The 144,179-nt window shown below is 35.8% G+C and overlaps 7 protein-coding genes and 2 long non-coding RNA genes across 9 annotated transcripts in view; 2 read left to right on the top strand and 7 right to left on the bottom strand.

The window, feature by feature from the left end:
- The window catches only part of Prp3 (pre-mRNA processing factor 3), a 23,554-nt gene extending 21,656 nt beyond the window's left edge, over window positions 1-1,898 (top strand). The window contains exon 13 of the mRNA XM_088270423.1: window positions 1-1,898. This exon is cut by the window's left edge and continues 2,921 nt beyond it. The gene's annotated coding sequence lies outside the window, so the exon portion shown is untranslated.
- Window positions 1,899-2,027: 129 nt separating this feature from the next.
- Window positions 2,028-2,878, bottom strand: LOC148303138 (uncharacterized). The gene is made up of 2 exons (XM_088270473.1): window positions 2,692-2,878; window positions 2,028-2,655 (listed from the first exon to the last, which is right to left on the bottom strand). The coding sequence occupies exons 1-2, from the start codon at window positions 2,872-2,874 to the stop codon at window positions 2,395-2,397; spliced, it is 444 nt and encodes a 147-aa protein (XP_088126599.1). The 5' UTR covers window positions 2,875-2,878; the 3' UTR covers window positions 2,028-2,394.
- Window positions 2,879-3,651: 773 nt separating this feature from the next.
- On the bottom strand, window positions 3,652-7,782 carry LOC148303137 (uncharacterized). Its single transcript, XM_088270466.1, has one exon. It carries the CDS (start codon window positions 4,135-4,137, stop codon window positions 3,661-3,663), a length of 477 nt encoding a protein of 158 aa, XP_088126592.1. The 5' UTR covers window positions 4,138-7,782; the 3' UTR covers window positions 3,652-3,660.
- Window positions 7,783-19,561: 11,779 nt separating this feature from the next.
- On the bottom strand, window positions 19,562-21,404 carry LOC148303136 (uncharacterized). The gene is made up of 2 exons (XR_015838516.1): window positions 19,641-21,404; window positions 19,562-19,606 (listed from the first exon to the last, which is right to left on the bottom strand). It is a non-coding gene; the product is annotated as an uncharacterized LOC148303136 (long non-coding RNA).
- A 2,664-nt stretch (window positions 21,405-24,068) lies between these two features.
- LOC148303135 (uncharacterized) lies at window positions 24,069-27,051 on the bottom strand. Its single transcript, XR_015838517.1, has 2 exons — window positions 26,867-27,051; window positions 24,069-25,629 (listed from the first exon to the last, which is right to left on the bottom strand). It is a non-coding gene; the product is annotated as an uncharacterized LOC148303135 (long non-coding RNA).
- An 8,690-nt stretch (window positions 27,052-35,741) lies between these two features.
- LOC148303134 (protein Wnt-11b-2-like) lies at window positions 35,742-48,399 on the top strand. Its single transcript, XM_088270472.1, has 5 exons — window positions 35,742-35,872; window positions 41,737-41,942; window positions 44,909-45,528; window positions 46,146-46,408; window positions 47,309-48,399. The coding sequence occupies exons 1-5, from the start codon at window positions 35,742-35,744 to the stop codon at window positions 47,484-47,486; spliced, it is 1,398 nt and encodes a 465-aa protein (XP_088126598.1). The 3' UTR covers window positions 47,487-48,399.
- A 2,439-nt stretch (window positions 48,400-50,838) lies between these two features.
- Window positions 50,839-63,828, bottom strand: LOC148303133 (transmembrane protein 256 homolog). Its single transcript, XM_088270456.1, has 3 exons — window positions 63,619-63,828; window positions 56,479-56,754; window positions 50,839-52,152 (listed from the first exon to the last, which is right to left on the bottom strand). The coding sequence occupies exons 1-3, from the start codon at window positions 63,700-63,702 to the stop codon at window positions 52,009-52,011; spliced, it is 504 nt and encodes a 167-aa protein (XP_088126582.1). The 5' UTR covers window positions 63,703-63,828; the 3' UTR covers window positions 50,839-52,008.
- Window positions 63,829-65,959: 2,131 nt separating this feature from the next.
- On the bottom strand, window positions 65,960-73,994 carry LOC148303132 (uncharacterized). The gene is made up of 5 exons (XM_088270454.1): window positions 73,834-73,994; window positions 70,734-70,895; window positions 68,883-69,256; window positions 68,155-68,340; window positions 65,960-66,432 (listed from the first exon to the last, which is right to left on the bottom strand). The coding sequence occupies exons 2-5, from the start codon at window positions 70,892-70,894 to the stop codon at window positions 66,116-66,118; spliced, it is 1,038 nt and encodes a 345-aa protein (XP_088126580.1). The 5' UTR covers window position 70,895; window positions 73,834-73,994; the 3' UTR covers window positions 65,960-66,115.
- Window positions 73,995-81,575: 7,581 nt separating this feature from the next.
- Cad96Cb (protocadherin Fat 4-like Cad96Ca) lies at window positions 81,576-139,602 on the bottom strand. The gene is made up of 15 exons (XM_088270471.1): window positions 139,453-139,602; window positions 95,647-95,736; window positions 92,194-92,393; window positions 90,822-91,022; window positions 89,780-90,007; window positions 89,275-89,466; window positions 88,648-88,824; window positions 87,901-88,044; window positions 87,273-87,517; window positions 86,296-86,416; window positions 84,998-85,158; window positions 84,372-84,565; window positions 83,670-83,792; window positions 82,575-82,723; window positions 81,576-81,650 (listed from the first exon to the last, which is right to left on the bottom strand). Exons 1-15 carry the CDS (start codon window positions 139,541-139,543, stop codon window positions 81,576-81,578), a joined length of 2,391 nt encoding a protein of 796 aa, XP_088126597.1. The 5' UTR covers window positions 139,544-139,602.
- Between the last annotated feature and the right edge of the window lie 4,577 nt (window positions 139,603-144,179).

The following is a 144,179-nucleotide window of genomic DNA, read 5'->3' as shown; positions in this document are numbered from 1 at the left end:
AATGTGTTGCTTTGTAATTAAAGTTTATAATTAAAGTTTATTCTTAATTTATCTTTAAAATATTTTTCTATCTATCTATCTGATTCTGACAGTTCAGAATATATATTTTTTCTATCGGAAGTCTTTTGTTTTATTCTGTGCGACGCATGCGACATCTGGTGGTAGAACTGTTTTATGTAGGTACTATTTGTAAGTACTTAATAAAATGTATAGGTAGGTACCTAGGTATTTTATTACATATATAAAAATATTTTTTTTATCTAATCCGATTTTAAATGACGATTAGTCACCCCGCGATTTAATCGTCACATTAAATGAGGCGGTACTCACCAGTGACACTAAATAAGTAGACATGTCGTCGGCCTTCGTGTCCTTGTGAAACGGATATCATCTTCTCTCCGCTTCCCCAAGGTACCCCGAACCACGACACGCCTCTTCTCCACTGTCTTCCACGTTCCGCCTGGAGGAAGGACTCGGGTTGCTGGAAGGATCGCCTCCGACCGTTGGACGCTGGCATCTGGCATTGTGACTTGTTCAGCATTCTTCGCTGCTTTTAACATGCCGCGGGTCGTCATTTTTGACACCGCAGGCATAGCGTCCCCAGAGATTCCCGAACAGCTGGGCTGGGCAGAGAGGGGCTTGCAGCGAGCTTAGCCGAGCTGCGAGCCGAACTGGCGGAGATTTCCGAGTAGCTCTGTACCCGTACGGACGTAGACGGCACTGGCTCTAAAGGGGCAGGGCGGAGAAGGGCTCGCCCCGACTACCCAACTGAACTTTTAACAGTAACTCATTTTAGGGGGGGGTTGTGACGTATCGGGAAAGGGAAAGCGGCGAGGTTCACGCTTCTCTAGTCTGGGGGAGCGGCGAGGAGGGTTTGTTCGGCGAGAACGGTTTGATTTACGGGGACACTCTCGCGCAAAGTGTCCAGGGGCTCCACAAGAGTAGCATTTACGAATGAGTTTGTCCGTGGGTGACACTGATGAAACAAAAGTGGGGTGAGGTTGACCAGAGGGTCTCTGTTTCGTGGTGGTTTCTGTTTTGGGTCGGTGCAGGCCCTCGAACGCGCGACACATTTTGTCGAGGTGTATTACCGAGGTTGCAGGGGCCGCCACTAGGATAGGCGCAAAGGACACGTGGAGGCCTTTAGCCAGTACCTTGATCAGCTCGGTTTCTGGTAGGCTGTTACCTACCAGCATTGAGGTTGGCTGTCCTCACGATGTACTCGCTCGAGGACTCCGAGATACCCTGTTTAGAGTTCCAAACTGCAATTTTCTTTGTAATTATGGGGTTGTCGTCCTCATACCTATAGAAAAATTGGTCCTTTAAGTCAGACCACACCGTGCAATTCTGGCAATGAGCCCTGAAAAATGTTAATGCCGTTCCCTTTAAAAATTCCGGTAACACGGTAGGTAGATTGACTATATGGAAACGGCGAGCCTTCGATATTTCTTCTAATCTTACAAAAAATTCGCGGACGTCACCCGAACCATCAAAGTGCTGACTGGTGCGTGGCTGGTGTGTGGTGACGGAGAAATCTGAGTGTTGAAGTGAAGATTGGCTCCAGGATCGCCTGATCCCGGCGGTGGGACGTGGCTGGAGTGTGGTGACGGAGAAGCCTCAGTGGAGACCTGAAGTGAAGATTGGCTCCAGGATTGCCCGATCCCGGCGGTGGGACGTGGGGAAGTGTGTGACACGTTCACACACAGATCTTCACTTGACGCGACATGAGGATACACTTTTGTAGGTTAAGTCACTTTACTGTGTGATCCTCACTGTTTACCGCTATCACATAAACATCATTGTTACATTTACGCAGAAAACAGAGACATCATAGTCTAAACATAACTTGATGATCCATGTCTTAGTTTTTAGCGTGCTTTTTCCACACGCCGTCGTCACGCGCCAAAAACGAAGGAAGAGTGTTAGGCGGGGGGGGGGGGGGACAACGGCCACTTGCAGTTTTTTGAAAAAGGGATAAGTAGGAATCTGTTTTTCTTGAGCCATGCGCAAAGCGCAGAATTTACGAGTTTGAGTTTACGTAACAGTTTTTAGACTGTTACAATGGCAACCTTTTGAGTTAATGATGGAATTATTTCACCGATTATACTGATGGAAGGTTCACAAAATGAAAAGTTTTTATAAATACCTTGATTACAAATATTTGAAGTTTTCTGAACGGTCGCAAGTTTGTTTTGAAATGTTTCTGTATGTAAATATGGGATTATGTTCCATGTATTTTTAAGGAAGTTAATTGTTTTTACGTGTTCATATTAAATTCCAGAAGAGGTAGTTACTCGAGTCCAGTTGAACCCATTTTCTAATGCGGTAATCGTTTCTAGTAGGTAGATTATGACTGAAACAAATGCCTTTTTTAATCTATACTCTCTGATCTTTTTATTTTTGCTTATTAGAAGGATAGTTTGCGCGATTATAACTATTCTGATTCTGATTTCGATTATTGAATTGTCTCTTACGAGATTCTGAAATTATGTGTCCTGTCTTTTTGCAGTAATCACACATTTTGACTTGATTTAGAGAAGATTGAGAGTTTCCGTTTTTATTCGACGAATTACAATGGTTGACTCGTGAGTTTCTATTATTAGCCGTCGATTGGTTGAAATTATTTTGTGGGTTGTGAAAACAGTTGAATGAATTGTGACCCGATTTTTTTCAGTAATTGCAGGTCAATTTAGAGTTGTTATTATTACGGTTTAAATTCAAATTTCGTGAGGTTCTATATTGTAAGAGTTTTTCTTCGTTTAATGCGAGATAAGACGCTTCTTGGAAAGATTTTGGGCTTTGACTTCTAATAACTGGACTGTAAATTGGGTTTATACCCTTTACACACGTGTAACATTCACCAATTCTACCCATTATTGACAACCACACTACTCAAATTCTCGGAAGTTCTGTATATATGAACCAATTTAGAAACCTTGTTTTTGAATCACTAGAACTTCACTAGAGACATCGCTGAAATTTTGCAATTGAGAAGTATGACTAGGGCCTCCAGGTACATAAAAGCACGCTATATGGAGTTGACTACGTCGGTCGAAATTACTCGAAGGTATGGTAATCCGAGTGCAGCCAGCTTCGCATAACCAGTTAACGTTGTGCTTAGCGCGCATTGTTCGTTGCACCGCGATAAAGGCGCCGCCTCCTCGAGATCGACCAGAAGTAGACATATTGCGGTCGCATCGGAACAGATCATACCGCTGGTCCACTACTTCAGCATCACCAATGTCATCGGTGAGCCAGCTTTCCGTGACGGCGATAATATCGAAATTGTTACTAAGTAGGTTATGTGTAAATTTAAGAAGCTCGGTTCTTAAGCCGCGCACATTTTGGTAGTAAATGTTTAGAGCGCCCGTGATGAAATACTCAGTTAGTTGTGTAATAAAATAGTGTGCACATGAGGTAGGTATTACTAAAGTGACGTGCAAAGTTAAATTTTAGCAAATGAATGATGTTACACGATTTACTTGGAAAAAAATATGACATGTGTTTTGGAAGGGTTATTAAGGGAGAGAGGGTATAAGGAAAACGATTGGTTTTTGGGGATGTAAGTGGTTAAGATGAATATGTATAAGATTAAATGATGTGTGGTGTAGTACAAGTGCAGTAAATAGATACCTAGGGAAAGTGAGGTTAGTAAGCATTTCAAGAAAATTTGTTTAAATCCGCCTCGTTGTTAATGATATGGATATCAGACGTGTCATTTAACCTGGCGTGGATTTTACCAAATTTCACCCGTATGTATTTGAAACCCTTCCCGTCCTTTAGCTTTGATTTGGTCGTCGTAAGTAGCTTCTCGGTCCACGGGGTCAGATGGTCATTAACGTAGATCCGGTTTGTAGCAGGTAAGCCTAAGTCATTCGCAGAAAGGTTCTTTGCGCGCCGAGCTGCTGATGCGAACTCTTCCTCGATGTAGCGGTTTACGAAGCTTACGATGATCAATTTCTCTTTGGGTTTGTACGTGGGAATTCGGGAAATGGAGTTAATTTGCGATTTGGGTATGGCGTAATCAACCCGCTTGCTGAGATTGTCCAGAATTGTAAAAAGATTTTCATCCTTTTTCCACGGAACACCCGTTATTTCTATATTATTTAATCTCGAAAATTGCTCTTTTGATGCCATTTCGGACTTGATTTTATAGACATCATCCTGAACATTCAAGATTTGAGCTTTGATGGTGTCAATTTCGTTGATTTTATTTTCGAGTATTTTAATTTTATTCGAGCAGTCGACAAGTTTGTTATTCTACAACATTTTGAGTGTGTCCAAATACTTGTTCACAAAATCTGGATTATCTCCAATTACAGGAGTTATTTTCATATTATTTTTTGATATCTCATCAAAGATGAAGAAGAATATGGAAGTCTGGGCATTTACGGGGCTTACGACCGTCATGGAAGTTCTATATATATGAACCAATTTAGAAACCTTGTTCTATATATATGGAAGTTCTATATATATGAACCAATTTAGAAACCTTGTTCATGAATTTGAGTAGTGTGGTTGTCAATAATGGGTAGAATTGGTGAATGTTACACGTGTGTAAAGTGATCACTTAAACCAGCCTATGACGGTCGTAAGCCCCGTAAATGCCCAGACTTCCATATTCTTCTTCATCTTTGATGAGATATCAAAAAATAATAAGTTTGTTATTGTTGAACTCGCAAGACGCTCTTAAATCGGTAAGTTCATTTTTTATGAACTTCACGTCCTCAATAAGTGATGCGATACCAGCTAGTTGACGCTTGGCATCCCGGATTTCATACAGGATGTCGTCAAGGGACAAGGGATTCTGTGGGGAGTCAGAAGTTGGATTGGGACTAGACGACCTAGTTCTGGGATCCTGTAGTTTACGAGTGGAACGTTTCCGGTTGGATCGTGCTATTTGCGACATGTTTTTATATTTAGACGCAGATGTACCGCTGCAATTGAAGTGAGCGCATTCGTAACAGCAGGAGCATTTAAGCGATTTAGATGGGCTTAAGTCATTTGTACAATGAACGCACTTCATTGTGGGTCGTGTGTCTTACTCGGTACACAGTACTATAGTGTAGGGTTAGAGCTAGCTAGCTGAAGCGGGAGTAATTGTAGTCACTCACGCTGTCGGGCTACTATACGCCGAACAAGAACTTAGCCGAACACCGATGCTTTTACAAATTGCTCACTCCTTTCAAGAACGTCATAAATCAAAAATCGTCAATTTTCAGTTGTGCATGTTTTCGGAATGCCCAGAAAATGTCCTATATCCTAGCAAAAGCGGCATATTTTTAACTTAATATTTACCCGCTACAGGGAAGAAAGTATTGTTTTTGCATTTTGAAGAAAAGGTATTGTATAAATTTTTTTTTAAATATATTAAATATTTTTCAAATGGAGAAAAAACCTTCAGGTTTTAACTAAAAAGCTCTGTTGCACAGTAAAAAGTTCAGTAAGCGGCTTGATATTTATTTTTAATACATTGTATTATATTTTTAAACTTTAAAAACGTTCTCCTGAAAAGTCAAGTATTTTGATTTATGACGTTCTTGAAAGGAGTGAGCGAAATGTCAGCGATTACAACTGTCACTTTGAAATTTGTATTATTTAAATTCTAGTTTAATCGATAAACTGGTCACAATTTATTCACACACTTATTGAATCCGGTTAATTACAAATTTGTTCACGTTGTGTGGTATCACTTATTTAGATTTATTTATTGATTTGGCGTTTAATTTGTAGAACTCCATTTTAATTTATGTATTAATTTTAAATCAAACACAGATTTTTTGAGTCTACTAAGTTGTATTTTATTAACAAAAACACATAAAAAATTATACTGTGACAATTGTTTCGCCTTGTTAGGGCATTATCAAACGAATGTGAAGATCACAATATAATTTTTTATGTGTTTTTTGTTAATAAAATACAACTTAGTAGACTCAAAAAATCTGTGTTTGATTTAAAATTAATACATAACTTAAGATTTGTTCACTATATGTAATTAATAGTTGATAATAATAAATAATAAACCCTTATCCGCACCCCAATGGTGCATAGGGCACTGCGTCATATAAACGCAGTGTTATCTTGATCGTTTACACATGAAGGAAAGGTGATCAGCCCTCTGCTTCAGGTAACAGTCCAGGGTAATATTGAATAAATATGACAGTGAAAAAAATCACTTATATTTATTTTACCCCCCTTGGGAATCGAACCCGGGACCTCCAGAACGGTAGCCGAGCGTGCTGACCATTACACTACGGAGGCGGACAAAAATTAATAGTTAGATTAGCTTATTCCGCATGAACACAGGGCAGAGGTAGGCCAAATTTTTTTAGGGTCAGACTTTTTTACCTGATTTAGCAATTTGTTGCAGAGATTTCTATACAATTTGTAGTCGCGCTTCAGTTTTTCATTATTTGGGTTGTTATTTAGAGTTCTGTGCATTTTGTTCCTCTTGTGGATGCAGTTGACTAGGCCAGGTGTAATCCAAGGTTTGATGTGCATATTTTTATGTGATAACTTTTTTCTTACTTTAGTGTATGAGTGTCGCTCAATGTATTTTTGGATTATTTTTATGAATAGCTCCATCGCTACATTTGCATCTTTCTCCATTAGAATTTTTGTCCATGATTCTTTGTGTAGGCTTTTGTGGAGTTCCTCATAGTCTACTATTGTGATTCGGTGAGATGTGGAGTTTTTTTGGTAGTTATCTCTGGTTTTAATACCGACTGCGGTAGTGTAATGATCGGTAATAGAGGTTCGAAGTACAGCAGATACGGTGGGGAGTTTAGTTTTAGCAAATATGTGGTCGATACAGGTTCCTGCCTCCTGCGTAACTCTTGTTGGTGTATTAATTAATGATGTGAATTCATAGTGCATAAGAAGATTAGTGTATTCAATTACATCAGATTTTACACTAAGAATATTTATAATAAATTAAGAAAACACTTTGTTTTTTACCACTTGAGTTTTTATTAAAGACTACATGTTTCAGAAGTTAAACTTCCATCATTCAGGTCTGTATAATAACTAAAACTGCGAGAAATTTGAAGATTAGAATTAAAGAACATCATAGCGGTCTTGTTAGTAATTATTTTTCGGAATTTGCAAATCATATAATAGATACTAATCACTCATTTCACTCTCATAAATTAAAATTATTACACCTTGTTCCATATAAAGGCCAAATTATGAATTATCTTGAAAATTTAGAAATACAAAAAAACCTGAATTCTAATAATAATTTATTAAATAATATATTGTTTCAAAATTCTTCGCCATTGCTTTCAATTTTTCCTTTGTTTTCAAACTCCGTTCCTTGACTAACCCCTTCCCCTTACTTTCCCCTCTCCTTATTTATAGAAAAATTTTATATTTTATATTTTAGTTATTATACAGACCTGAATGATGGAAGTTTAACTTCTGAAACATGTAGTCTTTAATAAAAACTCAAGTGGTAAAAAACAAAGTGTTTTCTTAATTTATTGTAACATGTCTTACCACAAAGTTAATGCCGAAACAATAAATAAAAGAATATTTATGTTGATATCTCCAACTAAAACAATGTGTTTGGTGTGTTTGTTTTCTTCTAAGATCCTCTCGAGAGATTGTAAAAAGGGTGCTTTGTTTGCATGGCATGGTGGTCTGTAAATTGCTATAACAGTTGTTTCAGAATTAAAAGCAATTTGCTTCAACGATGTTTATTTCAGTAACAGAGACATTTAGAGATTCTTTAACATATATAATAATTCCATCATTTTGATTTATATATGCTGAAGTCCGAAAAGAATCATATCCGTGGATTTGTTTTGGTTTCGTATGATTGGTCAAGCCAGTATTCAGTTAAAATTATAATATCAAAGTTTGTATCGAGGTTGTGGAGAAGTATAGAGAATTCATCAAAGTTCTTGTTTACGCTTCTGATATTTTGCGATAGTATACTGATACAGTATTTATTAATAATTTCAGGAAATTCTCCGATATTATCAATTATCAATTCATTACAATTTATAATTTCATTAAACTCGATCTCTTGCGACTCCATAAGGTTCACCTTAGCAGTGGATGCGATTTATTTCACCGTAGTCGGTCATCTGTCTGATTCTTTCGTCCATGCGTTCTTTCATCTTACATTCGCCACTGAAAGCGTTGTGGTTTGTTTGCAAGAACTTATGCTTGATGCAGTTTACGCATTCGGCTTTCTTATCTTTATTTTGGCATTCCTTGTAGACGTGTTCATCAGCGCAGTGTGCACATGACAGTTTATTTTCCAAACTGGAGGCACTTGTAACATTGAATGAGCGGACTTTCGTCCTCTACCTGGACTCGCTGGTAGCCGATGTTTATTTTTGCCGCAGCTGTAAGTGCTGACCACGTTTTTGGGTTTACTTGGCATACAACGTTTGTCAGAAGTCCGTTACGGTTTCTCTTACGGTATTTGATTTTAAGTACCTCTTGGATGTTAAGACCGTGATTTTGTCGTTTAATATAAGTATTTAGATCTTCTTCGGTTACGCCTTTGATTATTATTATTTCGTGAACATTACTCGGCGACATCAGCAGTGATGAAATAGCTTCGCGAGCTTCCCCTTTTAAAGATCTTTGCAGACGGTATAAGTTTTCTTGGTTAGATATTTTATATATTGATGTATTATTAAATATCCCCTTAAACGCTATCCATTCCATTGGATTTCCGGTAAATATCGGTAGATCGGACGATAACCTTGGCCCGTGCGAATAATGTGACAATGTCTTACCTATACATTCAGCAAGACGATCTTCATTGATGCGAATATCTCGATTATTGAGTCATGACTGCATCTTGTTATGTCAGCAGCACTGCTCCGGAAGTCTGCCCAGCTGGTGGCTGCAGAAGTTGCGGCCCCAACTGCGTCGGCATCACGGATTGCGGCCCCCAGGTCGGCATTACAGGTTGTTGTCCCAACGTCGGCAGCCCAGATTGCGACCCCATGGTCGGCATTACATTTTGCTGTTCCAACGTCGGCACCGCAGCTTGCGGCTCCAAGGGCGGCAAAGGGTGCTCAGCTGGTGGCGTAGAATCTATTAATTCTTTATATGCACTACACTGATCCGCCCATTCCGATACTCGATCCAGGGCAGATTTTTCTGATGTTCTTGAAGATACTTCCGCCATCCTTTGTAAATGGACTTCTTCAGCATCCAGTGCCTTTTCTTCTGCCGCCAGTCGTGCCTTTTCTGACGGTAGTTGTGACTTGTCAGCATCCGCCCTTTCTTTTGCGAGTCTTGCTCTCTACTTGGCTATCCTCACTTGAGATGTAGATTGCTCCAGCAGCGCCATCCTGGATCTCGTACTCCCACTTGTGCTGGTGGCCATTGAAGGAGTTGGAGTTCGATTGGCTTCCATAGTGTTCCAGATCCGGTTCGAAGGACCAATTTGTTACTTGACTTGACTTGACTTGAATCTAATGGCTCATAGAGTACCGGGTCGACATGACCCCCTGCTCCTTCATCGGGTTATAAAATTTTGATTTTACTGAGTGAATTTAATGGGTTATAGGTTAAAACCTATGAAGGGGTTAAGAAAAATACGCAGAGTGCTGCGGGATGGTTACTGGGAGGGGAGGAGGACCTCTTTCGGTCTTTTGTAGCGACGGTACGAGTGAAGCTCGTACTTCGCGAGTAAGTTTATTGTGGGGTTGGCGTGTGCGGCTAGTCCGCCATAGAAGCGCTCCGATAGCGCGGTTATGTACTTATTTACGCGGGGTACGTGGGACTCTCTGTGGAGTTGAGAGATTCTTGTCCAGAAGGGGGCTTTCAACGCAGTGCGGAGCACTTTGTTCTGGCAGACTTGTTATTTGCTTAGGTGTGTTCTGGCCGCGTATCCCCAGACGGGAGCGGCGTATGTTAAGATGGGTCGGATGACCGTTTTGTAGATAAGCAACTTGTTGTCGATCGAGAGTTTGCTGTTTCTCCCGAGCATCGGGTAGAGGGCCGACAGGACCCCGGAGGCAGAGTTGACTTTACTTTCGATGTGACGTTTCCACGTCAGCTCGGAGTCGAGCGTGACTCCGAGATATTTAACGGATCCGGACCACGGGATGGACTGCCCGAACATTGTTATGTTTGGAGGAGTGCGGTCTCCTGCAGGATTGTGTGAAGATCGTGAAGATCTTTTTGGAGGCATCGGTGTGCCTCAGGTTCACAAGCATGAGTGGAATCGGCTTGCAGTTGCCGCCCGTTCTCATCCGGTGTACGGATATGACCTCGTACTTTGAGGCCAATTCGTTTGCTACGTCCTGCGCTTCTACCGTTTCGGGTATTCCGCGCAGGACGATCTTCAGCGGTTTTTCGCCGGGAAGACGGAAAGAGTGATGGTCCACTTTCTGGTCCATCAGCATCTTTGTGACCTTATGATGGTCTCGCGGTGTCTTCACGAAGACCCAGAGGGTTTCGTCCCTGTTTTTCGCCGTGAAATCAATTCCACGGGTCTCCATGGTTTTTGAAAGGGCGCTCCAGTTGTCCTTTTTGTGGAGGACAATGGGGGGAATTCGCGAGAGCACGGGGGTGGGATCGGGGATTGCCGAATCGATTTGCGAAGCCGTCGCGGGAGAGTTTGATCGTGTTGTCGGTACGGGCGCGGGCGCGGGGTAGATCGGTGCGGGGGGTGGTCGGTCTGGGGGTGGTCGGTGCGGGGGTGGTCGGTTGCGGGGACGCGGGGCTAGCGCAGTCCCGTTTTGGGGGTGGTGATTTTGCCTTCTTGGGTGAGGCGGGCGGAGAGGGACGGTTCCTCTTCCTGGACTGGATGGTAGTCCATTCCATATTCGAGGTAGAGGCGGAGGCGATGGGGGACGGTACGCGACGTACGCGGCGAGTTCGTCGGGGTGCGGACCTCTGAGTATTCAGAAGAGGAGGCGGAATCGGTTTTCCGCCTCTTCTCCTCTCTATGCCTCTGTAGGCATAGGTAAATCACGTGATTTTTCTCCTTAGGGGAGAGATCGCGGTGCTCTCGGGCACCTAAAAAGTCATCGAGGTCCGACTCGTTTTCCGTCAGACTGTCATGGCGGTCGAGTTGGGGGGGGGCATTGTGGATGGCATGAGGCGCCCTACATGGGGAGGAGGATTCCTAAGCTCTTGTTTATTTGAAAAATACCTGAGCCAATCGAAAACAAGTCAAATTAAATTAACTCAACGAGCGGCTGGAGGTCTTGGTGATGCACTGTAGTGTCTATCACAATTTACGAATCACTGTTATCGCGGCCTGCGCGACTCTCCGAGTGTCCGGAGTCGAGATCCTTACTCGTCTTTCAGGAGGCGCTCTAGTCCGTTGCTCCGAGAGACGATACTAGGTCGCGGATAACAATGATTGAGTGTCAATGTCACTGAAATTACACACGCGAAGGTTACACGGGAATTTCACACGCGAAGGTAACACGGAAATAAGCGCGCGGCCGGTTTCTAAACTTTCCGGGCAGCGGCGTGATTGCGGCAAGGCGGTCGGGCAGCTGCGTCGTCCAATTTGTTACTGCTTATGGTACTGGAACACTTGTGATGAGGAAGAGGGAGTTGAAGTTATAAGGACAAAGGGACACAAATATATCGAAAATTACAAAACTTATTAAGGCGAGAAGAACAAAGCGACACCAATAGAAAAGGAGCGAGTGCGACGTAAATACCTTTGAATATTATTTAATCTGAGTAGGAAAATATTGGTCCTCTACCCCTTATATAGGAATTTAAAGGCGTTGCATGTGGCGGGGACAGTATTTGTAACATTTAAAGCTTAATGAACTGCGTCTCTTTGTTCTTCTCCAATACCTTTATGACTTACATAATCTTAATTTCTAAACATCAATATTATATTATCAAATATACCATTTAAAAATACACTATTTTTTATGACACATGCAAAATTACATAATTTTCAATATTCTTAATGATAAGACAATGCCCATTCGTTGCCCAGGCCAAGTTGTGTCATCAATATTGAAATTGGGTGGAATATAAAATAATAAATCTTTGGATAAACCCGTCTGGAAGAAACACCCCATTTGTGACGGACATGTTTTTAATATTGTTTCTATATACGCTTTTTGGTATGCCCGAGCTGTCTGCGGAGAATCGGAATTGTCTTTGAGACCTTTTTCCGGAACTGTGAAGCGATATTTGAGCAGCGTGTATTGAGACTTCTTTTTCTATAGTACCGTTGTATTTCGAATGTTCGTCGTGGCCACGTTTCATTCTTTTGAAGGAGAATTTGTACTTTTTTATGCACCTCTGTCCGCCGTTTCTTAAATTGTGACTTCAAATATGAAAATTTACAATTCACTTCTATCTATTGGTCTATATTTTGCAGTTGTCACATATACCTATTGGTCTATGTTTTGCAGGTTGTACATTTCTGGCAGGCACAAATGCGTCATTTGGTCGAAGAGTCGGCCTCAAAGTCTTATCATCCATTCTCAGGCGCTGAACATATCCCGAAAGGCATCACTCGGAATTGGTAGCAGGCTTCATCGGGTGTAGCAAAACTGATAAGCGGCTTCGATCCCGGATCCCAGGGAACGTGCCAATATCCTTTGGTTAAATCCAGTATAGTAAACACTTTCGCGTTTTCAAGGTCCGAGTCTCGTGGATTATTATTAAAGGAAAAATGTCTCCCATAGTTACGGCATTTAACTTCCTATAATCCGCACAGAACCGGTATCCGTCCTTCCCTTCCTTGTGAACCATCACCACAAGGAAACAGTATATGTGCGAGTTTAGGGCTCTTGATTTAATTATGTTTACGATTTTAATGCATTCATTCATCGTGTTCAAAAGTTCCTCTGGCAAATTTTTGACCATCACACTCACATTGGCACCAGGCGCTGGAGGAACATTGAAAAATTATATTATAATCATTATTATTATTCTATACTAAAATGTCAAAATACCCTGTCACTAGAACCGAAAACGAAACACTTCCAAAAACACAGTACACTGTAATGACGGGTAAAACCCGTACTAATCGTAACGCGGGTGAAACCCGGAGCGTATCGGCACGCGACTGTTCCCTTCGGCGGTCAGTAAGCGACTTCAATCAATTTATTTATTGTACAATAATGTATATGTATATAATAAATGTCATTTATTATACAATAAGCGTCTAATCTTCAAAAGCATCAATCTTCCTCTAATCGGCCTGCCAGCTTCCTGACCTGGTAGAAGTGATGCTCTCGTTTGAAAATGCACATCAGCCTCGAGTTAGCCCAAGCGTACAGCGCCTCCTGGAAGAATATCACAACTTGGTGGCGCTCGGAGGGCCGCCTTCCCAGCACTTTTTTTCCCTAATCTTCAAAAGCATCAATCTTCCTCTCTAGTCTTCTGGCTTGATAGTAAGCCTGCAGCAGTCGGCCTGCCGGCTTCCTGACCTGGTAGAAGTGATGCTCTCGTGTGAAAATGCACATGAGTCTCGAGTTAGCCCAAGCGTACAGCGCCTCCTGGAAGAATATCACTACTTGGTGGCGCTCGGAGGGCCGCCTTCCCTGCACTTCCTCTAGATATCTTTCAATGCAGACTACGTGATCCGAGAAAAATTGCACAGGAAAGATGATTATCTTTCATGACTGCGGTCAAAGTCAATAAACCAATAAACGCACAAATATATATTTATCAGTGACATCTGCATCTGACATTTGCAGTTATCACATATACAAATTGGTCTATATTTTGCAGTTGTCACATATACCTACTGGTCTATGTTTTGCAGTTGTCACATATACTTATTGGTCTATGTTTTGCAGTTGTCACATATACCTACTGGTCTATGTTTTGCAGTTGTCACATATACTTATTGGTCTATGTTTTGCAGTTGTCACATATACCTACTGGTCTATGTTTTGCAGTTGTCACATATACTTATTGGTCCATGTTTTGCAGTTGTCACATATACCTACTGGTTTATGATTTGCAGTTGTCACATATACTTATTGATCTATGTTTTGCAGTTGTCACATATACCTACTGGTTTATGTTTTGCAGTTGTCACATATACTTATTGATCTATGTTTTGCAGTTGTCACATATACCTACTGGTCTATGTTTTGCAGTTGTCACATATACTTATTGGTCTATGTTTTGCAGTTGTCACATATACCTACTAGTCTATGTTTTGCAGTTGTCACATATACTTATTGGTCTATGTTTTGCAGTTGTCACATATACCTACTGGTCTATGTTTTGCAGTTGTCACATATACTTATTGGTCTATGTTTTGCAGTTGTCACATATACCTACTGGTTTATGTTTTGCAGTTGTCACATATACTTATTGGTCTATGTTTTGCAGTTGTCACATATACCTATTGGTCTATGTTTTGCAGTTGTCACATATACCTATTGGTCTATGTTTTGCAGTTGTCACATATACCTACTGGTCTATGTTTTGCAGTTGTCACATATACCTATTGGTCTATGTTTTGCAGTTATAAATAGTGGTTTGGCAATTTCATAACAGCACATGTTGATGAAATACGAGGGAATGTTATCACTACCTCCCTTGGCATTATTTGGTAAGCATTTAATATGATTAATTATCATATTTAGTGAAATGGAAATGGTAGATGTAATGACACCATCATCTGTTTGCAAATTTGTAAAAGGTGACTGAAGGATAGGTTGTCACATATACCTATTGGTCTACGTTTTACAGTTGGTACATACCTATTGACCTTAAAATTACAGTTACTACATACCTATTGGCCCAAGTTTTGCAGTTGACGCATATTAACCTAAGTTTTGCAGTTGACATATCGCTCTCTCCTTTCAAGAACGTCATAAATCAAAAAACTTGATTTTTCATACATTCTACCATCCTGGGTGATAGAAACGCGGCGACGCCCCGACAAGCTCTATCTGACTCCGGGAGTCCAGACCAGAGAATCAATGTGCCGTCGCGTTCCATGGATCCACTACCTTTTTTCCAGCTTTCAGTCACACATAACAAATCCAAACACTTACTTTCCATTACATCACGCAGTTCATTTATTTTTTCATCCATACGTCCTCTTACATTCCACGTCGCAATCCTGCATTCATGCGCTATCCTCTTCTTTGCGCCTCCGCGGGAAAAGCGGCCAACTGGGTGGCAAACCTCAACGTGGCCATTTATGGGCATTTTCCCGCATTCCACAACTTACTAACTATTACATATTACATACTAATTGAGTCACGGCACACACACAAACACCACTCGGTAATACCCTGTCACTAGAACCGAAAACGAAACACTTCCAGGAAACACAGTACACTGTAATGACAGGTAAAACCCGTACTAATCGTAACGCGGGTGAAACCCGGAGCGTATCGGCACGCGACTGTTCCCTTCGGCGGTCAGTAAGCGACTTCAATCAATTTATTTATTGTACAATAATGTATATGTATATAATAAATGTCATTTATTATACGATAAGCGTCTAATCTTCAAAAGCATCAATCTTCCTCTAATCGGCCTGCCAGCTTCCTGACCCGGTAGAAGTGATGCTCTCGTTTGAAAATGCACATGAGCCTCGAGTTAGCCCAAGCGTACAGCGCCTCCTGGAAGAATATCACTACTTGGTGGCGCTCGGAGGGCCGCCTTTCCAGCACTTTTTTTCCCTAATCTTCAAAAGCATCAATCTTCCTCTCTAGTCTCCTGGCTTGATAGTAAGCCTGCAGCAGTCGGCCTGCCGGCTTCCTGATCCGGTAGAAGTGATGCTCTCCTGTGAAAATACACATGAGCCTCGAGTTAGCCCAAGCGTACAGCGCCTCCTGGAAGAATATCACTACTTGGTGCCGCTCGGAGGGCCGCCTTCCCAGCACTTTTTTTCCCTAATCTTCAAAAGCATCAATCTTCCTCTCTAGTCTCCTGGCTTGATAGTAAGCCTGCAGCAGTCGGCCTGCCGGCTTCCTGATCCGGTAGAAGTGATGCTCTCGTGTGAAAATACACATACGCCTCGAGTTAGCCCAAGCGTACAGCGCCTCCTGGAAGAATATCACTACTTGGTGGCGCTCGGAGGGCCGCCTTCCCAGCACTTTTTTTATAATAATTATTATTATTCTATACTAAAATGTCAAAATACATTGAATTTGACCGCAGCACACATGTATCCAGCTCACGGCACACCGGTTGCGGAGCACTGCTCTATACAACCAAAATGTAAACACCTTCCTGGCTACGTCCCAACTTATTGTCTTTGTAGACTGCTGGGGTCAGCTCTCCTCGTCCTCATGTTGAAGGTCCTTCTGTCACGGACAACGTCACCTAGGTCTTCGAACCACGTTTTGCAGCATTCATGTAGTCTTCCTCTAGATATCTTTCGATGCAGACTACGTGATCCGAGAAAAATTGCACAGTAAAGATGATTATCTTTCATGACTGCGGTCAAAGTCAATAAACCAATAAATGCACAAATATATATATCAGTGACATCTGCATCTGACATTTGCAGTTATCACATGTACAAATTGGTCTATATTTTGCAGTTGTCACATATACCTACTGGTCTATGTTTTGCAGTTGTCACAAATACTTATTGGTCTATGTTTTGCAGTTGCCACATATACCTACTGGTCTATGTTTTGCAGTTGTCACATATACTTATTGGTCTATGTTTTGCAGTTGTCACATATACCTACTGGTCTATGTTTTGCAGTTGTCACATATACTTATTGGTCTATGTTTTGCAGTTGTCACATATACCTACTGGTTTATGTTTTGCAGTTGTCACATATACTTATTGGTCTATGTTTTGCAGTTGTCACATATACCTATTGGTCTATGTTTTGCAGTTGTCACATATACCTATTGGTCTATGTTTTGCAGTTGTCACATATACCTACTGGTCTATGTTTTGCAGTTGTCACATATACCTATTGGTCTATGTTTTGCAGTTATAAATAGTGGTTTGGCAATTTCATAACAGCACATGTTGATGAAATACGAGGGAATGTTATCACTACCTCCCTTGGCATTATTTGGTAAGCATTTAATATGATTAATTATCATATTTAGTGAAATGGAAATGGTAGATGTAATGACACCATCATCTGTTTGCAAATTTGTAAAAGGTGACTGAAGGATAGGTTGTCACATATACCTATTGGTCTACGTTTTACAGTTGGTACATACCTATTGACCTTAAAATTACAGTTACTACATACCTATTGGCCCAAGTTTTGCAGTTGACGCATATTAACCTAAGTTTTGCAGTTGACATATCGCTCTCTCCTTTCAAGAACGTCATAAATCAAAAAACTTGATTTTTCATACATTCTACCATCCTGGGTGATAGAAACGCGGCGACGCCCCGACAAGCTCTATCTGACTCCGGGAGTCCAGACCAGAGAATCAATGTGCCGTCGCGTTCCATCGATCCACTACCTTTTTTCCAGCTTTCAGTCACACATAACAAATCCAAACACTTACTTTCCATTACATCACGCAGTTCATTTATTTTTTCATCCATACGTCCTCTTACATTCCACGTCGCAATCCTGCATTCATGCGCTATCCTCTTCTTTGCGCCTCCGCGGGAAAAGCGGCCAACTGGGTGGCAAACCTCAACGTGGCCATTTATGGGCATTTTCCCGCATTCCACAACTTACTAACTATTACATATTACATACTAATTGAGTCACGGCACACACACAAACACCACTCGGTAATACCCTGTCACTAGAACCGAAAACGAAACACTTCCAGGAAACACAGTACACTGTAATGACAGGTAAAACCCGTACTAATCGTAACGCGGGTGAAACCCGGAGCGTATCGGCACGCGACTGTTCCCTTCGGCGGTCAGTAAGCGACTTCAATCAATTTATTTATTGTACAATAATGTATATGTATATAATAAATGTCATTTATTATACGATAAGCGTCTAATCTTCAAAAGCATCAATCTTCCTCTAATCGGCCTGCCAGCTTCCTGACCCGGTAGAAGTGATGCTCTCGTTTGAAAATGCACATGAGCCTCGAGTTAGCCCAAGCGTACAGCGCCTCCTGGAAGAATATCACTACTTGGTGGCGCTCGGAGGGCCTCCTTTCCAGCACTTTTTTCCCTAATCTTCAAAAGCATCAATCTTCCTCTCTAGTCTCCTGGCTTGATAGTAAGCCTGCAGCAGTCGGCCTGCCGGCTTCCTGATCCGGTAGAAGTGATGCTCTCCTGTGAAAATACACATGAGCCTCGAGTTAGCCCAAGCGTACAGCGCCTCCTGGAAGAATATCACTACTTGGTGGCGCTCGGAGGGCCGCCTTCCCAGCACTTTTTTTCCCTAATCTTCAAAAGCATCAATCTTCCTCTCTAGTCTCCTGGCTTGCTAGTAAGCCTGCACCAGGCGGTCTGCCGGCTTCCTTACCTGGTAGAAGTGATGCTCTCGTGTGAAAATACACATACGCCTCGAGTTAGCCCAAGCGTACAGCGCCTCCTGGAAGAATATCACTACTTAGTGGCGCTCGGAGGGCCGCCTTCCCAGCACTTTTTTTATAATAATTATTATTATTCTATACTAAAATGTCAAAATACATTGAATTTGACCGCAGCACACCTGTATCCAGCTCACGGCACACCGGTTGCGGAGCACTGCTCTATACAACCAAAATGTAAACACCTTCCTGGCTACGTCCCAACTTATTGTCTTTGTAGACTGCTGGGGTCAGCTCTCCTCGTCCTCATGTTGAAGGTCCTTCTGTCACGGACAACGTCACCTAGGTCTTCGAACCACGTTTTGCAGCATTCATGTAGTCTTCCTCTAGATATCTTTCGATGCAGACTACGTGATCCGAGAAAAATTGCACAGTAAAGATGATTATCTTTCATGACTGCGGTCAAAGTCAATAAACCAATAAATGCACAAATATATATATATCAGTGCATCTGACATTTGCAGTTATCACATGTACAAATTGGTCTATATTTTGCAGTTGTCACATATACCTACTGGTCTATGTTTTGCAGTTGTCACATATACTTATTGGTCTATGTTTTGCAGTTGTCACATATACCTACTGGTCTATGTTTTGCAGTTGTCACATATACTTATTGGTCTATGTTTTGCAGTTGTCACATATACTTATTGGTCTATGTTTTGCAGTTGTCACATATACCTACTGGTCTATGTTTGCAGTTGTCACATATACTTATTGGTCTATGTTTTGCAGTTGTCACATATACCTACTGGTCTATGTTTTGCAGTTGTCACATATACTTATTGGTCTATGTTTTGCAGTTGTCACATATACCTACTGGTCTATGTTTTGCAGTTGTCACATACTTATTGGTCTATGTTTTGCAGTTGTCACATATACCTATTGGTCTATGTTTTGCAGTTGTCACATATACCTACTGGTCTATGTTTTGCAGTTGTCACATATACCTATTGGTCTATGTTTTGCAGTTGTCACATATACCAATTAATCTATGTTTTGCAGTTGTCACATATACCTATTGATCTATGTTTTGCAGTTGTCACATATACCTATTGGTCTATGTTTTGCAGTTGTCACATATACTTATTGGTCTATGTTTTGCAGTTGTCACATATACCTACTGGTCTATGTTTTGCAGTTGTCACATACTTATTGGTCTATGTTTTGCAGTTGTCACATATACCTATTGGTCTATGTTTTGCAGTTGTCACATATACCTATTAGTCAATGTTTTTCAAAGAGTTTGCTAATAATGGATAGCTTAGAAATTGGGCGATAGTTTGTTTACATTATTTTTGGACCCTGATTTAAATATGGGTGTTATAAGGGCGCATTTCTATCGATCAGGAAAAACACCTTCACATAATGATAATTGAAAAATTATAAATAGTGGTTTGGCAATTTCATAACAGCACATGTTGATGAAATACGAGGGAATGTTATCACTACCTCCCTTGGCATTATTTGGTAAGCATTTAATATGATTAATTATCATATTTAGTGAAATGGAAATGGTAGATGTATTGACACCATCATCTGTTTGCAAATTTGTAAAAGGTGACTGAGGGATAGGTTGTCACATATACCTATTGGTCTACGTTTTACAGTTGGTACATACCTATTGACCTTAAAATTACAGTTACTACATACCTACTGGCCCAAGTTTTGCAGTTGACGCATATTAACCTAAGTTTTGCAGTTGACATATCGCTCTCTCCTTTCAAGAACGTCATAAATCAAAAAACTTGATTTTTCATACATTCTACCATCCTGGGTGATAGAAACGCGGCGACGCCCCGACAAGCTCTATCTGACTCCGGGAGTCCAGACCAGAGAATCAAAGTGCCGTCGCGTTCCATCGATCCACTACCTTTTTTCCAGCTTTCAGTCACACATAACAAAACCAAACACTTACTTTCCATTATATCACGCAGTTCATTTATTTTTTCATCCATACGTCCTCTTACATTCCACGTCGCAATCCTGCATTCATGCGCTGTCCTGGGGTGGCAAACCTGGTGGCAAACTGGGTGGCAAACCTCAACGTGGCCATTTATGGGCATTTTCCCGCATTCCACAACTTACTAACTATTACATATTACATACTAATTGAGTCACAGCACACACACAAACACCACTGGGTAATACCCTGTCACTAGAACGAAAACGAAACACTTCCAGGTAACACAGTACACTGTAATGACGGGTAAAACCCGTACTAATCTTAACGCGGGTGAAACCCGGAGCGTATCGGCACGCGACTGTTCCCTTCGGCGGTCAGTGAGCGACTTCAATCAATTTATTTATTGTACAATAATGTATATGTATATAATAAATGTCATTTATTATACGATAAGCGTCTAATCTTCAAAAGCATCAATCTTCCTCTCTAGTCTCCTGGCTTGATAGTAAGCCTGCAGCAGTCGGCCTGCCGGCTTCCTTACCCGGTAGAAGTGATGCTCTCGTGTGAAAATGCACATGAGCCTCGAGTTAGCCCAAGCGTACAGCGCCTCCTGGAAGAATATCACTACTTGGTGCTGCTCGGAGGACCGCCTTCCCAGCACTTCGTTGCACAGTTTTTTTCTCCATTTGAAAAATATTAAGTTTATTTAAAAAAAATGATTAAACAAAACCTTTTCTTCAAAATTCAAAAACAACACTTTCTGCCCTGTAGCGGGTAAATATTAAGTTAAAAATATGCCGGTTTTGCTGGGATAAAGTGAATTTTCTGGCCATTCCGAAAACATGCACAACTGAAAATCGATTTTTGAAATACGACGTTCTTGAAAGGAGTGAGCGATATATCTATTGACCTAAGTTTTGCAGTTGGTACAAACCTATTGACCTTAATTTTGCAGTCATCACATACCTATTGCCCTAAGTTTTGCATTTGCCGCATATTGACCAATTATAATTTGAATGTATAATTTTCCTACCCTAATAAATTTGTAAATTATGTAAATAATAAACTGTGTTCATAAATATAATGATTTTGTTTTATTTCACAAAATTTCCATTCACAAATTCTGGAATTGCTCCACTCTGGAGTTATTTATATCAATTTTTTTATTTATTGATATCTCAACATAGATGAAGAAGAATATAGAGGTCTGGCCGATCATTTGAACCAGCCAATGGACAGGTTGTGAGCCTTGAAAATGCCCAGACTTCCATATTTTTCCTCATTTTTGTTGAGAATTCATATTTTTTGTTTTGTTTTTTTACATTACAATGCATATGACCGATTGGAGAATTAAAGGAGAATAAAAGGCAGGGTGAGAGACATTGCTGCTATGTGGGAAAAGAAATGGAGGAGGAATTCCAGATAGGGAAAGGAGAATAGCAGTAGTGGCAAAGGTACTCTTGGTTGCATACCTGTATTCGTGCCGGCTTGTAATTTGGATAAAACAAAAAAAAATTAAAGCTATCTACACAACGAAGTGAAAGGATTCAATTTTCACCATTTTAAATGGCGGGGCAAACGCCAAATTACAGTCAGTGCTAGAAATTAAGAATGTTGAAAAAAACAAATGAAAATATTACTTTTAATTTTTTTTTAACCGCCATAACTTTGTTCCTAAGAGACGCCTGTGCACAGCGGTATTTCGCCGTTTTTTAAATGATTACTTCTATCATGTATTTAGTTAAGAAACGATTTATTTTCCTAAACAAAAACTTCAATGGGATTCATTGTGCCTTTTTGGTACTCTATAATACACTTGTGTCACATTATTCTTGAAATATATCGTAATATAAACAAATAAGATCGTAACATAAATAAATCAAAGCACGCATCGTGTGTCACTCTTACCCACTGGCGATGCGTAGCGTCGAGAGTGAGACAGATATACGGCGTGATTATGGCGCGGACTAATTACCGACCGCAAGAAAAATCAGGGATCTGTTCTTTTATTTATCCTTGTGATGTTACAAATTATTAGTCAGATATTTCAACAGATGTCATAAGGCCAAGGATTGACGTATTATTTTATCCAAAGTTCTACACCATGAAAAAATCCCTCTAAGTTGAACTGAGGTTCGAAACTTGGAGCAATGTAAAAACACAAATGCTTATGTCAGCCGCGTATGGGGCATGTTTTGTTAAAACACAAACGGTTATGCGAGCCGCGTGGATCCGGTTAAAAAGAAATGTCCCGCAAAGCCTCTATTTTTTTAAAAGGCTTGTTTGCAGATAGTATAAAGTAAGGATAGGGAAGGTAAATGTGAAAAATACATCACAAACACCCAGATCAATTGAAAATAAATCTTTCTTGAATTCATTTTGCAATTGGCGGGAATTGAACCCGTGACGCCAGTTTCACAGTCGAGCGTCTACCCAACTACGCCACGGTGCCTATCATATTATTATATAATTATAATAATGACATTTAGAAAAGGTTAAGTCACAATAGATTTTGAAGAATATTAATTAAAATGGTAATTACCAAGTAAAATGAAAATTTTAATTTGGTAGATATTACTACTACAAAGTTATAATCACAACATGAAAGATATGTATCTGGAATATTATTTTAATCCGAACACCTCTGTAATCCGAAGGCCCACTCATCCCTCCCGCGCTCCTTCAAAACGGAAATGACAATGAAATAATAAGGCAAGTAACACAATAATGTTTGTTGGGTAATATATCCAAAATTAAACACGGTTATTGGATTGAATTCTACTTTCATTTACATATCGTCGTCGTACTGGAGAAAGTGACCAACTAACAAAACGTAAAATGTTCAGGAGGGCCATTTAAGACACTTTTGCTTGGCAAGAAAATAAACATCAATGCAGTTAGTCATTTTTAACAAGTCAATATATTATACTTCCAAGTTTAAAATCCTTTGGGATATTTTTCAGGGCAATATTAAGCTAGTAAGATATCAAATAGTCAATGATCACGTTTTTGTAAAAAATGCACTTGGTCACTTTCTCCTGTATAATTACGATGTATATGATAATACGATATAAATAATATGTGACGCGTTTTGTCTTATTACGACATTATCAAACACATGTGTTTGATAATTTCTTGATAAGAAAAAGCATCACATATCATCATATATATGTAAATAAAAGTAGAATTCATTCGAAAAACCGTGATTAATTTTGGATATATTACCCAACAATTCAATATGGAATTCTACCAACCGTCTGCTGTCACAATAAATGTAGAATTCAATCCAAAAAACTGTGTTTTATTTTGGATATATTACCCAACATTTCAATATGGAATTCTACCAACCGTCTGCTGTCACAATAAATGTAGAATTCAATCCAAAAAACTTTGTTTTATTTTCGATATATTACCCAACAATCCAATTTGGAATTCTACCAACTGTCTGCAGTCACCATAAATAAGGGTTAAATAAATTCGACCTACTAAAATATTTGTTTTCTTTAAAAAAGTTGAATTAATACATTTGAAATATCACAATACATATTAGTTTTATTTGAAAAAAATACCCCACAGATTCTCTGTACTGTAATCCGAACACTCCACTAGTCCGAACAAGGGCTAAATATTTGACATTCGGATTATAGAGGTCCTGCTGCATTTCGATTCCATTAATGTTTATATTAGAACACTGAAAGTGCAATTTGAATATAATAGATGAAGAAAAATAAACACCAAGTAATTTGTTTTATTTATTTATTTTTGTATCCACATTTAACATTACATAGAAAATTTAACTTAACAATATAATTTCTGCACATTGTACGTGCCAATGCGGAAAGATGAGTTATTGGATAGGAGCCCATTTCTTATAGCAGTCTGATTAACACAGCTGGGTCGGGAGGTGCCAGAGAAGCCGGTGTCTGAGGCATTTTATGGACTTGTCGTAATCAAGGTTTAAGGAGGCAGTGATTGGCCCTGCGGCAACTCATGCCTAGATGCCCAGCAACCCTTGGAGTTGAGTAACCAGTTCATCAAAAGGGTTGACAGTTTCAAGTAATTGGGGGTGTACCTGAAAATGGCAGCCTTCAAAAGGAACTGGGAGTGTGATTAGAACTCTCAGGTTCCGCATTTAACTGTACGAAGGCTGTCTAGAGATCGAGCTATACATGGTGAAGACCAAATGCTGCTTATACAATGCCTGCATTGCTCCTGTTCTCTTATACGGCTAAGAAACATGGGAAACACCTTACAAGGACCCAGAGCGGCTGTATACTGAGCTTTGAGAATAGGTGTCTGCGGAGAATTTTAGGTGTGCGGTGGTTTGACTTTGTGAGGAAAGAAGAGATAAGGCTTAGGACGCAGCAAATCTTGGTCACAACTGTCATCAAGATGAGGCGATTCAGTTGGCTAGGCAATGTACTCTGCTTGCTTCCTGAGAGGCTTAATCAGGCTTGCCTCCTTTACAAGGCGTTATCAGTATAGTGAGGGTCTGGCGGCAGTCTGTCTGAGTATAATTAGGATCGGGGTTGATGAAAAAATTGTTGTGTTAGTATTACTTTATTATGTTTAAAAGCTCGGAGACAGAATGATAATTTGGTCCCAGACCTAGGAAAGGTTGCCTTTGCCTAATTTAAATCGATAGGGGATGGTAACAGCTGGCAGGAAGGAGTCGAGCAGCAATCACGTCAAGGCGTTGGGCGTAATCCGCGTAGTGCAGCGGGAATATCGGATGACGCACTTAAGTCACCCCGTGACTTATTATTACGGAACTGAATTTTCGACCTCGCTAAAATGCCTCGCATCAAACTTTCACACAAATCATCTACATTATTAATTGCACTAATATTTCTTGGATGTCGACTTTCTACATCCAACTTATTACCTAAACATATTTTTAAATCACTCACTATTTTGATAACACCACAAGGCGTATCATTTAAGTCAAATAAACACAAAACTAGATGTAATGCTGTCTCTGTTAAACCCCATTCTGGTTTGATTGATGTCTTCTTTACGGAAGCAAATAATTTTGTTAAATCATATATATTATAGTTTCTTAGGTTATCAAGGCTGTTTTGAAGTGGGATCTCCATCAGATACGTCTCCACATCGGCAGGTCTTCTAGGTGATTGGGGAGCGGTTGATAGATACTTGAGAATATTCGCAAATATTGTAGGAATCGCTCCCTCGCAAAGCTTGGGAATTTCACAAGGCATATCTATAACTCCCCCGCGTACTGTGCATCTGTCGCTTCGTATGACCGTGTTGCAACATCTTCCCATTTTGTTCTTGTAAATCACCTGTAATAAAACAAAGAAACGAAGATAAGATGTGGCTACATCGTAGAATGCTACTCATTTCATGGACCGATATGGTCAACGACGCAAATGTGCTCTCCAAAGAGCAAGAGCAGGGAGACAGTTGCTGACTGATATATAAACAAACTAAATAAATAACTAGACAAAAATATCGAAATCCTTTAGTACACAACCATGATACACGATTTGCACACAACGAAGGTTTGATAGTCCCAAGAATTAACAATAAATATGGGAGTCTAACACCGCAATATATCGTTCCGAACATTTTTAATTTGTTGCCGACGGATGTTAGAGGTCAAAATAAAATATGGAACAAAGGCAATATAAAGGAATGGGTAAATTTTATGAAAATTGTAAAATGTTTATATTCTTAATTTTTTCTCTTTTTTGTCTTTATATTAGGTTAAAATCGTTAAAAACAATAAAAAATGTGTTAAAAAAGAACACCACCGATAAGACACACAAGGTGGCTTGGTGGGTCTCTGCAAAAAAAAAAGTTCTAAATATGTATAAATTGTGATGTATGCAAATAATAAAAAAATATCAATGTCCGGAAGGTGTCCTATCTGGGGCATATGCGGAGAGGAGAGAAGTATTAGCTATTGCACTTAATCATAAAGGCAAAATAGAGGGTCGACGAGGTGTGGGCAGAAGGCAGATCTCCTGGCTCCGGAATATACGAGATTGGACGGGGATCAGGACCGTCGAGACGCTGTTTAGTGCTCCCCGAGACAAGGACAATTACTTTCAAGTGACAGTCGACGTTAGGATGACCTGACATGACACGCACAGAAGAAGGTGCAGGAATTTAAGAATGCTAAATTTGGTCAGCCTCCAACGTGTATTTGGCCTCCACATCTCATATCTTGAGCTCGATTACTGATAGACTCAACATGAATAGTGTATTTTTATTACAATTATTAAATGTGATAACGAAAACGAACAGAAATTTGAGTCGAAATCATCTTTCGTAAGTAAGCCCATGAGCGAAAAATAACTTAAAATGTGAAACAATGATTTTGTTGAAAATATTAAGTATTGTTATAAATAAAACACGTGTCTATCATACAGGTAACATAAGCACAGCTCAAATAGAATAGAGATAAGTATGAGTTGTTATATAAGCTAAAAAGTGTCAACGATTTATTGAAAAGCCAAATGAGATTTAAACTTATATTAACATCAAAGTTGTGGTATAAATACGAAATTTACTTACCAATTCAATTTTCAAATAAACTTCACTTTCTAAATCAATCACTGTTAATTGAATATGTTTTTAATTCAATATCAGACACAAATGCAGCAATAATGAACGCCAAGACGATCGATCGCGGCCATTTGCCACAGACTAACTATTTTATATAGCCATTTGCAATCGTCGGGAGCGGTCGGGAGAACTGTGCTTGCCATCAGTGTTGCCATATGTCAAACCAAAAAATCTGTATAGAATCAATAACCCAAAATCGGTAAAAAAAATAAATTTTAGAACCAAAAAATTGTGGTAGTTTATTGGAAAACTTGAGTAAATTGCGTAATGTTCCATGACAAGACAAAATAGTACCCTACCTATAAATAAAACGCACTCCAATATAAAACAAATACTCACCTACTTATTACGTCATGCTCGAATCATTACATAATTTTCATTCTTCTGTTTTATCATATATTATGTCCAATTCCAAAAATCTGTATAAAACTATAAGTACTAAGAGTAAAATCTGTCATCTGTAACGGCAGCCTAAAATCTGTATCAATACAGATAACTCTGTATATATGGCAGCACTGGCACTGTGGAAAACTGATTGCTATAGACACCACAAACTGCGTATTTTACCGCACCCCTGTGATCACGTGACATTTCAAAAAAGGATAGAACGCCACACTAGCCTGTCGCCTCATCCACGTTCATGCATCTCTCCATACATAACCGCCGATTATTTCGACTGCTGACCTGACCGCTTTCGAGTATTTGACGTACTTAATCATGCCAAGTTTTCCCTCTCTTCCTCTGGTCCTATTTCCAACTATATTCATCTCTTAAAATTGTTTTACCGTTCTTTCTTCACTCGTTCGTTCCACATATCCAAATCATCTCAACACACATTTCTCTGAAAGATAATAATTGCACAATGAAGTCAATGTTTAAAATTACCTCATCCATTATTTTAGTTCTAAACCGCTAGATTTTTTATACAAGAAATATTGAACATATACAAAATCATGGCTGTCAATAATGATGGCGAATATATTTTGTGATTTTAACAACTTTTATTTAAAATAAATTATAATCGTAAATAAATTTTTCCTCAAAAAAAATTCAATTCTTATCCATCAAAAAAAGTTCATCTTCGGGATAGCAAAATGACTTTACAGTACCAAAATACAATACCAAACAATTCCAACAGAACTTCAAATATTTGGGAACAAAATATCCTTCGTACAGATATAAGACAGTGAATATATTAAAATTTAAAAAAAACATTAAATGCTTTTATACAGGTTAATCGAAAAAAAAAGAAAGAAAAAAAAACTATTATCTTGAGTTGAGTGATCATTAGCATAAACAATGAGTCTCAGGCCCTCTCCAAGCACAAGGGCTCAGTCTCTTTATTGGAGAGAACAGCGTAACTACTTTTAAGATTGATAAAAGTAGAAATGTCTAGCAAAGGAATTAAATTATATATTTATTTCCTTTGCATGTATATTAAATAAATAAATAAATTACTTTCTTCTTCTCCTACTTCTAACCCTTATCCGCACCCGATGGTGCATAGGGCACTGTATCGTATTGACGCAGTGTTATCTCGATCGTCACTTACATGAAAGCAAGGCGATCACTCCTGCGCTTCAGGCACCAGTCCAGGGTAATATTAAATAAATATAAGAGTGTAAAATCAGTAATATATATTTTCACTCTCCCCTGGGAATCGAACCCGGGAACTCCAGCACGGAGGCTAAACACGCTAACCATTACACCACGGAAACATATTTTTAAATAAAAAAAATGCTTGAATGGTTCAATTCCTGGTCCACCTATATAATCTTCAAACCCTTATCCGCACCCAATGGTGCATAGGGCACTGCATCATATAAACGCAGTGTTATCTTGATCGTTAACGCATGAAGGAAAGGTGATCAGCCCTCCTCTTCAGTACCAGTCCATGGTAATATTGAATATAAATATTGCAGTGAAAAAATCATTTACTGGGAATCAAACCCGGGACCTCCAGAACGGCAGCGAGCGTGCTGACCATTACTCTACGAAGGCGGACCTATATAAAGAAAAATAAATCGTCATTTAATTTGTTTTTATTTTTTTATTTTTCACTCTTTCCCCCCACGTCTTATACACAGAGAAAGCTGTAAATAATTGATTTCTCGCTCATGATGGGTAGGTACTAGACACTAGGTACTATATATTGTTGCCAAGGGATAAGTGCATCATAACGAACGCCCGGCCCCGAACTCCGAACTCATATCGCAGGGGATGCGAGTCGAAAGTTTGTCCAGATAATCCGGATTAAGGGAGCAGTATCAAATATCTCGATATTGGGTGTTATTTCGCGCTGTCCGCACTGTGTGCCCGGAATGCAGACGGCCGGGGATTATCTAGCGAAACGGAAAATCCTACAGACTGGGACAGTGGTCGGCAAACTTATTATTTAACCGCCCTACACATACGAGCGTACGTCATACACGAGGACATACAGTAAAATACACGTGGAGGCGAAAAACACAACTAAGTTTGGAGTACCTACGGTCCTTGCAATTTATTGCCTAAACCCAATTTAACCAGCTGCCTGACACATCGCTCACTCCTTTCAAGAACGTCATAAATCAAAAAACTTGATTTTTCAGGAGAATGTTTTTAAAGTTCAAAAATATAATACAATGTTTTGAAAATAAATATCAAGCCACTTATTGAACTTTTTTACTATGCAACAGATCTTTTTAGGTAAAACCTGAATGTTTTTTCTTCATTTGAAAAATATTAAGTATATTTAAAAAAAAATAATTAAACAATACCTTTTCTTCAAAATGCAAAAACAACACTTTCTGCCCTAAAGGGGGTTAATATTAAGTTAAAAATATGGCATTTTTGCTGGGATATAGTACATTTTCTGGGCATTTTGAAAACATGCACAACTGAAAATTGACGATTTTTGATTTATGGAGTTTCTTGAAAGGAGTGAGCGACATATAAAACAGAATCCAGTCAGGGTTCCAAAATGAATAAACTGAAAAAATACTTTATACTTTCGACTACTTTTTCAATTAATATTTTTTTCAATAAAAATATTAATTATTAGAAAGATATTTGTGTTAGTGATTAGTTGTATTTTCTCATTTGTTTCCTTTAAACACGCTCTTACCTTGTTTTTGTTTTATTATTTACCTTTTTACCATACTCGTTTATTGTTTTATATTTTGCCATGTTTTGTTTAATTATTTATCTTTTTATCTTTCTTATTTGTGTCTTGTTGACGTTAAGCCCAGTGTCCCTGAGAAATGTGAAATAGAAATTTCTCATCGGGAATATTATATATGTAATATGTTTTTAATATGCGAGACCGAGTAAGAAATACCGACATCCGGAGCATGTGTAAGACGGAGGATATCGTGAGGTGGGGACGACAACGATCATAAAACGTGAATGATCATGTAAACAGAATGTCAGATGACAGACTTCCACGTATCGCCCTTCAAGGAGTCCCCGAAGGACACAGACCCCCAGGCAGACCTCCAAAAATGTGGAAAGACAGCTGGGAGTCAACATCCCAAGAGCTACAAGCGGAGGCATAAACAGATCCTTAGGATATAGAAAAAGAAGAATAAGAAGAATAATATTTAAAAATAAATAGCCAGAATAAATAGCTCCCGAGCCACACTTTGCCAACCTATGAACTAGGAGACTTAAACTATTTTATATAGAGTGATGCCTCGCATAGAGCACTTAATTCGTTCCAGGAGCAAGTTCGTTATGTGAAACGTTCTTTCCCATAACAAAACATGTTTTAAAAAATCTGTCGCATAAAATATGGCAAAAAAATTGGTGTTTAAACTTGATATGAAACATCTACCGTTCTTTTTTATATGAAAGAAGATGTAAGTCTAGCATTCCGAGGCGTACGACGTACGTTAATTATGTTTTTATTTTTTTTTAAATAAATGTATATAGTATACTTTTGTCCGCCTCCGTAGTGTAATAATGGTCAGCACGCTCGGCTACCGTACTGGAGGTCCCGGGTTCGATTCCCAGGGGGGGGGGTCAATTATAAATATAAGTGATTTTTCACTCTAATATTTATTCAATATTACCCTGGACTGGCACCTGAAGCGGAGGGCTGATCTTTCCTTTCCTTCTTACCTTTCCTTTAATGTGTTAACGATCAAGATTTATATGGTGCAGTGCCCTATGCACCATCGGGTGCGGATGAGGGTTTTAATATAGCGTATCTATTTATATAATAAAAATAAATAAATGTTTTAAAAAATTGACCAATTTTAAACTAGCCCCATTTTTAATACGGAATTCTGGGCACACTTTTGTGCTGTATTCGCACAACCACTTACCGACAGTCGCAAACAGATTGTGAATCTAATAACAGAACCTCAAACTCCCATTCGTAATCCACCCTCTGAGCGGTGATGACCTGTGCTTGAGACTGCACAAAAACGAATTGTATTAATAAAACAAAAAATATATTTTAAAAAATCACGAAAAGTACTCATGCTACATAATTAAAACTGACTCTATCGTAAAAATATTAAAAAAAAAAAAAAAAACATTACACATCCTGTTTTTAAAAAATAATTAAACTACAAATAGTAAAATACAAAACTCATTCAAACTTTAATATATTAAAAAAGTCTTAAATATTTTAATATTATTTTCTAAATAAATAATCTAGTTAAAATAAAATTAATATTTAATATACATTTTTTTAGATTTCCGTGATTTAGTGATGTGATGTGAATTTCCCGAAAATGTTTTTTTCGATAAATGGATACAATTTTCCCAAGTTATTTTTTTGGGTTGTTTGTTCGTTGCTGATACTGCAACCGGCTCTGGGAATCAAATGGCTGTAAGTAATTTTATTTTTTTAATTATATATTTGTCCACCTCTGTCGACCAAAGCATAGGGTATTTTCACATTTTTAAATATTTATTATCAAATGGGGTTATTATCAAATGGCCTATATTATCAAATGGTTGTTTATAATCAAATGGGCTTTACTATAAATAGTCTTTTACTATGGCCTTTATTATCAAATGGTATTTTATTATCGAATGGTCTTTATAATAAAATAGGCTTTATTATCAAACGGAATCAAATAATAAATTATAAATGGGGTTTTGTTATAAATGGCCTTTATTATCATCATTATCAAATGGTTTTATTTATTTAAAAAAATGGCCCTAACTTGAATTTTATTATCAAACGATTTTTATATTCCAAAAGCCTTTATTATCAAATGGCTTTTATAAAAAAATAGCCCTTACCATCAGATGGACTTTATTATCAAATGACCTTTGTTACTTTATTATTTACAGTAATTTAGGCACCATATGTTGAACGTAATAGTAATCACGCAATATTGCTCATGGCGGACGGCGTTATTATTGACAGCTGCCGTCATTTAGCATAATTTTGTTACTTCATAGATTTTTTATTTATTTATTTTTTTTCTTTTTCAAAAAAATAAATAATTGTGTTTTTATTATTTACACAAATATTTCAATTTAATACTATTTCTGTGAGCCTAAGCGGCTCATTATTAGAAATAGGTATCAAATTTTGGTAGAGTGGGTTCGAACCGAGAAACACTGACTTAAGAGTCCGCGACACTAACCACGGGACTACAACCCGACACACTTCCCGACATGCTTCACTGTGAAATGAAATATGTCAGAAACGTATGCCATATTTTTTTTTTATATTTTCCGTTTAACCAGACTTAGACACAGCACCGCGTCGCGTGGTACAGCTGGTAAATAATGAATCTGAATTTTGTAAACTTAAAATGATTTTTCTTCATTACATAGAGCCAGGATAATTTTGAAATGTGATACTTTAGGATAACGAAGATTTTTTAGGAGCAGCAATTAGTAAAACGCAAAATGGTGCTTAATTGAACCAATTACCTACCGTGAATTATTATCGGAAAGCCTATGAAAGCGAAAAGCACACAATATATATTGCATGTTATACGAACCACTCATTAACGGAACCCAATTTAAAACATTTTTCGTTGAAATACGATATAGCGGCTTTTTTATACAAATAATCTAATGAGTGAAGAAAGAATAGTAAAACAAATTGATAAAGAGAATGTGATTGGTATTCATTCTGTCCGCCTCCGTAGTGTAATGGTCAGCACGCTCGGCTACCGTACTGGAGGTCCCGGGTTCGATTCCCAGGGGTAGATCAAATAAATATAAGTGATTGTTTCACTTTAATATTTTTCAATTTTATCCTGGAGTGGAGGGCTGATCACCTTATCTTCAAGTGTTGGCGATCAAGAAAACACTGCGTTTAACAATGCAGTGCCCTATGCACCATCGTGTGCGGATGAGGGTTGGAAGTGGTTGGTAATCGGAGCAGAGAGCTGCTTCAACTGAATTAATTAAATAAGTTATTTTAAAAAGTGATTATTTTTTTAAAAAATTATCACACATGCCTACTAAGGTAAAAAAGCAGTGCCTACTATACTATACTCGCGTTTCTTGTAGGTAGGTACAACGACCATATTTTATCTACTGTTTTTTTTAAATTACCAAACGTCCAAATGACGTCCACTGCCTTAATTAGGCTTCAACTTTAAAAGTTTTATACCCTATTCCTACTTGTGAGTAGATTTACTGTTTATATTTAAAGTTTATTATAATTTAATAAGTAGTTCATGAGTGAAAATTCTAGGAAAAAACTTTGCCATCTCGTTAAAGTCATAATTTTAATGAATTCAATGATAACAAGTTATCAATGAAGTTACTTTAGGTGTATGATCTTAGTTCTGTGAGTTTACATAAGATATAAGTTATGTACTAAGTATATAAAATTTATCCACTCACTTTTACTACTTACCCCTTTAGAAAATTATATGAACGCCACTGCTTATACATGGTTAGTACCCAAAAAGATATATATTTTTGTTCTTGATATTTTAACATGAATGTAAATTCGTGTTATAATATCAAATTTATTTAACGTTTTTAAATTAGGTACCTACATGAATTATTTTCTAAAAATATAATATAGAAGGCACTGTTTTTGTTTATGGTACTTCGTAAAAACCAAAGAGTATCCGAGTGCAACTTTAGATATACATATTTGCTACAGTTATCAGATTGTAATTAAGCCAATTTCTCTCGAATGCTCTGGAAGTTGGAAAGTACTGCACGAGGATATAGCGCCTAATGACCAAATGATTATCGAATAATTAGGGGGACACGGAGCATTAGCGAAAATGGCGACAGATGTCAGAATTTGGGACCCTCTAAGTTTATGTCGCAAACGTGTTGCAAACTCGAAATTTCACGCAATATAAAAATAAAGGGGTACTTTAATTAAAATTATTTTAAGAGTTGCGGCAACAGGGGGATGTTTTAATAATCGCCATTGTAACGGTACTTACAGGGGGTTACAAAAACAAACCAATTGTATATATCGTAGTCATACAGGAGAAAGTGACCAAGTGCATTTTTTGTTACAAAAACGTGATCATTGACTATTTGATATCTTACTAGCTTAATATTGCCCTGAAAAAAATCCCAAAGGATTTTAATCTTGGAAGTATAATATATTGACTTGTTAAAAATGACTAACTGCATTGATGTTTATTTTCTTGCCAAACAAAAGTGACTTAAATGGCCCTCCTGAACACTTTACGTTTTGTTAGTTTGTCACTTTCTCCTGTACGACTACGATATGTAAATATTTTCTCTTTTGGTCAAAAAAACTTTTTACGCAATAAAGTTGTACAACCTGCTTCCATCATCTATAAAGTCATTAAAACGAGAAACTAAATGTAAAAGGAATATTCATAAATGGATAATGGAAGTAGTTAGATCTGAAATAGATCGCACCATGCTGCCAAATATGGCAAAAAATTTATGCAATCCAATAGGATTGCATAATTTTTTTTAATCTATCATATTTTTTTAAATATAAATTTTGAAAAATGTGATTGGATTTGTTGCACATTCATAAGCAAATCACTTCCCCTGCACACATTATCTTCTTCTTGGTGTAGGCCTTATGGTCTATTTTTAAGCGACATTAGCCTCTTGTGATGTCAATTCCCAGCTGTCATTTCATCTCTGTGGCGGTCTGCCTGGGAGTCGTCTATAATGCAATGTGGGGGAGTCTAGATTGTTCCATTCTCCTCACATGCGCATGGCATTGTCTTCTTCGTTGCCTTCCCCACCTAGCGACATCTTTAATCTCGCATATTTCCCTTATCCTGGTGTTCCTTATTCTATCTCGTAAACTCTTGTCAGATATGCTTCTTAGAGTCTTCGCTTCTAACACTCTGAGCGCATTTTTTGTTACTACCGAAGTACATATTCGATCTCGCATATTTCTCTTAACCTGGTGTTCCTTATTCCATCTCGTAGACTCTTGTCAGATATGCTCCTTAGAGTCTTAATTTCAGGCACTCTTAGCGTGTTTTTTGGTACCACCTACAACATCTTCGATTTAGCATATTTCCTTTATCCTGGATGTTCCTTATTCCATCTTGTAGACTCTTGCCAGATATACTCCTTGGAGTCTTCATTTCTGACACTCTTAGCGCGGTTTTTGTTACTGCGGTGTCCGCTTTACATTCGAAGCCATATGACGTGATGGGTCGCACACAAGTTTTATGTATTTTAATTTTACTGCATACATTAAGGTGGAGACTGACCGGAGCATTTCGTCGTAACGTAACACGTTACGATGCGAGCATTCAGGCAGTCAGTACACCGAGCCGAGCGCTCCATCCATAGTTTCGGATGCTCGCTGATGCTCGCCGCGAGCGATGTTACGTTACGACGTTCATACACCATTATTCTAATAATTAATGTCTCGCCGACCTCACGCGGAGGCATGCCTGTGACGTACAATTGTCGAGTGCGCGTTTATCTGGATATAGTCTGGAGTGTGGAGGGATCAGTATCGGGCAGTACAGGAGAGAGTAGGTACGGGAGAGAGGGGGCTCTAGACAGCCGAGGGAGATGGTACATTGATGATGATTGAGCGATATTTGATGCGGGGCTAGAAGAGTATCCAGGGCTGCTAAACTGACGTCATCTCGATGTTCATTCATTCTCAAACCCTTGCCGCACTTCAGTGGTGCATAGGGCACTGCATTATATAAACACATCCTCCACTCCAGGGTAATATTGAATAAATATTAGAGTGAAAAAATAAGTTATATTTATTTGACCCCCCCTAGGAATTATTCAATCTCAACATAGATGAAGAAAAATATGGAAGTCTGCTGGGCATCTTACAGGACTAACGAACGTCATAGTAACATTCACCAAATTTACCCATGATTGACAACCACACTACTCAAATTATTGAAACTCCCACATATGTCATTAATTTCATGACATTGCAGATTTCACTTCTCTAGTTTGACTAGAGTCATCTATGATTGGATTGGGAAAGCTTTTAATTTCCAGATGCCCTTTTATTTCGATATATGCCAGATCCGATAAAGGATTATTTTACATTCTGGGAAACGCCGACCACCGTAGAGGTAACACGTCTTTCCATGGTCGATTTTTTAAAGAATATATTTTTTGATATTTTTTTTGGAATATATATATAAATATATATATATATATATATATATATATATATATATATATATATATATATATATATATATATATATATATATATATATATATATATATATATATATATATATATATATATATATGTATATATATATATATATTATATATATATATATATATATATATATATATATATATATATATATATATATATATATATATATATATATATATATATATATATATATATATATATATATATATATATATATATATATATATATATGTATATAATACATATGTTTTATATATATATAAAATACATATGTTTTTAACTCTTCTTTTCAAAACCATATAATCATTTCGAAGAAAAACCTGTTTTTTCAATGCAAAAACGGTGTTTTAAGAAGAACAAAAAAAGTTTGCGTAAAATTTTACCTGGATACACAATATTAAGTTTCGACTAAAGTTAGTTAACTAATACTGGTCCTGTAATATTTTAGAGTATAATAGGTTTTTGCTTGAGTGCCCCTGGCCGTGTCGGGGTGGTTCAGGAGAGGAGGCGGAGTCGGTAGTGGTGCAGTTCTCTAATGGGAGGAAAAAATGGTAAATGAATCGAAATAAGAATAAGAAAAACACAAACAATGCAGACGAAACAAAGGACCGGAGGAAAACCTAAACAACTTCACTTTCCCCGCACAATGGAATATTCCTACCAAATAATGAACGCGATTCCGTTCAATTCTAAACTTACTCACGTTTTAATGATCACGCCATTCCCGTAACGATATACAGAGAGGATGGAACGCCGCGTGCGTCTCGGAGTATAATTTTAGTTGAATAATTCTTTAGTTAAATAATACTACACCGAGCAGAAGAAGAAGAAGAAGATTAAAGCAATACGTTCATTACTTTAAGAATTAATTATGAACGACATTTTGAGTGTGTCCAAACACTTGTTCAGAAATCTGGATTATCTGCAATTAATAATAATTTTTTAAACTTTATAAAATAAAAACAACTTTTTTTTAACTACTTTTTTATTTGGTACACATTTTTCTCCACCGGTTTCGACAAGAACCGGTTGGATAAAAAGTGTACCAATAAAAAAGTAGTTAAAAACAAAGTTGTTTTATTTTATAAAGTTTTTAAAATGTGCCAGCTGTGGCACATCTGCGAAAAACATTCCAGAAAAAAACGTTATTTTTTTGACATTTCTACATAGATGAAGGAGAATATGGAAGTCTAGGCATTAACAGGAATTACGACCGTCATAGCTAACCAATTAAGTGATCACTTTACACTCATGTAACATTCACCAAATAAAAATCATGTTTTCCGGCGGTTCTCAGTATGTGAATATAATCGGGGGTTTGGATCTTGCATACAAATAAAAGGGTCTCTGTTAAACAAAAGCTTTCCTTAATCTATCATAGATGGATTTTGAACTCATATGTACTGGGTCAGGAGATTGATCAATATATTGTATATGTAGGAGTTCCAAAAATTTGAGTAGCGTGGTTGTCAATCATGGATAGAATAGTGAATGTTGATTTAAAGCTGTTTCAAGTGTTGTGTACGCAGCAATACGGCAGCGAGCTATGGTGTAAGGTTACACAACGAAGCTTAAAGAGCATGAAAATATGCTACAATAACGGCTACAGAGCTTTAATAAAGTTACCCCGACACTGCAGCGCGAGTGGTATGTTTGCCACAGCACGCCTACCACATTGGGATGGCCTGTTAAGGCACCGAGTGGCAGGCTTCCGGGAGAGGCTGATGAAGAGCTCCAACCTCATCATAAAGCGGCTTGTGGAGCACAGATGGGGGCTGGACATGTGGCGGCACTGGAGCGCAGTGCTGCGTTTGCCAGCGAGCTAATTTTCGTCTACATCTCTCCAATTTTTTTTATTATTTTTTTTTTATTTTTTTTTTATTTATTTATTTTTTCTTTCAATTTCTTATTTGTTTCTTATTTTTAATTTCATTGTTTAAATAAAATGTTGTAAAACATATATGGCTGACTAAGTATTGCACCCACCACTTAGTTAAGCTGGAATAAAGAGTTAAAAAAAAAAAGCGATTGAAAGTTATTACTTTACCAGTCTATGATAAGTCATAAGCCCTGTAAATACCCAGACTTACATATTCCTCTTCATCTATGTTGAAATATCAAAAATGTAAAAAAAAATATTTATAAAGATAAATAGGAATGTTTAATCAATGAATAAATCAATGTTTTTGTAAATAATTGACTCAATGATTTAACATTGAATGGAAGCAGGTGACAAGTTACAATGTGAAATGACGGAGTGCAATTCAAATTGCAACAGTCCGCCTGCGTCGATACCTGTATAATATGGAGTGAACCCCCCATTTACACGGTGGATTCGTTCTACGCGATATCGTGTAAAAAAGTATATCAAAATAAAAATAAAAGTAATGGAAGAATATGGAAGTCTGGGCATTTACCGGGTTTGTGACCTGTTGTAGGCTGGTTAAGTGATAACTTTACACGTGCAAGACCTATGATTCTTATGTACCTAAGACAAGTACGAATGATTCTACCCATGATTGACAGCTACTCAAATTTTCGGAACTCCTAGATATATTGATCAATCTCGTGACACAGAATATATGAGTTCACAACAGCTATCTATGTGAGATTGAGAAAAGCTTTTAGCAGAGACCCTTTTATTTGTATGCAAGATCCGCACCCTGAATTATTCTTACATTCCAGTGAAAACGCCTGAAAACATTTTAATTTTATATGCATTACTAAGAGAAAAAGTATTTGAATAAGTATTTGGACACACTCAAAATGTCAAAAAATTATAGCCAGGCACTATTACGACAGGTCGTAAGCTTTGAATCCCATATTCTTCATTATCTATATATTTTTAAAATAAAACAAATATTTTTGTTTTTATTATTTACCAAAATTCTTCAATTTCATACTATTTCTGTGAGCCTAAGCGGCTCATTTTTAAAAATGGGTATCAAATTGTGGTAGAGTGGGTTCGAACCCAGAAACTCCCAGAATCGAGAGTCCGCGACACTAACCACGGGACCTCAACCCGACATAATGTAGAGAATGTTTTATTTATTTATTTTAACTTCATGTACAGAAAAGAAGTAAGTACATTGGCGGGCTTACTGCTAAAAAGCAATATCTTCCAACCTACCAAAAACAGACCAGTGATATTGGTTAAAACGTTTGATACCATATATAGCTGTTTGCAATCAGAGGGTAGGTAATTGAAAATTAAAAAAAAAAAACATAAATTATAAATCGATGATAATAAGGAAGGCAAAGGAAAAAGAGAGTTTAGGGAAGGAGGTAGAGGGAAAACTAAGGGATGAGGTTTGATGGACAATTAAGATTGTAATAATAGAAAGTAATGTCTGCTTCCGTAGTGTAATATGATCAGCACGCTCGGCTACCGTTCTGGAGGTCCCGGGTTCGATTCCCAGGTGGGGTCAAATAAATATAAGGGATTTTTTCACTCTAATATATATTCAATATTACCCTGGACTGGTACCTGAAGCGGAGGGCTGATCACCTTTCCTTCGTGTGTTAATGATCAAGATAACACTGCGTTTATATAATGCAGTGCCCTATGCATCATTGGGGTGCGGATAAGGGTTAGAAGAGATCGAATTTCGACTGTATTCAGTCTATTTTCATATGTATTTTTTTAATTTAAATTTTACTTACTAAATACCACTATTTCTGAAAATCGACTGTGACACGTGTTTCGATGCATTCCGCATCATTTTCAATTTTGCACCGTGTTATTTCGAAATCATATAAAAAGAAAGTTCAGTTTACTCGTAAATCTTCATCCAGTGACTGGAACAATGCGGAAACGTTGATTTTCGTCTTGTCATGTGGCCCATACATTAGTAGAGCGTGCCACCTTCCGAGGCGCGTTGAGGCGTGTAGGTAGGTGGGCTCTCAGTTAATGTTAATGCGTTTCGTCTGGTTTCGCCATAAATCTCATCTATGATACCTTTGCAATACGCGCGTTCCTTATTAGGACCGGTTTAGGGATGGCATTGCAATGAAAAGTTAACAAGTTTACTACCCACTTTACACATAGATTTTTATTTCTTTATATATATAGACAGTCCGCCTCTGTAGTGTAATGGTCAGCACGCTCGGCTACCGTACTAGGCCCCGGGTTCGATGCCCAGGGAGAGCCCAATACACACAAGTGATTTTTCACTGTAATATTTATTCAATATAACCCTGGATTAGTACCAGAAGCGGAGGGCTGATCTCCTTTCTTTCGTGTATTACGATCAAGATAACGGTGCTTCTATACGATGCAGTGCCTTGTGCACCATTTGGTGCGGGTAAGGGTTATAAGGAGATACTCGTATATATATATATATATATATATATATATATATATATATATATATATATATATATATATATATATATATATATATATATATATATATTTATATTTATATATTCATTCATTCAAACCCTTATCCGCACCCCAATGGTGCATAGGGCACTGCATCGTATAGAAGCACCGTTATCTTGATCGTTAACACATGAAGGAAAGGTGATCAGCCCTCTGCTCCCGGTACCAGTCCAAGGTAATATTGAATAAATATAAGAGTGAAAAAATCACTTATATTTATTCGACCCCCCCCCCTGGGAATCGAACCCAGTACGGTAGCCGAGCGTGCTGACCATTACACTACAAAGGCGGATGAGCCTTACTCAACTCTGAGTTACCGTAATAAATACAAAGTCGAGCCTTACTCAACTCTGAGTTGCCATAATAAATACAAAGTCGAGCCTTACTCAACTCTGAGTTGCCATAATAAATACAAAGTCGAGCCTTACTCAACTCTGAGTTGCCGTAATAAATACAAAGTCGAGCCTTACTCAACTCTGAGTTGCCATAATAGATACAAAGTCGAGCCTTACTCAACTCTGAGTTGCCATAATAAATACAAAGTCGAGCCTTACTCAACTCTGAGTTGCCATAATAAATACAAAGTCGAGCCTTACTCAACTCTGAGTTGCCATAATAAATACAAAGTCGAGCCTTACTCAACTCTGAGTTGCCATAATAAATACAAAGTCGAGCCTTACTCAACTCTGAGTTGCCATAATAAATACAAAGTCGAGCCTTACTCAACTCTGAGTTGCCATAATAAATACAAAGTCGAGCCTTACTCAACTCTGAGTTGCCGTAATAAATACTAAGTCGAGTCTGACTCGAAATAAGAGAGGTTAGAGAGAGGTTACATGACTGACTTGTGTGCAGGGCGCTGCGGTCGGGGGTGCCGCCGGCGGGGCGCGGGCGCTGCGCCCTCGCGCGCGCGCTGCGCGTGGCGCCCTGCGCGGCGCTGCAGCCGCTGGGGCTCGCGGCGCGCCACACGCGCGACACCTGCCGCCAGCTGAGCGCCGCGCGCCGCTGGAACTGCTCCTCGCTCGACCTGGCGCCCAACTACTCGCCGGACCTCTTGCTGGGTAGCGACCTAATCACAAACATACTATGTTTATTGTAACTGCAGACAGTTGGTAGAATTCCATATTGAATTGTTGGGTAATATATCCAAAATAAAACACGGTTTTTTGGATTGAATTCTACATTTATTTGTCGTAGTCGTACAGGAGAAAGTGACGAGATATAAATAGTTCAGGAGGGCCATTTAGGTCACTTTTGTTTGGCAAGAAAATAAACATCAATGCAGTAAGTCATTTTTACCAAGTCAATATATTATGCTTCCAAGTTTAAAATCCTTTGAGATTTGTTCAGGGTGTATTAAGCTAGTAAGATATCAAATAGTGAATGACTAAGTTTTTGTTAAACAATGCACTTGGTCACTTTCTCCTTAATGACTATGATATAAATGTGTGATTAAATTTCTAAACACGTGGTTTACGAAGAAATATTGTTACCTTGTAAATTGTAAAAATGTGTGTATGTGTTTTATATCAATGCTGTTTGGACTCTTCCTAATGTTTCTCCCAGATTGATGTGTGTGTGTTTTTTTTTAATATTTTAACTCTTATCACTCCAGAGGCGCCGCTACAGCGCCACATGAAATATTAATTCCACCCGTTAGGCGCCCCAGCGGCGCCATGAACAATAGTCATGCATTTTATCGTTTACAAAATCCAAGGGTGCACGGACACATTTCTTCATTTTAACTTGTTTCTTCATATATTTGTAAACATAAAAAAGCATACTTATTTGCTACCTATCCAAAAAAATCTAATTTTCTAAGAATATCTTAGTTTTTCTCATATTTTTGCTAAAAAATTCCTCGAGTTGCTGGAGGCCAATATGATTTTTTAATGAGGTCAATTAAAGGGTTAATGAGGAGAGTAAGTCGGCCATGTTCTACATACAGTAGTTAATTTATTTTACCCCCCTGGGAATCAAACTCGGAGCCTCCAGTACGGTAGCTAAACGCGCTAAACATTATACTGCGGAGTCGGACCATATCTTACAGTCGAACTATTCTCCCATCTGGAAGGGTTGTGTTTCAATGACGGAGGCTATTCAGAGTGGTTTCAATATAAAAGTTTATAAGTGATCGAGTTTCCCCTCCCCGATATCGGCATCTCACATATAATCCAATCTTTCTTCTAATCTTCCAGGAGAGATGAATGTCCGAATCAAACGTTAATCACATTATTCATTAGTCCATCCAGCCGGGAGGGCGGAGGGCTGTCTTCCGTCTGGCGCTGACAATAACCCGGAGATAACCCTATATCCAGTGCTTTCTAGATAATAAATGCGTACATAAATAGGGTATAATGTATGGAAGAAAGATAATATGAAAATATCAGTATATTTTCATATTATCTTTCGTCACACAGTCGAAATACGATCTCTTCTAGCCCTTATCCGCACCCAATGGTGCATAGGGCACTGCATCATATAAACGCAGTGTTATCTTGATCGTTAACACATGAAGGAAAGGTGATCAGTCCACCGCTTCAAGCACCAGTCCAATATTGAATAAATATTAGAGTGAAAAAATCAATTATGTACCCCTCCGAAATCAAACCCGGGACCTCCAGTATGGTAGCCGAGCGTGCTGACCATTACAATACGGAGGCGGACAAAATATAATAATAAATTATATGTAAAGATAAAATAAAATGCTAAAATGAAATGTTTAAATCGGCAAAAACAGGGGGGAAAATACGACACTGATTTTCAATCCAACATCGTATCTGATGTTGCCTTCCAAACGAAACGATAAACGATCAATTTGATACAGTGCCCTAAGCACAAAAAAAGATCAGTAGTAGAAGTAGTAGTTACATGAAAATTTTCGAACTCAGTTTATTGTTATCATCAGAAACTGTGTTGCCAAAATCAGATCACGACTTGGATTTTTGATACAGTAGGCACTGGGTAATATAAACGCCAAACCATTTACTAAAAAAGGGTGAAAACTTTTGTACCATGACTTATCTAGTACGTGTGGATTGGATAAACTTTTTGAGTACTTTTCTCAGGCTGGGAAATCACTTTCAGCTTGAATGGCGATCAGGGGTCGCTACGATAGGGTGAGGGCATGTCTGATTGGATGAAGAGTACTCAAACACTCTGGCAGAATCTTAAGTCGAAAGGAATCACTTAACGTGAAAAGGAATAAGATTGATGCGTTGTCGATTTATTATCGAGATATATCATTGGCAGACCAACGTATATTAGATGTCATTGACAAAGCTTAATATCAATAAACTGTAATATCATACCGGGGCTGTATGACATATACCTGACCTTGGCAAGAGATGGCGTTGCTATCATTAAACATACTCTATATAATCTATAATATATTTCGTGGGTGTACTGGCAAAAAACGTTAACTGGAAAATATGCAATTTTGACTTAATGATGCATATTATTGAACTTAATGACAACTCATGTTTTAGCCAAGTTGACAGTTTCAATTGCGGAAAATCTGTGTTGAAAAGTCGAATGGTGAGCATATTGTCCTCTCAGGATCTTTAAAACTATGCTTCTCTGCATTGTATGTATGTCCCTACTGGATCAACATCACACACACACACACACATTCATTCATTTGCTAGATCTACACTAAATATTTTGTACTAATCTTTGTTTCTGTAGTTAACTATAATTGGCTTGTTTAATGTTTACCTTTTAATTGTTTTGTTTTACATATGTTGCTGTTAACCCAAATAAAAAAATAATAAAAATTATAAAGTTTTCAACATTCTATAAACTGAAAAAATACACTATGTAGTTTGAAATGTTATATTAATGTTGTTTTTAAAGTAAATTCAACATTGAGTTTAAAAGCGGGTATTTTACCTGCAGATTATAGCACCTGCAGACTCCGGCACCCCTAGCGAGGTGTCCTCCTTGAGCTATCTTTTATATTTTGTGTTCTGTTATTAGGGATTTCCATTTAAAAAAAGTTGCAATTATCAATGTTTCTGATTTTCAGGAACAAAAGAACAATCCTTCGTGTACGCCTTGAGCGCTGCCGCCCTGATGCACACCATGTCCAGGGCCTGCTCCTCGGGGCTCCTGTCCTCCTGCACCTGCGGCCAGCCGCCGCGGGAGCGCCCCGGGAGGGGCTTCAAGTGGGGCGGCTGCTCCGACAACCTCAAGTGGGCAGGGAGGTTCGTCAAGCAGTTCACCGAGGACCCAGACAACGAGGACTTCTTCACCAAACAGGACAAAGAGAGAGAAATAAGGATATACGACACGGCGGACAGGCGAGTTGACAAGGACGGCAACGTGATCGAGACATCCAGCAAAGCTAAAATCCAAACAACAACAGATAAAATTGACCATCTCAACACTGAATCGACAGACGCTATAACCAAACCGACAGAAGAACCAGAAAATGATAAAGACGATGATGATTTGGATGGTGAAGAATCGGATGTCGAAGAGTCGGCTACGTTGGTTAGGAGGGAAACGAAACGGAGGAAGAAGCAAAAAGGTGGAAAAAGACAGCGAAAGGCATACAGTGCAAAGGAAACGCTTGAAGAGAAGCTACAAAGATTGCAGCCCTATATTTTGATGGCCAATTTGCAGAACAGCAAAGTTGGACGCAAAGTAAAGCAATGTTTTTTTTTTTTTACTTATTGGTTTGGACGTGTGAATTAAGAATGGCTATATGAGGCGAACTAACTAACTCAGTAGAGAGAATAGAACACCATACCAATCTGTCTTAGCAAACATTCTTTGCATCTTACACATTCATGCATCGTCTTATATGTACATACCCTGCCATTATTCCAACTCCTGACCTGACTATAATCGAGTATTTGAAATACTTGATCGTGCCAATTTTTTTTGGTCTTCCTTGTGCTTCTATTTTCAACTACATTTGCCTCATAAATTTGTTTTAGTATTCTTTTTTCACTCATTCGATTCAAATACCCAAATCATCTCAACGCGCTTCTTAATTTAAATTATAAATTTGTCACTTGATTTACTAAGTTAAAGATAGTTAAACGCAAAATAGTGAATCGACGAGGTGTGGGCAGAAGACAGATCTCCTGGCTCTGGAATATATGAGATTGGAAGGGGATCAGGACCGTCGAGGCGCTGTTTAGAGCTGCCCAAGACAAGGACAATTACTCTCAAGTGATAGTCTACGTCAGGGGGACCTGACATGACACGCACAGAAGAAGTTAGATACTTAGATGTCGTTTGGAGATTGTTGACTTATTATATTGCAGGTGGCGGAACGTTCCTTGCGCGTGGAGTGCAAGTGCCACGGCGTGTCAGGGTCTTGCAGCGTGCGCACGTGCTGGCGCGCGCTGGCGCCGCTGCGCGCGCTGGGAGCGGCGCTGCTGGCGCGCACGGCGGGCGCGACGCGCGTGCGGCGTCACGCCGGACCACGCCGCGCGCGCACGCTGCTCTATGTGTCGCCCAGCCCGGACTACTGCCGCCGGGACCCGGCCATGGGCAGCCTGGGCACCGTGGGCAGGTAGGCACCTACCTACCTATCAAGTGCTCAGTACCTACCCGTCCAGTGTCCAGTACCTACCCATCAAGTGTCCAGTACCTACCCATCCAGTTTTCAGTACCTACCCATCCAGTGTTGAATACCTACTTCTTCTTTATGAGCCCTCTGTCCTCCACTGCCGGATATAGGCCTCTTCCGTATCTTTCCATTTCCTCCGGTCGGTTTCTGCTTGCAGCCAGTTTCTACCCCCCACAGCGACTATGTCGTCCTGGAACCCCAAACTCACCAACACGTCTGGCAAGCAATGCCAAACTCCTTCCAAATACCTACATATACAGGGTTAAACACGTACCTAGGGTAAGGCATCTACCCATCCAGGTTTACTTTCTAGCGTTAAAAACCTACCTTTACAGAGTTAAGCATCTACCTATACAAGGTTAAGTATCTACCTATACAGGGTTAACTACCTACCCCTCCAAAGTCAAGTATCTACCTATCTAGGCTTAATCATCTTCCTATTCAGGGTTAAGTACCTACCCGTCCAAGGTCAATTATTTACGTATCTAGAGTTAAGCATCTATAGGTATACAGGGTATAGCATGTATAGATAGATATACAGCATTTAGGTACCTACCCATCCCAGGGTCAAGTGACTAACTATCTACGCTTAAGCACCTACCTATCCAGGTAAATTTTTACTGGAGAATCTACATTTCATATAACATATATAATAAAAACACAAATAATTATTTTAAAAAAATTAAAAAAAAAAACAACCGGCACTATTGTGTAGACTTTTTGTCATCCTATGAACTCATTGAGTGATGTAATTAATTCCTAGGATAGTTAGATATCCTGGGATTAGTTAACAAATATAACAAGTCAGGGAAACACTGAAATTGGAGTTGAAATCCATTTCAGATGGTGCAACGGAACGCTGACACACGGGGAATCCAGTTGCCGCTCGCTGTGCTGCGGTCGAGGCTATAAAACCCAAGAAACTTCCCGACTGGAGCGCTGTCACTGTCGCTACATCTGGTGTTGCCGTGTCGAGTGCCAAGTCTGCAAAATCACCTCGGAAAACCATTACTGCAACTAGAACATAACCTCAAAACCATTACCACATAAAAAATTTAAAATGCATTCATGATTAGATTCAGTACCTTCGCTGCGAGCCGTACAAATAACATGATATAAAGACAAAATGTGGATGTCTTCACCAAAAAATTATATTTCCAATATTGCACAAAAAATTATTTAAATGCAAATCTCTTCTGTTTACTGTATTCTATCGAAATCTTAATTAAAGTTGCAACAAAACGTGACCAATCCTGTGTTAAACCAATATGAAATCATTGAATCACACCAAAACGTAACAATTTTACACGCTAGAATTCCTGATTACTTAAAATCATTTATAATGGAAATGTAACGTTTTGGTGAGGACCTACACAAATAATGATATAACCATATTGTAAATCATAGCTAAAATGAATTTCCAATGCCAACTTCTGTGGGAGATAAAATGGACATACAATGCCAACAAAAGAAACAAGAATTTCACATGCAATAATGAAGGCTTCTGTTAATTGACTTATTTCAAGTATAGAGTCCCCCATTAAGTTTATTCAGAAAAAAACAGTATTGTCACTTGCAATGTACATGCAAGTTTTCAAAATCTAAATAATGTGGTTGTTCAATCAATATATTCATCAACCTCGACCCTAATTATGCTCAGACAGTCTACCGCCCCATCCTTAGTATCGTAATCACAAGTAACTGCAAACCCAATTCCCATCTGTACAATATTTTTTTGTGTCTCTCGCGCTCTACCAAAAGTAAGCAAATAGATCGCATATAAGCGTCTCCCGCTCTCTACCAACAGTATCTATAAGACACTTTTAAGCGTTTCCTGAAAACAATGTGTTAAACTGGTGTTTACTTAAAATTTTCTAAAATTAGAATTAATGTACTTAATATTTAAAAAAATATTCATAATTGAAATGAAAATCTCTAGTCGTTAGTTTAAAATAACGTTGTAAAAAGAAGGACAATGGTATCAACCAACCATCAACCATCTTCAGTAGGTGAAAGTCACCAACAAAAATTATGATAACCTTTCTCAGTCCATAAGTTACTTCATCCAAGCTGATCCCTATGTGGAGCATATGGAACAATCCGATTATGGAAGTTGCAAGGCTCAACTGCCAACTCCCAGCTCCTTTCAAAATGCCTAAATAAAAACAAAATAATATATGGCACTTAAATAAGTGAAATATAATTTATTCACAAATAAATCAATTTAACTAATTTTTAGTGCGAAATATAAATATTTATTGTAAAAGTCTATTTAGAGTTTATTTATGTTTAAAGTTACTATAATTTCATGTAATTCATGAGTGAAAATTCTAGGCAAAAACACACCTTATGTCAACTAAACATATGGACCATTTTTGCAAAAACGATTTTAACAATTTTACATTTAAATAAAACTTTTTCATTAATTGAATCGGCAGTCACTTTGTGGACTTTGTTTTTTTCCATCATTATTTTTACTTGGCAAATACCACTATTTAAAAAAAATCTATAATCGCAAAAATTCACAGCAAGAATCCTTGATTCTTGACAATGACATATCGCTCACTTCTTTCAACAACGTCATACATATATCAAAAAATTTGATTTTTTAGGAGATCGTTTTTATAGTTTAAAAATATAATAAAATGTATTAAAATAAATATCAAGCCACTTATTGAACTTTTTACTGTGCAACATATTTTTTTAGGTAAAAACCTTAATGTTTTTTTTTCTCTATTTGAAAAATATTTAGTATTTAAAAAAAAATGAGACAATACCTTTTCTTCAAAATTCAAAAACAACACTTTCTGCCCTGTAACGGGTAAATATGAAGTTAAAACTATGCCGCTTTTGCTGGGATATAGTAAATTTTCTGGGCATTCCGAAAACATGCACAACTGAAAATTGGCAATTTTTGATATATATTTCGTTGTTGAAAGGAGTGAGCGATATATATACAAGAATAACGTAGAAATTCTTAAAATTAACATAGAAATTGTAAAAATGAAATAAGTAAAATTTAAATTAAAAATAATGATGATCAAATTGAACTATTTGTTCAATGTGGTGATCCAAATGGAAGCCAAAAGGTTCTATACCGGATCCGGGAACAAGGCAGGAGAGTCCAGAGCCCTGTTTACTAAGGATGAAGAAAGGTTACTATAGCATTTGTAGGTTGGTAACGGATATCACTTCAAATAAAACACAGCTATGTTCTACCATAATTTATTCCTATTAATGACATGTGTAATTCTAGAATATTCCATTTATCTAGAAATATTATACGTTTAGAGAGAATACAGACATTTATCATTATTATGGATTGTAAATTGGTATTTAAAACTATATAATAAAAACACTTATAATACAACATAATGTTACATTTCAATATAAACAAAGTAGGTTAAAGTTTATTCATTTAACCTGACCAGTAGCGAGTTTGCTGACAATACTTTTTATTACGATAAATATTTCCTCATATACATTCCTAGATGTTTTTTTAATATCAAAATATGTGATTAATAGATTTATATTATCCACTGACACTTCGTGATGGAATTGCATTTTTAATATATTATTAGATTAAAACCAATATTTTTAGCTTTTCCACTTTTTTTATTTGACCAGCGACCGGGTTTCGTCATTACCGACATCATCAGACTGGTGGGAGGCTATACAAATTGTTATGTTGTATATAAAACAAGGCAGGAGTTGATAACCATGATTTGATATAATTTTATTGAGAAATTAATTTAATTTGAGTGAATTTAAGTATTGTATGATATTAAAAATATTTTTTTTATAAAGGTTTTTTTTTTGTATTGAGAGCACGTTATATATATTATAAAAAAATATTTTTAATATCATACAATACTTAAATTCACTCAAATTAAATTAATTTCTCAATAAAATTATATCAAATCATGGTTATCAACTCCTGCCTTGTTTTATATATAACATAACAATTTGTATAGCCTCCCACCAGTCTGATGATGTCGGTAACGACGAAACCCGGTCGCTGGTCAAATAAAAAAAGTGGAAAAGCTTAAAATATTGGTTTTAATCTAATGATATATTAAATATGTGATTATATAATTGAGATAGGGCGCTTGTCCACTACACGGAATTTTACTGTCTGGCACGTCAGTTAGCGTTTTAAAACGACGATTGGCATGGATGTCCTTTTGTCCATCCTTTTTCGGATCGGAGCTCTTGATCGGTGCGTGAATACGTTGCGCGTAAATTCGATCACACTAAACTGTCGTAGTCGATTTAATTTTTCAAAACCGGACTGCCGGACGGTAAAATTCCGGGTAGTGGACAAGCGCCCTTAGGTTTTAGGTTGTAAAATGAAAAATCATAAGTTAGGGCACCAAATATTAACACACTTAGGACGGAAACGTGTTCACGCACTGATCAAGAGCACCAATCCGAAGAAAGATGGACAAAAGCACAAGCCAATCATCGTTTTATCACGCTAACTGAGGTGCCGGACGGTGAAATTCCGTGTAGTGCACAAACGTCCTTACAGTGTAAACTGTCTTATTCTGTATGTGTGTTTAGAGTACGGATTGTAAAAAAGTTTTAAAAATATATTAGTAGTTTGTGATGAAATGTAATGATGGATGTAATAAACAAAGAAACAAAAAAAATTGCTGTTTTATTTATTAACCGCCCTACCTATACAAACATACAAATGTACGTGTTACGTCTTATCCACTTTAAAAATAGGGGAAAACATGTATTTTTGTTGTTGTTGACATTCCCTACTCTCCTAGTCTCACAAAATTCTGAAACTCAGTGAATTTCTGTTATATAAATTAACTTAAATTATCTGCAAAGCTATTTGAGACTAGTTTCTCAACTTTCTTATTCAATTAAAAAAAAATATATCATAATAATAATAAATTCAATAACATAAAATCACGATAAGTGCTTGAAAAATAACTGACTGGTTGTGGTTCCGTGGTTAGTGTAGCGGACTCTTGAGTCAGAGTTTCTGGGTTCGAACCCACTCTACCACAATTTGATACCTATTTTTGATAACGAGTTGCTTAGGCGAAAATAGTACAAAATTAAAATATTTGTGCATATAATAAAAAAAAAAAACAAGAAAATTCAAATAAATTATTTTCTTTTTACTGTAAAACATAATGTGGTAATAGTTAGCAAGTAAATAAGAACTGTAAAAATAAAAATATAACTTGATTTTAAATAATAATAATAAAAATATCTTCATCTATGTTAAGATGTCAGTATAAATAACTAACAAGTGGACAAACCCAGATTTGTGAACAAAGATTTGGACACACTCAACATATTGTGAATCTATGTTAAAATTACATAAACTACATATGTATACCATTTCTATCCAGACATTATGTTACTAACATTTTCTGAGCTACCAGGAAAACATAAAAATGTAAGGAAAATAACGCGAGTATGACGATGCATTATTTCTGGATTCCGACTCTAACGATCAATCTAGGTGTACCATTTGCGCAGTATCCTGTGTTGTTTTAAATGGATATTTAGAGGATGGTTTAAATAATAATGGACAACCATCCGAGGATCAAACAAGTCCCTCCGATGGGGGCTAATCTCTGTGATGTTTTCTGTCCGGTGAAGGCGTGGTAGTAACACGCGCCGCAGAATAGGACGGTGCCCAACGTCAAAAGGGAACCACTCTGGAAATGAAATAAATAAAGCGTTTTATTGTTCATTCTATCAGATACTGGAATACTCCTCTATGGATGATATATCAATATAGATGCTTCTTCTCAGTTGATACTCATATCGCTCACTCCTTTCAAGAACGTCATAAATCAAAAAACTCGATTTTTCAGGAGAACGTTTTTAAAGTTTAAAAATACATATAATACAATATATTAAAAATAAATATCAAGCCACTTACTGAACTTTTTATTGTGCAACAGATCTTTTAAAGTAAAACCTGAAGGTTTTTTCTCCATTTGAAAAATATTTAGTTTATTTAAAAAAATAATTAAACGATACCTTTTCTTCAAAATGCAAAAACAACACTTTCTGCCCTGTGGCGGGTAAATATTAAGTTAAAAATATGCCACTTCTGCTGGGATATAGTAAATTTTCTGGACATTCCGAAAACATGCCCAACTGAAAATTGACGAATTTTAATTTATGACGTTCTTGAAAGGAGTGAGCGATATATGTAATACAGTATTTTGCAAAGTATGTGCCGCAGCACACTGGTGTACCGTGGTGATTAGTTGGCGTGCCGCGGAAAGTCATTTTTATTTTTTATTTGTTCGGGAATTGTACAGCTTTACATTTAAAAAAAGTATATAATAAACAATAGTTACATTAACAATAATAAACATTACATTACATTAAAAAAAAATTTTACATTAATAAAAATAAAGCCAATTAAACAATTCCACATTTATGTTATAACTATTAAAAACATTAAGAGATAAAAAAAGGGTATGGTATAAAAAAACAGATTTTGCAGGAAGGAGAAAAAAATAAATTAAAAAAATAGATTTTCCACTTACCGATAAATGAGCAAGAAGAATTCATGGGGAGAAAAACTGATCGGAAATTAAAAATAAAATTTTCCGAAACAGATCTAGCACATTTTTGGCTGCATATAAAAAATGAATATTCACTGTTTTTAAAGCGTGCTATTGCAATTCTTTTACGATTTGCCACAAATTACTTGTGCGAATTGGGATTTTCATCTCTAAATGCTTTTAAAAAAAAGAGAACGCCTGTGGAGGATCAACGAAGAGATGAGAGCAGCCTTATCAACAATTGCTCAAAATTTTGATCAATTGTGCTCAGTTAAGCAGGCTTAGGTTTTGCATTAAACGTAATTTTAATAATTAATCAATATTAATATATATATATATATATATATATATATATATATATATAGGGTCCGCCATCTAAAGTTTTTTTTTTCAACTAGTGCTTATTTCGTGAATGGTAACACTTAGCTCATGTCTGATTTGACAGATAATTAGTTTTATCCTTCCGCTGAGCGAATATGGTTGTGTATACGCTTGAACAACGCTGGGAAATATTGCGACATTACTTTGAAAATCAAGGGTCCGCCAAATAACTTTTTTTTTTTGAAAATGCTATAAAAAACATCGAGTGTAGCTTCGGCTGTGTGGCACGTAGCGCCGTCCTGTTGAAACCAAATGTTGCCAATATCCTCCTCTTCAATTTTTGTGAACAAAAATCCGTTCAACATATTTTATTGGTGCGGATTTTGGTCCAGAGGCATAATTGGGCCATTTTTCTTTGAAAATGAGCAAGGAGTGGCCGTTACAGTCAATGGCGATCGTTATCGGGCCATGTTGAACGGATTTTTGTTCACAAAAATTGAAGAGGAGGATATTGGCAACATTTGGTTTCAACAGGACGGCGCTACGTGCCACACAGCCGAAGCTACACTCGATGTTTTTTATAGCATTTTCAAAAAAAAAAAGTTATTTGGCGGACCCTTTATATATATATATATATATATATATATATATATATATATATAAAACCCTTATCCGCACCCCAATGGTGCATAGGGCACTGCTTCATATGAACGCAGTGTTATCTTGATCGTTTACACATGAAGGAAATGTGATCAGCCCTCCGCTTCAGGTACCAGTCCAGGGTGATATTGAATAAATATTATTGTGAAAAAATCACTTATATTTATTAAATAAACATTGTTTTTATCATTGGTGTACCTCTTAAGGTGGAGATTGACCGGAGCATTTCGTCGTAACATAACGTAACATCGCTCGCGGTGAGCATCACCGAGCATCCGACTATGGATGGAGTGCTCGGCTAGCTGTACTGACTGTCTGAATGCTCGCATCATATCGTGTTACGTTATGACGAAATGCCCATGAACAGAAAAAGTTTGCAGAACACTGCTCTATATATATGCTCTGTATATATCGGTATATCATCCGTAGGGTGAAAAATGCAGTGTCTGATGAAGAGAATGAATAAATAATATTTTAAAAATCTTAATAATAAACAGGTTAAATTAGAAGTGTCCAAAATTAAAATGTAATTTTAGGTTCTCACTTCTATACAATATATCGTTGGTATACTAGCAAAAAAAGGTTAACTCTAAAATCCCTGTTTGAATAATCCCTGTTATTTAAAGCTTTTAGCCTGAATAACAAACCCGCTATTAAACTTAATGTTGAATTGTCTTTTAAAACCACATATATCGCTCACTCCTTTCAAGAACGTCATAAATCAAAAATTGTCAATTATCAGTTGTGCTTGTTTTCGGAATGTCCAGAAAATGTAATATATCCCAGCAAAAGAGGGATATTTTTAACTTAATATTTACCCCCTACAGGGCAGAAAGTGTTGTTTTTGCATTTTGAAGAAAATGTATTGTTTAATTATTTTTTTTTAATAACTAAATATTTTTCAAATGGAGAAAAAACCTTCAGGTTTTACCTAAAAATGTCTGTTGCACAGTAAAAAGATCAATAAGCGGCTTGACATTTATTTTTGATAAATTTTATTATATTTTTAAACTTTAAAAACGTTCTCCTGACAAATCAAGTTTTTTGATTTATGACGTTCTTGAAAGGAGTGAGCGATATATGACATTTCAAAATACCTAGTGTATTTTGCCAGTTTATGGAACGATGAAAACTTTATAATATACATCATTAAGCCAAAATTGAATATTTTCGAGTTAACGTTTTTTATACCCGCGATATGAGAACTAATTCTCAATTACTCTCACATGTGTCCAATTGGGGAAAGCTATAGGCTTCACTAATTCTCAACTGATGGCGAATCAGCTAATATCCACATCTGTCGAAATTACAACTAACATACAAAAGGAATCCTATAACATTGCATGAATGGATCTATTAAATTTTTTATGAAATACGGATATAAAACCACTTAATGCTTGTTTTTTTCTTCACAAAAACAGAACTGAGAATGTCAGGTTATATTATTTTTTTATTTAAAGAGTTCAAATAATTTAAAGGTCGTCCAGTCCAAAAAAAAACAAAATGGAAGCAATAAAAAATGTAAAAAAAAACAATGAAAATGGTAACATTTTGAGTTTGTAGAAATAATTGTTCACAAAATCTGGATTATCTCCAATTTTTAAAAATTTTTTTTTTAACCCTTATCCGCACCCCAATGGTGCATAGGGCACTGCATCATATAAACGCAGTGTTATCTTGATCGTAAACACATGAAGGAAAGGTGATCAGCCCTCCGCTTCAGGTACCAGTCCAGGGTAATATTGAATAAATATTAGATAGAAAAAATCACTTATATTTATTTGACCCCCCCCTGGGAATCGAACCCGGGACCTCCAGAACGGTAGCCGAGCGTGCTGACCATTACACTACGGAGGCGTACAAATCTCCAATTACAGGAGTTATTTTCATATTATTTTTTGACATCTCATCAAAGATGAAGAACAATATGGAAGTCTGGGCATTTACAGGGCTGACGACCGTCAAAGGTTGGTTTAAGTGATCTCTTTACACACGTGTAACATTCATCAATTCTACTGATTATTGACAACCACACTACTCAAATTCTTGGAAGTTCTGTATATATGAACCAATTTTGGACACACTCAAAATGTTGTTAATAAATTATGTGGTCAAATTATAAGCTTAAATAATAAAAATGAAAATGATATTATCTGGCGTTTCTCATGTGTGTGATTATAATCGGACCTCACACACTGATATAAGAGTTTCTGCTCAGTAAAAAGCTTCTTTTCATCTCACCAATAGATATATCTAGTGATTCAATAACAATGTTTCTAATGGTAAAATGGTAAAATGTAGTCATTTAATAATAGGCAAAATAAAGAGTCAATGACGTGTGGGCAGAAGACAGATCTCCTGGCTCCGGAATATACGAGATTGGACGGGGATCAGGACCGTCGAGGCGCTGTTTAGAGCTGCCCAAGACAAGAACAACTTGACCTGACAAAATACAAATAGAAGAAGATAAATTAGTCTTACCACCATGGGTTTCCTAGACAGGGGCACCGCAAGTATGGCGAGGCTGTGAATAAAGTGGAATCTATTGGCAGTCTCGTAGATCCTCTTGAGGTCGGCGCTCTGGCCCTCGGGGTAGGTCCGGTGGGCCCCGTAGGCCCCCAGAACGACGGCGGAGGCGCCCAGCAGCCCCCCCAGGCGCACCCAGGGGCCGCCTTCCTGCGCCAGCTGCCACAGCGGCTTCTGCATCACGACTACGGTCGGAGGGGGAGAGAGGTCGCCCTTAGGACGAATGAGACCCTGGAATCGAAGATTTAAATGTCCTGTAAATGTATTGCCATTCCAGCTCCGTAGTGTAATGGTCAGCATGCTCGGCTACCGTACAGGAGGTCTCGGGTTCGATTCCCATGGGGAGGTCAAATAAATATGTGATTTTTTCACTCTAGAGATTATTTAATATTACTGGACTGGTACCTAGAGCGCAGGGCTAATCACCTTTCCTTCATGTGTTAACGATCAAGATGAACTGCTTTTAAATATGATGCAGTGCCTTATGCAGATAAAGTTTAGAAGAAGGAATATTACAATATTTTACGGACTATAAGATGCATTTTTTTCTTCAAAAAATTGCAGCTGTCACTCAAAATTAATATAAAAATGTCAAGTGTTTGATTTAAAATACCCGCCAGTCTTAAAAATGGCCATATATTCGATGCCGCGACCTATGCAAAGTTCAAATGATGATTTTCAGGGATTTTAAAGGTCAGTTTGGTTTTATAAACTAAGAAAACCAGCGGAAAGTAAACCAAAACAAAATTTTACAAAAATCCCTACATCTGATAGATCTGATCACTAATGAACTTTTGTCTTCTCGTTCTTTCATTTAAGGATACTAATAGGGTATGAAAAGAAGGCAGATATTACGTTTATAACAAACACATCAACTACTCGGAACAAACTATGTATAAAAAATCAATTCGAAAATGTTACCTTTCGACCCATCCATCAAAGAATAATCAGGTGTGATAAGAAAATAGATATAATTAGAGAATTATTGTTGTCAACGAAAATTATTTTACGAACTCATTGACTCTAAAGGTCTAGATCAGGCATGTCAAACTCGCGGCCGTATGTTTTTGCGGCCCGTGGTTATATTTGTAATTTTTTTAAATTCTTCATTGAAATTTTTTTTTTGTACGGAACATATCGCTCCTTTCAAGAACGTCACAAATCAAAAAACTTGATTTTTCAGGAGAACGTTTTTAAAGTTTAAAAATATAACACAATGAATTAAAAATAAATATCAAGCCAGTTATTGAACTTTTCACAGTGCAACAGATTTTTTTAGGTTAAACCTGAAGGTTTTTTCACCATTTGAAAAATATTTAGTTTGTTTAAAAAAATAATTAAACAATACCTTTTCTTCAAAATGCAAAAACAACATTTTCTGCCTTGTAGCAGGTAAATATTAAGTTAAAAATATGCCTCATTTTCTGGGATATAGTACATTTTCTGGGCATTCCGAAAACATGCACAACTGAAAATTGACAATTTTCGATTTATGAAAGGAGTGAGCGATATGATATTCTTTTACAAAATCATTAATCATTACCTCATATGACTGTCTTTGATGATAAATTATTCACTTAAAGTTAGTTTAGATAAAAATGAAAAAGAGATTTTTGCGTTTTTCGATGTGGCCCTCCAGCATACCCAAAATACCTTATGCGGCCCTTGGTGCCTTTTGAGTTTGACACCTCTGGTCTAGATACACATGCTCATTACTAGCACATGAGCAAGCCATTATTGAACAAATGCTACATAGTAGCGTGTGTATACATAATTTCCTAGAAATGAGCGTGCTCAAAAATCAAATGTCATTTGATTTTTGGGCATGTTACTTGCAGCGCAGGTTGAATTGGAGGGGAGGTGTTTTGAGCAAGTGTGAACAGGTTTCCTCCTGAGTATGCTAGTATCAATCAGTTGTTCGTAGTAGGTGTGCGACTTTGCTCCAAAATGTCTCGCTGGGCAGATGAGAAAACATTCAAATTTGTAAATTTATGATTTAATTTTAAATGCGTCTGTAATCCGTGATCGCCCCTGTACAGTGGTGTGCACAGAGAATTAATTAGGGCAGGCAGTAGAGGTAGGAAGTAAGATAAGCTAGGTACTACTTACTAGGGTTGGCAGTAGATGTAGGAAGTAAGGTAAGCTAGTACTACTTAGTAAGGTAGGGTAAGTACTAGTTGAGTTTTTCAATTCAATTTAATTTATTCAATAAAAAAATAATATATAAATAACAAACAATATTCAAGGCGTATATATTAAAAGTAAAAGTAAGCAAGAAGACTTAAAGGTGTAGAAGAATCCCGCTTCGGAAAACTCCTTCGGACACATGGAACAGATCAATATCCAATGTGATATTGTTCAACATAGCGGTAGCTCTTCCTACAGGCATAACCATTGGCAGGTTGGTCCTGTGTATAGGAATGTGAAACAATCTATGCCGACGCTGTCTTAGGTAACTATCGGGAACATACAGACCAATGCTCCGGATAATTTCAGGATTATCGATCATACCGCGCAACAATCGATAAAAATGCGTAATCAAATACACATTCCTTCTAGTCTCTAAACTATTGTAGCCATGCATACCCTGGAGAAACTGGGTCGGGTAGAGCCAAGGATAATAGCCGTACTCTCTCATGTAGAGATACCTCAAAAACTTCTTTTGGACTTTCTCTACCATAAAAGAGTACTTAAGCTTGTGTGGCCCCCAGATCATCGAGCTACTCTCGAGTCTACTTCGCACCAAGGAGTTATAAAGAGTTTTAGCACCCGGGTATTTTCGAAAACCCTGGCAGTACGCAGAACAAATCCTAGCATTTTCAATGCATTACCGCTGACTGCCTCTATGTGATCGTGAAATGTCAGGGTGCTCACAAATCTAACAAAATTTTTGTATGTCACGCGGGTAAGTTAGGATAGACACTGCTTTTCTGCCTATATGGAATGCACACCCCCGTCCCTATATAAAAACAATATAGCGAGAAATAATGCAAATCTAGATTTGATAGCCAATATAATCATTTATGAAATGTAGTTTTGTGAAAAAATTGCATTGCAAGTAAAGAATGATTTTGATCAGTTCTGTGCGAAGGACCGCTTGGTTTTCCATTTTTCACTACACTGAGCCGACAGAGAGCTGGCTAGTAAATGTCATGCATGTTGGGGGATTTGATTTGAGCATGCTTAAAACTAGGATGCTTATTTCAAGCAAATGTATATAGGCTAGAGCAGTAGTTCTTAATAGTGTTGAAGGTACCGAATCGCACCGGTTTCAGATGCGCGTTCACTGAACCCTTAATTGGAAAAACAATGTTGCTAGATTGATATATTCCTTTCAAATAATATACTAGATCTATTGGATAAATGAATACATCGTTCTTTGTATAATTTTTCATAATATTTTATATATTCCTTTCAAATAATCAAACATCTTTAATCCTTTCAAACATCTATTGAATAAATGAATATATTATACGTCATATCTTTTTTCATAATATTGTACAATAAGTTGGGTGTCGGAGACTGACTCACCGAACCCCTGGGGGGTTAACCTTTTAACCGCGTTAACTTTGTTCCTAAGAGACGCCCGTTGGCGGCGGTATTTCGCCGTTTTTTAAATGATTACTTTTATCATGTATTTAGTTAAGAAACGATTTATTTTCCTAAACAAATACGTTCAATGGGATTTATTGTGCGTTTTTAGTACTCTATAATACACGTGTCATATTATTCTTGAAAAGAACCACTAGGCTAGAGAGCATGCCTATAAGCATGCTCACTAGTAGCATGTGTATCTGTACCTCAATTATTAATTTATTTACTAATTTTTATATTTATTTATTTTTCAAAACATATTACATAAGTCATATATATAATATTCTGATGCGTAATTTCTATTTCTCATTTTGGGACATGGGATTAAGGTTAACAAGACTGGAACACAAATAATAAAGTTTTATTTAAAACAACCAAAACTAATACATGGCAAAATATAAAAACAATAAACAGGTATAATAAATAGGCATAAGAAGCATATTTAAAATAAATAAATGAGAAAAACATAAGGTAAGAAGTATATTTAAAATAAACAAATGAGAAAATATAACAAATGAGAAAATATAAAAAACATAAGATTAAACATTAGATTCGTAAGATTCGCGAAATGGGTATTCATGGTGATCTTCTTAGATGGCTCATTTCTTATGTTGAAAATAGAAGCCAAGCGGTAGCGGTTCTAGGATTTACTTCTAATTACATTATGATTCCTTCTGGGGTTCCCCAAGGATCCCACCTGGGCCCATTATTATTTTTAATATACATAAACGATATTAACAAATATATCAATCAAAATTTTCTCATGTTTGCTGACGATACCAAGTTATTTATACGAGTCAAGTTTATAGACGATTGTTCCATGTTGCAAAACGATCTCGATAATCTAGTGTCTTATTGTAATCTTAATCAGCTTTTTCTAAATGTTAATAAATGTTTTAGCATTACGTTCACAAGAAAAAAAAATAAAATTATGTTTGATTATGAAATTAACAATAGTCGGCTGACCAGGAAAACTGAATTAAGAGACCTCGGCATCATAATGGACGAGAAACTTTTGTTTTCTTCACATATTGAAGCCTGCGTTAATAAGGCCTACAGAAACTTAGGTTTTATTTTTCGAACCACTAAACCATTTAAAAATACATCATCTCTTGTAACTTTATATAACGCTTATGTTCGTAGTCACCTAGAATTCGCCTCAGTCGTTTGGAACCCTCAGTACGCTATATATATAGCTCAACTTGATCGTATTCAAAATAAATTTCTAAAAATGTTGGATGGTAAGCTTCATTTAAGATTCAACTCTTACGAAGAATCTTTAGCCTTCCATAAATTATCTTCACTTAGTAAACGTAGGAATATATCAGATTTATGTTTTTTGTATAAAGTTATAAATAATATGACTGAGAGCCCCTATCTTCTTGCGCAGATACCTTTTCACTGTCCAATTAGAATCAATAGGCATAGTCATACCTTTTATAATCCAGCACCAACAAAGAACTATTCGAAAAATTCCTTTATTTATCGAAGTTGTGGGAAATTTAATGAATGTTGTACACACCTTGATATGTTCTACTCCAATCATTCAAAATTTAAAGCTAAATTGTTCGAAATCTTATAAACCTAAAAAAGTAATTCTATTCCCTGTCCTTTCCTTTTCTTCTTTTCCTATCACTGCCATCTCGTTTTCTCTTTATCCCATCCTTGTCTCATGTCTCTTCCTTTATATAGACCTCTCTTATGTATAGTTGTGAAGAACTATAATTGGTACTCATGATTTTATTTTTTGTATTCTGTATGTATCATATATTGTAACTGTTGTTCTTCCTTCCAATAAAATAAAATAAAATAAAATAAGGTAAAAACAAAATAAGAAAATATGACTAAACACTACATATATTATATATCTTTCCATAAAGTATTTTTTCAGATCATTTATTTTGGATCCCCGAATGGGTTCTATTTTATATATGTCAGGCAGCTGGTTCATTTGGATATGGGCAATATATGTTTTCTCTTTATCCCATCCCATCCTTGTCTCTTCCTATATATAGACCTCTCTTATGTATAGTTGTGAAGAACTGTAATTGGAACTCATGATTTTATTTTTTGTATTCTTATTTATCATATATTGTAACTGTTGTTCTTCCTTCCAATAAAATTAAAAAAAATATTTTAAGGACCTTACTCCAAATTTAGTAGTGTTTATCAAATTTAGTAGGCTCCATATGTATTTTGTTATGTCCTTGTGTATTATGATTATGAATTTCTTTGTTAAAAATTGGTATGGTGTTGCTGTGAGTCATTTAAACATTATTTGAAAGATTGTATTTGTAATCTCATAAGTTCGTAGAACGTCAACAGGTATTATGTTAGTGCTCAAATAAATGTCTTTTACATGAGTGGTGTACGGTAGATGAAATGTATTTCTAATAGCTCTATTTTGTATAACTTGTAGTTTGGAAGTTCTCTTCTTTGTTGTGGAACCCCAGATACAGCAAAGGTATGACAAACACAAAGTTAATTAGTTTTCTAAAATTATTTTCTATTATTAAAGGAATAACCTGTAAAGCCTCTACTTTTAGAGGCTAGTCTGCAGGTAGGATAGTAAGGATAGGGAAGGTAAATGTGAAAAATACATCACAAATACCCAGACCAATTGCAAATAAATCTTTCTTGAATTTAACTTGCACTTGGCGGGAATGGACCCTGCGACGCCAATTTCGCAGACGAGTGTCTGCCCAATTACTCCACAGCGCCTATTAATCGACTCATCTCTACCCCTTTCTGAGACCCATCCTTAACAAATTCGACACAATTTATTTCGAAGCCAACCGAATATTCAGCTTAATACTACCATTTTATCAGCTTACCTAAAACACGATGATGAATTAATGTATGTATCAATTTGAAATCAAACACAGATTTTTTGAGTCTACTGAGTTGTATTTTATTAATAAAAACACATAAAAACCGTACCTACATCCCCCATTAGCTACTGTTGTCTCCCATGAATTATTGCTGCACATGTTAAAACTGTCACTTAGAATTGTATAGCTACATAAGGACCATAGTCCATTTGATCTTCATATTCATTTGATAATGCCCTAACAAGGCGAAACAATCGTCACAATATTAATTTTTTGTGTTTTTGTTAATAAAATACAACTTTGTAGACTAAAAAATCTGTGTTTGATTTAAAATTAATACATAAATAAAAATGGAGTTCCACAAGTTAAAAGCCAAATCATTATGAATGAATTAATATATGCTCATTTAAAAATTCCCGTATCGCCATTTTTATTTCATATTAAAAAGAAATAGGGCAATTAGTAAAATATATTATTATTATAAACCGGCGACAACGCAACGATATTTCACGATTGATGCAATATAACGCAATAGCGACGAAATTATAGGTTATGAGAATCGATAAAATGTTGGAATTATGTACGAATACTACATTTTAAGGAGAGAATAACTTCATATTTTAAGATTTACCCGTTTTATATCATTTAAAGTAAATATTGAAATACTTACAGTACTTTTAAGCAGCTTTCCGACCTCCGTTGACACGGGATTGTAAAAAAGTATATAGTTAACGGTATCTCCTAGGTTGCCCATTACGATATTATGATTATGCAACAAACCGGTACGTAAGATTACTGAAAACAGTGATTTTATACGTTTTTTTGCTCAATTGGAAGAGGGAAAATCGCGACAGTTGTCAAAACTGTCAATGAAAATACGTTGTTAACATTGCCATAAGAAAAAAAAACAAAAAACATTTTTGTAATGAATTGGGTAGGTATTTCAGTGTTTTATTTTCTTCACTGTTTTGCAAAAGTCTGTCAAAGCAGAAGAAGAAGAATCAAGATGCATTACAAATAATGCCTAATTTTAAGATTTTTATTTTTTATTATAAAAAAGGGAAATATTTTTTATTTTTATTATTTGCAAAAATACTTCTATTTATACTATATGTTTCTGTGAGCTTAAGTGGCTCATTATTAGAAATAGGTATCAATTTTTTGTAGAGTGGGTTCGAACCAAGAAACTCTGACTCAAGAGTCCGCGACACTAACCACGAGACCGCAACCCGACATTTATTTATTTTAATCTTCAACCATCTTCAATCAATTTGTATACAATTTATTATTATTTTCGATATATTTTAATATTTTGTTATTTTATAAATCTATAGTTGTTTAAAAAATGTGGCTAAATATTGCATCCAATGCTTAGTCGTGCCGGAATAAAATTATTATTATTATATTACATAATATGAAATATTAATGTGAAGATGTTATTGATATATCAAAATAAATTTTTAAACAGTGTATAAAGTGATCACTTAAACTGGCGACTAACTGCAATGATTTCCATCTTTGTTGATACATTAATACAATTTTGGTAACTCCAAGTAATTTACAACAATATATTTTATATTTAATTTATTTCATAACAATTATTCATAAGAGTAATTAAAGTAACATACATTATCAACTTATGTTTACATTTAAATATTTATGATAATATCACACATTCAAATATTATGCAGATAAATTGAAAACTGTTTAAAGAAACAAATAAAAGTGAGAGCTCATTTTATTTTATCTAAACATTGGTTTTATTTTATTTTATCTAAACATGTCCGCCTCCGTAGTGTAATGGTCAGCACGTTCGGCTACCGTTCTGGAGGTCTCTATATAGGAGGAGATATAAGTGATTTTTTTCACTCTAATATTTATTCAATATTACCCTGGACTAATACCTGAAGCGGAGGGCTGATCACCTTTCCTTCGTGTTAACGATCAAGATAACAATGTGTTTATATATTGCAGTGCTCTATGCACCATTGGGATGCGGATAAGGGTTTAAAAAAAAACCTTGGTTAAAACATAATCATTTTAAACTGTGGTGAATTTACACATACCTTAACTTTATAGAGATGACTTGTTTATATTTACTTACAAATAGACTTTTATTTTGGGACTGGAATAAAATACAAAGTTTTATTTAATCAAATTAAACAATCACACACACAAAAACAAAATTGTACAAAATCCTAAAGAATATTAATACAAAAATTCATAAACTTCAACATTTTTAAACAATATAAATTTATAAAAATATAAATAATGATACACCCATCATTAACAATATGACAATGATTTAATTCTCCTCCCTACTATTGTCCATGTTCCCACTGATACAAAATAAGGAACAGCTCCTACCCCCTCTTTTTGCTTCAACGTCCCAAGGGAACAGCTCTAAAATTTAGACTTAGATTCACATACCGTGTTTGATAATGATGCGGAATGCTTCGAAACACGTGTGACAATAAATTTTGATCAATAGTGGTGTTTACCAAGTAAAATTTAAATTGAAAATGGATATGTATCATGTGTTGAGTTGGTTTGGGCATGCGAATCGAGTGAGTGATGAGAGAATAGTAAAACAAATTTATGAGGCGAACGTAGGTGAAAACAGAGCAGAAGAAAACTGAGGAAAATTTTGTACGATCAAGTATTTCAAATACTCGAATATGACCGGGTCAGAAGTCGGAATAATCGGGGGGTATGCATGAGAAAATGCATGAATGTGGAAAAGGCGAAGATTGTTTGCAAAGACAGATTGGTGTGGCGTTCTATTCTCTCTGTCTACAACCAGCGGGGAAGCGGGGTTGTTTGTCACACTATTAAACTAATAGTTAATTAGTTTAATAGTGTGACAAAGTGTACTAATTTATGTATTAATTTGAAATCAAACACAGATTTTTTGAGTCTACTAAGTTGTATTTTACTAACAAAAACACATAAAAAATTAATATTGCGACAATTGTTTCGCCTTGTTAGGGCATTATCAAACGAATGTCCTAACAAGGCGAAACAATTGTCACAATATTAATTATTTATGTGTTTTTGTTAATCAAATACAACTTTGTAGACTCAAAAAATCTGTGTTTGATTTCAAATTAATACATAAATTAAAATGGAGTTCTACAAATTAAACGCCAAATCAATAAATAAGTGGACTAATTATCAAAATTCAATTCTCTAGAAATTCTTTTGATCTCGTTGCTTAGAGTCTTATCGAATATTTCGCATATGTAATATTGCCACGCGGCGCAGTCGTGACCGAGATAGGAGTAAGTCCTGAGGGTGGGATTGTAGGCCAGCTTCAGGCAGCGCCCGTCCCCCTTGATGTCGGTGGGATTGCTTATGTTGGGCGGTAGATGCGTGGCGTTGTTGAGCTGCTCCTCTAGCTTGGTACCGCTGGCCACTGGCCGAGCGGAGTTAGACCAAATCCACAGCAGGCCGGGGTTGAGCCCCCCTGTCCAAAAGTCTTTACCTGGAAACAAAAAAAAACTTAGGACTGTCATATCGTTCCGTGTCTGTCTGCTGTGCTGGTCGGGGTTATGGGCGTCTGTGTACCATCCAACGTCGAGTCGGAATAGGATCTAGCTGACTAATTGAACTAAACACTAATCCCTTTCACTGCCTACACTGGGGTACTTATTGAAAATTTGGTGATGGACTTACAGTCTTGTATTTATTTAGATTGGCAGTGACAGGTAAATTGAAAGCTTTTATATTATTTTTTGATATCTCATCAAAGATGAAGAAGAATATGGAAGTCTGGGCATTTACGGGGCTTACGACCGTCATAGGCTGGTTTAAGTGATCACTTTACACAAGTGTAACATTCACCAATTCTACCCATTATTGACAACCACACTACTCAAATTCTTGGAAGTTCTATATATATGAACCAATTTAGAAACTTTGTTCTTGAATCATTAGAACTTCACTAGAGACATCTATTGGTGAGATGTAAAGAAGCTTTTTTATTAAGCAGAAACTCTTATATTAGTATGTGAGATCCGAATCCTGGATTATAATCACACACATGAGAAACGCCAGAAAATACCATTTTCATTTTTATTAAATATTATATTTTCATTTTTATTAAATATACCATTTTCATTTTTATTAAATATTATATTTTATTAAACAAAACTGAAAGCTTTTAAATGTAAATTCACAGTAAAATCAGGATACAATTTTATATTGTTTCATATTTCCAATAAATTTCGCAACTTAGTTTGAAAAAAAAAATTGCTTTGCAAGAGCAGATCTGTCAGGAAGCTTGGATGCTTCTGTATCAGATCTGGGCATGCAGTGGGACAGCTTTCAAAGGACTGTCATATCTATTTATTTATTGGGAGGCATCCAACGGAGAAAAACAAATATAAGGCATGATTATCTTCCTTTACTATGTTCAAGATTTATGTAGATGCGTTATGGTCATGTGTATTCTCTACACAAGTTTTTACAGCGATTTTTGTTTAGCAAAAAACTTGATTTTTCAGGAGATCGTTTTTATAGTTTAAGAATATAATAAAATGTATTAAAAATAAATATCAAGCCACTTAATGAACATTTTACTGTGCAACAGATCTTTTTAGGTAAAACTTGAAGAGTTTTTCTCCATTTGAAAAATATTTAGTTTATTTAAAAAAACAATTAAACAATACCTTTTTTTAAAAATGCAAAAACAACACTTTCTCCCCTGTAGCGGGTAAATATTAAGTTAAAAATATGCTGCTTTTGCTGGGATATAGTACATTTTCTGGGCATTCGGAAAACATACATAACTGAAAATTATCGATTTTTTATGTATGACGTTGAAAGGAGTGAGCGATATATCAAAATGATTTTTATTGAATTTCGTTCACATGCTTTGAGCGATTTAAATTAGGAACAATAATAATATTGTTAATTAAATGAATTATATATAGTCTAAAATGGTTTTTTTAAATTTAATTGCTAAATTAAAAAAAAACAAACATGATCCGAGGCTCCCAAAATGAACAAAATTATCACTTCCATTTGATGTCCAAAAGCAATTGAGTCGGGATTCTATTTATAAGGTTCTTATAACCCAAGAAGAGCGAGAGCCGGACCTCTGATGACCTTCCATCTAAATGATCTTGCACCATCCTCAAGGCTTTTGGGAATAATAGACCTATTGCTCTCTTGATAGTGTTATAGTAAAAAAAATTAACCTTACCTCTGAGTGGAGCATTGGCCTGGATATACGTGACCACGTCTTGGTTTTCTTCGATGGTCTCCATCTCGGCCAGGGTAGCTCCCACGGCCTTGCAAGCATCACTGGAAGACTTCCAGTTCGAGGTTCTACCGATTCCGAAGTGATAGCAGTTGGATCCCACTCTAGTAAAGTTTTTTACGCATGGGTCTAGAAAGAAATTCAACATTATTGCATTTTGTTTTTAATTTTAATGAATATGATATTGCTTGGTACACTGAACAGACCAGTATACTTTTACAACATTTTGACTTTGTCCTAATTCACAATCTGGATTACCTTAAATTAGGAGTTATATTTTACATTATTTTTTGACATCTCAACATAGATGAAGAAGAATATGGAAGTCTAGGCATTTATAGAGCTTACCACCGTCATAGGCAAGTGATCACTTTACACACGTGTAATATTCACCAATTCTACCCATGATTGACAATCGCTTTACATAAATTCTTGAAACTTGTAAATATATTGATCAAACTCGAAACACAGTGTGAAATTTATCCCACTATAGATGTTTCTAGTAAAGTCTAGAGGCAATCATTTAAATAAATTTTATTTTAAGTCTTAAGTGATAATTTTTTTATTTGATTGAATAAAAACATGAAAATAACATGGTCTGCGCCTCACAAAACAAGCAAAAGAATCACTTCCATTTGATATTTGACACATTTTGATGTATATATTTTTACCTGGTTTCTTGTTATTTCCCGCCATTATGTAGTAAATTAACTCTTCCGCTTTCTTCAGACGTTTTTCCATGAAATCAACTCTGTACACCAGCTTCTCTATCGCTCCGAGGAGATACAAGTCTGTCTCTGACACTTCTTTCCTCGTTGGTCTTGGGGAACCCATTCCGCTGGCAGTGTTGGGGACAAAATTGGATGGCTTCTGCTTGGGATAGTTGGTGTACTGAGCACTCTGAGCATTGTTGACAATCTTTCCAGGGGGTCCTGAGGGAGGATTGTACTCCTGGGACCAGGTGTTGGTAGCCTGAGGAGCGTTATCCACTCGATTGGAGATGTAGTAACCGCTCGTATTGGGGACTTGCAGGATTCGTTCATGCCTGAAAATAAATAATTAATGTGTAGTAATTAATAATATATAGTTAAATTGTGGATTAGTAGCTTGTAGCTTTGTGTTTTTGCCTAGCATTTTCCATTTAAGAATTACATGAAATTATATTAACTTTGGCAGTCCTCCTCTGTAGTGTAATGGTCATTACGCTCGGCTACCGTACTGAAGGCCCAGCGTTCGATTATCGTCAAAACTAACATAAAAAAAACTAACTAACTAACTATCACGCCGCTTCCCCGCAGGGGTAGGCAGAGAGAATAGAGCGCCACACCACTCTGTCCTTGCAAACATTCTTCGCCTCTTCCACGTTCATGCATCTCCTCATACATACCCGCCGATTGTTACGACTCCTAACCTGACCACTTTCAAGTATTTGGCATACCTGATCGTGCCATGTTTTTCTCGGTCTTCCTCTGCTTCTTTTCCCACTAACATTCGCCTCATGAACTTAGTATAAATAAAATGTGGGAACATCTGAAAGGTAGTGTGTGTGAATCCGCAAAGGTAGTGTGTGGTATAGCAGTACAAGGAAGGAAAAAAGGCGATGCGTGTTGGCAAAAACTAACATAATATATTTTTCCACTATATCAGCCACTGGTACCTACCTGAAGCGTAGGACTGATCATCTGCCATCACATTACTAGATTTGCAAATAAAAGATTTTTGTAAATTTTTTTAATATTTCAGTATTTCTAATTTAAGTTTTATTTACTAAATACCACTTTTTCTTCAAATCTATTGTGACACGTGTTCCGATCCATTCCTCATCATCGTACAGTGTTTGGGATTGAATTTAAGAAATAGCAGTATTTAGTAAGTAAAATTAAAATTAAAAATGGATAGATTTTACCACAAGGTGACTTGAATTAATGAAAATATTTCATCACCTCTATACAAAAAAAAAAAATTCCTTATTAATATAAAATAAATGTTATATTTTCAACTGCATTGGGCCTAATGGACACTGCATGATTTTATTTCAGTACCCATAGGGTAGGCACATATACCACTGTAGGCAGGTACTAAATAATAATAAAAATGAATAAATATATACCTTGTCTGAATCATACATGTAATATCCCAACGCCTCCGTAGTGTTATGGTCAGCACACTCGGCTACCGTTCTGGAGGACCCGGGTTCGATTCCCAGGGGGGATAAGAATAAATACGAGTGATTTTTTCAATGTAATATTTATTCAATATTACCCTGGACTGGTACTTGAAGCGGAGGGCTGATCACCTTTCCTTCATGTGTAAACGATCAAGATAACGCTGCGTTTATATGACGCAGTGCCCTATGCACCATTGGGGTGCGGATAAGGGTTTTATTATTATTATTATTAATATCCCATCAGCACAGATCTATACCAGTATACGAGTATTGCAAGTTTAACGATATTGTGTTCACAGTTTCAGTATGGGATTGCTAGTTTAGTTTAACAAATTTAGTTAAGTTTCAGATTTACCTGTCCGAGTGACCGACTGCCCAATCTTCCAGTACGCTACTCCAGAGGCCCGGGCTGACCGCATCTTCAGCCGTGATGGTCACGTTGCTCACCTGACCAGTGATGGTCGGATATGTCCATATCAGGACGCTCACGTAACTTAACAATCTTGGCGATACCATTCTAGAAAAATAATTAATTAAATTTCAACCACAAGTTTAAAATCATTTTTCGCATCATATAAACGCTGTGTTGTCTTGATCTTTAACACATGAAGGAAAGCCCTCCGCTTCAAGTACCAGTCCAGGGTAATATTGAATAAATATAAATGTATATATATATATATATATATATATATATATATATATATATATATATATATATATATATATATATATATATATATAAATAAATATATATATATATATATATATATATATATATATATATATATATATATATATATGTATATTATAAATAAATATATATATATATATATATATATATATAATATATATATATATATATACATATAAAAATATATATATATATATATTTATATATGTGTATATATATATATATATATATATATATATATATATATATATATATATATATATATATATATATATATATATATATATAATATATATATATATATATATATATATATATATGTTTATAAATATATATATATATATATACATATATAATATATATATATATATATATATATATATATATATATATATATATATATATATATTTATATATATATATATATATATATATATATATATATATATATATATAATATATATACATATATATATATATATATATATATATATATATATATATATATATATATATATATATATATATATATATATATATATATATATATATATATATATATAGATATAAAGTGATCTCTTAAACCAGATATGACAGGTCGTAAGCCCTGTTCTGTTCTGTTTATTATTCTTCATCCGTATCAAGATGTTCAAAAATCTTTGGAGCTAAAATTTGTTTGCTATTTTTTTTTTCAAACCTAGCTACGGATTATGCAATACCGCTTATTGTGTTCCTACTTAGACTCGAACTTTATAAGTTTCATAGCCTATTCCTACTTGTGAATGGGTTTACTCTTTATGTTTAAAAAGTCTTTATAATTTCATGCCATTCACGAGCGAAAATTCAAGGCTCTCTATTTATTTTCACTAGTTTCATACGACATACGACATTTAAATCAACAGGATATGTGTTTGAATATTTCAAACACAACATACGCGTTGTTACAACACGACAGATCGTAAATGATGCGTGTCTACATGCGCAATACGTCACCGGTTCGAGGAATCGCTTTCTCCCGCCCGCGAGACGTACATCCTGCTCTGAACTTACGAAACGCGGGAATCCCCCAACGGATTGCACGGTGCTTTATGACATGTGGGACGAACAATCGCAAATATGTAATTTCTAAACACATATTGTCGCATAACTTTGATAATGTTTGCAAATATGTAACACACTTATGGTGAACGGTATTTACAATACGCATACCATAAAAACGACATCTACCATAATTTATTAGGACCATAGACATCAACAAATAGAGCCGCCAATAATTCTATATTAAAATAACTCCATCGATTCTGTGACGTAATTCGTTGCCAACTTACGAAAATAACATGTTTTCGAAGGCGAATTTTCCAAAAGAAAATGATGAATGAAAATATCAATTATATCGGCTGTTATAAACACTTCACGAGTCTAATACAATCCTTTATAGGTTGAGTACGTTAAATTAGATATTCCTAGACAAAGATCCATTAATGACTCAGAAAGCAGTTGCAGGGGGGTAGCTACATGTGTCACATTATAAACTATACATGAGGGCTTGGAATTGGCTATTAATTTTTTTTTTATTGAAAAGGATCCTATAATGGAAAGAAGCTCGAAATTAAAAAGGGAATTACAGCAGATTTTGGAACCTTATAAGGAAATACGTAAAGATTTATCCGCTAAAAGCAGACAATCGGTTATTAGCGATTTTTTAAAGGCTAAAACCAAAAGAAATTCAGAGCCCCCTTCCTCCGATGATGAAAACTTACAACCGGTCTCGAAAAACAGTAAAACAAATACAATTATAAGTGATAGCGATGATAAATGAATGCTACATTGTATTTATATATGGCTTTTTACATCAATAAACTTAATATGAACATATTAAAAAGAAGAAAAAAGAGAAGACTACACAAAAAAGACTTTACAAATATCCATATATAAAATACATGATTACGATTAAGAGAAATTGTATAATATGTATTATCAAAGGTTTTTTTAATAAAAAAGTATGTAAATTTATATATTTTTATAAAAAAATAAAATGCATACATATTCATAAAAAGTATCTTCGATTTCTTTTGGAACGCATACCCTAATTTTGTATGAATTTCAAACCTTGTATAACACGGATTTGTATTACACTAGGTTTTTGTGGGACCATATAACCGTGTATAACCGAGAAAAACATGGCACGATCAGGTATGCCAAATACTTGAAAGTGGTCAGGTTAGGAGTCGTAACAATCGGCGGGTATGTATGAGGAGATGCATGAACGTGGAAGAGGCGAAGAATGTTTGCAAGGACAGAGTGGTGTGGCGCTCTATTCTCTCTGCCTACCCCTGCGGGGAAGCGGCGTGATGGTTAGTTAGTTAGTTTTTTATAACCGTGTTATACGAGGCCCGAGTGTAATTTATTGATTTAGCATTAATCTTGAGGTATTCCACGTGTTATTTATTTTCACGAAGATTTAAACATAAAAATGAAACACTTGTATAAGATCACTTTTGAATTTAACATATTAATGTATTATGTAAACACGACTAGTTTCGAGAACTATATCTGCAGACATCTGTCTCATTAACAGGTGAAAATAACAAACTGATTAGAACATCTATAGCTCTTGAAACTAGTACAATGTTTTGTTTTTATACTAGTTACCCGGGCCGGCATCTGATGCAGATTTGTTTGAATGCACACTTATACTACAACCAATCACTGTAGTGCCCTATGCACCATTCTCTTCCAATAAAAATTCCAGGCAAGTACTTACTTTAATATCCAATTTTCATTAGTCCAAAAATTAGGGAAACTAAGATTTATAAAATGTATTAAAAAAAAATACTCGGGAAAAAAAAACTTGTTAATTTTTGGAATAAATTTTAATCACGTTTTTTTTATGTTTTTAACTTTGTCACTTAAGTTTAAATTATGAAAAAGATTTTTTTTGACAATAATTAATATATTTCGTACACTGAAGTATGAGAAATGAACCCGTTCACGCCCGGACGCTTTCACGACCTAATAACAACTAAAAATCTCTCAACATGCTCAACACAGCCTGAAGACAGACAATCTCATTTCAAAACCAAGTAAACGACATAAAAAAAATCTTTATTAAAATATAAATAAGGTAGAATTATTAATATACCAATAGTAATATTATCGGAATAAAGATTTATTATAGGTTTTTATTGCTTACAAAAATACTTAAATTTCATACTACGCGGCTCATTATTAGAAATAGGTATCAAATTGTAATACAGTGGGTTCGAACCCAGAAACTCTGACTCAAGAGTCCGCGACACTAACCACGGGATTATCACAGTTGATTATTTTTATTATATATATATTTTTTAATATGTTCTTGTTTATTTTAATATTTATAAGGTGATTTATACTAAGAATTATAAAGCGCTATTTCTTTGCATAATTATTTCTTGATTTTTACTAGAAATACACATTTGTTATTTACTAACATTTTTTTAAACTGTAGTAGTTAAAGCGTTATGCCGCTGCGATCCGCTCAAAATAAAAAAAATGTTTTTTCATTTATATTTTATTTAATAATATCCTGGATTGGTACATGAAGCGCAGGACTGCTCACCCCTTGTAACAAGCGATCAAAGTAACACTGCCTTCATACGATACAGTGCCCTATGCACCATTTGGTGCAGATATGGGTTAGAAAAAATAAGAATGAACTTGAATGGGGCGATTTAAAAAATGTCATAAAAAAACATTTAAAAAAAAAACATGTCAATATAGATGAAAAAGCCTACTTGAGATAGGAATACGGAAGTCAGAGCATTAATAGGGCTTACGATATACGACTTCTTCATCTTTGTTGAGAGCCGATAGTAAAAGTCTCGATACAAATAACTCCAAAGTAGAGCAAACCCAGAATTGGTGAATCAAATTTGGAGACACAAAATATTTTTATTTCATATAATTTTTATTTAAAGTATGTTGTCGAAACTATATTATGGAGTTACTAGGGTTTGAATCACAACGTCGATTTGGATATAGGATTTATATTATATTGTATTATATTAAGTGTTGAGTTCAATGCCTTCAGACCAAATTGAACTTGATTTTTTTCAATATGTATTTTTTTAGGTAGACACTGAACTTTTTTTAGATTTACACGGTAGATACATTCCACGAAATACCGTGTAAAGATATATTTTAACATCTCAACATAGATGAAGAAGAATATCAAAGTCTGGGTATTTACAGGGGTTATGGCCTGTCATAAGTTGGTTGTCAATCATAGGTAGAAATGGTGAATATTGCACGTGTGTAAAGTTATCATTTATCCAGCGTATGACAGGTCATAATCCCTGTAAATACCCTGATTTCCACAATCTTCTTCATCTTTGTTGAGATTTCAAAAATGTAAAAAAAAATCTTTAGTGGAGAAAACCAGATTTAAGTATTTGGGCACACTCAAAATGTTGTAAAAAAAGGTTAATTTAATTTTTATTAAATATGGCGGATAAGTTTCCTTATCAAAAAATTTAATTAAATTAATTAAATTATTTGATTAAAATATCAAAAAATATAATTCATTATTGCTTTTAACTACCAGTCTAGTTTTTACTGTTTTACATTTTTTTGAGTTTATTAATGTAAACATCACTTGTTTTGAGAACTACAAATGTTCTCGAAACTAGATGTGTTTACATTCAATAAACTGTAAAGTCGCTTGTGCACTACACTGAATTTTACCGTCCGGCAGTCCGGTTTCGAAAAATAAGATAATACGACAGTTTAGCGTGATCGAATTTACGCGCAAAGTTTTCACGCACCGGTCCGAAGAAAGATGGACAAAAGTACAAGACAATCCAAATCAATCATTGTTTTAAAACGCTAACTGACGTGCCGGACGGTAAAACTCCGTGTAGTGGAGCCCTAAGAGTTTTGTTTTTGTATTTAAATAATGTTATTCTCAAAGTTAATGCTAAATTAATAAATAATAAGGATTATTTTGATAATTAGATAAATCGCCAATGTTGACATTTAATTTTGTGAAACGTGAGGCGTTAATACCGTCAGGATTCGGAGAAATGCCGAGAAAGTAATGACCTCATTGGGCATTACAATAATCTCGGTTGGTACCTATCTACCGGTTGCCTCTGGCCTCTGGAAATGTTTCATACAAAGTAGGTCGCTGTTGGCAAGTAGGTACCTAACTTATCCTAACTGGTAGGTACCTAACTTATCCTAACTGGTAGGTACCTAACTTATCCTAACTAGTAGGTACCTAACAATTTATTTTAATGTTCGTAATGGATCATTATCAGACGGGAGGAATATCTAATTCAACATACTCAATCTATAAAGGATTGTATTAGACTCGTGAAGTGTTTATAACAGCCGGTGTAATCAATATTTTCATTCATCATTTTCCTGTGGAAAATTCGCCTTCGTAAATACGTTGATGACGTCACAGAAACGAATCCACACTACTACTATTACAGCTCTGTAAAGCAGAATCATACATTTATTTTATATTACAAATATAAAATAAAAATACGTCGAAAATGAAGAATGAAGGGTGACCTCTGCTTCTATTACTAACCACATTCGCATCATAAAATTTGTTCTTAAGGGATAACTCGCGATCTGGATGATTCAGTGTGTGTTCAACTGCGCGAGAAGCCGGTCGTGTCTGCGCACGATTTAATAAAAAAAAATATGTACATGAATCGGAATTTGACTTTTTTTAGAATATTTATTGTTTTTTTCTTACTCTGCCTTTCAATAACTATTTTCTTTTCAAAACCATATTTTTATCTCCGAGAAAAACTAATTATTTCAATATCTAGTAGCTAATTCTTTAATATTTATTCAATATTACCCTGGACTGGTACTTGAAGCGGAGGGCTGATCACCTTTCCTTCATGTGTAAACGATCAAGATAACACTGCGTTTATATGACGCAGTGCCCTATGCACCATTGGGGTGCGGATAAGTGGGTTATTTATTATTATTTTAATTCTTTAAAATAAAACACATTTTAATATTATATCATCTTTATTAAAATTTTACAAATTCTAATGACTATTTTTTATTATTTACAAAATCATAATAATACATTCATTACTTATAATTAAATATAATTTGTGTCATACAATTAAAACTATTTTCGATGCTAGTTATACAATTTTGTTTAAATTAAATTTTAATTAATTATATAGATACATATTAACACGATGAAGCTATGCTTATACAGGTATAACAAAAATAATGGTCAGAATTTTAATTAAAAAAAAAACATTTTCTTTTATATTAAAATGTTAGTAATGTTACCTATCCAATTCCGCCTCCGTAGTGTAATGGTCAGCACGCTCGGCTACCGTTCTGGAGGTCCCGGGTTCGATTCCCAAGGGGGGTAAAATAAATATATGTGATTTTTTTCACTGTCATATTTATTCAATATTACCCTGGACTGGTACCTGAAGCGGAGGGCTGATCACCTTTCCTTCATGTGTAAACGAGCAAGATAACACTGCGTTTATATGACGCAGTGCCCTATGCACCATTGGGGTGCGGATAAGGGTTTTATTATTAATGTTAGTATATGACCACTCACCGAGATTTAAGTCTGGCTGTCTCGAGAAGTACCCGTCTCTTCGTCAGGACAATCACTACACCAGCGCGCAAACAATACTGCACGTCACTACCATATCACTATTTACACATTAATCACATGCGTTTTTGAATCACTCAAGATTTGTCAATACCTACTTTAGACTCCGCCTACTCCTTTCAACCTATAAAATTCTGATCTATTTTGACAAACATCCTTAGTGCAAGTTAGACTTCGGCCTTTAGTGCATATTATTCTGCAAACCTTAGTGCATGTTGTTCCTCGAGTCGAATGTGATTAATATTTTGTATATGTAGTTGTGTCCGCCTCCGTAGTGTAATGGTCAGCACGCTCGGCTACCGTACTGGAGGTCCCGGGTTCGATTCCCAGGGAGGGTCGAATAAATATAAGTGATTTTTTCACTGTAATATTTATTCAATATTACCCTGGACTGGTACCTGAAGCGGAGGGCTGATCACCTTTCCTTCATGTGTTAATGATCAAGATAACACTGCGTTTATACGATGTAGTGCCCTATGCACCATTGGGGTGCGGATAAGGGTTTGAATGAATGAAATGAAAAATGATATGAAGTTGTAATTATGTGAGAAGTGCTATGGTAGTGACGTGTTTGCATACTGTTTGCATGCTAGTGCAGTGATTGTCCTGACGAAGAGACCGGTAGAAATCTTGGTGAGTGGTTGTATACTAACATAAAGTAAAAATCACTAACCTCAAAGTAAATGCTTTAAATATTAATAATATCAATAATGTTTTATTTATCATTTGCATTGAGAACTTTTTATCATTTCCTATGTTTAATCTTTTAAAAAAATCTTATATGCTCTTAAATATGGTATATCGTGGTAACAATACATTATACTAAAATGCCTAACTAAATATCTAAACATTATAATATTTAAAAAAGATTTTCCTAACGTTACTTTTAATTGTATAATTGTATTAACAATATTAATTAGTATTCTATACAGTAGTCATCTTACATATTAACAGTGTCCAATTTCCAATGTCCGCCTCCGTGGTTTAATGGTAAGCGCGTTTAGCTACCATGCTGGAGGTCCCGGGGTCGATTCCCAGGGGGGGTTGAATAAAAATAAGTGATTGTTTCACTCTAATATTTATTCATTATTACCCTGGACTGGTACCTGAAGCGGAGGGCTGATCACCTTTCCTTCATGTGTTAATGATCAAGATAACACTGCCTTTATGTGATGCAGTGCCCTATGCACCATCGGGTACGGATGAGGGTTTGAAGAAGAATAACAATTTCCACAAGTTAATGCGAGCACAGATATGCAACCCTGAACGGCCAATCCATCGCTGCTATTGCTATATTCCTACCTTCTACTGTTCTTCAATCCTTTAATTTGGGGCGAACGTAATTGGAAATAGGAGCAGAGGATGACCCAGCAAAACTTGGCATGATCAAGTATTTCCAATATGTACATGAAAGCGGTCAGGTCAGGAGTCGGAATAATCGGCGGGTATGTATGAGGAGATGCGTGAATATGGATGCGTAGAATGTTTGCAAAGACAAATTGGTGTAGCGAATAGAAGTTTTCTCCGCATACCCCTGTGGGAAGCAAGCGTGATGGTTAGTCAGTTAATCCTCCTTCATTTCCTATCCTGCGTAGCAGTAATATCCCTCACTATCACCAGATCACTCATGTCATATATTTACTATCATCACTTCCCTTCAATGTGTGTAAACATGATCATGTAAACAGAATGTCAGATGACAGACTTCCACGTATTGTATCCCTTCAAGGAATCCCTGAAGGACGCAGACCCCCAGGCAGACCTCCAAAAGGGTGGAAAAACAGCTGGGAGTCAACATCCCAAGAGCTACAAGCGGAGGCACAAACAGATCCTTAGGATCTAGAAAAACAAGAAGACTTCCCTTCCAATATGTATTATTCCTATACTCATGAAAAGTTTCATGTAATCTGTAAGGAATGTGGTTATGTTAGTGACACAGTGATGGCAACAACATAGCCGCAATTGTGTACACACCCGCATAGTCTGACAAACGGCATTCTAGATTAGTCTCTCTCTGTAAAAGCAGTCACTCACTCAGACCTCCTAGTAACTTATACATAGAATAAACCAAAGTCAGAGAACTGGCAATCTTTTACTGATTATCGTCCACAACCTTAATTCACAACATAATCAATGATCAAGTTGACGCCTCGACAGTCTAGGCGGTGCCCTATGCACCATTTGATAAAGAAAGAGAAGGAGAATGAGAATAATGGGATCGAACCCTCAACCTCTAGCAGGAAAGTCAATGCGCCTACAACTACTTCAAATGCGGCCTAACAATAGTTAGATTAATACAATACTTAGTTATGTTACATTGTATACGTATACTTCAATATATTATTTTATTTGTAATTCTTAAACTAATGTTTATATATAAATATATATATATATATATATATATATATATATATATATATATATATATATATATATATATATATATATATATATATATATATATATATATATATATATATATATATATATATATATATATATATATATATATATATATATATATATATATGTAAATATATTAATATTTGTGTAATGTTTGGTATAGCAGTTCCAACTTAAAGTAACCTTTTAAAATATTTTACATCTCTTTGTCACAACTATATATTTAAAAAAAAAAATTGCTTTAGAAGTCTTTAGATAAATGCTGTACTTTAATTTAAAACATAAATTAAAAACTAAGACTCAATTGATATCTCAACACACTATAGATGGAGGATTCAAATGTGTTTATCAAGATGAAAATATGGAAGTCCGGATCGGGAAAGAGGTTTATAATCTGGGTCTTCGCCGCTTAATAAACAACAACTATAGTTGTTGATAATTAAGCGGCAAAAACCCAGATTTGTGAACAAGTAATCGGACGCACTTAAAATGTTGTGAATATGGTTATAAATCATGTGCAGAATGGAGAGTGTTACACAGTACCGTAGAACGGGGCTACTTGAACTTTGTTGTGTTACTTGAGCCCAGTAAAAAAAAAGGATTTAAATCTGTATTTGGTCTACAATAGTGAATGTATCAACATGATTCATTGTTTCCCTGACAGGTGACACTTATTGTCACGATACTTCGATCGATACCAAGATTTAAATATTTTTTTTTGTACTGGGCTCAAGTAACACATCAAAGTTCAAGTAGCCCCGATCTAAGGTTTACAAAAGTATGTAAAGTGATCACTTAAACCAGGTTTTAAACACTTCTTGTAAAAAATCTTCATTTTTGTTGAAATATCAATATGATCTTGATGTAAACACTTACTAAGTGCTGCAGATCCGGCATTCGTGAATTCATATACAGGTGGAACGAAATCACCCTATCGGCAGATGTTATAATTTTTTCAAATGGCATCGTACGTCGTACGTCGGCGCAAAATGAATAATCCAATTTTATTTATGAATATTTTTTTTAATATTTATGAAATCTTTATCTGGATATTTCAATTTTTTCTGTCAGGTGGAAAAGATAATATCCGTCAAGTGGCTGCTGCCAGTGTTGATTTGACACATTTGTGCCTGTTTTATCAATTTTTTTGTATACTGCAGCTGTCCAGTTCACAAATTTCAAATATGATTGACGTACGAGGCCTTTTGCAAAAATTATAACATCTTCATACGGGGTGATTAATTTTGTGCCACCTGTATATCGGACACATTCAAAATGGTGTGAACAAATTGTTAGAATCAAATCACATCACGTCACATATGAACACTCGAAGTATGTCCATCTATAGGAAAACCTGTATTATACAGAATAGGGTAGGTTTTCCTTATTATTTCACAGCTCAAACAAAATGTAGTTTTACTAAAACTTAGAATTGTCTTATATGCATATTTGCACATCTAAAAATACACTGTCAAGTTGTGATGGTCAGAATTTCCCGTGTCCGTAACATCAGGTCCACCACCATTCGTATCCTGAAAACAGAAAAAAAAGGAATTTATGTAAACAAATAAAAATGTATTACATTAATATTCGTTTGCTTAAAATTTTAAATCTTCTCGGGTGCGCCAAGTTGAAGAGACGTACGAAGGATAGAGACCGACCATGATAGAAGCAAACCAATCATCGCACAGGTACATCCACGAAGAAGAGTCATAAATGGGTTTTATAAAATGGTCTTATCAGAGTATAAATTTGCTTGTATGCTAATAATATTAATAGATAATAAAATTTGAGATGGTTTGAACACGTGGAACGAATGAGTGAAGAAAGTCTAGTACAAACAAATTATGAGGCAAATGTAGTTGGTAATAGAAGCAGAGTTAGACGGAGGAAAATTTGACATAATCAAATATTTGAAATACTCGGGCGTGGTCAGGCCAGGAATGGGAATAATCTGCGTGTATGAATGAGGATGGACTCTAAGAATTTTACGAAAGAGGTGTCGGAAGACCCCAAAAGAGATGGTCCGACGACATAGTCGCTGTAGTTGGTAAAAACTGGGTGCAAGCAGCAACCCGAGGAAATGGAAAGAAGGGGAAGAGGCCTATATCCAACAGTGGAGGTCAGAGGGCTCATGAAGAAGAAGAAGATGTATGAGGAGATACACGAACATGGAAGAGGCGAAGATGGTTTCGCAAAGCCAGATTGGTGTGGCGTTACATTCTCTCTGCCTTATGCTCTGCTATTACTTTTCGTACGGCGACTCAGTTAGCGGTTGGCAGTCGGTTGGTTAGTTTGTATAAGGAATCGTCTTGGGGTCCTGCAGCACGGTAGCAAACACGCTACCACTACACCGCGGAGGCGGACAATGTGTGATGGTTAGTCAGTATTCACTTTTCGTATGGTGACTAAGTTAGCAGTCGTTAGTTGGTTGGTTAGTTTGTACGAGGAATCACCTTGGGGTCCCAGCTGAGCTTCTTGACGGTGGCGGGGATGGTGGTGGCGGGCCAGGCCACGCCCGAGCGGCCCCCGCCCCCGAGAGCCGCGCTGCCCGCGCCCCCCAGGTGGCACGACATGAGCGCCTCGCGCGGCCGGAACATTATACCTGCAATACAAGCCTGGATAATGAACGCCCACTCTCCACATTTTGCTCACACAACTTAATTCAAAATTATACAACAGCGCATTCAACCCTGTCAAATATAGTGTTTGCAAAGACAAAGGTGCGTGGCGTTCTATTCTTTTAATACATTCATAAAATAATGTCATACAGATAAGCTTAAAAACCTTTGCTGCCAACCCCTTTGTATGCGGGGTAAGGAGTGCAAGTGGAGTGCCAAATCTTCTCGCACTTGTGCGGACTTGCACTTTAATATTTCTTTAACTTAGTTTGTTGCCTGCTTTAGGTTTAGCTTGTTGTTTGGCAGTTGGCACTCAAAGTGTTAATTTTGCGAATTTTTATAAACACATAACTTTGTTCAAAATCTAATTTCTGCTTTGTGTTTCAAGATCATAAAGTGTTCCTGTTTTCAAAACACATAAAACATCTACACATCCTTATCTTTATTCAACACAACTCTCGTGTTTAACGTGTGGCTGCAATATTTGTATAGACACAGGAGCCGTGTTCGATGCACAGAACGATTTAACAAAATTTACAGTAACCAATGTGTTATACTAATGTGTTTTTAATTTTTGACATCTCAACATAGATAAAGAAGGATATAGAAGTCTGGGTATGTACAGCGCTCATGGCCTATCATAGGCTGGTTAAGTGATCACTTTACACACATGTAACATTCACCATTCTACCCATGATTGACAACCATAGTACTCAAATTGTTGGAATTCCTATTTTTATCATTAATCTCATGACGCTTTATGAGAGCCATCTATGGTTGTATTGAGAAAGATTTTATTTAGAAGAGACACTTTTATTTGGATGTGTGCAAGATCCGAACTTCTGATTATTTTACATATAGTGGAGAAAACTCAAATTGGTGGACAGATTAAAATGTATTATGCTTTTGGTTGGCAGTTTAGTTAGGTACCTCTGGGAAGCGTCCCCTCCGTGAGGTCATCATGGCCCCCGTGAAGATTGAGACTGCTGCTGGAGTTGGCCAGGATGGTGCTCGCTCCCGCACTCACGCTGAGCAACGATCCACTCGCGGCTCCTGCGACAAGGACATCACAGTGTTACATGCGACAAAACCTTGTCATGTCGCGATGAATATTTGATTTACATGACAACCCTAACACTTGTGAATAAATAGTTTCAATACGTAAACTTATCATTGACTGCATCGACTCAATTCACTGAAACCACTTCAAGAGACAACAAGATTTCCATTGATGTATCATCATAGATAGCCTCGCCAGATTTCTGAAATGTTCAATCGGAACATCCGATTGCCCCTAGCGAACAGTACAGGGAAATAAATTACTAAGTAATTATCTTAAATAATCCTTCAATAGTGGTTAGTGTCACGGACTCTTGAGTCAGAGTTTCTGGGTTCGAACCTACACTACTACAATTTGATACCTATTTTTAATAATGAGCCGCTTAAGTTCACAGAAATAATATGAAATTTAAATTTTTTTGTAAATAATAAAAACACAAATATTTCTACATATATTTATTTATTTCTTGAACAGCTAATGCCTTTAACATAATACATATATACAGTATCTAATATAAAAATAATTATTAATTTATTAGACATAATTTTTAAAACATTAGCCAAAATTCTCACCCAGTGCTCCTGTCAAGGCGGCCAGGTTCCCGGCACTTCCTCCTCCTCCTGAGATTCCCATTCCCCCACCTCCCCCTCCCCCTCCCCCTCCTCCAGATCCGTTCATCCCGTTCCCATTGCTGGAGACCATCTTCTCGTGTTGCACCAGGACTCCCACTCCGACCTTGTTACCCAGCGTGGACTTGGGACGCTTCCTGGAACACAGGACAATACCAACATAGGACTTTAGAACTTTAAAGAGATTGAAGATGTCATTAGGTGGGGAAGACATCGAGGAGTCAACGGTATGGGCGTGTGAGGAAAATGGAACCATCGAGATTCCACACCATTGCGCTGTATGCCTCTACCTCTAGCTAGATGACTCGCGGGAAGATCAACAAAGAGATGGATTGACAGTTGGGAATCGTAATTGGAAGGATTGTTTTAGCATAATATAGACTGTCAAGCAGTAATCTGTTTTCAAAATTGTTTTTTGGGCAACACTAACATTTTTTTATTAATAATGCATTACTCATACCACCCCAACTAATAATCCCATACATGTAAGATAGGATAGAGTTATATGAAGCGTAGTATTTTTTTACTAATTCTTTTGTATTTAGGATGTTACAAATGGTTACACTTACACTTTGTAGATGTATCCCAAGAGCAAGAAGATGACGACGGCCAGCAAACCCAAGACCGTGGCAAACACGATGATGAGCAGCAAGCTGCTCCCCTGCAGGGTGGCCGCTCGGCTGCTGCCCATCAGCGCCTCTGAGAAGTGGACTATCACGGGCACCGAAGCCTGCAAAGCAACAAAGTCTTCTATAACTTCATTCCCAACTTGCAGTATCCAGTAACGCGTTGCTGTGGCAAGTCTGCTGGTTCAAGGTGTCTGGTACTTATTTTATTTTGGGTGGTACTTACTTACTTTGCTTCTTCTTCGTCAGTCAGCGAACTATGTCTATACCTTATTATTTTATTTGTATAACATTATAATATACCATGAGGGCAAGTAAGCCCCATTTGAAAAAATGAAATCATCAGTAGTCACTAGAGTCATAACAGCTGTAAACGTCAACAGATGGCGCTGCCAATGCGGTAAATTTTTATTTTTTATTTTTACCTTTCATAGGCAGAAACACCTGTCGCAAGAGTTTTTTACCTGTGAATCGAATCTGGGACCTCCGACATGGTAGCAAAACTAAGCTAGAGGCAGATTTCAGTCATATTAATATCATCCGGCACTTCTTCTGCGCCATTGGCTTCATTGTGTCTGAAAAACTGAAGGACTCGTCTCAAACAAACAGGAAAAAGTCTGTCACATTGGGCATGTAACCCTAGATTACGCGACATTTGTAAAATTTACGATGGATATCTAAGATGTGGGGAGCACCGAGGCAACATATGTAAAGAATGTAGTGGTAACTACCACGTGTCTTAGTTTTTTACAAATATTTTACGTTCATATTTCATATAAATTTCTTAAATAAGATGTTGTATTTAAAAAAAATGTAAAAAAATGTTTTTAGTAATTGTTTTTGGTAGAATGTGAGTTTTTCTTATCATCATTCATTTTACAATAGTCCCGTATTAAGGCACATTGAAACAAGTGCCCTGGTCTAGGGTTATAGGGTTAGTAATTCAGTAGTAATTTTGTCCGCCTCCGTAGTGTAATGGTCAGCACGCTCGGCTACCGTTCTGGAGGTCCCGGGTTCGATTCCCAAGTGGGGGTAAATTAAATATAAGTGATTTTTTCACTGTCATATTTATTCAATATTACCCTGGACTGGTACCTGAAGCGTAGGGCTGATCACCTTTCCTTCACGTGTAAAACTATCAAGATAACACTGCGTTAATATGACACAGTGCCCTATGCACCATTGGGGTGCGGATAAGGGTTTTATTATTATTATTTATTATTAATTTAGTAGGGTGTTACCTGTCGCGGAGGGATTCCAGAGTCAGTAGCGACAGCCACCATGTGGACCAGGGAAGAGTTGACTAGAGGGAGGGCATTCTCGTTCATGAAGATCTCTCCCTGCTCGTTTATATAAAACAAGCTGAAAAAGTTGACACAAAGTTCAGAATAGGTTTCGATTCTCAAACTGGCAGTCAGATACAATGGAAGAGATTCTCAATTGAGCATCTGTTAGTTCGAGGGACAACAAGTTATCTCATGGGATCGAGTGTAAATAATGAATAAGGAGGATATTTTTTATGCAAATCTTGTGCTGCATTTCTTTGGACATGCTCTCTCTCTTTGTCTCTCATACTAAATCTCTCTTATTCTTTATTTTTTAAGAAGTGTGACTTGTGTCATTTGTATGGTACCATATGCGCTTTATTTTAAAAATTAACATTTCCTATGTAAAAATGGTTGTATTTGAAACAATTTGATAATGGATCTCATATATATTTTTTTATTATCAAAACTCGCATATTGTTGCTGGAGATTCTATCATTTTCTGTCAGTTTGTAGCTTTTAGAGTTTAATTTTTTTCAGTTTCATACACTCTTCCTCAAACGATATGGATCTTCCTAGAATCACATCTAGAGAAAGACCAAAGAACTCTTTCAATGCTACAGAAAGAAAACATGTTTCGATGTCATGGCCTAGGTGACGTTGACCAAGACAGATGGACCTTAGGGTGAGGAGAGTTCTCGCAGACGATAAGTTGGGATGGTCAGGAAGTAGAAAAATAGTTCCTTATATTGTGTATTTTCCTCGAATAAGATCTAAAGGAAAACCGAACTCTTGGATATTGCAGAGAAAAAAAATGATTCGAAAGCATGTAATATGCATGCATGTTGTACCTACAACTTGAGAACGAGGAGAGCTGACCCGAACGGTCTACAAAGACGATAGATAGATAAGTTGGGATGGAGCCAGGGAAAAGAAGAGTTCCCGATTGTTACCTGGCGTCGGCTCCGCTGAGGGCCAGGTGCACGGCGTCCCCCTTATCCCCGTCGGCCGCCTCCACGCGCCCGATGTGCAGGTGGCGGTGCGGGCGCAGCGAGCGCGGCGTGGAGGGCCCCTCCCTGACCGCCGCGGACTCCTCGCCCTGCGTCTGCCCCACAAAGAACTCGTACTGCGGGTAGCGGAAGCGCGGCTCCCAGTCGTTCACGTTCAGCACCGTGATGTTTATGGTAGCCGTGTCATTCTGGGGAGAGAGAGAGAGCTGTATATAGGTACTACTGCTGACCATTGTCCACACCCAATGGTGCATAGGGCACTATGTCAAACTGACGCAATGTTTATTTGATGACGAGTTGCTAAGTATTCTATATATGATATGACGTATGAATACGTAGCTCTCCTAGAAGATTGCTTACGAATGAAAAACGTACTTACTTGATTACAGATCACAGTTAATTAATTTTTAGTTATAAAATAAAAATTTAGGACTCTAAGAAGAATAATGTAATTCACTGAATTTAATTGGCAATAATCTAGTTTTGGTTGCTAGCTGCAAGCGTCCTGAGCAGTGAGCGGAGAAGAAGACTCTCCGTAATAAGAAGAAGCGATATAATGTAATGTACTCACGGCTTGTCCATCAGTCACCATAACTTGAAAGGTGTACTTGTCATCTTCTTCATAGTCTAAATTCTTCCGGAGTACTACTTCTCCAGCCGTGCTGATCGCAAACTTGCTGAGGAACCAACGATCGGACACAAAGTATTTCAAACCCTGAAAATGAAAAAGAATTCAACAATTAACTTGATGAAGGTTGTTGACCTAATAATAGAGTTCCTCGAGGCTTTTCATTTTCATTTTCCTTTATTTTCCTTTCGCTATTCACATTGAAGTGAAAAAAAACTATGCAGATTGAAATAACACATAAAATGTGGTAACACAGATTGAAATAGCACACAAAACATAGAGAACATAATTTCTTCTTCGAAGGTTACATACAATCTTTGTGATGATTAGTTTGCTTCTTTCATGGTCAGTCTCCACCTATCTCTATCCTCCACTCGTCTCTTTAACTTAGCGTACCCGCTACTACTAATGTCGGAGATAATTTGGTCCATGTAGGTTAAGCGGGGTCATCCTCTGTAGTTTGTGCTTTCACACATGCCTTCCGCAATCTTCAGAAGCAGGCCTGGGTGTCTTATATGGCCCATCCATTTGGCTCGCTGTTGTGTTACTTTATTTAGTAAGCATCTAGACTCCCTACTAGCCTTGCTTAAATTATAATTTGTATTCAATCAAATACAGAACAGCTCTTTTGAATTTCTACTCAGACGTAAGATTAAAAAATGTACTCTATTTCATAGTTTATGTACTTACTCTATCTCTCGGTCTGTTGGTATGAAGAGTCATGAGCACCGAATTGAGGGGCAGGTTCTCCAAGACCGTGGCGTAAAAATGGCGCTGAGAGAAGTGAACTGCTGGCAGAGTCGATGACTGCTTACTAATGGTGAGTGTTGCCAACGCATAGCGGTCAGGGTTATCATATTGAGTAGCCTGTGAAAAAGTAGAGTCGATTACATTAACAAGAATGGTATGATTAGTTCAAACAACACATTACATTTTAATTAATGTTTTACTTAGTAAATACCACTTTTTCTTAAAATCTACTGTGACAAGTGTTTCGATGCATTCCGCATCATTTTCAAACACCGTATGAAAATGATGCGGAACGCATCGAAACACGTGTTACAGTAGATTTTAAGAAATAGTGGTATTTACTAAGTAAAACATTAATTAAAATGGATAGATTTTACCACAAAGTGACTGATGAATCAATTAATGAAAGCATATAATAAAGTCCAAGGAACACTTTTCTCTTATAAAGAGGTCTCTTACATCCATGCTTTCTTTTACAGAGAGGTAAAATAACATGAACTTAAGCCTTGTTTGAAGAGTTTCCACATATGTCTAGGTTCTGATGTAATTGACTGATTTGATTCTTACTCTGACAACTAGCGTAGCCGGCATGAGGAGGTCGTCATCTGTGATCTCTCTAGCCACAGTGACTCTAGCGGTGTCCCGGTCTATTTTGAAGCTGGGGTGGTCAATGTTGAAGGTGTAGAAGAGCGGAGCGTTGATCCCCGTGTCTTGATCTGTGGCGGATATCTCTTGAGGGGATATCATCACATGGGAACCCTGTATATGAATTAAGTTATTTAATATTAAATTAGATTTTTAGAGTTGTCAGATAGATAGTCAAAGTAAGTCTCTATATCTTATTAGACAAATAACCCGATAAATTCCCAAAGTTTTCTTCTTCTAACTGACTTCTAAGGATGAAAGTAGACTGACTGCATTCAGTCTACTTTCATCCTTCTTTTGCCAACTCCACGTCTCACTTTCATACATTAGGGTATATAAGCAGTGCTATATTCCACCGTTTATATGATGCAGTGCCCATGCACCATCGGGTGCGGATAAGGGTTTGAAGAAGAAGACACCAAAGTACCTGAGTGACCCTGTCGGGGAGCACCGCCGTGTAGCGGTCTTCCTGGAAGCGGGGGTTCTGGTCGTCCGAGTCGAGCACCTGCACGTGCAGCACCGTGTCGGAGGAGCGGGGCGGGCTGCCCTGGTCCTGCGCACGCAGCCCGATCGTGAAGTTGGGCAGCGTCTCGTAGTCCAGCGCCTTCCGCAGCACCAGCGTGCCCTCCAGCGAGTTCACGAACGAGAAGTAGTCCTGAAATTTGGAAGGTAACATCATCTGCTGCAGCTTGACTACATCGGAAATTCAGGATCACTGGATTTCAAGACTCAAGACTCGATCAAAACTTAATTTCAACACCACTACAGACGATTGACAGTCCCAACATATGTTAATTTCCTTTATAACCAGGTAACAAGTTGAAGAGATCACTTTACACACATGCAACATTCACCATTCTACCCATGATTGACAACCACACTACTCGTTTTTGAACTATAAGCCTGTATGCCCAAGCCTTATGGTCATAATGTTTTTTTTTAGATGGGAGTTGTATTTATTACTTAGCTTGCTTATTATGTAGGTTCATTATGTAAATTTATTCAGTGGATTTTTGTTTCTTCTAACTAAAATAAGAGATGTTGTCTGTGTTGGGAACAGGAGGGATTATCTAGTGGAAGCCAATCAGGAACTTCATCATTTGCTCATTGCTGGGAAGAAAAACTCCTCAGCAGAATCCGGACTGTTGAATGTCATCAGCAGACCTTCCGTTCCACTAGAATAGGGTTCGGCATTTTGTGTCCTAGCTTGATTTATGGTACCAATGTCCTTCACCATTTTTATCATGTATGACACCACCTCTCATGAGAGTTCCTTATGAACTAGCAAGGATCCGATATCGGATAGGTCCTCACCCAGGCTCCTGCAATGCGTTTCCTGTACCTATGATATCCATCATGTATGATACCACCAAGCCTTGTAAATAACCAAACTTCTTCCATATTTTTCTACATCTATGTTAAGTCAAAAAAATAAATAGATGTCTCTAGTGACTATCTACTACACTTACAGCATGAGGCCCTGGCAGGACGTGGTACTCCACCGTGGAGAAGGGGCCGTGCTGGTCCCTGTCCTTGGCCCTGGCAGCCTGCAGGGCTCGGGTCCCCGGCGCGGTCACCTCGGCCAGCCTGAGTCTGTAGGGGGCTCCGATCCACTCGGGCGCATTGTCGTTGGCGTCTGTGACGCGGATCGACACCGGTATCACGAAACCCTGGAACATGCACATGATAAGCATAACAGAGTTACAATAGATTGAATTTGATTGCGATCAGTGATATATTTTCGGTGATACAGCAGATTGGATACCACAGCTGCATAAGGTTGCGTTTGGTTGATGTCGGTATTGAATGGGAATTTATTAATTACCTTGCTTATTATGTACAAGGTTTATAGATCAATTAGTGGATTTTTGTTTCCTCTAGCTAAGAACATTTTGTTTCTGTGTTGGGAACAAAAAAGATAAATTAGTGTGGGCCAATCAGGAACTTGTCAGCATTTGCTCATTGCCGGGAGAAAACCACGTAAAACTCCTCAGGGGAAGACGGACTGTTGGCCGTCGTCAACGTTCCACTAGGAATGGGTTTGACATTTTGTGTCCTAGCTTGGCTTATGATTAAATCAAACTCTAGTCTAGAGTATACTGTTGTATGGAAGCAAAAAGTAGACTAAAAGTATTGTTTGAAAATGATGTGGAATGCAATAATGAAATGGAATGCATGTGTCACAATAGATTTTGAAAAAAAAACAAAGTGGTATTCAGGTAAAATTTTTAAATTTATGATCGTTTGTAATACCACATATGTGGAAGTCCCCACCAAAATGTAACATTTCCATTATAAATGCTTTTAAGTGATCAGGAATTCTTGTTTGTAAAATTGTTACGTTTTGGTGCGATTTAATGATATCATATTGGGTTAACATAGGATTTCAAAAGAATATACAGATTTGCATTTAACCCTTTCCGGTCCTATGTAGAATGTCATTCGACATCGACTTTATTCCGGTGAGTCCAATGTCGAATGTCATTTGACATTTTTTCTTCATCAGTTTAGTGTTAAAATACAAGCAAACTTATTTTTTTCTCACTCGTATTTAGTGTAAAATGTAATAATAAGAGACAAGATTGTATACATTCAAAATAAAAATAATTTTTCACACAAGTGTAGTTTTATGTTAAAAAAACTTGGATATATTGTTTAACCCTGTAATGCTGTAAATCTATTGTGGACCAGGTGGATTTAAAAAAAAAAATTATGGACCGGAAAGGGTTAAAGGATTGTTTTGTGTAATATTGGAAATGTAACTTTTCAGTGAGAACCTCCACATTTGAGGATAAACTACTGGCTCAAAAGAATGAAAACCAAAATGGACGGTCTCCTCACCGGGTCGCTGGTTCTCTTCCTGTCGCAGATGACGTTGACGTAGACGGAGGAGGGCCCCAGCACGCCCTCCTTGTCGAGCGGCCGGAACAGCGTGAGGTTCTTGGAGCCGGGCGCGATGCGCACGGGGCTGTCAGCCTCCTTCAGGCTGAGCGCGATGGTGCCCTGCGTCTCGTGGGGGTCGCCGTGAATGCCGAGGACACCTGGACAGGGACAACATCATCTATAGGCCAATATCAATGTCAGATCTAAGGGTGGTGACTGACCGGAGCCATTTCGTGGTAAAGTAACATGTGAGCATTCGTATAGTCAGTCCATTTTGGATGTTTGCTGATGCTAGTCGCGAGCGTTGTTACGACAATACGTTACGACGAAATGCTCCGGTCAGTCACCACCCTAACACCAACAAAATGATCTGATAATGCAAACTTCATATTTTTTTAGGAGATAGCAGTTGCAACCACTCTAGTAAAGTTCCTTACGCATGGGTCTAGGAGCAAATTCAATGGAATATATATTTTGCATATTTTTATTTATTTATAATGCTGGGAACAGAGTGAATGGTGCACTAAAATCAGTTTTAGCAAATAAAAATCTATCAGCGGAAGCTAAACTGGCAGTACACAATGGAGTTTTGGTTCCAACCCTTATGTATGGAAGCGAAGCATGGAGTTGGCAAAAGAAGGATGAAAGCAGACTGAATCCAGTCGAAATGCGATCGCTCAGACGAATGTGTGGCAAAACGATGTTTGATAGATGTTCGAATGATGAAATAAGGAAAGAATGTAAGGCTGAGATAAGCATTATTGATAAAATTAAGAAAGGTGTGTTGAGATGGTTTGGACATGTGGAGCGTATGAGTGAAGAAAGAACGGTTAAACAAATTTATGAGGCGAATGTAGTTGGAAAAAGAAGCAGAGGACGACCGAGGAAAACTTGGCACAATCAGGTTTGTCAAATACTTGAAAGCGGCCGGGTCAGGAGTCGTAATAATCGTCGGGTATGTATGAGGAGATGCATGAATGTAGAAGAGGCAAAGAATGTTTGCAAAGACCGAGTGGTTTGGCGTTCGATTCTCTCTGCCTACCCCTGCGGGGAAGCGGCGTGATGGTTAGTTAGTTTATTTATTTTAATGATAATGATATTGCTTGGCACACAGAACACATAAGTATACTTTTACAACATTTTGAGTGTGTCCAAATACTTATTCATAAATCTGGATTATCAATAAGGAGTTAATTTTTGACATCTCAACATAGATGAAGAAGAATATGGAAGTCTGGGCATTTGCGGGGACCGTCATAGGCTGGTTTAGTGATCACTTTACATACATGCATAATTTACTTTAAAAAAAAAAAACAAATGGAAAACGAGCTCCCTCTCTAAACATAAGTATCTACTTTATAAGAGAGGTAGAAACGTTATATTTGAAATGTTTTGTATATTTACCAACTATTTTGTATTATATATGTATTTTGTAATAATTTCAATTAAAAAAAAAAAATATAAATATATATATATATATATATATATATATATATATATATATATATATATATATATATATATATATATATATATATATATATATATATATATATATATATATATATATATATATATATATACATATATACATTTTTCTTCCAACCCAATGATCCATAAGGCACTGGATAGCATTGAAGCAGTGTTATCTTGGTTTTTAATATGATAAAAAGTGCTGACCAGTACTGCGCTTCAGATGTCAGCCCATGTTGATAAGAAAGTAATATTAGAGATAAAAATCCATTATTAAGGGGTCAGGTCAGGAGTCAGAATAATCGGTGAGTATGTATGTATTGTCCGCCTCCGTAGTGTAGTGGTCAGTACGCTCGGCTACCGTTCTGGAGGTCCCGGGTTCGATTCCCAGGGGGGTCAAATAAATATAAGTGATTTTTTCACTCTAATATTTATTCCATATTACCCTGGACTGGTACCTGAAGCGGAGGGCTGATCACCTTTCCTTCATGCGTTAACGATCAAGATAACACTGCGTTTGTATGATGCAGTGCCCTATGCACCATTGGGGTGCGGATAAGGGTTTGAATGAAATGAATGAATGTATGAGGAGAAGCATGAATAAGGAAGGGGCGATTATTGTTTGCAAAGACAGATTGGTCTTGTGTTCTTTTCTCTCTGCCTACCCTTGCGGGGAAGCGGCGTGATGGTTAGTCAGTTCATTCATTATATGTGGTTGTAATCTCGGTTCAAGGTCGATGCATGACTAAAATCCCATCAGGCATTCCGTGGCCAGCCACACGTATCCAAAACGCGACTGTGTTGGCCAAAATGGAGTGCTTGTTACGTGTTTTATTTGTCATATCCTAGTTTTTAGTTCGTTTCTCAAAAGTAATCAGTCTGTTCAAAAGCAAAACCGAAACGATTCACATTAAACATTTGAAGAAATGACGTAGTTGGCAAAAATAACATTAAAAAATGTATGTAAGCCACACAAAAGTGGATTTAAAACAATCCAGGGAAATAGAAAATTTAAAATAAATGTTGTAATAAATATATATATATATATATATATATATATATATATATATATATATATATATATATATATATATATATATATATATATATATATATATATATATATATATATATATATATATATATATATATATATATATATATATATATATATATATATATATATATATATATATATATATATATATATATATATATATTTATAAATATATATATATATATATATATATATATATATATATATATATATATATATATATATATATATATATATATATATATATATATATATATATATATATATATATATTAATATATGGCTGATTAAACTGCCACGGCGACATTACACATCCCTGTTTAATACCTTTAGAGAAGCTGAACCATGATGAAAATGAACCACTTACCCATATTAGGGCAAGCAGTTTTAGTAAGATTATAAATATCATAATAATTTCATTAATTGTTTCGACAGTCACTTTGTGGTAATATCTATACATTTTTAATTTAGATCCACCATTGACTTTATATTGATTGTTCATTTAAACTTCAATATTTGAACTTTTCAGTTATTTCATGCAATTATCCATATATTGATTAAACAGCAACGGCGACATTACACATCCCTGTTTAATAAGCTAAACCAAGATGAAAATGAACCACTTACCCTAATGCACGCAGTTTCAGTAAAGTCCAATAATGATAATAAACTAGCCACATATATAACAGACATTTCAAATTGTTCATTTTAGCTCCAATATATAAACTATTAATTTGTTTCGTGCAATTACCTATACATAGATTAAACAGCCGCGGTGACATCACACGTCCCTGTTTAACACCTTTAGAGAAGCAAAACCAATGCACTCGGTTTTAGTAAAGTTAAATAATATAATAATAACTGTCGGAGTGATTTGTTACCTATAACGGATCCAACAGGAGCATCTTCACTAACGAAGAAGCTTTCGACTGATCCACCGCTTTCTAGATAACATCTGCTGTCTCCAACACCTGAAAAGAAAAAAATATTATTTTTTTAAACGCAAAGAAACGACGAAAAAAAACATTGAAAATTAAGGAGTTAAAATAATATATCCAAAATTATTTTTTCAATACATATTGAAAAAAATCAAATTTAAATATCCAATATATATTTTTAAAATCCTGCGCAGAAATACCGCCGGCTTCTAGCGCCGCCGAAAGCACACTGAATCTTCCAGATTGCGAGTAAGACCTTAAAACGAACTTGAATATACTATTTTCCATTTTATTATACCTACCTAGTATGTCATCCTCCATAGTGAAGTGGTTAGCGCATTTGGCTACCATACTGGAGGTCCCGGGTTCGATTCCTGCGCTTCTTGTACCAGTCCAAAGAGACAAATAAATATGAGAGTAAAAATTATTCATATTTATTTTGACCCCCCTAGGAATCGAGCTCGGTACCTAAAGCACGGTAGACAAACACGCTTACAACTACACTATGGAGGCGGACTGAAGGTGATTATAATTGCTCAATATTTCAAGGGGTTCGTGGATGCAGATGCGCAATACAATGTAACTATACAAGTTGTGTACATACTAGCCTCTCTGCATCAACTCCACTCCCACCTACCCGTGGTGAACCCTGTTAAACCTAGCAACCCAGGAAGAGATTGCGGTAACCAACCCCTTTGGAAGCCTGGGTAGGTGAACAGACGGGAGACGGGGGTCTGGAGGGCTCACATCAGTACTGAACTGGCGAAGAGCTCCCTGGATGGTCCCGGTGCAGGCCGTGTACCTAAGGATGGTGGCTGCCAGGAAACTGGACAGCCGGCATCCACAGCCCGAGTTAGCTGGGCTACTGCACTGATGGAGGGCAGCAGTACCCATCAGAACTGGAAGCGAGCGGAGGCAATGGATGCCAGAACGGTTGCCCAACAGATTACTCCAGGCGCAGCTGCAACAGCCTCAACGACTGGAGTACTGCGGTGCAGAAGGCAACGGGAAACCACTGCACTACTTTCCCAAGACAACCCAATGAAAGCAAGCAAACAAATAGGAAGGCCGTCGAGCGATCCGGTTGACACCCGGCGCCTCTGGGGGTCCGGGCCCCAAGGTGGGAAATCGGTGACCGGGCACATCGGTGTGACGCACCAGGCACCATGTGGGAAATGTGCGACTGGTGAAGCTAATTCCAATACAAGAATATCCGTGCGTAATACACACAGAGTTGGCACCTGGAATGTCAGAGGATTACGCCTGCCAGGAAAGACGGATATTCTAGAAAAAGAAATGACCAACCATAACATACACATATTAGGAGTCTCAGAAACACATTGGACCGAAAATGGACACTTAACAACAGCAAACGGTAATACAATATACTTCTCAGGCAATGCAAATGCAACATTTAGTGGGGTAGCGGTAATTTTAACATCTCAGTTAAGTAAGTCTGTCATTGGATATAACCCCATTAACGACAGAATGATCCACATCAAACTGAACACTCAACCCTGCAAAATGAATATTGTACAAGTGTATGCACCGACTGCCGATGCTCCAGATGAAGTTATTGATCTTTTCTATTCTGCTCTCAAAGAAACGCTGGCTCAAATACCCAATAAAGAAATAACAATGGTTATTGGTGATCTCAATGCAAAAGTTGGATCAAACAGTTACCTCGAAGGTGCAGTTGGCCATTATGGAATTGGCACCCAAAATGATAGAGGTGAACGTTTGATCCAATTTGCTATTGAAGAAAAAATGACAATCATGAATACTTGGTTTAAACAGCACATCAGACGCCTATACACATGGATATCACCGGGTGATAGATGTCGCAACAAGATTGATTACATCATGATAAATAGCCGCTGGAGGTCATCGGTAAGTAATGTTAAAACTTATCCTGGTGCAGATTGCGGCTCTGATCATAATCTGCTGATTGCACAAATCAGAGCCAAGTTCAAAATTATAAAAAGGGATAAGTTTAAAACTTTAAACCTCAATGAGCCAGCAATTAAATGTTTTGGCACAGATATCAGGAAACAAGACGCTGATTTCAACGTAAACTCCTCTGAAAATGTCGAACAGCGTTGGAACAGTCTCAAAGAGAAAATTGTCAAGACTGCAATGAAATATCAGGAGCCGAGAAATGAAAAGAGGAAATCTTGGATATCAGACCCCACATGGGATATGATATCAAAGCGAAAAGCGATGAGAGTAAAAGGAACCTCATCTGCAGAAGCGAAACAAGAATACTCTAGGCTCAATAAAGATATACAAAGACATTGCCGACGAGACAAAAATAAACAAATTTCGGATATCTGTGCTGAGATAGAAGATAAAGCGAATAGCGTCACTACAAAGGATCTTTTCCAAAAGGTTAAACTCTTAACCCGTGCCTTCAAACCTCAGACATGGGCAATAGAGGACCAAAATGGAAGCGTTCTGACGGACATTGGCAGCGTCTTGGAGAGATGGCGAGGTTACTGCTCCGGACTATATGCCGAGACCTCAACAGCAGGAAGTCCTTCCTTTGAGAATCAAACCATGGAACCCGACATTTTGGAAGAAGAGATTCGAAATGCACTGAAAAAACTAAAATGCAACAAGTCCCCCGGCAATGACTGCATACAGGCCGAGCTTCTAAAAGAACTAGGGGATAAGGGCATAAAAACAGTGCTGGATCTCTGCAACCTCATATGGAGAACGGGAACATGGCCTCAGGAATGGGCTGAATCTGTTTTCATTCCTCTTCACAAAAAAGGCTCATCCAAAAAGTGTGAAAACTATAGGACAATAGCACTTATCTCTCACACCAGCAAGATAATGCTATATGTTCTAAAAGCACGATTACACAGTTACATTGGATGGCAAATACCAAAGGAACAAGCTGGTTTTGTGAAAGGAAGAGGAACAAGAGAGCAGATCCTCAACATCCGCCAAGTGATCGAAAAAAGCCGAGAGTTCCTGACGCCAACAGTTTTATGCTTTATCGATTACAAAAAAGCTTTCGACTGCGTGAAGTGGGAACATCTGTGGAAAGTACTCATGGAGATGGGAGTCCCATCCCATTTGATAAAACTCATCCATGGACTTTATGCCCAAAGTAAGGCAATCGTAAGAATCAATGGCATAAACACTGCAAGCTTCCCCACTGAGAAAGGTGTAAGACAGGGATGCATACTCTCCCCTGACCTGTTTAACATCTATGGGGAATACATCATGCGCAGGGCTCTCTACAAATGGAATGGAGGAGTGTCCATTGGTGGCGTAAAGCTGTCCAATATACGATATGCGGACGACACAACACTTCTGGCCAAAGACCCAAAAGAGATGGTAGATCTCCTTAAACGAGTAGAGATTGAGAGCAAGGCACTGGGACTAGAGATTAACCAAAGCAAGACCAAGATCATGATCATAGATCGATCTAAGAAGTTTGGTGATCTCGGGAACTCACTGGAAGGTTTAGAGATAATAAACGAGTTCCAGTTCCTTGGATCTCAAATCAGCAATGAAGGAACTTGTGAAGGAGAGATTAGACGTCGTATTGCCATCGCCAAAAGTGCCATGTCTAAGCTAGACAAAATTTGGAAAGACCGGGGTGTGAGTAACAACACCAAGATGAAGCTTGTCAGGAGCTTGGTCCACTCCATTTTTCTCTATGCTGCTGAAACATGGACTATAAAAGCAGCAGAAAGGAGAAAAATTGATGCCTTCGAAATGTGGTGTTGGAGGCGCATGCTCCGATTTCCATGGACAGCTAGACGCACCAATGAGTCCATTCGCCAGGAACTACGCTTGGATGGCTTGTCTCTGGCCAATATCTGTACCCGACGGATTCTCCAGTTCTTTGGACACGTTGCGCGTGGCAACGAGGATAGCCTGGAACGCCTAGTTGTGATCGGTAGCCTGGAGGGAAAGAGAGGGAGAGGAAGATCCCCCACACGATGAACCGATCAAATTAAGGCAGCAGCAGGCACCTCAGTGGTTGGAGCGCTACGTGCAGCGCAGTCAAGGGATAACTGGAGAAGAGTCATTGCTTCTGCAAGGGTCACAACCCTCAGCAATGAGGATTAAGACGGAGAGAATTTCAAGCTTTGAGTAGGATGCAAGGTATTGCACGTACATTAGTCACTAAGTTTATCCTACGTAAGCGTTTCTAGGACAAATTTAAATTGCATTTTAATTGTTTTAATACAGAAATCAGACAAAAAATCAGTTAATTAAAAATAAAATTATTAAAGAAAAGTTACTAAAGTATAGGTATCTCAAGTTACACAACTTGAGATACCTATGCTATGCTTAACAATTTCAAGCTGGATATTGATCTGTTTCATATGTCTTCCGAAGCGGGATTCTTCTACATCTTTAACAAGAGTATTCTTGCTTATTTTCGATTTCATGTTAATGCATACGCTTTAAATTTTAGTTTGTAATGTGTTTGTTAATATCATTTTTTGACATCTCATCAAAGATGAAGAAGAATATGGAAGTCTGGGCATTTACGGGGCCTACGACCGTCATAGGCTGGTTTAAGTGATCACTTTACACACGTGTAACATTCACCAATTCTACCCATGATTGACAACCACACTACTCAAATTCTTGGAAGTTCTATATATATGAACCAATTTAGAAACCCTGTTCATGAATCACTAGAACTTCACTAGAGACAATCTATTGGTGAGATGTAAAGAAGCCTTTTATTAAGCAGAAACTCTTATATTAGTATGTGAGATCCGAATCCTGGATTATAATCACACTCATGAGAAACGCCAGAAAATACCATTTTCATTTTTATTATTAAGCTTATAATTCGACCAGATAATTTAATTTACAACATTTTGAGTGTGTCCAAATACTTGTTCACAAAATCTGGACTATCTCCAATTACAGGAGTTATTTTCATATCATTTCTGACATCTCATCAAAGATGAAGAAGAATATGGAAGTCTGGGCATTTACGGGGCCTACTTTAATGCCCAGACTTCCATATTCTTCTTCATCTTTGATGAGATGTCAAAAAATTATATGAAAATAACTCCTGTAATTGGAGATAGTCCAGATTTTGTGAACAAGTATTTGGACACACTCAAAATGTTGTGTTTGTTAATTATAAATAAATAAATTGAATTCAATTGAAATTTAATAAAATTGAAATTGTTTTTATACAAATGCTAATGGCTCAAATCTGAGCATTCTAGAGCTTACGACTGACATTTGGCAAGCTTAAGTGATCATTCATACACGTGTGCAACGATCACCATTCTGATCATTATTGAACATTATACTTATATTTACAATTTAATTTTTTCGAAGGGTGATAACTCCAGCGCCTGCTAGAATAAATAATAAAAATGTTATATACGTGAGTCGAGATATCCACAAAGTAATTTCGTTCATTAGTTTTTCTTATGTGAAAAATTACTTTTAATTACTTTAAGTTGGTCTGTTTTCTATAGGAAATGAGTTAACGATTGTAGAAATGATCGAGTTCTCAAATTTCAGAGTAGAACGTTAGATAAGTTTTTATGGCCTTTTAGCTTCAATAAAAAAACGGAATTTTCTTCTACTTTATTTTATAACGTGGCACAGATTCAAAGTAATCCTTTCATGTCGAAATCCATTTCCTTTGGGAATGATATAATTTTTTTTTCAAATAATTATTTACACTTTGAAAAAACCTAGTTATTGTTTTATTATTGTATGGTTGTATATAAAATGTAGTTCCTCCAAGAAATGTCAGTACAAAACATAAATGTAATAAATAAATAAATAAATAACCGTCACGCCAATTCCCGCAGGGGTAGGCAGAGAGAACAGAACGCCGCGCCAATCTGATATTCTTCGCCTCTCCAACATACATCTCCTCATACATACCCCCCAATTATTTCGACTCCTGACCTAATATTGATCGCTTTCAAGCATACACAAACTTGATCATGCAAGTTATCTCGGTTTTCCTCTGCTCGTATTTGCAACTACTTAGGGGAGATTTTAAATTTTACACAAACGAATAGTTACGTTTTTATTTGTATAGGTTTTACTTTTGTGTTTCCGGATGAATATGTTTTATTGGAGTGTCAAAAACTTACGCAATATTTCTTTCTGTGGAATATATAGCATTTACATATATTTGCATAATTACCAGGGAAAGTTTTCCAAGTATGAGTAGAATGCCAGACGTAATCGAAAGCCTTTCTTTCGGTATAATTATACCTAGGAAGGTGCCATCTCTCGTAACGCACGTTTCGGAGAGATGGCACCTGCCGTCCACGCAGATCACGCACCGTGACACCATAGATCCCATCCCATATAGCACCAAGTAGTACTAAAGCCAACAACAATAGACCAGCCAATCAGTGTAGAGATGAGTTTCTCTTATTCAAACCAGATCTTCCAACTCAGATTTAAAATAATTTTGAAGAACTTAGATTAATAATTTTAAAGGCCCCGCGGTGTAGTTAGGTAGACGTCCGACTACGAAACTGGCCCGAAAATTCCCGCCAAATGCAAAATGAATTCAAGAAAGATTTATTTTCAATTTATCTGGTTGTTTGTGATGTATTTTTCACATTTACCTTCCCTATTATAAGCCTAGAAAAGTAGAGGCTTTGCGGGTTTTTCATTAAAAAAAAGAAGAAATCACAATGACGGTACAAATTAATCAAGATTGCGATATTATATATTATCCTCTCTGAATGCAGAATCAAGCTACGAGACGGACTCCCACCGATGAAATATTCAACATGTTACAACTCATGACAGTCATATACGCTAAAACAATCCTTACCATATGCATTTAAGAATTACTCTCCAATACAAGAAAACACCGCCCAGCACACAATCACAATTAACACACTTTATGGCAACGTACATAGAACCACAGGTTAAAAAAAACACAGAAACACGTCAAACAAAACCTAACATATATGTACATATTGTGGTCAAAAGATTTTTTTTTTCATTATATTACAAAAAAATATATTATAAAAAGACAAATAAGTTTAACGATATATGTTAATAATGAAACAGTTTGTCATCGGGTTCTTGAAGTAATCATTCAATCAAAGAATAAACAATGAATACATTTGCATACACGCATCGATAAAGGAATCTCTTCTAAATAAAAGTTTACTCAAACCAACCATGGATGCAGCTGTGAGCTCAAACATGAAGCGACATGAGATTTATGATAAATGCAAGAGTTCCAAAAATGTGAGTAGTGTGGTTGTCAATTGTGGGTAGAACGATGAATGTTACACTTGTGTAAAGTGATCACTTAACCAGCCTATGACACGTCATAAGTCCTGTAAATACCCATAACTCCATAGTCTTCTTCATCTATGTTGAGATTGTAAAATTTACATCATATTTAGTCTTAGTAATGTCGAGAGGTGATTTAGACAGGCGGGTAGACGTTCGACTGCGAACATGGCGTTGCGGGTTCGATTCCCGCCAATTGCAAAATAAATTCAATAAATATTCATTTTCAATTGGTCTGAGTGTCTGTAGTGTATTTATCATATATACTGTATATATATATGTATGTATATATATATATATATATATATATATATATATATATATATATATATATATATATATATATATATATATATATATATATATATATATATATATATATATATATATATATATATACAACATTTTGAGTGTGTCCAAATACGTGTTCACAAAATCTGGATTATCTCCAATTACAGGAGTTATTTTCATATTATTTTTTGACATCTCATCAAAGATGAAGAAGAATATGGAAGTCTGGGCATTTACAGGGCTTACGACCGTCATAGGCTGGTTTAAGTGATCACTTTACACACGTGTAACATTCACCAATTCTACCCATTATTGACAACCACACTACTCAAATTCTTGGAAGTTCTATATATATGAACCCATTTAGAAACCTTGTTCATGAATCACTAGAACTTCACTAGAGACATCTATTGGTGAGATGTAAAGAAGCTTTTTATTAATTTAATTAATTTTTTTTATTTTTTTATTCTTCTTCATCTTTGATGAGATGTCAAAAAATAATATGAAAATAACTCCTGTAATTGGAGATAATCCAGATTTTGTGAACAAGTATTTGGACACACTCAAAATGTTGTAAATAAATAATCTGGTCAAATTTTAAGCTTAATAATAAAAATGAAAATGGTATTTTCTGGCGTTTCTCATGTGTGTGATTATAATCCAGGATTCGGATCTCACATACTAATATTAGAGTTTCTACTTAATAAAAAGCTTCTTTACATCTCACCAATAGATGTCTCTAGTGAAGTTCTAGTGATTCATGAACAAGGTTTCTAAATGGGTTCATATATATAGAACTTCCAAGAATTTGAGTAGTGTGGTTGTCAATAATGGGTAGAATTGGTGAATGTTACACGTGTGTAAAGTGATCACTTAAACCAGCCTATGACGGTCGTAAGCCCCGTAAATGCCCAGACTTCCATATTCTTCTTCATCTTTGATGAGATGTCAAAAAATAATATATATTTATATATATATATATATATATATATATATATATATATATATATATATATATATATATATATATATATATATATATATATATATATATATATATATATATATATAAAAATATATATATGTATATATATATATATATATATATATATATATATATATATATATATAAATATACATATATAGATATATATATATATATATATATATATATATATATATACATATATATATATAATATATACCTTCTCTTTCCTAAGTATCCCACCTGCAAACAAGCGTCTAAAATAGAGGCCTTGCGGGTTATTCCTTTATTCCTTTAATTATAAAAAAAATATATATATACACATCTTATATTTTTTATAACATTTATAAATTTAGTTGCTCTTTTATAAAATTACAAGTAATTTATCGCTTGACAGCGCACTAATCGGAAAAATAAATAAACTGAGGAGGTATAAACAGTACATAACAAAAGTAGTATCAAGTAATAAGTATGACAAAATTGAATAATGTTGTCAAATTGATACCTTACGGTAGATGGTACCTGCCTCGGCTGAGGGGTGATTGGAGGAAATCATTGCAAACCTAATCCTCTCATTCAATTGATTAATTTGTTTAGTCGAACTAATGGTGTACTATACTGGCAGATGACAGTCGGGTTATCTGCTACTATTGTCTGCCAACATTATATAATATCCAAATAAGTTAAAAGGTTCACCTCAAACGAATCTGAAATATATTCTTTTCTATTCGCACTACATCTGGCTGCGGACAATTTTGAATTTATTTTGGCCATCGGCTGGTTTAAGTGATCAGCGATATCATTATTTTGGGTCATATCTATATTTTGTCGTTTGATGTTCAAATTAAGTATTTTTAAATATTATGTATTTTGGGGAGTTGAAAAAATATATACACCTCCCCCTTCCCTCCAATCCCCTTCCCCCTGTAATACAAAAACAACACTTTCTGCCCTGTGGCGGGTAAATATTAACTTTAAAATATGCCACTTTTGCTGGGATATAGTACATTTTCTGGGCATTCGGAAAACATGTACAACTAATAATTTACGATATTTGATATACTTATGACGTTGTTGAAAGGAGTGAGCGATATGTGAGAGTGATTATTAAATGCACAACTTTATTGCATAATAATCAAAGTTATTTTGATCAAAAGAGGTATTAGGTATTGTATGACGTTCTATAAAGTGTGTTAATTGTGATTTATAAAATATGACACACAGATATGTACATACATTTATATAAACACTTAATTTCACAAATATATTAGCATCAATAACGCATATTCCGAAATTATTTGAAAACAAGAAACTAACTCCAAATTCTCGAAGATTTTTTTTCTTTTGACGCTAATAAGGTAACTAGGTTTCGCGGACAAAGTTAATTACAATAACATAACGATAATTCGAATTACAGCTCGTTAGTTAAAATAATTAAATATTTTTTTCCTAGATTAATTAAGATTTTAATAATTGGATATCTGTTTTTGCTGATACTTTGTGGCACATATTTCATTTTTGGTTCTTATTTTTCTACCGGTTTCGACACAGAAAAACATTAATATTTAAAATTCGCGATATATTTTGAGATCTTGGAAATTCAGGAAGCAATGAAATAATATTTACATAAATGTTTATTATTCCGGTAAATTAATGTAAAAGTCTTATCCGTTAGTTATATCAATTCTTTAATCACAACATTCTGAGTATGGCCAAATACTTGTACACAAATCTAAGTTTTCTCCAATCAAGATTTATTTTTACATTTCAACATAGATGAAGAAGAATATACAACTCTGCAACAGGTCTTCAATCGATCTACATTTGAAAATCAATGATTGTCAATCATGGAGAGAATGGGGAATATTACCTGTGTGATCAGTGATCACTTTACCAGTTTACGACAGTTCGCAAGTCGCAAATCCATATTCTTCTTCACCTATGTTGAAATGTCAAAAAAGTCAAATCTTTATAATTAGGCTTGCTACGCCACTGGGAAAGGGTTGAGAAAAGCTTTTTCCGGGCGGTAATGCAGTCAGTCTCCTGTACGTACTCACCAGGGGTTAGATGTTACTATAGTAGTATAGTGAATGGAGCTAGCTTCACTCGGAGGGCGGTGACCTGCCTCAGAAGGCGCGCGAGAGGTCAACGGTCAAACACACCCCCTACCAGCGACTCGAACAAGTTTAAATATTTACTCAGATTGAAATTTTCCCACCCTTTAAGGCTGAGATCTCGAACGTTCAAATTACAACTCGATCGGCCTTGCTATGATGGGGGAATATGATTGGATAATTGGACTTTTTTAGAGTATATATTAAGCAATTTTTTAGAGTATAAGCTGTCCCACCGCATTGCCAGATCTGATACAGAAGCATCTAGGTTTCCTGACGGATCTTCTCTTGCAAAGCATTTTTTAAATGGACTAGTTGCAACATTGTGAAAGAAAATTGTATCGTGATTTTAATATGAATTTACATTAAAAACCTTTAAATATTCCTGTTACTGCCAATATAAATAAATATCTTCTTCTTCTTCTTTTTCTAGATCCTAAGGATCTGTTTGTGCCTCCGTTTGTAGCTCTTGGGATGTTGACTCCCAGCTGTCTTTCCACCTTTTTGGAGGTCTAAATAAATATAAGTTTGTAAAACCACCACCTAATTTTCTAGAAGTGTTCCTACACTGGGGTAGGCAGTGAAAGGAATTAGTAGTTAGTTAATTTAGTTAGTCAGCTAGATCCGATTCCGACCCGAAGTTGCCCGGTACACAGACGCCTTCACAACCCCGACCAGTACAGCAGATAGACACGGAACAGTGTAAAGACATCAGCAGAAGTTTTAGAATAAATATATATTGAAAAAACATTTTTATCATTTAACTCATTAACCGCGACCCAAATTCTTGCCAAATGCCATACGAAAAGTAAAGTAAAGTGATGTCTTGTTTTTTAAAACATCAAAATAAGGAAACAGCTATATTAGATTCTATTGATCTCTCAAGAATGATCTTGTACAAGTATATTAAAATAATTTTTGCGCGATGGCTAACATGAGATGTTGTTCCGGTCACGATAGTTGATACTTCGGTCAGGAGATTACAGTGAAGATACAAGATTATGATTCGAGGATTTTTAATTCGGTTTGGGCAGGCGAACAAACGCCTCTGGAGCGTGTCTGAGAATGAGCTAGAATCACAATAAAAGATAACGTTTTATCGACTTAGTGTAGATAATTATAACTTTACTTGAGGAGTTAAATTCTGTAACATTGTTTGAAGTTTTATAAAAAAAAACATTCATTGAACTATGCATTGACTCAATTATTTACGGGTCGTAGATCATTTCAAGAATACCTCTTCCGTTTTAAAATTAGACAAATCTCTACTTGTGAATGTGATGAGACGTCATCACAAGATGTCTGTCCCTCATTTAGTGTGGGTATGTTCAATTTTTGAAAAGGAAAGATTTAAATTGGAAACAGAACGTGCAAAAGAAGGTATGCAGTTGGCAACAATTTATGAGGCAATAGGACATAAAGATCTATCAGATTTAGTGGTTTCTTATTTAGAAAATATGGCAAGACGAATTAGACGAATATATTAGCTATATGACAAATCTTGATTGATATAAAATACTGAATCTATTCGGCTGTCCAAACTTAAAACACAGTAAGGGACATTTTTTTGTAGTACGTTTTTTTTGTATTTTTGGACTAAGTAGATTCTGTGTGTCCCTTACTGTCTTTGAGTTTGTACATATTCTATTGTCTTCTCTATCTTCCCCATCTGACTATATCCTCTGTACTATAAACATTTTCTCAATTTCCGTGTTCCTTATTCGGTATCTCAGCGTGTTTCCGGTTATACACTTCAGTGTCCTAATTTCTGAAGTTCTTAGAAGAGATTTGGTTCTCGCTGTATCTGTTCTGGTTTCCAACATATAAGTAAATGGCATTAATTTTTACTAAAGCAGTAAACAGAGATACCGATTTTCAAAGGTGGGCGATGAAAAATGTTGATCTTGAAAATTGGGGGTTGAGTAAAAAATGTTTGGGAATCTGTGCTTTAGATGAAGAGTGTAAGTTAGGGGGAATAAGGTTGTCTCTCGCCGAGTCTGGGATCTACACTATGGTATATCCAGCTCTTGATTTTTTTCTACGGCTGTATAGTTTTGAGTTTTAAGGAAACGAGAGCTGCAAATTGACGATGGCCCCCATACTTTCTATTACGCGCTTGGCGCTATGGCCGCCCGAGCTGTACCGCTGTCGGGTACCGTAACACGCGCCTCTTCATGCTGGATTATGGTATATTATAATGCATATAATGTGGGTTATGTGCACCTCCCGAGACGGCCATTTCACCATACAGCATTGCCGTAACACTTGGCGGAAGTCGGAGCGCCCGAATAGCGAATATTATTGAATAACAAATTCATCTGTGTAACAGTAAAAGTAGGAAATTTACATTTTCCGAGTAAGTCCGAACCCAAAATTGTATCTAAACTAAGTAACTAATTAATTGACTGACCGTTACGTCGCTTCCCCGAAAGGGTAGGCAGGGGAATATACCGTCACTCCACGCCACGCTACACCACTCTAAGGTCGCTGAACGACAATTAAAGGAGAGTTTAATCAACATTCCTCATGTTGTTGTGACCTCAAGTGCTCGCTTTACGAATACCCCATTGGGATGATATTCGTTCTATTTTTCAGTCTAAATTTCTTTGCAGCTTAAAACAGAATATTTGATAGCCAGCAGCATAATTTTCTTTAAACCCAGGTAACATTTAGCGTAATTTTTCGCTAAAAACATCGTTTTATTACTGAAAAATACGTTTTTCTTCGAAATAAATATATGGTTTGAAAAGAAATGAGTGATTCGAGAAGTTAAAAAAAACATTGGTCAGATTTGTATTGCAGCCGTATTTTTTAAAGTAAATATGTTTTCGTTTCTACAAACACGTGTTTGAGATGTTTCCAAAAAAATCACGCTCAACGCCCTTGCAAGGTTAAGAAATGGAGCATCAAAGAACTTTTGCCAGCGTACATTTCACCGTCATTCTATCTTTCACCTCCCGCGTCAGTGTCTAATCGAAACAATGTGTATTTAACTCTATAAATAACGCATAAAAGAACTCCCTTTCAATGTCCGAGGAACGTTTATTAGCATACAAGCAGAACGCTATCGCAAAAAAAAATCATTTGAATAGTCTTACAATTTAAATACCAAAATGAAACACTTGTATGAGAACATTTTTTTAAGTTTATTTATGCAAATACAACTAGTTTCGAGAACTACAGATGTTCTCGTCAACATATGAATCTGTAGTCAAAACTAGTCGTGTTTAATATATTCCAAAAGTGTGTTTTTTTTTCGCGAACTACATATCGCTCACTCCTTTCAATAACGTCATATATCAAAAATCGTCAATTTTCAGTTGTGCATGTTTTCGGAATGCCCAGAAAATGTACTTTATCCCAGTAAAAGCGTCATATTTTTAACTTAATATTTACCCGCTACAGGACAAAAAGTGTTGTTTTTGAATTTTGAAGAAAAGGTATTGTTTATTTTTTTTTAAACATACAAAATATTTTTCAAATGGAGAAAAACATTCAGGTTTTACCTTTAAAAGATCTGTTGCACAGTTAAAAGTTCAATAAGTGGCTTGATATTTATTTTTAATAAATTGTATTATATTTTTAAACTTTAAAAACGATCTCCTGAAAAATCAAGTTTTTTATATATATGACGTTGTTGAAAGGAGTGAGCGATATGAAACGTGGTGTGAATTATGTGACATATATATGCGTTCCAAAAATTTCATAATGAACCCTGTAAACAGACAGACAACCATATTCTAATTTAACTTAATTGGATGTCAAAATGCAGTTAAAAAACGGTCTTCGTGGGATACAATCTGTGATGATACAATCTATCCTCAGCTCGCCTCTTCAACTTGGCGTACCCGCTACATCGCATGTCGGAGATAATTTGGTCCATGAAGATTGAGCGGGTCGTCCTCTGTAGTTTGTGCCTTCGCACATGCCTTTTCACAAGGTTTCTAAATTGGTTCATATATATAGAACTTCCAAGAATTTGAGTAGTGTGGTTGTCAATAATGGGTAGAATTGGTGAATGTTACACGTGTGTAATGTGATCACTTAAACCAGCCTATGACGGTCGTTAGCCCCGTAAATGCCCAGACTTCCATATTCTTCTTCATCTTTGTTGAGATGTCAAAAAATAAAATTATATTATTATATTTTAAAAAAATAAATATTTCTTATTTTTAAAAAAACTCCAGTTTTCACATTATTTCAGCCCTAAGCTATTTCACCCCCGGTCACTATTCCTGAAACCTCCCCTTCACCAGCCTTCCCTCACGCTAGCTTCTTTAATATTCATGGCACTATTCCATTTATTCAAATCCAAGCAGACTGACACTCGTAAATAATCGCTCGGTTATTTTTCAAAACCAAATAGCTAACTGTGTACTCGCATGTGTCTACAATTAATAATTCTCTCTGCAATACGTTAGCATTAATCACATAATTAATTAATTTTTATTCATTACTATAATGTATGTTTAAGACTATTAAGAACTATCATTTTAGAACGGATATATGTTACAAAAAAACGTAGCAGACTGAAATTCTCATTGCCCGTGTGTACACGAGCGAATGTCTTCACGAATGTCTTCACGAATGGTAATCTAAATAAAATAAAAAATACGCAAGGCTGAGTTATGCATTATTGATAAAAATTAAGAAAGGTATAAGCGTATTTACGTATGACAGGTACTTAAAAAAACTTGTATGAGAAAGTGCACGAATGTGGAAAAAGCTAAGGTAAAGGTATATATAAATATACACATACATACATACATATATATATATATATATATATATATATATATATATATATATATATATATATATATATATATATATATATATATATATATATATATATATATATATATATATATATATATATATATATATATATATATATATATATATATATATATATATATATATATATATATATATGTATGTATGTGTATATTTATATATACCTTTACCTTAGCTTTTTCCACATTCGTGCACTTTCTCATACATTTTTTTTTAAACCCTTATCCGCACCCCAATGGTGCATAGGGTACTGCTTCACATAAATGCAGTGTTATCTTGATCGTTTACATATGAAGGAAAGGTAATCAGCCCTCCTCTTCAGGTACCAGTCCAGGGTAATATTAAAGTGAAAAAATCACTTATATTTATTTGATCCCCCCCTGGGAATCGAACCTGGGACCTCCAGAACCTCCTTCTCATACATACCCACCGATAATTCCACACCCAAGATTTACTTGATCGTGCCGATTTTTCTTTTGCACCTAATTTACATTCGCATCACAATTTTTTGTTGTCCCTCTTTCCTTATTTATTCGTTCCACATGTCCAAACCATCTCAACACACCTTCCTTAATTTTATCGCTAGTGTTTATGTCAGCTTTGCGTTATTTCCTTATATTTCCATTGGAACATCTATCATGCATGGTATTGTTACACTGAGATTGCATTTCGACTGTATTCAGTCTACTTCCATACCTTTTTTTCAACCCCATGCTTCACTTCTTTACATATTAGGGTTGATACTTGGCTCCGTTGTATACTCGGCCGTCAAAACTTAAAACACAGCAAGAGACATTTTTCGTAGTACGTTTTTTTTGCGTTTTTGGACTAAGTAGAATCTACTTAGTCCAAAAATGCAAAAAAAAACGTACTACAAAAAAATGTCCCTTGCTGTGTTTTGAGTTTGGACAGCCGTACTGCTAGTTTAGTTTTTCTGGTGGCTTTTATTTGCTGGTATTAATCAGCGATGAGTAATAAACGAATAAGAGCTACAATATCTCCATCTCCCTTATTGGTAATACCAATTGAAGGGGATGTCACGGTCGGCCACGCTCGAACTGGGTACCCCCGCGTCCGTGACGCGAGACGCCGCGCTCTTAACCTTTTAAACGCGTTAACTTTGTTCCTAAGAGACGCCCGTGCGCGGCGGTATTTCGCCGTTTTTTAAATGATTACTTTTATCATGTATTTAGTTAAGAAACGATTTATTTTCCTAAACAAAAACGTTCAATGGGATTCATTGTGCCTTTTTGGTACTCTATAATACACGTGTGTCACATTATTCTTGAAATATATCGTAATATAAACAAATTAGATCGTAACATAAATAAATCAAAGCACGCATCGTGTGTCACTCTTACCCACTGGCGATGCGTAGCGTCGAGAGTGAGACAGATATAGGGCATGATTATGGCGCGGACTAATTACCGACCGCAAGAAAAATCAGGGATCTGTTGTTTTATTTATCCTTGTGATGTTACAAATTATTAGTCAGATATTTCAACAGATGTCATAAGGCCGAGGATTGACGTATTATTTTATCCAAAGTTCCACACCATGAAAAAATCCCTCCAAGTTGAACTGAGGTTCGAAACTTGGAGCAAAGTGAAAACACAAACGCTTATGTCAGCCGCGTATGGGGCATGTCTTGTAAAAACACAAACGGTTATGCGAGCCGCGTGGATCCGGTTAACGGTTTGCACTTAGCGCGACCCGTCGGGTCCATCGCCTCAGACAATATCTTCAATAATGCTCGATCCTCGCTCCACTGCAGCCATCTGCTCCTCATAACGGTTCCTGCCCACCGCTTGGAACTAACGAGGTTACCAGAGACTGCCAGCGCCTGGTTATACAAGCGCTATCACGTCAGCACTCGATGTATGGAAGCGAAACATGGAATTAGCAAGAGAAGGATGAAAACATATCCTTCTTATTTATTTTTTTACAAAAATGTTAAAAATATTAGTATATAACCACTCGCCGAGATTTTTATGTCTACCGGCTTCAAAACGTACCCGTCTCTTCGTCAGGACAATCACTATTACAGCATGCAAACAATGCCACCCTTCACCACCATAGCACTATTTACACACTTAAAACTACACAAAATGTTTAACACGTGCGATTTTTGGTCGACCCGAAGACCGACATGCACTAAAGTTTTCACCACAGACATGCGTTACGAGCCGAGGTTAAACATGCACTAAGGTCTTCAAATCCTTCTTGTCTTTTCAAATATTTTTTATCTATGACAGGTAAAAACATGTTATTTTTTAAATATTTTTTAACCGCAAGGGCAGCTCAGTCTGCTGAACGTAACAGCAACACACGTAATACTTGACATTGCTAATGGCATCAGCGTGCTTCTGGACAGTGCTGCCACTAAGCATTTGAATGTTTTAGATTACATTTTATTTTACATATTTTTCATATTGTAGCAATTCAAAATATTTGATAGTGTTGCGCCATCAGTTGAGGAATTTGTGAAGGGATCCAAGACCCATTCATTGGACATATAAAAGTTTAAAAAATTAATGCAATATGTTTTGTTCAACAATTGGCAGAATGGTGGACGTCACATAAGTGTATAAAGTGATCGCTTAAGCCAGCCAAATGCCAGGTCGAATACCCTGGGATACTCAGACTTCCATTTTCTTGTATATATATATAAATAAATTAATTTATATACATATATATATATATATATATATATATATATATATATATATATATATATATATATATATATATATATATATATATATATATATATATATATATATATATATATATATATGTATATGTTTATTTATTTTATACATCAAAAAAATATTCACCAAGTTGGACACCTATAATATTGAATTTTCATCTATCTATTATATAACAGATATTTCTTATAACGTTATGTAATCCATAGCGTGCTTCATCAAATAGCATATAATCTAATCAGAACATATGCACTATAATGCGTGTACAGGTGCCTACATCTGCAACCACTTAGTCATGCATCAGACTCTCTTCTGTTTCCACAAAGTGTGTCTTTGAGCAATAGACTAGCGACACTCAATTTATCTATCAGACCTACTTTTCATCTGACAAATTCAATAGAAGAAAAAAAATACGCAAGTACTCAAACGTTATATCCATGGATTTTTTGGATGAATTTATTTGCGAAAAACTAGTTTTTTATATGCAATATAGGAAAACTTATCATGGTAATAATCATTATTATAAAAGGCGTCTGGTGAACGTTGATTAGTACGTAGTTTATCTGAAAATATAATCTGGTGACGAAGCTAATCTGTTTTTGCGAATGGATAATGAGAGAATGACCAAGAAAATATATGTGGCTAATATGAGCGGGAAAACTGAACGAGGACGACCGAAAAAGACTTGGCAAAATCAGATCAATCAGAACCTAAAATTTGGTGGTGTCAAAAGTCTGCGTAATCGGAGGGCATGTATTACTAGATGTATGGATGTGAGGGGAGGAGTGTATGTCAGGCCAGAAGAGTGTGGCGTTCCATCCTTTCTGCCTACCCCTGTGGGGAAACGGCGTGATGGTAGTAGTAGTAGTAGTAGTATAATCGCCCCCTGGTAGTACTAATCGACTCTAGTGACACTAATCTCATTGTGGATACAATGATTACAAATATATATTCTGAAAAAAATCATTTATAGATAAGTATATATTTGTGTTAGTGATTAGTCATATATTCTCATTTTTTTCCGTTAAACATGCTTTTTACCTTATGTTTCTTTTCTATATGCCTATTTAATGTACCTTTTATTGCTTTATATTTTACATTTTGCCCAATGTTTTCTTATAGGTATGTTTTTTTAGTCTTGTTAACCTTAATGTCATGTCCTTAAATGAGTAATGGCAATTACTTATCGGGATTTTTTTATATGTGAATTGTGTATGTAATATGCTTAAATAAATTAAAAAATAAATAAATAAATAAAAATATTATAAGTCGATTAATAATAACAATTCACAACATTTTTAGTAAGTCCAAATCCTTCTTCACTTTCAAATTCTTCTTTATATTGAAATACTAATAAAAACTTAGTATAAAAAAAAACTCCAAAAAGAGGAGCAGCATTCGTGAACAAAGATGTGGACACACTCAAAATATTGCATAACAATTGGGACTCGATCGTTATTGGACTGCGATTATTTTTCAATTTTTAGTTTCCAATCACCTTGTTCAATCAAAATCCTATCTACAAACTCCTTTCTATTTTATAAGACACAAAATTGCCGTAATATTGCTACACCAAGTGAAAGGGTTTAATTTTTTTGAATAAATATAAATTGAAGAAAAATACAGTTATACGAGTGAATACTATAAATAAATATCGTTTTCTTGAAACCATGAAGAGGAACGCCTTCTCGGAAGTTATCTACGACGGAACGACACATACATGCGTGTAAATATGTTTAATTGAGTGATAATTACATAACACACAACTTCTTAGCGAAATTAAAGTGCATAGGTGCATAATGCGTGGAAATTTCTTACTTCGCTTTTAAGAGACGCGGATAAACACTGAATATGTATATATGATATGGTATATGGTATATATGTATTTGTATGAATACCTATATATATATATATATATATATATATATATATATATATATATATATATATATATATATATATATATATATATATATATATATATATATATATATATATATATATATATGTATGTATATAATATATATATATATATATATATATATATATATATATATATATATATATATATATATATATATATATATATATATATATATATATATATATATATATATATATATATATATATATATATATATATAATGTAATAATAATAATAATAAAATAATACTTACATAATCCAAGAAAACACCTTCCAGCAAAATACACACATAACACACTTTGTGGAAACTTTTACATATCAATATTAAATGTGTCTCAACTTGCGATGAAACATCAATTGTTTTTTTTATATGAAATGTTATTTCAGACTCTTTCTCCTGCATATGCGAAATAATTCGGATGTATATCCGCTTCCGTGTATAGTGTAGTTGTTATCAAGGGACATCCTGGGACTTTATTTGATTTAAATTATTCAGTTTAATTGGTTATCGTTAATATATTACGGTATATTTTCCATCCGAAAAGTCGTCAATGTCTGCTGAACTTAGGAAATCTTAGAAAGCCGATAGAGTCTTTTCTGAACTGGCTGAACAATGGAACCCGAAACCAATTAATTACTTAAAATCCGGACTCTGTTTACTTAATATTAGGACTAATCTCACTCTGAAGTATAAAATTTGCCCTAAAATATAAAATCTGGTATATTAAAGTATGAAATCTGGTATATTTAGGTATAAATCGGGTAACTTAAAGTATGAAAATAGATTTATTAAAGCAAGGATTTAGTTAGAAAGTATATAGATATAGTATAGAGAGTGAGATGATCTTTAAAAAAAACTTTAAACGCATTTTTTGCTAAATAATTTCTGCTATCTGTTTTCCCCAATTCAATCACAGTAAAGCGCCTTTGAGGTAGTATTATACGAATTCGGCGCTATATATATATATGTAAATTATCCAAAATTCAGAATATTTTCAGTGCGTCTAATAAAATATTGTGAATAAAATAACTAGTCAAATTTTAGTTTAATAAAAATTTATCAAATTATATTTTTAGGCGTATCTTGGTATGAAAAAAAAATCGGGATTTTTTAAATATACAATTCATAAGGGTCTCTGCTAAATAAAAAAAAGGTTACTCAACTCAACCGTAGATGCTGCCGAGAACTCACTTGTGAAAGAAGATGTGAAATTTAGGATACACTTGTATATATGCAAGTTCCGAAAATCAAGGTAGTGTGGTTGTCAATCATGGATAGAATGGTGAATGCTATACAACACATCCAAAATTATTATTATTGAAAAAGCAGGTACCTTTAATGTGAAAATCTGGTATCTTAATTTACAAAAAAAAATTAATATAGAATTTGGTATATCAAAGTTTAAAATCTGGTGGCCTTAAGATTAAAATCAGGTATCTTAAAACATTAAAATCTGGTATCTTAATGTATCGAATCTTAACGATATTTTATCTTAAAGGATAAAATTCGGTTATTTAAAATAACCCACAAAGACTTTAAATTTTAGAGCTTTTCTGCAGGTAGGATAGTAAAAATAGGGTAACTAGATGTGAAAACTACATCACAAACACCCAGACCAATACAAAATCAATATTTCTTAATTCAATTTTGCAAGGGTAGAGAATCGAACCATCGAAGCCAGTTCAGCAGTCGAGCGTCTACCCAACGACGACACAAGGGCCTATCATAAATAATTATCGCTTAGATAAAAAAGAAAATCAACTGAATCAAAGGTAGTTAGTTATAAAACATTTTATTTTTGAACTCTTGAGACATCGAATAGTAGAAAATTACATCACGAACTCATAACAAATAATAACATTATTTAGGTTTCTGAAAACTGACCTCTTGCCTCTGCTTCAACCGATTTTGAGGATTTAAAATTTTAGAAGGTAGACAAGATTATTATGGTTATTAAAGATGCTGAGATTGATTATCTGACAGATGCGGGTACTATCGTCATAGCTGGAGGTAACGAGGTGTCGGAAGATGAAGGTAGGAAAGTGAAAGCAGTCGTGGTCGAAGAAGGTAGAATACCGGATATTATAGCACCGGAAACTCAGCTATGTAAATAAACTTCAGATGAGGTGTTTAGCACATAGAATACTGTTTTAATAGAGATGTTGAATGTCATCCAATGACCCATTGATTTTTTAATTAATAATATCGAAAAATACTTTTTAATTGTAACACTTTGGTAACATGAAATGTAGAAAATTCAAAAGAGAATTAACATATTCTCGAATGAGTGATGAAAGAAGATTAAAACAAATTTATGAGGCGAATGTAATAAAAGGATAATAAAAGGAGAGAAAGACCGAAGAAAACTTGGTATTATCAAGTAGGTATTTCAAATATATACTTGTAAGTGGTCAGGTCAGGAGTCGGAATAATTCGCAGATATGTATGAGGAGATGCATGGATGTGGGAGAGGCTAAAAATGTTTGCAAAGATAGGGTAGTGTGGCTTTCTATTCTCTTTTTTGAAATGTCACGTATCACAGGGTGCAGTAAAATTCGCGTCTAAGAGTTCAATAAAATTTGAAAGCCTTTATTTATTATTGTTTAATTTACTCAACCTTTGTTATCCGATATGTAATTAAAATATAATTTAAAACAAACTTGCGGAAAAGATTCACCATCCCTGGCCTACTCAAAAACAAGGATTGTCGTCTTCTTGGGATTTAGAAACTGCCCGATTTCTTCTTACAAATTTGGATAATGTTGTATACATATTAGCAGGATAGTTACGCAATTAAATTTTATCATGCTTTGAACCTAATAAACTCTATTCGGAGCGAGTCAAGTTCAAGGCCATGGGAACATCAGAGAACTCAGCGTCCGTCTTCTTAATGATAAGAATTATTCGCAATTAAACGGGCAACTATTTTCTCCTAACGAGACAGCACAATATGTACTGATGTAACTATCTGGTGTGATGCAGACAGACTATGGGAAGCAGATGATAATGGAGACCCAGCAATGAACTTGTGGCACCAATGAGTCTAAATAAGTCAAAAAGAGCTCATTATTTGATGACTAATAAATTATTTCTGTACGTAGGAGTTTTGATCGCTAGTGGAAATAGTAATTAAACATCTTTTTATTCTTGGAAATATATTCTTTGTCTTTTTGGCTCCATCCCAAATTATCGTCTTTGTAGACTGTTGAAGTCAACTCTCTCATCCTCAGGTTGAAGGTCCATCTATCATGCATAGTGTCATCCAGGCCATACCTTCGAATCGTGTTATCTTTCTGTAGCAACCATGAATTCTTTGGTCTTCCTCTAGATGTCTTTCAAGGAAGATCCATGGCGATTGTCTAGTTTACAATATGATCAAATTTTTTTGCGTCCCATGGGCACATAGAACGCAGAGAAAGATGTTCCTCAAAAGACATGTAGAGGATTACCAAAGAAAGCATGATTCGAAGGTATAGCCTAGGTTCATGACAGAAGGACCTAATACCTGAGGACGAGGAGAGCTGCCCCAATAGTCTACAAAGACGATAAGTTGGGATGCAGTCAGAAAAAGAAAATATACAATTTATATGATACATCATCCGTAGGATGAAAATCAAGGGTTTGATAGAATAATAATATTAATAAAATTGTCTTTATAAAATAAAACAACTTTTTTGTAACCACTTTTTTATTAGTACACTTTATCCAACCGGTTTCGACAAGAACCTTGAGATCATCAGGGTTTATGTACTAAATTCTAAAACATTGAAATACTCATAGTTAATTACCCTTCCCTTACCAAAAACTTCCATTATGAGTATTTCAATGTTTTAGAATTTAGTACATAAACTCTGATGATGACAAGGTTCTTGGTGGTTAAAACAAAGTTATTTTATTTTATAAAATTTATAAAGTGTGCCACAAAGTATCTGCGAAAAACATTCAAGAAATAAAATTGTCTCTTATTTCTTAGTAAGCAAAAGTAAACGTCAGATAAATACCAAGTTTGTATTCCCCCGTTCAATATTTTCCCATCTAATAAAATAATTTTCATTAGTTATGCTAAAAAAAGATTCGCCAATCTTGGCGCATTTCACGGGTCAAATGCCGTGGGACGATTATCGGAATCGTTCGGGGAAACTACGTCTTCCGCGCAACAGTCGACATTATAACTGCTCTCTAGTCTATAAAATCGATGCCACGCGATGTTTACAGCGGAAATGATAAAAATAGGATACCTGTGACTGAGCAAAACTGCGATTTGAGATCGGCGAATCAAAGAGTCTTACGTTCGGCGGGCTTACGTTCATTTTATTACGGACGGTATGGGTGGAACCATTAACACTGCACTCTTGTTGAAATTACAGTAGAACCCCAATTATCCGAATCTGTTTGGACTGGACCCAATTCGGATAATACAAATTTCTCATACTTAAATGTTTTTTTTTGTTCCGAAAAAAGGGTCTTTTGTAATAATTTGTATGTTGTATGTTGAATATAGGAGAAAAATAACCATTTTGTAAGAAATAATATTTTAATATTTAATCTTATTTGGGAATTTTACAGAACTTTTTATATTATTTTTTGACATCTTATCAAAGATGAAGAAGAATATGGAAGTCTGGGCATTTACGGGGCTTACGACCGTCATAGGCTGGTTTAAGTGATCACTTTACACACGTGTAACATTCACCAATTCTACCCATTATTGACAACCACACTACTCAAATTCTTGGAAGTTCTACATATATATATTTGAACCAATTTAGAAACCTTGTTCATGAATCACTAGAACTTCACTAGAGACATCTATTGGTGAGATGTAAAGAAGCTTTTTATTAAGCAGAAACTCTTATATTAGTATGTGAGATCCGAATCCTGGATTATAATCACACACATGAGAAACGCCAGAAAATACCATTTTCATTCTTATTATTAAGCTTATAATTTGACCAGATAATTTATTTACAACATTTTGAGTGTGTGAGATTTTGTGAACAAGTATTTGGACACACTCAAAATGTTGTAAAGAACTTTTTATAGTCATTTACATATCGCTCACTCCTTTCAAGAACGTCATAAATAAAAAAAACTTGATTTTTCAGGATCTTGATCGCTGGGCCTTTTTGCGACTTCCTTGTTTGTCTGGTAACGAACCATTCAAGCGGTCACATCACGTTGAAATTGAAGAGATCGTTCTACGTTGTGATCATACATTACAAAATGATTTCCTAGTTTATTAGTCAGTTGCAGGCCTATAGGAAATACCAAATTACTGTTACGCATTCTAAAATGAATGGTTTTCTTTTTTTTGTGCGCAGTTTTATTTTGAAATCGTGTATAAAAAACGTACAACATTTCGAGTGTGTCCAAATACTTGTTCACAAATCTGGATTATCTCCAACTAGCGTTTCTCATGTATGTGAATATAATCCAGGATTCGGACCTCACATACAAATGAAAGAGCTTTTACTCAATAACAAGCTTCTTTCATCGCACTATAGATGTCTCTAGTGAAATTCTAGTGATTCTCTCCATTTACCGGATTTTGTCGTTATCGGCATCATCAGACTGGTGATGTCTGTAACGACGAAATCTGGATATGGGTCAAACAAAATAAATTTGAAAAAAACTGTGAGTTATTTTATTACATCTTTAATTTTTAATTCTGTCTTATTACGATTTCCCACACGCATTTCAAAGGCTAGGTCTTGTAGACAAATATTTTATTTTTATATTTAAATTCTGAAACAAGAAAACCTTTTTTAATATTTTTTAGTAAAATTCTATGACCATTTTATAATAGTAATCTGATGCTTTTCAATCGAATAGTGAAAATATGGTGTTTTCAGCTCGCTGAAGGAAGTACTTTCCATTGTGCTAGACGCAGTTTCCTTTGAGCAACTTGACGACAAGTTGACGCAACGCTTAAACTCGTCACTCTTGGTGGAGAAATAGTTGCGACATGAATCGGGAATAGACCAACACTACTTGTCAAAGGATTCAACAGTGGTGAAACATGTCACGGATTATTTCAAATAATAAAGTTAAGATTTACTTATTATTTTTTGACATATCATCAAAGATGAAGAAGAATATGGAAGTCTGGGCATTTACGGGGCTGACGAGGCTGGTTTAAGTGATCACTTTACACACGTGTAACGTTCACCAATTCTACCCATTATTGACAACCACACTACTCAAATTCTTGGAAGTTCTTTATATATGAACCAAATTAGAAACCTTGTTCTTAAATCACTAGAACTTCACTAGAGAGATCTATTGGTGAGATGTAAAAAAGCTTTTTTTACTAAGCAGAAACTCTTATATAAGTATGTGAGGTCCGAATCCTGGATTATAATCACACACATGAGAAACGCCAGAAAATACCATTTTCATTTTTATTATTTAAGCTTATAATTTCACCAGATAATTTATTTACAACATTTTGAGTGTGTCCATGTTGTAAAGCTTTACTCAAACTTACAGCATTAATTTTATAAATAATTTGAAACAGGTTTATTCGATATTATGATGTCTCAACTTGATATAAATAAAAGTTATTAAAATTTTATTATTGTAGTATTTTATTATTTCCTTAGTTTATTGCGTTTAAAATTTATAGACCAATAATTAGATTTTCAATTATTCTAGCTAATATCATGTTTTATTTTAATCTTTGTTGGGAACAGAAGGGATAATCTAGTGTAGGCTAGTGCAGGAAACCAAGTAAAACTCCTCAGGAGAAGCCGGACTTTTTACTGTCGTCAACAGGCCGTCCATTCCACTAGAAGAGGCTTCAGCATTTTGTGTCCTGGCTTGGTTAATAGTACCAATGTCTTAGCTTGGTTAATAGTACCAACTAACATGGATCCGATGTCGGATATGTCCTCACCAGGCTCTTGCAAGAGCGAGGAAAGACCGAGGAAAACTTGGCATGATCAAGTATTTCAATTACTTGAGCTTGGTCAAGTAGGATGTCGGAATAATCGGCGGGTATAAATGAGGAGATGCATGAATGTCGAGGAGGCAAAGAATGTAATGCAAAGACAGAGCAGTGTGGCGTTCTTTCTCTGCATACAATGTAAGTTAGCTTTATCAAAAGCGAGATTTATGGCCCTCTCAGATATGTCATGCCAGCGATGATTACTGCTATACAAATACCCATTACTGCGGACAATTTTAAACGGTCGCGTGTTAAGAAAAAAGCCATTAGACACGATGTACAGCAGTCGAGAGATCACTAGAATCAGAGATCGACTACGGGGAGGCCAGAAAGATAGACGAGATAGCATCGGAGAATCCCAACCATTACTGTCAAGCACCAGGCGGAATCTGCTCCTATTGCAGGAGGGTACTTTAAAATAGATTCGCTTTCTTGCGTATTTTGTAACGCGAACAAAGAAGATGGTGAAGATATGGCGAGGAATCGGGGTCAGCCATCGCACTTGCTTTGTATGGTACATACCACCATACACAATGGATATTTTGTTTAATTATTGCTGGACCCTCTGGAGCGCGTCCGCGAGCCGTCGCGAGGAAAGTGCTCCGACTAATGGAATGTCGTAAACCAATTATTTTCTTTAATTTTGACATCTCAACGTAGATTAATAGGATTTTGTTTTTTTACAGGGCTTAAGACCTGTCATAGGCTGGTTAATCGCTTTACACACTGATTAATCAGTTTGATTTAATTATTACACAACATTTCAAGTGTGTCCAAATACTTGTTCACAAATGTGGGTTGTCTCCGCTTAGGAGTTATTTTTACATTTTGCCATCGATTAAGAATATGGAATATGGAAGAATGTGGAGGTCTGGGTATTTACAGGGCTTATCACCTGTTATAGGCTGGTTAAGTGATCACTTTCTACCCATGATTGACAACCACATTGCTCAAATTCTTCTTCTTTTAACCCCATTAGCACTAAATGGTGCATAGGACACTGCGTCGTATTGACGCAGTGTTATCGTGATCGTTACTTACATGAAGGAAAGGTGATCAGCCCTCCGCTTGAGGTAATATTGAATAAGTATTAAACCAGGGTAATTTAGAACAAATATTAGAGTGAAATAATCACTTATATTTATTTGACCTCCCCCCCTGGGAATCGAACCCGGGACCTCAAGTACGGTAGCCGTGCGTGCTGACCATTACACTCCGAAGGTGGACAGAACATATCTTTTACATAAACGTATGTAAAAAGTTCAAAATCCGGAGAAACCGTGTTTTTTTATTCTTACTAATTATAATTTCTAATTTTGCAAGTAGAACCCAATCTCTCCACTAGATCTGCACTCGAGTTATACTTTTAAATCTCTCGGTCGAGTCGAACTACTTCACTAACCCGGGCAGTTCCACAAACCCAAATCGGCGACTGTTTCATCGTGAGTTTGTGACTCATCTAGGTTGCTGGGGTCGCCACCAGACCGCTTGCGGAAGCGGAAATAATATATTCCGTTTCCTCACTAACTGACCCCAACTAGTTCCATTTCGGGGTGACTTGGAAAGCCTAAATAAATTATATTAGGGTGGAGTATCCAGTTCATCTAAGAATTAAATCACTTCAGAAATCTTTTAATTTTAAATGCTTAAATTTATATTATGTTAACTATTGGACGACGTGTTTTTGCTTTGTAATATATCACTTTGTATAAATCGGGGCGGATTTAAACAAATTTACTTGATATGCCTACGAACCTCGCTTCTCTTATATATATGTACTACACTTGTACTGAACACCTATATATGTACTACACTTGTACTGAACACAAACAACTCTAGTATTCTTATTTTTATTACACACATCGTCTAAACTCACCAAACATCATTTAATACACTCCCACTTTTTTTATTTATTTATTTATCTAGTGATGTTTTTTGATCGTTATTTTAACATAAATGTGGAATTGTGTAATTGGCTTTCTTTTTTTTTATGAATGTAACTATTTTTTATTATATACTTTTACTAAATGTAAAGCTGTACAATTCCCAATTAAATAAAAAAAAAAACTTTATTCACCGGGGAGGTGGCTTAGGCGAGTTTACTCGCGTTTTGTTGACCGTATAAAACAAGCGTGTTGACTCGCTGAGGTTTGTGTCTGTTTCTAAATTATAATATTTTACATTTTGACATCTCAACTAAGATGTATCTTCCTCGAAAGCTAACTAGAGGAAGACCCAAAAATTCATGGATGCTGCAAAGAGTCCGAAGACATGGCCTAGGTGACGTTGTCCATGACAGAAGGACCTACAACCTGAGGACGAGGAGAGCTGACCCCAGTAGTCTACAAAGACGATAAGTTGGGATGTAGCCAGGAAGAAGGGGATATTAACTAAAATGAAAAAGATTGTGGAAGTCAATATTACTTTTTTTTAAAAGTAATATCCAAAAATATTTTATTTACTTATCATAAATATCCCTTGAATTATTTATTGTAACTGCAGACAGTTGGTAGAATTCCATATTGAATTGTTGTGTAATATATCCAAAATAAAACACGGTTTGTTGGATTAAATTCTACATTTATTTATGTATATTTATACGTGACGCGTTTCGTCTTCTTAGGGCATTATCAAACACGAGAGTGTTTGATAATGTCCTAAATTATCCAACAATCCCTTGAATTCTTACTCATTTCATTTCAATTCAACTATTGATTTCATAACATAATTCCAATCTTTCAATTATTTGTAATACATATTTGATCATGACAAGTTTTCCTCGGTCTTACTCTGCTTTTGCCGCCTCCGAAGTGTAACGGCTACCATTCTGGAGGTCCCGGGATCGTTTCCCAGGGGGGGGTCAAATAAATGCAAGTGATTTTTTCTCTCTAATATGTATTCAATATTACCCTGGACACGAGGGCTGATCACCATTCCTTCATGTGTTAACGTTCAAGATAACACTGCGTTTATATGATGCAGTGCCCTATGCACCATAGGGTGTTGATGAGAGTTTAATAATACTCTTCTAATATGTAAACGTTCGTTTGTTCAAAAACTCAAATCTCCTAAAGTTATTCACCGAATGCTTTTGTAACTTTGCTACTCTTTTAATGAATAGTTATCTTATGTTGTTTATTCAGAATTCTTCGACGAAAACAGAAATTAAAACACGGCAGAAAATTACATATCTGTGATTCCCATTGCTCGTAATGACTATCTGTGTGGTCACTGAATGGTGAGTGCAATGAAAATGCAGGCACGAGCCATAATACAAGTACTCGTCAACCATCCATTATGTATAGACAGTCTGGCTATTACGATACGCAAGTAATTTCATGGAAAAATTGCATTTTGTTCAACAATGTTACATATTTGTCGCGATTGCGTAATTTGCGCGGCGTGCGCCGTGACTGCAATGCCCAGTGGACATCGCACATGACTGAATATGTACAATATAAGGCGAATATTCGATGGCCCACAGCTAAATTTTCTTTAAACTTAGGTAACATCAAACGCAATTGTTTTTTACAACATTTTGAGTGTGTCCAAATACTTATTCTCAAAATCTGGATCATCTCCAATTACAAGAGATAATTTTCATATTATTTTTTGACATCTCATCAAAGATGAAGAAGAATATGGAAGTCTGGGCATTTACAGGGCTGACGACCGTCATAGGCTGGTTTAAGTGATCACTTTACACACGTGTAACATTAACCAATTCTACCCATTATTGACAACCACACTACTCAAATTCTTGGAAGTTCTATATATATGAACCAATTTAGAAACCTTGTTCTTGAATCACTAGAACTTCACTAGAGACATCTATTGGTGAGATGTAAATGTAGATATATATATATATATATATATATATATATATATATATATATATATATATATATATATATATATATATATATATATATATATATATATATATATATATATATATATATATATATATATATATATATATATATATACATATATATATATATATATATATATATATATATATATATATATATATATATATATATATATATATATATATATATATATATATATACATATATAGCCTATGACGGTCGTCAGCCCCGTAAATGCCCAGACTTCCATATTCTTCTTCATCTTTGATGAGATGTCAAAAAATAATATGACAATTGTTTTTTGTTTGCTTAAAACACCGTTTTAGTATTGGAAAAATCTTCGAAATAAAATTTTGTTTTTTTTTTTATTATTCAAAAAAATAATATTTGGAAAACCAACAGAATATTTAACAAAAATAACATAATATAATAAAATTTTAAAAAAATAACATTCCAATTAGAGGTTTTCACTTAAGTAATCTAAAAATAAAAATAAACTGTCATGTACATAAAAGTATAACTATATCATTACATGTTTTTATCAAATAATATAAATTTTCTTTATCAACAAGTCAAATAGACATCGACAATATTTGTCTTAAACGTATTGAAAGAAACATTACTGATGTCTATTTCATTAAGCATTACATTGCACATATCGCAGGCTCGATTTAAAAATGAATTTTTGTAGGACTTGGTGTTCATTTTAGGGATTTTAAATAAATTTTTGTTTCTGGTCTGTGCTCCCAGGTGCTAAAATTGACGAATGATAAAAGCTCTGGGCAATCTACATAATTATTTAAAATTGAATACAGGAAAATAAGGTCGAAGAAAAAGAATTATTGAAAGGTCTTCTTCTTCTTCTTCTTCTTCTTATTATAGGCCTTAAGGCCTGTTTTTAAGAGGGATTAGCCTCCTGCGACGTCGATTCCCAGCTATCGGCCCATCTCTTTGGTGGTCTGCCCGGGAGTCGTCTACCATGGAGTTGGCCGTACAATGCGATGTGGGGGAGTCTGGATGGTTGGAGGAGGGTTGGTGTGCAAGGTTAGCAGCCTACATACTTTAAAAAAGATCCAACGCTCACAGCAAAGAGAACTTAGCCTATTGAAAGGTACGGGAGTTAAAAAAATGATTAAAAATATTTATTTGCCTTCCAATGTATATTTTAAAAATATGTGTCGGGTTTTGGTTCCGTTATTAGTGTCACGGACTCTTGAGTCAGAGTTTCTGGGTTCGAACCCACGCTATCACAATTTGATACCTATTTCTAATAATGTGCAGCTTCTAATAGGCTCACAGAAATAGTATGAAATTGAAGTATTTTTGTAAATAATAAAAACACAAATATTTCTGTTTTAAAAACACAAAAAATATTAATAACTAATGTGCACTACAACACGTGCGGCTTCTCATGCAACCGGTCGGGTTCTAAAAAACTAACTAACTAACTAAAATCACGCCGCTTCCACGCAGGGATAGGCAGAGAGAATAGAGCGCCACATCACTCTGTCCTTGCAAACATTCTTCGCCTCTTCCACGTTCATGCATCTCCTCATACATACCCGCCGATTGTTACGACTCCTAACCTGACCACTTTCGAGTATTTGGCATACCTGATTGTGCCATGTTTTTCTCGGTCTTCCTCTGCTTCTTTTCCCAATAATATTCGCCTCATAAATTTGCCGGTCGGGTTCTGAATTGTTAATTTGAGAGTACACCCTTAATACCAAAATATCCACAATTTACAAATAGACACAATTGTGTTATTTCAGAGGGTAACGCCATGAAACGGATTCTTTAAAGATTGTATGATAATTTTTCCCTACTTTTAAACACGCTAGAATTTTAGGGTTGAATCCGACGCGACACGATTTCTTAAAAAAAACGAATCAGGTTTATAACAAGAGGGCTGTTTAACAGCAAATAGATAAGGGTCCCCGATAACAACAGTCCTCTTCTTCCAACCCTTATCTGCTTCCCATTATGCATAGGGCACTGCATAGTAAAGAAGGAGTGTTATCTAGATCGTTCAAGAACAGTAAAAATAATTTATGAGGCGAATGTGGTTGGTAATAGGAACAGAGGAAGACCGAAGAAAACTTGGCATGAGCAACTAGGTCACACACTTGGGCGTGGTCATATTAGGAGCCGGAAGAACGGAAAGAAACCAAATTGTGAGGCGGAAATAGGAGCATAAAATATTTGAAAGCGGGCAGGTCAGAGGTCGTTTTTAGTTTTGGTCACCCGTTAGTCACATAACACTCACACCTTTCAAGAACGCATAATCGTCAATTTTCAGTTGTGCATGCTTTCGGAATGCCCAGAAAATGTACTATATTCCAGCAAAAGCGGTATATTCTTAACTTAATATTTACCCGCTACAGGACAGAAAGTATTGTTTTTGCATTTTGAAGAAGAGGTATTGTTTAATTATTTTTTTAAAATTTATTAAATATTTTTCAAATGGAGAAAAAAACCTTCAAGTTTTATCTAAAAAGATCTGTTGCACAGTAAAAAGTTCAATAACTTGCTTGATATTTATTTTTAATACATTGTACTACATATAATTTTAAAAACGTTCTCCTGAAAAATCAAGTTTTTTATTTATGACGTTCTTGAAAGGAGTGAGCGATATATAAAACAAGCGATTGTCAATTTCAAATCAGGACGTGTGATGAAAGTACTAGCCAAGTGTTACGCAATCTCTTCAAGTGTGTCGAAAATAATGTATGACGACTCTGACGATACAAATTGATTCAACATTAGCAGGATGTAAGAGGCACGGGCGACATAAACAAGAGGCGAAGGTCGAAGGGGACTTGCGATATATATTATACAATTTGACGTAGGTACAATGTACGCACCAAAATCCAATTGGTGATGATGTCCTCCGTTATCAGGGGTCTAGGAATATCATGGCTCATTATAGAAGTATGTAAGTACTCGTACCTTCCCATGTTGCTCACTCCTTTCAACAACGTCATATATAAAAAATCTACAATTTTCAGTTGTGCGTGATTTCGGAATGCTCAGAAAATGTACTATATCCCAGCAAAAGCGGCATATTTTTAACTTAATATTTACCCGCTACAGGGCAGAAAGTGTTGTTTTTGCATTTTGAAGAAAAGGTATTGTTTAATTATTTTTTTTAAATGTACTGCATATTGACATAATTGATTTTATTGTTTAAAACACCGTTTTTGTATAGAAGAGAAAAGTTTTTTCAAAATAAATGTGTACATGTTTTGAAAAGATATAAATTCTGCAAAGTGATAAAAATGTTTTTTCCATATACAATATATTCTAAAACAAATCTGTCCAATATAGATTTTTCAAATGTAAAGTGCGCGGAGACACGTCTGGCGTCTACGCTTACTAAATTGTATGGATGCGAGTACTCCCTTAATGTGTTTTAAAAGTTTTTATTTAGTAAAAAAAATCGTACATATCGCTCACTCCTTTCAAGAACGTCATAAATCAAAAATGGTAATTTTTCAGTTGTGCGTGTTTTCGGAATGATATTTTTCAAATGTAGAAAAAACCTTCAGGTTTTACCTAAAAAGATCTGTTGCACAGTAAAAAGTTAAATAAGTGGCTTGATATTTATTTTTAATACATTTTATTATATTTTTAAACTTTAAAAACGATCTCCTGAAAAATAAAGTTTTTTGATATATGACGTTGTTGAAAGGAGTGAGCGATGTGTGCACGAGTTGGTATTACTAATTCTAGCTGTGGGGTTCCTAGTTGACTTTATTGAATGTTTTGTACATTCATTAGAGGTACAGAAAGGTGAAGGAGGTTTGGCGGAAGTGATATCGACATATGTATCTTGTTTCGAAATTGTACAATTAAAAATAATAATGCCTTTACAGATTAAATATATAAAAATAATAAAAAGGCTTTCTCAATCGAATAGAGATGGCTGTTGTGAACTCATGAGATTGATCATGTATCTAGGAGTTCCGAAAATTTAAGTAACGTGCTTATCAATCATGGGTAGAATGGTGAATGTTGCACTTGTGTAAAGTGATCATTAACCAACTATTGACAGGTAAATACCCAAACTGCAAATACTCAGACTTTTATATTCTTCTTCATCTATGTTAAAATGTCAAAAATGTAGATTATCTTTCATGTTCATAACACAGATTAAAATAAAACATGTTATTTAGCTAGATGAAACGTTAATCCACTAATTGATCCATAAACACTGTACATAAGAAGCAACGTAAATAATAAATGCAACTCCCATAAAAAAACTCGATAAATGATTTTTTTCGTGATATAAATGATGACCCAAGCAGGATTAAGTATCAACACAGCCACGACGTCATGTAGCACAGATTGAGTACCTAACCTACTCTCGATTACATTTCCTCGTGTGCAAGGAACTTTGCTCAAGTGATCACAGGTCGCTAGTAGCCGCAAGACCCTCGTGGCCAGCGGAGCCGAACGCGCACTCCGACATGCGAGACTCTGGCACTAAAACCAGACACCTGCGGCGGACACTTTGTTCCCTATTGTAGAGCGGCTCAGGGTTAAAGGAGGTCAGATCCTGCACTCGTAGGCGCTCATGTGGCGCGCGTGTGATGCGTCGAGGGGTTCCTCAAGGCACAACCTTGGGGACTGTTACGAATCACTCATTTTCTTCGTCGAGGGTCTCTTACAAATTAGCACTAACAAATTAAACATCACGCCTCTTCCCAACTCTAGGAGAATACCAGACCAATCCGTCTTTACAAACGATCTTCGCCTATTCCACATTCATCCATCTCTTCACAAATACCCGTTGATTATTAAGACTCCTGACCTGATCACTTTCAATCACATATTTGAAATGATAAATTTTCCTCAGTTTTTCTCAGGCATTACAAATAGATTAGTACACTATCGGAATATTTAAACTAACTAAGTAACTTACCATCGCGTCGTTTCTCCGCAGGGATAAGCAGAGAGAATAGAACGCCACACCAATCAATCGTTGCAAATAATCTTTGCCTGTTCGACATTCATGAATCTACTCATATATACCTACTTTCAAATATTTGTAATATTTGATCATGCCAAGTTTTCCTCGGTCTTTCTTTGCACCTATTTCCAAGTACATTAACCTCATAAATTTGTTTTACAGTTCTTTCCTCACTCAATCCACATGCCCAAAACATCTCAAACACACTTTTCGATAGTGCTTTTCTCAGCCTTGCATTCTTTCCTCATATCACCATTCATACATCGTTTTTCCGCACATTCGTCTGAGCCATTTTGACTACATTCACTGTCATCCTGTCGATAACTTATGTGTGATTATTATCAGCCTAAATGGAATCTGTTTCTGTCGATATGCAGTGTGTGATTATTATCTGCCTTAATGGAATCTGATTACATGGAGCGCCATTTACATCATAAAGTCCCAAATTCTCTTGGTGACATAGACCCATACAAGTTGAAATCAACCCTTGGGGTATATACAGACCACTTGAGGATCTATATAGATCCTAGTTCCATTGGACTAGATAGTCAAAAAAATCCGGGTCAAGTAACAACTCGATTCGACCGCCCATGTCTTACTTGCAGTGTAGTAATTGATAATAATAGACAATATACCACATTTTTGTCACAGCACGTTTCCCTTCCACGCTTCCAATCGACCCTTGAGGTATATGGACCACTTGATGATCTTTATAGATTCTAAACTCATTAGACTAGATGGCTAAACGATCGCATCCAAAAACCGAGTCAAGTAACGACTCGATTCGACCGGCCATGTCTTACTTGCAGAGTAGTAATTGATAATAATAGACAATGTACCAGTTTTTTTTTGTCACAGCACGTTTCCCATCTGTCACATCGGATACCGCTCGGAGAAAGCAGAAAGCGCACAGAGCAATGCGAATCTTGTGCATCTCCACGCGTCTGCAGCCAGTTGCAAGAGTATGTTGATTACACATCGTTTCATAATCATTAAAGGGAAAACATTAGACTGAACTCCCCTTTATGCGATTTCGAAATAACACGGTGCAAAAAAAGAGAGAACAAAAACGTTTTTTTTTTTAAAGGAATAACCCGCAAAGCTATTATTTTGGGCGCTTAAGGCGGGATAATCGATAGCCCACAGATTTATTTTATTTAAACCACTTTTGACGTAATTGAAACATTGCAGTTTTTATATTGAGAAAATAAGTTTTTCTCTTCGAAATAAATATACAGTATTGAAAAAATATATATTGAAAGGTATAGTCAAAAAAAAATTTGTCCGCCTCCGTAGTGTAAGTCCGCCTCCGTAGTGTAATGGTCAGCACGCTCGGCTACCGTTCTGGAGGACCCGGGTTCGATTCCCAGGGGGGGTAAGAATAAACATGAGTGATTTTTTCACTGTAATATTTATTCAATACTACCCTGGACTGGTACTTGAGGCGGAGGGCTGATCACCTTTCCTTCATGTGTAAACGATCAAGATAACACTGCGTTTATATGACACAGTGCCCTATGCACCATTGGGGTGCGGATAAGGGTTTTATTATTTTATTTATTATAGTCAAAAAATCAAATTAATAAAATATCCAATTGATTCTAATATTTCAATCAAATTTCAAATATTGTATTTGGGCGTGGTCAGTCACGTTGGGAATGGGAATAATCGGCAGGTATATACGAATAGATGAATGTGGAACAGGCAAAGATTGCTTGCAAAGACAGCTTGGTGTGGCGTTCTATTCTCTCTGCCTACCCCTGCGCGTGATGTTAATTACTTAGTTAATTAGTTGGTATACTTTTTTTACACGGTGTTGTGTGTAATGTATCTACCGTGTAAATGGAAGGTTCAGTGTCTTACTATAAGGAGGTTTCACTGTCGCCTACTGACTTCACGCTACACAGGAAGTCGGCCTGTTACCGGAACAAGCCGGATCCTCGTCATATAGGAATTAAATAATGCCGCAATCATTATTACACACAATTTGCTACGATGTGACGGAGAAACTTGAGTAATACATGACTTAAAAATCTAGAAAATAATGTGAGAAATATTTGCACAGGATGCAGAAACACCACCAACTATGTAGACTTGCGCTAAGATGACATTTTTTGCATTTTCTTATGTTTGTGTCCCAGCAAATGTGATGCAACAATAAGGTAGAAATCCTAAACAATATTTATACGAAAAGTCATAAACTGTAACATTTTGAGACAATAGAAAGTCCAGGTGTAATTATCATATTGAAAAACCTTAAACTATAAATTATTTTTGTATCTCCTGTATGTTATGATTATAATCTAATCATTAAAAAAAATATATTAAAAATTTTAAAAAATAAATATGTAAATTTTGTTAGTATTCGGCTCAACACAGGCCATGCCTAAAGAGCCGTAATACGTATAATAAATGTGTATATGAAATGAATATGTATATTGAATGTTGTTGAATCTATGTATTGTGAAAAAAAAATTTTTTTTAACAATACATAAATATATATATATATATTTATATGTATATAATATGAATTTTATCTAATTACTTCCTATCCTCTTTCTCACCACGTATTCCGATTAATATTGCTCAATTAATGAATACCAGCATATCGACATTCATGTACCGCCATTCTTAATTTATGTTGTGTTTTTTTATATACACTTGCAATACATATATTAAAAAAGAAAGTTATCGTAGAGATTATCTGAGTGGCGCGTTTTATCTTATTAAAAACATTTAATGAGATAAAAACCGGTTCACAAATTAGTGGATAAGAACAAAATAAAAATAAAAAACAAAAACTAACTCGTAAACTTTAATACAATGTTTGTTATTGACACATGCGGTTACATTCCCTTAAGCCAACAGTTCAAATCGATTTTGAACTATTATTTTTTAATATCTCAACATATGGAATATGGAAGTCTGGGCATTTACGAGGCTTACAATCGGCTGGTTTAAGTGATCACTTTACACACGTGTAACATTCACCGATAACAACCACCTACTCAATTTCTTTGAACTTCTGTATATATATATATATATATATATATATATATATATATATATATATATATATATATATATATATATATATATATATATATATATATATATGTAATAAAATAACTAGGTACCTACCTATATATTTTATTAAGTACTTACAAAAAGTACCTACATAAAACAGTTCTACCACCAGATGCCGCATGCGTCGCTCAGAATAAAACAAAAGACTTCCGATAATATTATTAACTGTCAGAATAAGATAGATAGATAGATAGATAGATATAAAAATTATTATAAAGATAAATTAAGAATAAACTTTAATTACAAAGCAACACATTGTTTATTTTATTATTATACACCCACTTTACATATTATTTACACTTAATTTTCAAAAGGAAAATATTACTCGTTATAAAACGACAATTTTGTTAAATGGAAATGGATTATGAAACATTAGATGTATTAAAACAATTACTACAATATGTTCGGAGTGAGAGAGAAAAATTAGAAGATGATCAAAGAAAACGATTAGAAGATAATCAAAGAAGACGTGGAAATTTAAGAACTAGTGATAAAATTAAAAATAAAAATCATGTGAAAAAAAATTCTATAAAATATAAAATAAAATATACTCCAGAAAAGAAGAATTTCGAAGCAGATTGTGTGAGCAGGAATCCAGTATTAGAATCGAAGGAAAATGCAAATGAACAATTAAAAGTTGTAAATTTGGTTAAATTAGAAGATATTTTAAAAGATCAGAATAAAAATGAAGACATACAAATAACACAGAAACAGTGCTTGAAAGATGAAAATAAAAATAAAGTAGAAAAAACTTCTACGAAAGATAAAATAAAATATACTCCAGGAAAGAAGAATTTAGAAGTAGATTGTCTAAGCAGGAATCCAGTATTAAAATCGAATGAAAATGCAGATGAACAATTAAAAGTTGTAAATTTGGTTAAATTAGAAGATAATTTAAAAGATGAGAATAAAAATAAAGACATACTAATAACACAGAAACAGTGCTTGAAAAATAAAAATAAAGTAGAAAAAACTTCTACGAAAGATAAAATAAAATATTCTCCAGGAAAGAAGAATTTAGAAGTAGATTGTCTAAGCAGGAATCCAGTATTAAATTCGAATGAAAATGCAGATGAACAATTAAAAGTTGTAAATTTGGTTATATTAGAAGATACTTTAAGAGATCTGAATAAAAATGAAGGAATTCAAAAGAAAAAAACAAATGGATTGAAAAAAAACTGTGTCTACTTTAAAAGGGTCAAGAAAAAAAATACAAAAAAAAGAAAGAAAGAAAAAAGAACGGAAAAAAAGAAAGAAAGAAAAAAAAACAAGAAAGAGAAAAAAAAAAGAAAAAAAAGAAGGAAAAAAAGAAAGAAAGAAAAAAAAAAAAAAAAAAAAACTTTATCATATCACTAAACTTATACCAGTCCCTTCACTACAAGAAGATGATCCGGAGGACGAGTGAAAATTTTACTATGAATTTTCATCCCCAAGGGGGGAGATGTAATAAAATAACTAGGTACCTACCTATATATTTTATTAAGTACTTACAAAAAGTACCTACATAAAACAGTTCTACCACCAGATGCCGCATGCGTCGCTCAGAATAAAACAAAAGACTTCCGATAATATTATTAACTGTCAGAATAAGATAGATAGATAGATAGATAGATATAAAAATTATTATAAAGATAAATTAAGAATAAACTTTAATTACAAAGCAACACATTGTTTATTTTATTATTATACACCCACTTTACATATTATTTACACTTAATTTTCAAAAGGAAAATATTACCACGTTATATATATATATATATATATATATATATATATATATATATATATATATATATATATATATATATATATATATATATAAAGGGTCCGCCAAATAACTTTTTTTTTTTGAAAATGCTATAAAAAAAAACTTCGTAGCTTCGGCTGTGTGGCACGTAGCGCCGTCCTGTTGAAACCAAATGTTGCCAATATCCTCCTCTTCAATTTTTGTGAACAAAAATCCGTTCAACATGGCCCGATAACGATCGCCATTGACTGTAACGGCCACTCCTTGCTCATTTTCAAAGAAAAATGGCCCAATTATGCCTCTGGACCAAAATCCGCACCAAACAGTGACTCGTTTTGGGTGTACCGGCTTTTCAATGTATGCGTGCGGGTTTTCTGTGCCCCAAATACGACAATTTTGCTTGTTTACATACCCGCCAAGATCAAAATGAGCTTCATCCGAAAAGATGATTTTTTTGGCAAAATCGGCATCTTCTGTAAGTCGATCGCAGGCCCACTCAGCGAAGCGAAAACGCATTGGATGGTCAGTTGGCTTCAACTCCTGAACCAATTGGACTTTGTATGGCGTCATACCAAGGTCTTTATGCAAAATTCGTCTCAATGATGTCTCCGAAATGTTCAATTGTTGAGAACGACGGTGAATTGATGTTGATGGCGCTTCACGCACACTTTCTGCCACAACATCGATATTCTCGGGTGTACGCACTGTTTTTGGCTTTTCACGCTTTGGTTTATCGATGAGGATGCCAGTTTCTTTCACTTTTTTCACAAGATAACGAACATACGGAGCTGACGGTGCTTCTCTTCTTCCAAAAACCGTACGCAATTTTCGCACACATTCTGCAACATTACCATGATTTTCAAAGTAATGTCGCAATATTTCCCAGCGTTGTTCAAGCGTATACACAACCATATTCGCTCAGCGGAAGGATAAAACTAATTATCTGTCAAATCAGACATGAGCTAAGTGTTACCATTCACGAAATAAGCACTAGTTGAAAAAAAAAACTTTAGATGGCGGACCCTATATATATATATATATTATTATAATATTATTATAAAACCCTTATCTGCACCCCAATGGTGCATAGGGCACTGCTTCATATAAACGCAGTGTTATCTTGATCGTTTACATATGAAGGAAAGGTGGTCAGCCCTCCAAAAACATGCGCAACTGAAAATTTTCAATTTTCAGTTGCGCATGTTTTTGGAATGCTTAGAAAATGTATAGTACAGTACATCCATTATTTACATTATTTACCCGCTACAGGGCAGAAAGTGTTGTTTTTGTATTTTGATGAAAAGGTATTGTTTAATTTATTTTTTAAATATACTAAATATTTTTCAAATGGAGAAAAAACATTCAGGTTTTACCTTAAAGGATCTATTGCATAGTCAATTATTTTTAAAGTTCTATTTATTTTTAATACAATTTATTATATTATATATATATATATATATATATATATATATATATATATATATATATATATATATATATATATATATATATATATATATATATATATATATATATATATATATATATATTATTATAATATTATTATAAAACCCTTATCTGCACCCCAATGGTGCATAGGGCACTGCTTCATATAAACGCAGTGTTATCTTGATCGTTTACATATGAAGGAAAGGTGGTCAGCCCTCCGCTTCAGGTACCAGTCCAGGGTATTATTAAATAAATATTAGAGTGAAAAAATCACTTATATTTATTTGACCCCCCCTGGGAATCGAACCCGGGATATATATATATATATATATATATATATATATATATATATATATATATATATATATATATATATATATATATATATATATATATATATATATATATGTAGTTCAAATTCACATTAACTTAGTGCTTGAATCACTAGAATTTCACTTAAGGCCAAAGAAGAATATTATTCTTCTACTATGTTGAGATGTCAAAAAATAAAAATAAAATAACTCCTATAATTGAAGATTAAGCCAGATTTGTGAACAAGTGTTTGGACACACTCAAAATGTTGTAGATTTTAAACTAATTAGGAAGGAACGAAAACAATACATTGCACCATCTTTATGACAATGCCTACACACATTTCATAATGGCCCCTGCAGAATAAAAAAAAAACTCATTCAACTTAAAACCATAGATGGTGCCGTGATCTTGTATGTAAAAGCAAGTGTCAATTGAAGGATTTATATACAACTTCCAAAAATTTATTATATACGAAATATGTATAAATGATTTTTTAGTCTAATACTTATTTTTTCTTGAAAGTTTTTCGCAGATACTTTGTGGCACATTTTATAAAGTTTATAAAATAAAACAACTTTTCTTTTATGTACATGTACATGTTAAACCTAATGATGACAAGGTTCTTGTCCAAACCAGTTGGAGAAAAAATGTACCAATAAAGAAAAGTGGTTAAAAACAAAGCTCTTTTGTTTTGTAAAATTTAATATTGATTCAATACGACCCTGGACTGGTACCTGAAACGCAAGGCAGATCACCATTCCTTTGTGTATTTACGATCAAGATAACACCGCTTCTATACGATGCAGTGCCCTATGCACCATTGAGTGCGGATAAGGGTTAGCAAAAAAAATATATTAATCTGTGTATAACATAAAATCAATGGACTATTTATTACACAGTTAAATTTTAAAGGCGATTGAGAATACGGGCATAAGAGAGAGAGTAAGGGCGCTTGTTCACTACTCGGAATTACACGGAATTTTACCGTACGGCACGTCAGTTAGCGTTTTAGAACTGTGATTGGCTTGGATAGGCTTGTGCTTTTGTCCATATTTCTTCGGTGCGTGAACACGTTGCGCGTAAATTCGATCACGCTAAACTGTCGTAGTCGTTTTCATTTTTCAAAACCGGACTGCTGGACGGTGAAATCCCGTGTAGTGGACAAACGCCCTAAGGGCTTTATCGTGCTAACTGAAGTGCCGGACGGTAAAATTCCGTGTAGTGCACAAACGCCTTTAGGGTTGGCAGCTGACAACGACTTACCTTGGGTTTCTGAAGCCCACGTGCTGATCAGGGTCAGAAGCAGCAGCAGGGCTCCAGGGCCCCTAAAGCAGGGGGGCCGCGCCGTGATCATTCTGCACGCCGTGACGTCACTACGTGCAGCTCCCCAGCGGGAGGGCTGTTGTCATCGTGCGAAAACTGAAACGGAAAGGAATTTAACAACATGATTACACAAGTGTATAAGTGATTCATTAAGGCATTACTCGCAATACAAGTGTGATTATTGGCTAATAAATTAATACGAAAAATCACAACACTATCGGTGACATTCTTATTGAAATCTGTAGGGAACTAAGGGATATATGAAGGTTTAAACCATGGGTGGCCAACCTTTTAAGCAGCCGGGCCAAATATTAGAAATAAGATTTCCTATCGTGCCATAAAACAAAATTTCTTTAAATATTTAAAGCAACCATGAAAAATATGTTTTTTTAAAGACGATATAATAATTATAATTAAATATATTAATTAAATAAAAGTTAGGCAATAATCAAACGTATTTGTTAAATTAAGGACAGGCTTATTTTTGAGAAATCAGTTTTCTTTTCTGGACATCTGGAATTTTAACGACACTCTCCAAACATTCCTTAACCATTTTACAATCTGAATATTTGTTGGATTTTTTTGCTATTATCATGGCTACTGCATAACTAGCTTTTACAAAGTATTTTGACTCTTGAATCCCTCTAGTCAGTCGGTTATAGCAGCATCAATGTGTATTTAAAAGTCTAGCGCAAAATGTTGTGATTGTTTGTTAAAACGAATATACCATGGAAGATAATGAGACATTTCCACATTTGGGATATGATACGAACTACGCACGATGGAATGTTCTTTTAGTGGTTGTATGTACACTTAAAGAAAAAATTTTCATGCTCCGCGGGCCACAAGAAGACACCTGGCGGGCCGCATGCGGCCCGCAGGCCGCGGGTTGGCCACCCTTGGTTTAAACTTTACATATTTGAATCAAACGAAAAACGTGCGTTTGCATACGTCATCAAATTTCATTTGGTTCATTGTCTATGGTTTATAGAGCTGTAATAGTAGTAATGTGGATTGTTTGTTTACCACTACACCAACATTTGTGTTATACAAATATGAGGGGAGGGGGGAGTGGGAGGGTGGACCATCAACAAATACAGCCGCCAATAATTTAGCAATGACACCAACATTAAAATAACTCCATCGTTTATGTGACGTCATTCATTGCCAACTTACGAAAATAACGTTTTTTCGAAGGCAAATTTTCCGAAAAAAAATGATGAATGAAAATATTGATTATAAACACTGCACGAGTCTAATGCAATCTGTTATAGGTTGAGTATGTTTAAATTAGATATTTCTCCCGTCTCACAAAGATCCATTCATTGAGCTGCGCTGAGAGCCAGCCGGTCGTCTCTTCACGCCTGATTTTTTTAGAATATACGCAATTTTTTTGTTTGTTGTTTTTCTTAAAATTTCTTTATATTTTCAGACCAAATGAAAAATTGGCATGGTCAAGTATTTAATTATGTACTTGAAAGTGGTCAGGTTGGGTTCCGCAATAATTAGCGGGCATATATGGTATGAGGTGATGCACGAATGTAGACGAAGCGAAGATTGTTTAAAAAATAGAGTGGTGTGGCGTTATATGCTCTCTGCCTATATCTGCCGGGATGGTTAGTTAGTAAGTAAGATTTATTTTTACATTAATTGATTCCGCTGTCACTTTGTGGTAAAATCTATCCATTTTTAAATAAAGTTTTACTTTATCTTTTGACATCTCATCAAAGATGAAGAAGAATATGGAAGTCTGGGCATTTACGGGGCTAACGACCGTCATAGGCTGGTTTAAGTGATCACTTTACACTTGTGTAACTGGAGCATCTGTAATTGGAGATAATCCAGATTTTGTGAACAAGTATTTGGACACACTCAAAATGTTGTGAAAGTTTTACTTAGTAAATACCACTATTTTTTCAAATCTACTGACATGACATTATTTGAAAATGATGCGGAATGCATCAAAACACGTGTCACAGTAGATTTAAAGGAATAGCGTTATTTACTGAGTAAAACTTAAATTAAAAATGTATAGATTTATTTTCATTTTCCCTTTTTTTCTTTTCATTTTATTTTTAAGTTTCTGAGCGATTCATCGAAAGAAAGTGGGTTTTTAAAATCGCAATTTAGTTGGACTATATTGTGTGGTAAACTGTTAAAAAGCTTTTATGAAAATAAATTTGCTTTTAATTTTAGGTATAATTAATTTGATTATCAACTGTCAGATTTTAAATTACCTATTACCGACAAATGGTCTGTTCACACTGTTCCTAATCAAATAGGAATTACTCAACTGCTATCGAAGCAGAGTGCTCCAAATAGGCATTCCTAAAAGCCATTAAAACATTCATTTTACAATTTAGCGGATAGCAAGTGAGGATCGATTAACCGTTATAAATGGATCCGAATTATTTCATCTCGGATACCGAGAGATTTCTCTTCAATTAAACGCAGCATCCGAAGAAGAAATATTAATGACAAATTGCGGAGGAGTTTCAACTTAATATTACCCATGGTTATTATTATGATTATTATTATTACGTTGAGATAGGTAATGGGTTATCGGAAGGAATATTTTAAATTGTATTTTTATATTTTAACCGATATTTGCGGAAAAGACCGAAATTAGTGATTATTGAATTAAAAAACAATTTAAAAACATTTACCCCCTATAACGTTCCCTCCAAAACGCGGTAACTATTTCAACGTGATAGATGTATATATTTATATGTATTTATATATATATATATATATATATATATATATATATATATATATATATATATATATATATATGTATATATACACATCTTCCGAAATTTTAGTAGTGTGGTTGTCAATCATGGGTAAAATGGCGAATGTTGCACTTGTATAAAATGATCACTAAAACCAGCCTATGTTATAGGTTGTAAACACCGACACATCCATATTTTTCTTCATCTACGTTGAAATGTTTTTACTATCTTAAATTGGTGGAAAAAGAAGATGAAAAGTAAAAAAAAAGCAATATCATAGAAAAGGGAGTGTAATAAAATATAATGACATTTTAAAAAACAGATGAATTTTTTATTTCAAATTCCATTTTGCATAGCGCTGAACTTCCTTATTCTCATTCAAAAGTAGATTTTTATCTTGTCATGGTCTTTCCTTATCCAATTTCTATTGTGTTTTGTAATTTTCGCCTTCGAATCCGTTCTAGCCGGTGAGATATCGGAGGATGGCTGCAATACAACTTAACGATTCACGCGGATTACAGTCTTTCCATTGTAAAAATCATTGTTACGGTGGCTGTTACGCTGCAACCAATAATAATGCCGAGAGCGCGGCACGGTATAAATTACATTTAACTACCTTCGTACATATGCGAAAGATTTGGAATTCGTCTGGAATTATTCACTCAAGAATTACGTGAAATTATAGTTACTTTGATCATAAGGAGTAAACCCACCCACACTTGGCAATGGCCAATACACAATTTATTGTCCAAATCATTAGTACCACCCTGTCCGATAACCGTAAACTATTTTTCTACTTTTTTTTATCACCATAAACTATTTTTCTGCAAATTTTCGTGTTTAGAAAACGCAAGTAAACCACGGAATAGCAATTAATTAAAAAATATTTGAAATTATCATACATACCGCGAACACAATATTCGGTCACGTGGAAGTAATGAATCTCTTCAAATGTCGGAAACGCTAACTTAATATAAGACTAGAACTCACAATGATAATAAACGCGAGTTTCACCGGCCATTCGAATGCTTGAATCGCCAAAGGACCATAAATTATCATGAAACATAAATACCTGCATATTCACGTAATGTAATAAATATGAAAATTTGTTTGAAGGTTACAATTCAGCTGTATTTTCATACAGCGATGCCCTGAGGCGTGCATTCCATATAGGCAGAAAAGCAGCGCCAATCCTAACTTACCTGCGTGACATATAAAAACGCAAGCAGTACCTACCCTACCTTACTAAGTAGTACCTTGCTTACCTTACTACCTATATCTACTGCCTGCCCTAATTAATTATCTGTGCACGCCACTGACCTGATGCCTCGTACAGCGAACGCTGCGCACAACGAACTTTTTGTTTTTTTACTTTTTTTTTTAACGTAACATTATTTGTGTGTAAATAAGAATATTCTATGCTAGACTGCGAAGGACTGTCACCTTGCCTTAATGCAATTAACGATCAATATAATAATATGTCGATACGATGCTGTGCCTTATGCACCATTGGGTGCGAAAAGGTAAGAGAAGATGAGAGGATAGCATTTTGAGAAATTTAATTTCGTTACGGTAAAAATAATTGAAAAGATTGGGAAGAATTCTTTACGGTGGTATGGACATGTTGTGAAGCGAATGGATAACGAGAGAATGACTAAGAAAATATATGTGGCGAATGTGAGAGCGAAAACAGAACGAGGATGACCGAAAAAAACTTGGCACCATCAAATCAATCAGAACCTAAAATCTGGCGATGTCAAAAGTCTGCGTAATCGGAGGGCATGTATGACGAGATGTATGGATGTGAAGGAGGCGAGGAGCGTTTGTCAGGACAGAAGAGTGTGGCGTTCCATCCTTTCTGCCTATCCCTGCGGGGAAACGGCGTGATGGTAGTAGTAGTAGTAGTAAAAATCTGGTGTTTTTAATATATGT

Source organism: Brachycentrus maculatus, unplaced genomic scaffold (assembly GCF_059751285.1).
Source record: "Brachycentrus maculatus isolate JH-2025_06_01 unplaced genomic scaffold, ASM5975128v1 h1tg000386l, whole genome shotgun sequence".
Taxonomy (NCBI): Eukaryota; Metazoa; Arthropoda; class Insecta; order Trichoptera; family Brachycentridae; genus Brachycentrus; species Brachycentrus maculatus.
Note: the sequence above shows the minus strand (reverse complement) of the source record. Positions and strands in the feature narration are given on the sequence as shown.

Coding starts and splice junctions, on each gene's coding strand:
- Cad96Cb (XM_088270471.1), bottom strand. CDS start 139,543: ATGATCACGGCGCGGCCCCCCTGCTTTAGGGGCCCTGGAGCCCTGCTG. Junction 91,023..92,193: donor GGAAGAGAACCAGCGACCCG/GTGAGGAGACCG, acceptor TGCATGTTCCAG/GGTTTCGTGATACCGGTGTC. Junction 86,417..87,272: donor CTCAGCGGAGCCGACGCCAG/GTAACAATCGGG, acceptor CAACTTTTTCAG/CTTGTTTTATATAAACGAGC.
- LOC148303138 (XM_088270473.1), bottom strand. CDS start 2,874: ATGGGTAGAATTGGTGAATGTTACACGTGTGTAAAGGGTATAAACCCA. Junction 2,656..2,691: donor ACCGTAATAATAACAACTCT/AAATTGACCTGC, acceptor AAATCGGGTCAC/AATTCATTCAACTGTTTTCA.
- LOC148303133 (XM_088270456.1), bottom strand. CDS start 63,702: ATGGGCAACCTAGGAGATACCGTTAACTATATACTTTTTTACAATCCC. Junction 56,755..63,618: donor GAAAGCTGCTTAAAAGTACT/GTAAGTATTTCA, acceptor CTTCGATTCCAG/GGTCTCATTCGTCCTAAGGG. Junction 52,153..56,478: donor TGTCTAGGAAACCCATGGTG/GTAAGACTAATT, acceptor TTTCATTTCCAG/AGTGGTTCCCTTTTGACGTT.
- LOC148303132 (XM_088270454.1), bottom strand. CDS start 70,894: ATGGTATCGCCAAGATTGTTAAGTTACGTGAGCGTCCTGATATGGACA. Junction 69,257..70,733: donor GCAGTCGGTCACTCGGACAG/GTAAATCTGAAA, acceptor ATTTATTTTCAG/GCATGAACGAATCCTGCAAG. Junction 66,433..68,154: donor GGCCAATGCTCCACTCAGAG/GTAAGGTTAATT, acceptor TTTTGTTTCCAG/GTAAAGACTTTTGGACAGGG.
- LOC148303137 (XM_088270466.1), bottom strand. CDS start 4,137: ATGGCATCAAAAGAGCAATTTTCGAGATTAAATAATATAGAAATAACG.
- LOC148303134 (XM_088270472.1), top strand. CDS start 35,742: ATGCCTGTGACGTACAATTGTCGAGTGCGCGTTTATCTGGATATAGTC. Junction 35,873..41,736: donor CTAGACAGCCGAGGGAGATG/GTACATTGATGA, acceptor ACTTGTGTGCAG/GGCGCTGCGGTCGGGGGTGC. Junction 45,529..46,145: donor ACAGCAAAGTTGGACGCAAA/GTAAAGCAATGT, acceptor GATTGTTGACTT/ATTATATTGCAGGTGGCGGA.